General features: G+C 39.0%; 4 protein-coding genes across 7 annotated transcripts; 3 read left to right on the top strand and 1 right to left on the bottom strand.

Moving 5' to 3' along the window:
* Window positions 1–4,338: 4,338 nt before the first annotated feature.
* Window positions 4,339–16,442, top strand: LOC117302448 (OTU domain-containing protein 3-like). Of its 2 annotated transcripts, none has more exons than XM_033786401.1 (10): window positions 4,339–4,370; window positions 5,701–5,817; window positions 7,217–7,324; window positions 9,288–9,436; window positions 10,409–10,521; window positions 11,638–11,754; window positions 12,919–13,095; window positions 13,576–13,678; window positions 14,627–14,760; window positions 16,139–16,442. In XM_033786401.1, exons 2-10 carry the CDS (start codon window positions 5,708–5,710, stop codon window positions 16,319–16,321), a joined length of 1,194 nt encoding a protein of 397 aa, XP_033642292.1. In that variant the 5' UTR covers window positions 4,339–4,370; window positions 5,701–5,707; the 3' UTR covers window positions 16,322–16,442. The 2 variants fall into 2 exon arrangements, with proteins under 2 accessions (XP_033642292.1, XP_033642293.1); XM_033786402.1 differs by having other exon boundaries at window positions 4,351–4,374.
* A 3,128-nt stretch (window positions 16,443–19,570) lies between these two features.
* Window positions 19,571–24,336, bottom strand: LOC117302592. The gene is made up of 5 exons (XM_033786568.1): window positions 24,259–24,336; window positions 23,332–23,498; window positions 21,071–21,912; window positions 20,260–20,537; window positions 19,571–19,991 (listed from the first exon to the last, which is right to left on the bottom strand). Exons 2-5 carry the CDS (start codon window positions 23,456–23,458, stop codon window positions 19,571–19,573), a joined length of 1,668 nt encoding a protein of 555 aa, XP_033642459.1. The 5' UTR covers window positions 23,459–23,498; window positions 24,259–24,336.
* Window positions 24,337–25,732: 1,396 nt separating this feature from the next.
* LOC117302316 (EF-hand domain-containing protein D2-like) lies at window positions 25,733–38,309 on the top strand. Its single transcript, XM_033786211.1, has 4 exons — window positions 25,733–26,004; window positions 33,071–33,218; window positions 34,992–35,126; window positions 37,697–38,309. The coding sequence occupies exons 1-4, from the start codon at window positions 25,844–25,846 to the stop codon at window positions 37,829–37,831; spliced, it is 579 nt and encodes a 192-aa protein (XP_033642102.1). The 5' UTR covers window positions 25,733–25,843; the 3' UTR covers window positions 37,832–38,309.
* A 5,882-nt stretch (window positions 38,310–44,191) lies between these two features.
* LOC117302171 (activated Cdc42 kinase-like) lies at window positions 44,192–108,501 on the top strand. Of its 3 annotated transcripts, XM_033785982.1 has the most exons (18): window positions 44,192–44,589; window positions 59,788–60,031; window positions 63,591–63,770; window positions 79,903–80,058; window positions 80,985–81,176; window positions 83,061–83,167; window positions 83,402–83,528; window positions 84,461–84,610; window positions 85,748–85,848; window positions 86,838–86,996; window positions 88,781–88,789; window positions 90,121–90,225; window positions 91,482–91,935; window positions 93,346–93,354; window positions 95,190–97,079; window positions 104,296–105,484; window positions 106,642–106,919; window positions 107,531–108,501. In XM_033785982.1, the coding sequence occupies exons 2-18, from the start codon at window positions 59,819–59,821 to the stop codon at window positions 107,735–107,737; spliced, it is 5,526 nt and encodes a 1,841-aa protein (XP_033641873.1). In that variant the 5' UTR covers window positions 44,192–44,589; window positions 59,788–59,818; the 3' UTR covers window positions 107,738–108,501. The 3 variants fall into 3 exon arrangements, with proteins under 3 accessions (XP_033641873.1, XP_033641876.1, XP_033641875.1); XM_033785985.1 differs by lacking the exon at window positions 88,781–88,789; XM_033785984.1 differs by lacking the exon at window positions 93,346–93,354.
* The last annotated feature ends 15,413 nt before the right edge of the window (window positions 108,502–123,914 follow it).

Raw genomic sequence — 123,914 nt, 5'->3', positions numbered from 1 at the left:
GCAAACTATTGAAAAAGCTGAAGAACTAGTGGAAATGGCAAGCTAACTGGTCCTGCTGGCCAGTCACTAAAAAAAGTTAAGGGCAAACTTTGCCTCAACTCTTTCAGTGACCTGCCAGTGGGATTAGTAATCTCAGTATTAAAGAGGTCGGACAGTGTTTTCATTGGTCCATACTGTAGTTACATTCAAGCGAATTGAATTGACAAGCTAACTGGTCCTAACTCTTTCAGTGACCTGCCAGTGGGATTAGTAATCTCAGTATTAAAGAGGTCGGACAGTGTTTTCATTGGTCCATACTGTAGTTACATTCAAGCGAATTGAATTGACAAGCTAACTGGTCCTGTTGGCCAGTCACTAAAAAAGTTAAGGGCAAACCCTGCCCGGGTGTGGTATTGCATTACCCAATCAAAACATACCTTCCGTTTGACCGACCATTCACAACTTCTGATACTTCCTGACTTGTGTTTACGTTTGTAGAGTAACTGTAAAGTTATTTATGTATCACCAGTATTAAATTACTACCAACTTGGAAAGTTACAGTAAATTTGGTATACAGTTTCCAACCAATCCACAGGTTGGCATAGAGAATGGGAACTATTTACATGGCTTTAATGTTTGAATTGATATTTTATTTTAACATGGACTATTTGTATATGTAACAAGTAATCCATGGTGGTGGCTGTCTTTGTAACTATTGGTTACTTTTTGTTGTGTTTTCTGAACAAATTAAGCGGCTGCATTTTGTGGGTAGTACACGTATTGTGTATTATCGACAAGAACAAGCAAGTTGATGTCAGATTAGGTCGTCATTATTGGCTGATTTCATTATAATTATTACCTGTTGTGGGCGAAGTTTTCAAAGCTATAGAGTTGAAGCAGTTCCCAACTTTGGTATTATTGCTTTGTGCTGGGGTTTTCTTGTATTGTTGCTGACATTCAGATTTGCAAAACTAACAACAAAACCTACTTGTATAGAAAGTATAATAATGGAATTGCCATAGGTACTGTTCAATAGACAGCTCCGAGTCTGAACAGTACCGATGCCAATGATCTCACATGGTCCGTTTCCGGAAGGGATCTTTCCTTTTGGAAATCACCGGTAATGCCAAATTTGCTTTTTTTTGTAAATATTTGATTTATACTGATGCCTTTAAATTTGTATATTGTAAATTAAAAATAAACATTTAATATCAAAATAATATGTTCTGTTTTCTAAATTTGTGTATAAAGAGGTAAATAAAACAAATCATTGACAGAAACATGAAAGAAAAATAATTAAATTGAAGCATTGTATTTTCATTTTGATGTGCTGACTTTAGGGACTTCATTCGACCTCATTCAAGAATTATTAAGACAATTCTTTTAATAAAAAGAATGGAGGATAGTTATGGCTTTGGCTTAAAGGCAGTGGACACTATTGGTTTGCTCAAAATAATTATTAGCATAAAACCTTACTTGGTGACGAGTAATGGGGAGCTGTTGATAGTATAAAACATTGTGAAAAACGGCTCCCTCTGAAGTAACGGAGTTTTCGAGAAAGAAGTAATTTTCCACAAATTTGATTTCGAGACCTAAGAGTTAGAATTTGAGGTCTCAAAATCAAGCATCTGAAAGCACACAACTTCGTGTGACAATGGTGTTTTTTCTTTCATTATTATCTCGCAACTTCGACGACCAAATTGAGCTCAAATTTTCACAGGTTTGTTATTTTATGCACATGTTGATATACACTAAGTCAGAAGACTGGTCTTCAATTTTAATGTAATTCTAAATATATCCTTGATTACAGGAAGCAAATGTTGATAGTTCCAATGGCCTGGAATTTCATCTGTGAAAGGGCAAAGCCATTTTCATTTCGCAGAGGGCACTTTCATTGAGAAAGCTGCAACCAAGGTCAAGACCAGGGCCAAATTTCCACGTAATTATCAGGATAACCAAACAACAGCTGAATATACCAGTGCAGTAACAAGCAATATGCAACAAATGGAAATTTGGTTGGTAATCCTGTTTTCATTCCGGAAGAAATCTCATGCTAAGCAAATTTTCTGAAAAGGATTTGATAATCATCGACATACAACAGAGTTTTATTCAATCATGGCTTGATTAGTGATCGACTTTGCTCTTCCTGTGTCGGTCTGTCAACTTGAAATTAATGAATTTATGGCTAGAAAAAAAAATCACATTTTGATAAAAAAACTGATACCTTGAGTACGAGGTCATTATGTAAAGGGTAAAGAAGGACTTGTTGATCAATTAGGGCAGTGGGCTTTTGTTATCGCTACAGGCACATCTACACTACCATTGGTAACCTATCGTTGTAGCCCCAATTGTGTGGTCAACTCAAGCCACACTTGTGTGCCACACAAGTGGGGCTATACCGGTGGTAATGTGTGTGATTCTTCAACAAGAGCCTTGATGAACTTCTTGACGTTTCTTGGTGTCGTCATTAGTGTCATCATCAGTGTCATCATCAGTGTCATCAATATCAGTTGTCACATCAAAAAAGGTAACTTTTTTCTTTGTATGGGCGGGGGGGGGGGTATAAACAAATACCGTGTTGAGGATTATAACATAAAGATAAAAGTTCACTGCACAAATCCTGATAAACTGAAAGGTGCTCTGGTGGGTTATTGTAAACATTAGTATCTTTAGTTTTGATCTATTCGGTAACAAAGTTTATTCTTTATTTGCTTATTTAGCAGGCAGCCAATTGTTATAGTTCAGGAGATAGTATTCCGGTTTGTTTTTGTGTAGTTCAAGTTCAAAGTCATTTATACCCTTTGCTTCCACTGTAATGTTTGTTTTACAACTTGTTACAAGGAGGGCCGGGGGTCCAACGTGATCTAGGGCCAATTTCATAGCGCTGCTAAGCACACAAATTTGCTTAGCATGATATTTCTCCGTTGATAAAAACAGGAATGCCAACCAAATTTCCATGTGATTTTCAGGACAAGCAAACAACAGCTGAACACCAATAAGAAACGACATGCGACAAACGGAAATTTGGTTGGTAATCCTGTTTTTAACAAGGAAGAAATTTCATGCTAAGCAAATTTTTGTGCTTAGCAGCTCTATGAAATTGGGCCCTGGCTTCAGGTGTAAAGAAATTGCAAGTTTTTTTTTTAAAGAAGAAGAAAACAAAAAAGTTCTTTGTTTAGCGAGAGGGTGGGAGGGGTCCAACATGGCACGTTAAAGTAATGATTGTTTAACTAACACAATAATCAAACACTTGTGCTGAATTGCCAGTGTGCGTAAAATAATATTACGAGATAAACTATTTGTAACATAAATTTAAATACATTTTGTATGATACACTTCAGATGAATAAAAGTTATATATTATGAAGAACAAAATACCAAAGAAAGAAGTCTCACAGTCTTATTTGTCATTATTCAGAAAACTGTTTGGTTGGATCTTGGGTTCCATCCTCAATAGTGGAATACAGAAGTGTTTCTTTTTTTCTTCTCCCAAGTCGATCCCCCTGTGGATAAGTTATTTTCTATCACGCCATCCCGTGAAAGAAAAAGACCCCTTAAATTTGTGTGTTTTCAGATGCCTGATAACAAGATTCAGGCCTGAAGTCTGTTATTATTTGATCTAGAATTCTATTTCTCAAAAATTGTGTCACTTCAGATGTAGCCGTTTCACATGTTTTATTTTTATTATCAATAGCTCCCCATTGCTTAAGTTAGGCTCCTACTTGTAAAACATATTTGTTAAAACAAGTAAGTTTATGCTATTTTTATTTACAAAGAGTGTCAAAAGTTCAACATTTTCTGCAAATGTCGGATTGGTTGCTTTGTTGAAAACAAATTCAACTTGAATTTGTGTAACAAACTGAGGCTGTCTGACTTTTTTCCCCTTAGTATTACCAACCTAGGCTTGCCAAAACTCGAGCTGTGACTGTGTGAAAGGTCTATAGTATTTTGTTCTCATGGTTGCTGATTATTGAAAGTTTCAATGAAACAATAGAGTTTGTTTGAACTTCTGCTATGAATCTGCTAGTTTTTGAAAATTAACAATTCACGTTTCCAGAGAGCAGTTGGTTGTTGTTTTTACACGTTTTTATTTTATATAAATAAAATAAAACGCACTGCCTTCAATAATAACCGTAACAAGATTGTTTAACAAAACCTTTGAATTGAAGCAATTAAAAAACGGAGGATTGTTTTATATTATTGGGCGACTGATGGGACTCTCGTCCGATGTCTGTTTGGATCTGCTGCGTTCGTTTTTCAGCGCCCTCTGTTGAAAATGTGTTTAAAGCGACACGGATTATAACGAGGAGCGACGCAAGAACAAGACTACGGACGTCTGTGCGATGCGATGTTATAAAAAGCCGGCCATCGTTCGGCGAAAAGTGCTGAGGGGCAAGTATTAAAAAGTTTTAGTTGTCACTATGGAGATGGTAACATTCAAATGAATCAGATTAGAGAAGAACTTGAAAAGAGATTTGCATGGTTTATTTGAAAATGATTACCTTTAGCTGTCCACTTCCGTTCCCGTTTTTAATTAAGATAAAAAGGAAATGAAAACCCGGTTTGTTTTCGCTTTTATAGTATTATACGTTCACATAGTGCTGCATCTATTTCAGGAAAATTGTAATTGTGACTTTATTTGTTTGTTTTAAATTATAGCCCAGTCTGAAGTGACTGAGGTTTTTTTTCATTCTAGAGCTAGATAGTAGTCTGTGGTCTAGACCCAGTAATTGGGGTGTATTCCTTTTTTCGAAATTTTGACATTTTATCGGTCATGACCGATAATGTCAAACTCAAATTTTCAAAAAAATGAATACACTACCACTACAGCGCAGTTACTGGGCCTAATTTATGGGTGTAGGCAGACGGGGCATTTGCTACCGCGGTTTATGTTGTCGTACACGGCGTGCGCACGCATGGCCTATGTGTGGGTTCAACAGCGCCCTCTCTTGATATTTTGCTATTCGCGATAAACCTTTGTTTATGTTATTGTAATTTCTATTGCCAAAATTACAAAATAGACTGAATTGATGATTTAGAATAGCATAGATGGATTGCACTTAGCGCCATTAACCGCTAAACCTCATGACTGGGGCGCCCTAGTCACTGGGTCTAACTCTAAGGAGGGGCCCTGTAAACCTATTGTGAGGAGATTAATTGCAGAATATCCCACAACTTGGGGAAGTTTCCCTCATTAATATTAAAGACACTTGACACTTGTCAAAGACCACTCTTCTCACTTGCTGTATCTCAACATTGCATACCATAACAAACCTGTGAAAATTTGAGCTCAAACGGTCATCAAAGTTGGGAGATAATAACGAAAGAAAAAACACCCTTGGTCACACAGTCACAGAGTTGTGCGCTTTCAGATGCTTGATTTCGAGACCTCAAGTTGTAAATCTGAGGTCTCGAAATCAAATTTGATGAAAATGACTTCTTTCTCGAAAACTACGTCACTTCAGAGGGAGCCGTTTCTCACAATATTTTATACTATCAACCTCTCCCCATTACTCATTACCAAGTAAGGTTTTGTGCTTATAAATATTTTAAGTAATTACCAATAGTGTCCACTGCCTTTAATTCTAAAGAGCAGGCAAAATAATCAAGGTTGATGCTCTCTGGCTTTTTGGCAATCAATAAAAACATAGCAAATTATTTTGAACTTAATATGAATTTTCCTCACTCAATAGTGTTTCCGTTTTTGGACATTTATGTATAGTTTTATCATGAGCAAACATGGGAACAACCGGAAGCAGTCCAAGACAATGACAGGAAGTCAAAGACAGGACCATCAAGAACGCAAACGGGATGAGCGAGCAACAAGAAATGCTTACAGGTTGGCCATAGATTACAAAACTTGAGACTTTGCGTAAATGGTCTGCATAGGCTACTTCTAGAGTCATCAAAAAGTAAAGGAACAGTTTTTGTTGCTTCAAATTAGGAATGAGAAATTATTGTGATCTGATTATTTATAAGGAAGAATAGTTGCCATAACTGTGCACGGGACTACACAGAAAGTAAAGTACTTTGTGTAATATATGTGTACTGTGTTGATGCATTCACTGTATAATACATTATACGTCAGAGCTATTCAAAACCAGAGTGGATGATATTGAATTGTCAGACAGTAGGAGGGTTGACTGTGTACTGTGTAGTTGCATTCACCAAATGATATCATATAGCGGGCTGGCAAAGTTTATCTATCATTCAAAACCATAGTGGATGATATTGAATGGTCAGACAGTAGGAGGGTTGACTGTGTACTGTGTAGTTACGTTCACCACATGATGTCATATTGCACACTTGCAAAGTTTATCAATCATTCAAAACCATAGTGGATGATATTGAATGGTCAGACAGTAGGAGGGTTGACTGTGTACTGTGAACAAACATTCACCACATGATATTATAGTGCAGGCTGGCATATAGTTTGCCTATCATTCAAAACTACTTGGGATGATATTAAATAGTCAAACAGTAGGAGGGTTGATTGTACTGAGTAGCCATGTGATATTGGCAGGCTGGCATTGTCATTCAAAACAACAGTGGATGATATTGAATGGATAAACAGTAGGAGGGTTGACTGTGTACTGTGGGATTCACCATATTAAAGGCTGACTAATTTTGCAATCATATAAAACAACAGTGGACGATGTTGAATAGACAAACAGTAAGAGGGTTGACTGTGTACTGTGGGATTCAAAAGCAGTCGGACATTCACCACATGATGTTCTCATGCAGGCTGGCATAGTTGGTCTTTCATTAACAAACGAATGGTCAAACTAACGAAAGGTTAAAAGGAAGTTTGTTAAAGACAGTGGACACTATTGGTAATTGTCAAAGACCAGTCTTCTCACTTGGTGTATCTTATCATAAACATAAAATAACAAACCTGTGAAAATTTGAGTTCAATCGGTAGTCAGAGTTGCGAGATAATAATGAAAGAAAAAACACCCTCGTCACACGAAGTTGTGTGCTTTCACTGCTTGATTTCGAGACCTCAAATTCTAAACTTGAGGTCCCGAAATCAAATTCGTGGAAAACTACTTCTTTCTCGAAAACTACGTCCCTTCAGAGGGAGCCGTTTCTCACAATGTCTTATGCTATCAACCTCTCCCCATTACTCGTTTCCAAGTGAGGTTTTATGCTGATAACTATTTTGACTAACTACCAATAGTGTCCACTGCCTTTAAAACCTCGTCTCTCTTTTGTCTTATTTACAACAATAACTACAGGAAGCAGCAAAAGGATGAATCTTATCTTGCAGACGATGAGAACTTTGCCAGTTTCGCTACACAACTACAGATTGTAGGGTTGGAGCTTCGAGATATACCAGGAGATGGGTAGGTCAGAATGATAAGCATCAAGGCTCTGATTACCACGGCATTTTGCGCTTATGGCCCATGGACTTATGTGCTTTACAGGGCGACATATGCGCATAATTGTGGGGCAAGCACAAGCAATTAAATTAGTTCAGTCCCTTATGAATGGGATCTACTCAGTCATGCAACTTTTCCTTGGATCAGCTGATTCCTCTTTTTACAAGAAACTGTGTAATACCTCTTTTTTAGTGAAGTTACATTTGCATGCCTGTCTACTTTGTCAGTCAATACATTAGTGAAGTTACACTTGCATGCCTGTCTACTTTGTCAGTCAATACATTAGTGAAGTTACATTTGCATGCCTGTCTACTTTGTCAGTCAATACATCACACATTATGTCAAGTTTCAAAAAGCTTTTAGATATTGTGGAAAATGGTGCTGAGCAAATTTGTCTGCCAAGCAAAATGAGCATGAAACCGGTCACTAACAATACACATAATGTGATGGCTTGTGTAACCTGTTTCTGCTCAGCAAAATATGTTTGTGATTAGCTGCCATATGTTTGTGCATGTTTTGACCTACATGTGTAAGTTTCTTCAAAATGTCATTTATAGTATAAAGTGATTCTTTGGACAAAAGTGGAATCTGCTAATAAGACCTTGGGGATCGATTTCACAAAGAGCTAAGATTGACCTTAAAGCCATTATACACTTTTGGTACAGAAAAACAAGAAAAAGTTCACAGATTTACAAATAATTCACAGGGTTTACAGAAGGTAATGGTGAAAGACTTCTCTTGAAATATTATTCCATGAAATGCTTCACTTTTTGAGAAAACATTAAAACAATATCAATTCTCAATAGCGAGAATTACGGATTTATTTTAAACACATGTCATGACACGGCGAAACGTGCAGAAATAAGAGTGGGTTTTCCCGTTATTTTCTCCCGACTCCGATGACCGATTGAGCCTAAATTTTCACAGGTTTGTTATTTTATATATAAGTTGTGATACACGAAGTGTGGGACTTGGACAATACTGTTTACCGAAAGTATATAATGGCTTTAACTGTGTCAATCTTAAAGGCAGTGGACACTATTGGTTATTACTCAAAATAATTATTAGCATAAAACCTTACTTGGTAATGAGTAATGGGGAGAGGTTGATAGCATAAAACATTGTGAGATACGGCTCCCTCTGAACTGACGTAGTATTCGAGAAAGAAGTACTTTTCCACGAATTTAATTTTGAGACCTCAAGTTTAGAATTTGAGGTCTTGAAGTCAAGCATCTAAACGCACACAACTTCGTGTGACTAGGGTGTTTTCTTCTTTCATTATTATCTCGCAACTTTGATGCCCGATTGAGCTCAAATTTTCACAGGTTTGTTATTTTATGCATATGTTGAGATACACCAACTGTGAAGGCTAGTCTTTGACAATTACCAACAGTGTCCACTGCCTTTAAAGGAACATTACAGAATTGGTTTTTGCTAACAAAACAGTTGCTGGCAGTGTAAGCACTTTATGTAATCCACCATATACATAATCTGACAAACCTGTAGAAGTTTGAGATCGATTGGCCATCTGGGTCTTGAGAAAATAGTTTTGGCATGACAATGATGCAAACAAAAGTGAATAAAACACCCACTGAACAGAAAATCAGTTTTATTTATTTCTCATCAAATATGACATTTCAGACAGAAATATTTTAAGGGATGTTTTCTACTATCATCATTTAGACCCCGTTAGTTTTATGTAAATCTGTGATATTCACTATTTTTTTTTCTTTGCCAAGCAAAGTGTGATGTCACAATTGTCAGTTTGTCAGTTTATTTCCACAGTATCAAAATCACAATCAATGTCAAATCAAGTTGGAGATTAAGAAATAAGTAGTTGTTTGACAACTCTCATCTTGAGATGAATCTTATAAGTGCTTTGAAATCCTTACGTCTTTAACTGTACTTATCTCATTGTTGTGACTAGGAACTGTCTGTTTCGCTCCTTGGGAGATCAGCTGGATGGCCATGGACGCAACCATTTGAAGCACAGGGGGGAAACGGTCCGGTATATTCTCGATCACAGAGGGGACTTTGAACCATTTGTTGAGGATGATGTGCCTTTTGACAAACACAGTAAGACTTGTATTCTTTTTGAAATGATTCAAATGTAGGGTCAACATTTGGTTTTCGTCAACGTAATGCTGATACATTGGCAAAATTACAAACAAAGATACAACAAAAGTCACCTGTGAAAGTCTCAGCTGAATATAACTTGCTGAGAAAACACTGTCAAAAACTGTCATGATATTTTCGCATGATCGTCAAATCGCTCCACGTTTAGCGAGATGACAGTGGGCGGGTGCCAACCGCATCTCTGGCCACAGCATTCGCAAACACAATTTCTGAGAAATCTGAAAAACGATTCATGCATGAATCGTTTCTCAGATTCAAATATTTGTATTGACCTCAAATCAACGGAGCATTTCAGAATAACAACTTTCACAGGATGCTTGCTACCGTTACCATGTTTATAAGAAGTATGCTTTCGGATATAATTTTTTTACAATTTTCTTTAGATAAGTACGAAAGTATGACCCTACCTTTCATCGTTTCTTTCTTTGTAAATAATTTAATAAATGATACACTTGATTGACTTAAAGAAACTGGACACTATTGGTTATTACTCGAAATGATTGTTAGCATAAAAACTTACTCGGTAAACGAGCAATGGAGAGCTGTTGATAGTATAAAACATTATGAGAAACGGCTCCCTCTGAAGTAATTTAGTTTTTGAAAAAGGGGTCATTTCTTTCTCAAATATTAAAATAAAACACTTCAGGCCTGAAGCATTTTCTTAGGCATCTGAAAGCACACTCATTTGTGCACAATGGTTTTCTTTCTTTCATTAATTATTCTCTTGCGACTTTGATGACCAATTGAGCTCAAATTTTCACAGATTTGTTATTGTACGCATATGTTGGGATACAACAAGTGAGAAGACTGGTCTTTGACAATTACCAAAGGTGTCCACAATGCCTTTAATGATAGCATAGAATACTGAATCCTTGCGGTAAATACTCGCAACTCTTCCCTATTCGTTTGCAGTTGAGAATCTAGCCAAGTCTGGTACCTACGCCGGCAATGACAGCATTGTTGCATTTGCACGTCGGCATGGCCTGAATGTTGTTATCCACCAGCTGAATGCACCAGACTGGAGAGTGAGTGAGTCAAGAAACTCTTGTATGAAGCCGTATTCCGATTTGCGGCTACGGCTACGACTCTTTCTAAGTGTGTTGCTAAGGACGTCCTATACTTTAACCATAGAGTTATATAAAAGAGCTAGAGGGCGCACTGGTGATGCTGCTTGCACAAACGCGACGGGACCGCAAGATGACAAGCGCGCCATTCTGCACGCACGTTGAATATGAAGTACACGTTGGAGTTTGTGTTTATTGAACGCTACACGATGCTGTTTTGTCAACTTACAAAATGGCGCACAAACACATGCTGTGTGGTGCTGTTTTGTCAACTTAGAAAATGGCCGCATGCGCGCATGCCGGGCCGCGTATATAGGCATGTGCGCCCTCTAGTCCTATATATAACTCTGACTTTAACGCAATGTGACGCTTTGATCCAGCTGTAGCCATAGTCCCCAGACCTCAGAGCCTTTATAGCTCCATTCTGCATAAACTTGTTAGTGTAATAATTGTTGTTAGGTTCTATAATATGAGTGCTAAGGCATATTGCAAGGTGAAACCTTAGACCAGCATGTGAAACACTCTTCAGTCTCCTGACAATGACTTTAACATGCTGGTCGAAACCCTAAGACCAATTTTAAAAGATGAGGAAAACCAAGCAAATTCAAGGCATATATTTGTGTGGATCATTAAAGGCACCGATTTTGAGACTCAAGAATTTGATTTTGAGGTCTCAAAATCAAGCATCTGAAAGCACACAACTTGTGCAACAAGGGCGTTTTTTCTTTCATTATTCTCTTGCAAATCCGACGACCAATTGAGCTCACATTTTTCACAGGTTTGTTATTTTATGCATATGTTGAGATACACCAAATGAGAAGACTGGGGGTCTTTGACAATTACCAATAGTGTCCAGTGTCTTTGCCTAATCATTATGTTATACTTTTAAACCATCTTTCGAATCATACGCATTTTTATAACAAACAGTTTCAAATGCTTTTCATAGACCAACTCGCCCAATTTTTCCCTTTAAGTTACCATGGAGTTGGGAGTTTTGGAAAATATGGGAGGGTATCCTAGCTGAAGAAATAAAGGGGATTTGGGTTAATGTGTTTTGTGTTTAACCTCTATCCACAGATATCAGGAAACGATCGCCCAGGTACCAGGGAGCTACACTTAGCTTACCATAATGGCGATCATTACTCCAGTATACGCAAATACGGTGACAAATTACAAGAGCCAACCAAGTTTAAGGTAGTTGTATTAACTTTCTTGAGGTCTGCACCTCCAGTGTTTACAATAACAGTGGCATTGTATATTCCATGGCATTTCAAAGCAGGCTGTATACACAGGCATGCAACTCTTCCGCGTTTCCGCGGAATTCCGCTTTTAAAAAAAAACATTTAAACGTGAAAAAAAAATTAAAAAATATATATGCCTGGCAACAACAGTGTACAACTACAATCATGTAAAATAAGCCTAGTACATGCTAACAATGCACCTAAGAGCATAATAAACCTCAACATTTTCCAGGGTACCATTGTGGGTATCATGTCCCGTGGCGTTTCGGCTGCCTCGCTCCGCACTTGTGTTGTGCCTTTGAAAATTTTCCTGTTTTTTTTCAACGGGCAGCTGCATGCCTGTATACATGTACTTTGCTGGTCATATCAATAAGTTTTACATTTTGTTGAAATATTTACTGGAGTGGGATTTGATAATGTGTCAGCTATCTGTAGCCCTGATGTTGGTGGTCTCATTATTTTGTCAATATTGTTCAGGGGGTCAGTCAGAAGCCATTTCAAGCTTTGATTGTTCGGGTATTTGTTGTTTGTTTGTTTGCTTGTTTTTTGCGCTTGTTTACCCGTCTCATTTTGATCTTTAGCTGTTTTTTATATGCATTGTTTTATTATTTCATTGTTATACTGTATAAATACTATCTATCTTTGTCTGGCTTTGTTCAAGGCATCCCAGCCTACAAGCTTTTGCTTTTGATGGGTCATGCCTCCATACAGTTTCAGTTTTGTAAAATCAAATTGTTATTTATGTATATGCATTTATGGAAATAAATGTTGTTGATTGATTGATTGATTTAACTGACGTTTAGCCAGGGAAGTCACCCACGTTTACAACATAGCCCAAGAAAAAGCAGGAGAGGGATCACCTTAAGGCGATGCAACTTTTTATTGCAAATGTCAAGCAATAAACCAAATGGGAAATTGACTGGGAAAACTTTAAATAATATTGAGTTGAACCAACCAATGAAATGGTACTAAAGCAGGAATTGAACCTGCAACCTCGGGGTTAACATGAAGATGATCTTCTATCAAACCCACGACAAATTAAACCCAAGACTGTTCTGTACTGAAATATCTCTTGTTCAGGCCTTGCTCTTTTCATACATGTTTTTTTTTCTGCCAGTCCTCAGACCCAAGCAAACTTGCAGCTGCTGGAAAAAAGGCCAAATCAAAAGGCAGCGATGGTTTCTCAACTAATGGCGCATCATCATATGATGTCACGGGTGCAGGGGGTGTGGCTTCTGAAAACATGAATATTGATGAGATGGTAATACAGATTATGGACGCTACAGGATGTCAGGTACGTCATACAATTTGCTGGAAGTGTCGTGGCCGAGCGGTTTAGAGCACCGAATTCAAACTCTGGTGTTGCTGATCAGCAGAGTGTCGGTTCGAACCCCCCAGCCGTGACACTTGTGTCCTTAAGCAAGACACTTCACCATTGCTTCGTCCTTCGGATGGGACGTAAAGCCATTGGTTCCATGTGTTGTGTAATGCATGTAAAAGAACCCAGTGCACTTATCGAAAAGAGGAGGGGTTTGCCCCGGTGTTCCTGGCTGGATTGGCAGCATATTGCGCCACAGCACCTTGTAAACCATTACATGGTGCTATGTAAAAGGAGTAGGTCTCATGATTCAAACTTAATCCCACATACCTTGCAGGAAAAAACTGTATGTTAAAGCACCTTGAGCGTCACTGAGTGATGGATATGCGCTGTTACTATTATTATTACTAAAGATACTTTTTGTTGACCCTCTCTTTATGTGATTTTAAAATCCAGGATGCGGGTCTGGTCAGCGATACCTTAGAAGATTATTATTATGACGTTGAATCTACGATTGAGTTTATCATGCAGATGGATCAGGCAGAGTCTCCATCTTATGGTAAGGATCTTATTATGTAATTTCTTAAAGGTGCTGATGAGCACTAGTGGTAATTATGTAATAACATCTCTTAATCTCTTAAAGGCACTGGGCACGATTGGTAATTACTCAAAATAATTGTTAGCATAAAAACTTACTTGGTAACAAGCTATTGAGAGCTGTTGATAGTATAAAACATTGTGAGAAATGGCTAAAATATTTGAATTTGATTTCGAGACCTCAGAATTAAATTTTGAGGTCCCGAAATCAAGCATCTGAAAACACACAATTATCTTCCATTATTATCTCGAAACTTTTTCACAGGTTTGTTATTTTGTGCATATGTTGAGATACACCAAGTGGGAAGACTTGTCTTTGAAAATTACCAAAGGTGTCTAGTGCCTTTAAGCAGCATCACCACCGGCATTCCAGCTTTCTCCTGAAGTTGAGCAGAGTACATACTGTTTGAAATGTTGAGACCAAACTGGCTCTTTTCAGAGCCAACACTCCCTCAAAAGAGATTTGTTACATGGTTGTACCCGCATGTTTACCATTGTTTATAGTTTATTCTTACCCTTCACTCTCTTGTTTCTTATCCCAAGCCGAACCAACCCCAAACCAATCAGAGTCATCGACAGTCCTTATCCTTCAGCAACCCTCTGACTCAACCAGATTCATCACCTCAGTCTTGATCCCTCATCCTTACCACACCCAAACCCAACAGAAGCACCCTGTTCCTCGACGTTTCAAACGGTGATATCTGCTCATCTTCAGGAGAAAGCAAGACGAGCAGAGTTTGAAACTTCAAGACCAAACAGGCTCTTTTCAGAGCCAATACTCTCCCAAAAGAGAATAATGACTGGGTTGTACCCGCAAGTTTATTTTTGTTTGTAGTCTATTCTTAATATCCCTCACACCATGCAAAGCTTCAAACATCAAGTTATTAATTTTGTTATTGTTATGCCACAGATTGTGCGGGTGCTTCAGAGAATGGCATTTGGTCGTCTGGAGGGACCGGGGCTCGTATCTTTGGTGCAGTCCTTGATGAAGGAAACACCAAGAAGACGCAACCCAACAGGACTCCAGGAAGAGGCAGAGGAAGAGTAAGAAAAACATTTTATACTCTTATTATTCTTGTTGGCCTCGAGTAGAAACAGGTGTTTGAGTTCCAGCCATTTATCAGGATATTTTCGTTTGCAGACCCATAATTTTTATCTTTGCAGGGGACTGCCAGATTGCTTCTAGGTAAATTGTACAAAAATTGCAGTCCAGGCTTTGGAAAGTTGTTGTAAAATATTTATACCCTTATAATCGTTTGCCTGGTGGTGTGTCGTGGCCGAGCCGTCTATAGTTCAGCGGACCCAAGCTCTGGTGTTGTCTGTGCGATACCCTGCCATAGACCTTTTCGCAAATACTGGGGCGCGCGCGTAAAGCTTGGAATTAGGTGCATTGTGGTCTAGCTGGTATCCAAATTTTATCCATATATATCCCACAATGCACCTCATTCAACAGTCTGCGCTTGCGCATTGGTATTTGCGATAAGGTCTATGACACTTGTGCTTTTTAGCAAGGCATCATAATTGCTTTGTGAAAAGTTTGGATGGTAGTGCATTCTGCGTGCCAGGCTTCTAGGAGATGTCACCCATGCCTACATCCCTACAGACTGTGAAGGGGGTAATCCTGTTTCAGCCCCATGAGTAGGGGGCTTCGCAACCTCGTTCCAAGGCGTGATCGATCTCGATTTTTCCCCAGCATACCTTGCTCCATCATAATCTAGCACATTTTAAAGAGCGCCTGTAATCAATCCTATGTATGTCTTTCATCTTAAAAAATGTTGCTGTTTTTGTTTTAAAAAAACGTGTCTGTGCCATAAAAAACGCGGGCGTGATCACTATGCAAATATCTTTAAACTACGCGCGTGTACACTTTACATCTAACGCTTGGCCCTGTTTCTCAATACATCCCTTCCAGGGGTTAATGACAAGAGGTATCGATACGGTGCGCTGCCCATGGTAGTGAGGCTGGGGGCATCGTGTCCCTGGTGGCAGTTCATTCGGGTCGTTAGCCCAAATCAGTTATGTGATGAATCACCTTGAAGTGGTTGTCCAGTATCGTGATTTTAGGTAATCTCTCATGAAGAAAAAATTGAAAAAAGAAACAGGTGTGTGAGTTCCAGCTATTGACCCAATTCACCTTAGGTCATCATCAGAATAATCTTGGATGCGCAACTTTGGTGGACAATGTCAGTGTGCTTTATTCATTGAAGTGTGCATTTTAGGCGACGCAGCGTTTACACATAAACCTATTGCCCACCAAAATGGTGAATGGGCACAGTGGCCGCTTGCGACGTATCAATACCAGGATATTTTCATTTGCAGACCCATAACAATGATCTTTGTCCGGGAATGAGGGATAGCTCTAAGTAAATTAAAGCGTAGCTTTTGTTGTGGTGATTGACATTGGATGTCTTCATCTCTCTAGGGTCAAAGGTCAGTGAACAGCCGCGTCGTGAAACATCAAAAGAAAGCTGAGAAGAAGGAACGGCAAACGGAGAGACACAAACAGAAACTTTCAGGGATCGACACGGAGAGTCCGGAACCAGACGACGATGCGCTGAGTACCGTCTCTGTGCCGATTGGTCAAATGGGAGCATTGTCTATATAAATACAGTACAGTGAACTGTACAAAATCAAAGTTAAATTCTTAAAAGTTATTATTAAATTAATATGCAACCCATATACCTTGTTCAGCAGAGTACAAGAAAAAATAATATTGGGGAAAAAAGGATAAGGTGTTATGACACACAGTGCTCCTGTACATGTGTTGGTAAAGACTCTTTCCTGTTGCATTTTGTAAATTGATATGGATGGGATTCGAACCAGCAACCTTCAGATTTATGTGCTTGTATCACAGGGAATTTAGTCCGCCGATATGTGTGTCCTCCAAACAGTTAGCCTGAACATCTGCTGACGAGGCTCGTGAAAACGCTAGATACCAGCCTGACTGGATGCTGCCAGATGTCCCTTTGATGTTGCATTCATTTCAAGCGGAGAATCGCAGTCGCCCCACACATACATTTGTACTTGTACACATAATACATAGTGAGTAAAACAACACTACATGAAGTGCACAAATTTATGCATACAATGCATGTAGACGATCGAAAGTGGAAGCTGACAGTAAGCTTGGGCGATATCACGATATTATCGAATATCGCGATATTAATTTGGAAACGATTTCGATATCGGATGGATTTGGTTTTAATCGAAATATCGCGATATAGCGCGATAATCGCGATATATCGCGATATCGATTAAATATCGCGATGTATTTGCTAGCTGAGACATCTTGCACCCCATAGGTTTGGAGTAAAACCAGAAGAATAGGTCATTAGAACACCTCTCTTAAGCTATGACTGTCTCTTCTACAACTTTCACTTTGAGTTTGAAGACTGATGATGTCAAATTTAATTAATCGCGATTATATCGAATATCGCGATATATTGTCGGCGATATATCGTGAATAAAATATATCGATATCGCCCAAGCTTAGCTGACAGATGTGGAAAGCTTATGTCACGGTACGTTTAGCCAATAAAATCATTGGACCTGCAGGAACAGTGCCTGTCTTTATCACGGGGGACCATTCTAGTATGGCTGAAGGTAGTTCATTCTAAAGAGGGTGCCAGATCAGAAACAATGTACATGTATACACAATTTCCCATTATGACCATTTTAATTCTGCAAAGGGGCATTTCCATTTGAAAATCTGGAAGTCTGTGTGGAAATGGTTAGAGGGGCACCAGCATGACCAAGGTCAAGACCATGGCAACAGAGATGGTCTTTCTGGCCCTGAGCATGCAAGAAATTTGATAACATTTACAAGGTTTTTGGCCCCATTTCTCCTCTTAATGTTCTTTGTTATACAAAAATATACAATATACAAAATATTTGAGTTATTATTACTGTTGTTTCATATGATTGCTATGATTATTAACATGACTGGTACATTAAAGTAAAAAACATGTGGCTTTCCTTTGGAATCATAAAAACTAATACAACATGTACTGTGTAAAATAGACTAAACAAAGTAAATTTTTGGATCAAGTATTTACATGCATACCCCTTTTTCATTTTTAGAAATGTCAACAAGGGTTTTAAAAGTGAACACCAATGAATTTTAATAGAATGATTTTGACCAAATAAAACTGATGATTTAAAATAGGCTAACGGTGCCACATCGTCATTTTCTGTTCTTTACACAATTATTTTTGTAAATTAAGAATGATGGATAGTTTCTTTTTCCCTCAACACCACAGTGGATGATAATGCCAAACAAACGGATTAATGAATATACACTCTTGTATAACATCATACTGAAGGCTTGTATTTAAAGCCAGTGGACACTATTGGTATTTGTCAAAGACCAGTCTTCTCACTTGGTGTATCTCAACATATGCATAAAATAACAAACCTGTGAAAATTTGAGCGCGATCGATCGTCGGAGTTGTGAGATAACTATGAAAGAAAAAAACACCCTTGTCACACGAAGTTGTGTGCTTTCAGATGCTTGATTTCGAGACCTCAAGTTCTAAACTTGAGGTCTCAAAATCAAATTCGTGGAAAATTACTTCTTTCTCGAAAACTACGTCACTTCAGAGGGAGTCGTTTCTCGCAATGTTTTATACTATCAACCTCTCCCCATTACTCGTTACCAAGTAAGGTTTTATGCTATTAATTATTTTGAGTAATCACCAATAGTGCGCACTGCCTTTAAAACCACAGCCCAGTTGGATCATATTGAATGGACAGACAGTAGGAATGTAAAAGCGTAAACAGCAATTACTAAAAAGTGAATGCTGCATTCTCAAACCAACAAGATGCATTGCACCAGAGAGTGAAAACAAGTCCACTAAGGGGCCATTCAGAAATATCCATGGTTAAAAATGCTTATTTTTTGGTGCTAAATTGTGTAGGTATGTCAAAAAAAATTACTGAAAAATGGAATTTGGTTTTCAATTTTACATTTGCGCTATTTCAAATTATGATATCAGATTAAAAGGGTTTATATGAAGTTCCTATTTCTGAATCAAAATTGACAATAGTGTAAAGAAGTCACAGAAAATAGTCGCAGAAAATTAGCCAACCCTCAATCAATTTGTGAACTAAGAACTAACCCAGAACCGGCATGAAACGGCAGTGGTCCACCCTTGAGATGTATGACTAAAAGATTATAACTCAAGCGATACATGTACAGCAAGCAACTCATATTGTTTTACTATTCCCTTCATCTTATACTTTGAATACAATAGGCACAGCGTACCACTATGTCTTAGTCAAGAGTCTTGCTACACTAAGCAAGTCAAACACTTCACACACTGTCTCCCTATCATGGGCTTTTTATTCTTGCTTAAAGGAACACGTTGCCTTGGATCGGTCAAGTTGGTCTTTGAAAAGCGTTTGAAAATGCATATGATTAGAAAGATATTTTAAAAGTAGAATATAATGATCCACACAAGTATCACTCAAAATTGCGTGGTTTTCGTCGACAAACACGGTCGGCCATTTATGGGAGTCAAATTTTTGACTTCCATAAATGGCCGACCCTGTTAGTTTGCAAATTAAATGGAAAACCACGCAATTTCGAGGCAAATGTGTGTGGATCATTGTATTCTACTTTTAAAACATCTTTCCAATCAAATGCATTTTATAACAAACGGTTACAAATGCTTTTCAAAGACCAACTCGACCGATCCAAGGCAACGTGTTCCTTTAACGTCAGGCCTGATACTTCAATTAGGCAAATTGCCACAACGTCCCTCACCATTGCTGTTTCAAAAGTTACAGTAGAAATGTAAACATAGAGGTATCAGACCAGAAGTATCAGAAGAAGTATCAGACCTGCATGCAGAATTTAGGTAAACTTAAGCAGCTCATGATGACGAATCAACATTTTCATAATCTCTTCAGAGAGAACTTTACGCTCCTCTTGATCTTCCTCCGTTTCATCCTCGTCTGTGGTGGCAGAAAACTTATCAGGATGAAAATCAGCACAGGCTTTCAGAAGAATCTTTTTATTAGCTTTCTTTTTCTCCGATGAATAAACAGGTTCCTCCTCATTTTTACAAAACTCCTTGAGGTGTTCGTCAGTGAGCTTACGACCCTTAGTTGGTGCGTGGTGCTTGTAGATGTGAGCGAGGAGCTCGCCAGCTGAAGTGTTCGCCACTTCGAGAGCTGAGATCTCAGCTGTCAAGTTTTCTAGTACCTGAGTGAAAAAGGAGACCGGCATTAATATCAAATATGTGTACAACGAGGATAAAGAACAGCACACCAATCTGTGATAAGCACAAAGCAGTTTTGAGTTGAATACAGAAAAATCGACTCTAGCTGTGATATAAAACAAATTGCATCCCCTCTGCAAGGTGATCCCTCTGCTGCCGCTTCCAAGGTTGTGTACACTTGGGTGTGATCCCTATGGCAGTTACAAGTTGAGTGGCTTCTCATTGGCACCGAGTTTGTCCGACCACAATCATTGCTGTGATTGGTCAAATGGGTGAACGCGCACAGTTTGATTGACAGGCCTGATCGGTCCATTAGTAAGACGGGCATAAGCTAGAAGAATAAATAAATACCTTCTGCCTTTCCTGACTCTTGGCAGCTTCATCCCTCTGCCGTTCTTTATCCTGAATCTTGCGGTATCCGGCAACACACTGCTGATACCAGGTCTCTGTAAGGAAGGTCTTGGGTTTAGCCGCATCCACCAGCTCCAAACAACGCTTATAGTAGCCTTTGGTCTTCCCTGTGAAAAACAGAATCTTCTCGTTGACTAGGCCCAGAAAGCTCAAGGCTGCTGCCTCCTGTTCCAAGTCCAACTCAGCAGCCTGCGATGAAAACAAAATGCAAGGTGTTTACTTTCAAAGATGTTTGATATGACAGAGATGGAGTTGACGTCAAGGAAAATAAAGACACAAACTCTCTAAATATACGTATTATCCTTCAAAATGTTAGAACCTGATGAGTTTATTACAGTTCAAATTTTAGGACCCTGATGGGTTACAGGCCTTTGTGCCTCATTTTTGAAAGGACAAGGGCACCACAGCATTTTCTCGTTGGTAAAGGTCACCTTATGAGGAAATTGTAAATTTCTACTGATGAGTTTATTACAGGCCTGTAAGTTTCATTTTTGAAAGGGCAATAGCACCAAGGCATTTTTTCTTTTTGCAAAGGCGCCCTATGAGGTAATTTCTTCTCGAGCATTTTAAGGGCACCAAGGCAATGACCAGGGGGCACGGTGGCAATAACCTTCATTGCCTACGTGAAGTATCTGGCCTGAGTTTTTTTTTGTATGACAAAGAAGGTACCTTTTTATACAACAAAACCTAAAACAAATTTCACAAACAGAGTTATAGCTCACTTTCAGAGAGGCCTGTTTAAACCAGTCGACGATGTCCCACACAACGTCCATGTTCAAGTCCTCGTCATTCTCAAGCATCTCTGCCAACATCTTCTCGCCGCACTTTCGGGCTTGCAGAGACTCGGCAGTGGACAAATGATACAGGGTGTCCTGCTTCATAATCTGGAGGTCATCTTTCAGACCCAGAGTAAGGGCGGTGGCGTTACTCTTTGCAAAAATCGACAGCGCATCTTCTACGGGTTGATGGATGTCATGAAGATGGCGAAGGCAATTCCTGTAGTCCCCTCTTTCCATCAGAGGGATGGACGCCTTGAAGTGGGCATCAGCGATGTGGAACTTGGCCATGGCTTGGGTAGCTCCCAATGGCAGCAACTCTACCACCTGGTACAGCTCTTTGAACTTCTGATTCAGATCAAACAAATTGGCGATCTCCAAGATTTCCAGGTACGTCTCTTCAATTTCCTCTTGTATCTTGAGACGCCAGGACAAGGGCTGACAAGACAGGCCATGTTGGAAGGCCTCATTCATGCTCTTCAAGGACTCCTTGAAAGCGCTGAGTGACCTGATGAAACTAGAATCAAGATCCATCTCTTCCTCCTTCTTGAATTCTTGGGCCAATCTCTTCTCCACCATGCCATAATTTTTCATGGCGGAGGACCAATCTACTGAGCGGGTAGGTCCAAATGCAGTGTTGGCAGCTTGGATGTACGCCTTCATGGCATCTTCTAACCTTGAACACTTGATCGGATGTGGAATTCCATCCCGCAGGGCCATTTTGTATTTTTCGTTGCCTTCTTTGCGAGTTTTTGCTGAACTCGATTCTTTAGTTGCAGTGCAGTCACCTGTCGAGGTAAAAAAAGAATTGCAGGTAATTATTTTCCACAATTCAGCATTTTAAATTCAGTTTCAGTCAAGATTGTAGTTAAAGGCACTGGTATGGACACTATTGGTAAACACTCAAAATGATTGTTAGCATAAAAACTTTCTTGGGAACGAGCAACTGGGAGCTGTTATTAGTATAAACATTGTAAAAAAACACGACTACCTCTGTCTGAAGTAACGTAGTTTTCGAGGAGGAAGTGATTTCTCACTAAAACATTTGAACTGAATTTTAGACCTCAACTGGGGTCCCGATTTCAAGTCATCTTAAAGCACACAACTTGTGCAACAAGGGTATTTTTTCTTCCATTATTACCTTGCAACTTTGATGACCAATTGAGCTTGAATTTTCACATTTTGTTCTTTTAAAGCATATGTTGAGACATGTTGAGTGAAAAGACTGGTTTTTGAAAATGTCCAGTTCCTTTAAGGTTTGATTATAAACAGAATCAAAATTGTATCATCCAGAGAGCTCACTAAATAAAAGGTCCATACCAGTCATAATCCTCCTGGAATGGATCACTATCAAAGTCAAGAAAATAGCATTTTAAGACGCAACAATATTTATTTGGGTTGCTGCAATCAAAATAAACCCAACATGGCATAAAGTAACCGTATTTTCCCCATTAGAAACATCATTTGGGAAAGTAAATTAAGTTACTACAAAAATTAAATAATTACACTTGACACGTTTGGTAATTGTCAAAGACCAGAATTCTCACTTGGTGTATCCCAACACATAAACCAACGAACCTGTGAAAATTTGGGCTCAACTGGTCGTCGAAGCTGCGAGAGAATAAATGAAGAAAAAACACCCTCGTCGCACACGTTGTGTGCTTGGATGCCTCGATTTCAAGACCTCAGCTGAGGTCTCGAATTTAATTCAAACATTTTAGTAAAAAAAATCACTTCTTTCTCAAAAACTATGTTACTTCAGAGGGAGCCGTTTCTCACCATTTTTGATACTGTTAACAGCTCTCCATTGCTCGTTACAAAGTTTTATTGCTAACAATTTTTTTTGTAATTACCAATAGTGTTTAGTGACTTTAACAGGTGCTTGGCTGAAGTCTGAACAACCAAAGCTGCCTGGAAAAGGGGAGGGGTTGGTTCAAGGGGAGGGCATTTGAAAGTGGGTGTTTGGAGAGACATGGGGACACAGCGAGCGATTTCGCTTGTGTAGCAGAGAGCATAGCAAAATGCTATACAAAATATATCAGATGCTACTCAAAAATCAACATTAATTGCTACACGTTATGGCATTCAGTGTGCACAAACTAATGTTCTTTATTTTGTTGCTCTGCAAAATTGCTGGATGAAATTGTTCCTTGGGACAGCACATTTTTATGCGAAAGCGGGGAAAAAGGGACGATTCAAACATTTACCTGCTTGGTTGGGTTCACTCCGACTCTGAGATGCTGGACGAGTTCTAGTAGAACCTCCTCCTACTTCATCCTGTTTGGGTTTTGATCTTTTGGTCTTGGAGGATGTTCTAGGCTTCTGCTTTTCCATAATGAAGTCCTACGGATAACGCTAATTTGCAAATGAAAATCTGTAAAAAGATAAATATTTCAGCTGAGACAAGGGTCGATTTCACATGGATATAGTCTTAACTTAGAACTAGTCCTAGGAGTTGTGAAGGGTGTGGAAAAACCTGTTGTATATGTTTTAAAACAAAAAAAACATCTTTTAAGTTGTTATTGTCCCTACATTTTTTAAGTAATTACCCGCAAAGGTAAACAATAAGTACCTACTCCTAGAACTATGCGGTTTTGTTCCCGTTACAGGAGAAGATAGCGAAACGAATCCGCATAGGTCTAGAAGTAACAAGTACCTAGCCCCATAATTAGTGCAAAATACGATGGACTGGCAAAGAATTATATCCATATCTCTCTCTCCCGGAGGATAAATTTTTATTATACCGTTATTTTCCCCCAGCAGTAGTCACCACTATTTATGGGGCCAAGGTACACGTTCCCGATCCCTTATCGAACCAAACACGGTTAAAAAATAACTACACATGTTTATAAAATACAATTAAATTTGTAAAACTGCAAACTTAATTTTTTTGTTTGCTTCGAAATAATTCTTGTCTGACTCCACAAAAATACCATTTTCTTGGCATTCGTTGGACATTGACATGGTTGAACCATGGTTGGACGCGTCGGCGCGCCAACGAAACATTTGCGGTTCGATCGTCTTCATCATCGCCGCTATCGTCAAATTGAATTGCTGCTTTATAAATAAAGATAATTTCTACGCAAAACTTCCCAATTTTACCCCGAAAAATAAGAGTATTTTAGTAGTTTTACCTGTTTCTAAAGAGATTTGCAGCTGAACGTACTGCTGTGTTGTTTTCTGACGATTGCATGCAGAGAACGGTACTGGGTATTTCCCTTCCCGAGGCGTGCACATGCAATAGGGTTGTGATTTAAATCGGGACTTTCCCCACGTCCCCTTCCAAAAAGTTACAGTGCGCCCTCATTTGCCATGTAGCGTCTTTCGTAGCCTTCCACTCAGGCGTTCGGCACTCGTAAAACCAGCAATCGGCTCAAAGTCACCACTTTTCATACTCTACTCTAGGCCTATTATAGTAAAAACCAAACACCTGAGCATCAGCAGAAGGTCATTAGCATTGGACATCGAGTTTGATATCGATGGAATTTATCTGACTCATTGTACTATTCTAAGAAATATGGCGGTTTTATTTTATGATCCACGGTATACGCTATTATTACGGGGCCCGGGTGTATTAATAACCACACGACACTCACTCTAATCCTGCCTCCACGCTTAGCATCCCATGCAGGGCTACCTCAAGTACAATCAAAGTCTGTTTGTTGAAGGGCCATTTCATTTTAAAGGGCTGGGTGGCGTCATCCCGTTTTGTTTTTGTCAAAGGAGTGCTGATGTTATAGACAAATTATATCAAGAATTAGAAAGATACGATTTATATGTGAAAGTTAGCTGAATCCACAGTCTCTTTAATATACTTTTTGAGCCGTCTTGTTTTTGTCAACGCAATGCTGATTCATAGGTAACCAATAATTACAAAGAAAGATACAATAGAAAGTTGTCACATGTGAAAGATTCAGCAGTGTCTACTTGTTGAGAAAAAACAACAACAATTTTTCACGGTAATTTTACGTTTAGCGATGTGTGACAACGGTATATAATACAGTCGGTGGGTCTAATGCACCTTTTTGCTGTATTGAGAGAATAATAATATGTCAAACGGACACACGGCAAAAGTTACAGTCGCCCGCAGGCAATTATTATGTATTAAAAAATAATGTTCCGAAATACTTTTGTTGGTTTCTAATCAACGGTGACGCGTGAAGTTAAAGTTTTTAGATAAGAATAAGCGGCCCTGTACTTTTTCCTTTCATGCAAAATCCGATTAATTTTAATTGGCTTATGACAACAATTGATTATGCGGACGATTCCAAATTACGGAGGTGAGTAATTTATAATTAAAATATTAGTTTCTATAAAACATTAACAGCTCGAAGCTGCTTTAATGTGTTCATAGTTAAAAATTAATACACAATATACAAAGATGTACTTACCAAATAATAAGAAAAAAGAAGCGCCATTTGTAAATGGTGATTTAGCGGGAAACATTTCAATTTTACCCACTATATAAATCGGTTCTTCCAAAAGTTACTACATCAATGTCTTTTATCGTCTTTTAACCTTTGATCTTTCAGTGACTGGTATCCGTCATCTTACAACATTGTCAATAGACTGTGTGGCCGACACCAGTGAATATCTTACACGGAACAAAATTTCATTTCCTTCTTCGGCCGCCGCCGCGTCCGTGTGTAAAAAACTAGCAGAGGAGCTGCCTAAATTTGGACCCTAATTCTAGCATTAAATTTCACCTAAAGATTCACCATGGCGGATAGTGAATTAGCCGGCAAGTTGGCGAGAAGGGAAGCATTAAATGAAGGAGAAGAGGTCGAAGTAAATAAAAGGACGCTAGTTTTCAACCCGTACACAGAGTTCAAAGAGTTTAGCCGGAAAGAAATCAAGCAATATGAAAAGATGTTTAAGAAGTAAGTAACGAACAACCTCTTGTTTTTCTTATTTAGATCAATACAATCAAGCCGAAGCTGGAGGTAGTAAATAAGGAAATAATCCCAATTGTTTAACTGGTCACTTGCTTAAATGCAACTCACACACCTCTTTGTGATGAATATTGGACTTTATTTCCATGATTAAAAAAAAATCCTCTTCACAATTTTTGTGTCCCAACAACACTCTTTCTGAATTGTTCGTTCCACACCCCAACTTGACAACCTCAAAAAGTGCGGTCCTACTACTTGCCGTCAACTCGCCGACTTGCCGTCAACTCATTTTCGTGCCGTCAACTCATTAAATTTGCATGAAAAATCTATAAAAGGGGCACGGAAGTGTTAAGTCTGGGCTAAACTACATATTTCTCATGGTTTTCGGTAAAAATTCATTCACAAAAACGACTTTGTGTTGATAAAAAAAAAAGTACCAATCATTGACACCTTGGGCCAAGACTAATCAATGTGAAAAAGCAAGATGGCGGCCGACGGTTTTGCTGCTTCGAGATAATTTGTTCACGAGAAAAAAACTCAGTTTTTTATTCCGAAATATGACCTAAAAAATACGCGAATTCTCTTTGAGCTGATACTTTACAGTTCTATGCTTCTTTTGTGGATTTTAACTGTATATTGGAGGAGTTGACGGCGAGTTGACGGCGCAAGTGAGTTGACGGCGAGTTGACGGCAAGTAGTAGGACCCCAAAAAGTGGGACTGTGTACCTGCACCTATAGATGTAGCTCTATTTTGTGAGCCACGTTCTTACACGTACATACGTCGACAGTTACTTCTAGAAACTACGCCCGGGGAGCCTTATAGTTTCTAGAAGTAGTTGACAGTGACCTTCAAATTACTTGGACCTGTTAATTAAGAATTTAAAAATGACTATTAGTTTACTAGTACTGTAGTACAGTAACTAAATATTGATGGAGAAATATGGAGGTGGTCAAATTTAAACCCGGCACTGCAGTTAACATTTAACAAGTTGTTTGTAAATAAGGAAATCAATGTGTGGTGCAGAGGTTTTCAACTAGTGGTTTAATCCCAACGAGGCCTGGTTCTTGATAATTTTACCGATACGAAGTGATGTGGCACAACTGTTTCAGCCGTTGCTCTCGACCAATAGGAATGAAGAAACTGTCTTATAAGAACAGGTGCAAGGTCGCGTGTCACGCCCATGAATTAACACTTTTTACCGGTCATAAACAAAGGTTTATACACACCCACGTGACGCGTTCTCCACCAATAGGAATAGCAAAACTGTCTGAGGTATGAATTTAATTTTAAGCTTCCAATTATTTTGATATTTAGAAATTAGACATTAGGTCTAATTTCTAAATATCAAAATGGTAAAGAGTCATATCAAATAACCTGTAATAATTTATTTTTTAATAATGTCATATTCTTCAAATTAAACCACAATCGGTCAGACTCAGTGTCACATTACGGTTTAATATTAATTTGATTAAATTAAATCATTCAGGAGGTAGGCCTCTGTGCATGGTTTCCCAAATGTACAGTCTGTGTGCAGATTTTAAATTAATTACAATTATTATTAACATGATTTATGGGTGTGAGTTGAGTGCTGGATCAAGTGGCTCCTTTTTTATTGCCAAAATAGAAAAATGTATACAAAAATGAGTGACAAAATAGACCATCAGATTCAGCATCTATTTTTTAGATTGTACCAACTCAGATACAGCATGAAACTTTTGTTTAAATGTGACCTACATGTAACTTGTCTACATGATTAGAGGTCTATGCCTTGTTGGGCAAAAGAAGGTATTTCAAACTTTTTTTAAATGTATTTATTCGTTTCAAACCCGATTGATACTAAACAGACGTACTGGCGATTATTTGTGGAGTGGCTGTACATCTTATTAATAGGTCCTAAACCACCAGTGTTATTGCTGGTGTTGACTGTAGGCCTATTATTTCATTATTTAAACTGACAACACATGAAAACTTGTCCTTGGACCATTCAGAGAAACCCATCAGAGAATGGATGTTTTTTGTTTGTTCATGATTGTATTCCCCATTTTTGGATTGTTGTAGTTTTGTATTTTCCTTCCTCTAGTGTGTTGATCAACATCTGGCACCAGGCAGGATCTACAGAAAGCATCCCATCCCAGTTTATATTACATTCAACTTCCTGTTTGGAACAATGAGCTCATTTTATTATGAACTGTTCCTACCAGGAAGTTAATGTTTCCGTCTAGTTTAGAGTTTACAATAATTTAAACAGCAACACGTAGGGCCTATTGAAAAGCTGGAATGACCTTGTTGGTAGCCTTATAGGAGTGGAAAATGCTCGAACAGAAGGTACTGAAGAGTCATGATTTGCTATTCAGTTTTGCATTCAATGTGCAAAACATGTTCAGTCTAAAGTCTAAATAATAATAATAATATGGATTTATAATGCGCACTTCTCCAGAAAACCGATCAAGGCGCCTACACAAAATGGAAACATTTGAAAATAGAAAATGAAGAATAAACATAGTTTAACTTAAATGAAAACCCAATGAACGACACTGATCAAATTTGATCTCGCATTCTTCCCTTTGTAATGATTGTCCCCATGTTCTGTTGCTCCATAGTTTTAATCCGAACATCCTTGACTAAAACTGGTACATGTAGGTACAGTGAACATTGGCCTTTCTCTATGGTTGAATTAAGAATGCCTGAGGCTTGTGTACCTTTGGCAAACACCTTGGGGTATTGATGGTTACTATTATGTACACATTTCTAACCATGATTGTCCTTCGATTGCTCAATACACCATATTTCTACTACCTTCATGCAGAACTGTATACCAACCACCAAGGTTGGACCAAGCACCAGGATTTCCCTTATCAGTACAGTCTGTTTGTATGACACTGTTGATAGGCCCACTATGGGTGTTGACATTATTGGATAGCACTCCAGTGATAATGATAAGATAAAGGGTTGTATCAGCCTCAGCATCCTGAAACCAAACTGAAACTATTGTCTGGTCCTTTTGGATTACTAATCTTACAGCAAGCGCATGTTCTAGGATTCACTACATATTACCTGTCCCCATTTCATAAAGCTGGTAAGCAGAAAAATACTGCTTAGAACATGTTGTTGGTAAGAAAACGTTTAAGGAATTTAAAGTAAACTTTAAAGAATTTTGGCTGGTGGTACCAGTTTCTGTTCAGCAAGATTTGTCTTTGCTTAGTTTGTATGCTTACAGGGTTTATGAAATTGGGCCCTGACATGCAGCAAATTTACACGTACCCGGTACACCATGCAGGAAGGATATCACGCACTATAAATCCTGTCAGCCATTTTGGGAGTCAAAATATATACCATTGAATTGACTCCCAAAATGGCGGAAATGGTTGATGCGCATTGTGCAGGGGTGCCCTTTGCAAAATGCAAACCACATAAACTAGTGTGCATAAATGGATGAAACCATAGAGCAAAGAAGAGGAAACATAGTCTTCATTAGATAACTAGAAGGGTATACACAACTATAATGTACGATTTTATGTAGGAACTATTTTCTCATTCCATTGTGAAACAGTGTTTCGGTTGTTATGAATAATTGCTAGGCATGTGTACTGTCATCATTTAGCAAATTCCCAGAAAATCAAACCTGAGGAATCTGGGGAATTCTATGAGTCAATAGTATCAATGGAACTTGAAGGACCCCATTATTCACTCTTGATTACCATGGAGGTAAAGGGACATTGAACCTTGGATCTAAATGTATTTCTCTAGAATAATCTCTTAAAAAAACAATGTATGTAGAGGAGTTACATGTAGCTCTAACTTCTTTTGTTATAATAAGTTTTTTTCTATGCCATTTGCAGCATAAAAGCAGCCTATTTTACTTAAGGAGACACTGACAATATACATGCAGGTAAAGATACGTAGCTCAGTCGGTAGAATGGTGGGCTAGACAATTGTTTTTTAGATGTTCAACCCCAAATTAGCATATAAATATTCAGTTATAAAACAACAAGGGGAACTGACCAAGGGAAGCTGCCCCATCAAGTTTCAGACCTGCTTAACAATATTTCTCACCCCCCCTCATTGACTTATACTTACCCAAGTTATGTATCTCAACTTTCATGTACATGTACATGTACTACTGTTGTTAGGGACTTTGTGGACTATAAACACACACTATTTTTGTTATTTGTGTTACTCTAAAGGCTGTTGTTGTATTTTTATTTAGTTGGTGTACCTTAACAAGCCAAATTCTTTTGAAAGTGCCTTAACATTATTACTTTTTTGGCCTACATGTATTGATACTTTTTTTCCTTCTTGATGATGATGTGGAAATAAATGTTGTTTTTAAATGAATTGAATAAAATTGAAGTCGACACAAAATTCCTGATGGAGAACATCATCCTACATGGAGACTGCAACTTGATAGCTGTTCGGTTTCACAGTATTTGCTGAACCATATCTTTAGACAACCAAGAGACAACCAACAGACAAAGAGAGGTTGGTTTACCATTGGATTCCCCTACCATGAGAGCTGATGATGTGACTCATCAATCAAGACCCAGGTGGTCATCACTGGCTTTTAATTGTACAAGTCACTGATACACAATGTTAATGGGAGACTTTCTGGGACGATAGAGGGCAGCAGACTTACCGGGTAAATCCATTGTTCTCAGAATTATGCGCATGTTCAGAACTACGTAAACAATGGAAATTTACCCGGTATGTCTGCTGCCACCTAGCGTTGGAAAGTCTCCTATTGGTACACATTGTCTTGTCTGTCCTACCTACAGGGCAGTTTGGACAGAGAGGTGCTAGACCAAATAAACAATTTTATTATATTTTAATGAGCGTAACTGTAGTTTACTTGTATTTTGACAGCTTTTTAGTATACCTGTTTTATAATGTAGTTTGATTGTTACTAAGTGTTGTTGAAGTGTTACAATTCATTGTTTGCATGGCAGAAGGCAGAAAATGTGAGAAAACCAAGTGTGAAAGTTTGATTTTTTTTATGTCATTCATTTAAAATCATTGCAGTAAAGCTTTTAAACTCCACATCGCAACAAGCAGGACGGTTTTATATTGTTTTTTTAAAGAAGTCATTTCATTGCTTATTATACATGTGTCATCCTGCTCGGACAGAACGTTAATAGTTTTTGAATAGATGGAAATTTGCATCGGGGATAAAGAGTATTAATGTCGGTTTTACCCATACATGTACACCAATGTGTGTTAGCACTGTATACTCAGTACTTTCCTGAGTTCTGTGAAAAAAAAAAACAATCATAGGCATAATACTCGGGGTGGATTCGAACCCACAAACTTTGCAACTCTAGAGCAGTGTCTTACAATGTGACAAACTCTAATGAATAGTTAAGAGCGTTCAGTATGAACAACATACCTTAGATTGGGGTGTTATAATTTATGTATGTAAGGCCGGATTTTATTTCAATTTGATGTTCTTTCCTAAGGAAAACACGACCTTCAGCCAAATGCGGTCACCTTGTTTTTTTTTCAGGTAACACAGTACACTAAACCAAAATGAGGCTCGGGGGAAAATTGTCAGGTTTCATTTTCAGTTTGACAAGAAACCCTTGGGATGCTTAGTTTGTACACAAGGAACCAGACTTGAAGACGGCAGGTCTACATTGGCCGATATAATTGCCTTGTCAATGACTGAATTAGGATGACAGTTGGTGTTTAAGCAGCGAGGGATTGGGGATTCAAACTGAGTCATCACTCAGCAGGGATTAGACTTTGTGTTTTCCATGTGGTGTTGGCAGTCCTCATTGGGTTACATTAGATGCTATTGAAAGAACCTGTGTTTCTTCTGTGTTTATCTCTTGTCTTCTTGATTTTAACAGAAGGCTCGTTGTGTGTAGCTGCACATTGTGTGTGATGAAAATAGTTGCAGGATTCAAACTGAGTCATCACTCAGTTGGGATTTGAGTGTTGGGATAGTGGGAAGGGAAGATGTGTATAGGCACAGGTGAGGGATCCAAAGATACAAAAATAATTCATTTAAATACATGTAGGGTTTGGTATTTATTATTATTAAGGAAATAGAAGAGTGGGACATGCCTTGAACAATCGTTTAAAACCTGCAGGGTCATGGCCATGTGATAAAGGACCTAATAGAATGATTTGCCCTTTATTGCAACGCCTTAACCCTGCAAGGTTTTTATAAGGGAATGAGAGGGTTCTTAAACTGCCGTTAAAAACCGGCAGGGCCATGGCAGTGCCTTTATCCACGGCCAGGACCCTGCAATGTTTTAAACTGCAGTTTAAGAACGAGTCACTACTCTTTTATTCCAATTCATAAATGCCTTTTGGTTTATAATGCGGGGTATGAAACTCTTTGCTTGAGCTCTGTACGTCCGTGTGTTGCATTTAATTGTTATGACTGAGACGACAGTTTTCGGATCCATTCATGCGCGTAGTCTTGGTGCAAGTCGTTCTCGTTTTCCTTTCACACACAGTGCGGCCAACTCAACGACAGCGCCCGAATCGCCCGAGAAACGTCTTGCACCAAGACTAGCATGTAGTATTCGAAAAACAACCGGTTATATAACAGAGCTCCAGCGGCTCATTATTAACCGTTTAGACACCCCCACGTGACGCGCTCTCCACCAATAGGAATAGCGAAACTGTCTGAGGTATTTATGAATGCCCTTTATATAATGTTGGCATATATATCTGTTAAATAAATCTGGAAGTTTTATATTCCTGTCTCGTCCTTGGACCCCGTTTCGCGATGGGTAAAATTGCATGCTGCACTCATCGGTTTTGCCTGCACACGTGTGCAAATAGATTTTGTACAAGTTGCAGATACTATACTCAATTTATTTTATTTTAGAGGACTGAGGGATTAAGGTACAAGGAACCTGGTATAGACGTCTGGCGAGGACAGGTTTCCCTTATTCCCAAGACAGTAGGCAAGCGTCTACACAGCACAGCTGGGTTTGACTGCCTAAGACTTCTGTCCAAGGAGGAATGGACGGAGCTGACTGGAAGAATAGGGAAAACCTGCCTAATCCTGTTCTTTGTACTTCTCTTTTTTTTCCTTCTCTGTAGATATGACACCGACAACAATCACTACATAGAATTGATGGAGTTAAAGTTAATGATGGAAGCACTGGGAGCTCCCCAGACGCACATGGCACTTAAAGACATGATCAAAGAAGTAGACGAAGATCTCGATAATAGAATATCATACAGAGAGGTAATCTTCAAGTCGTTGTTTCAAGTTCCTTAAAGTTTTGAGAGCAGTGTTACACCCTTTTCAGACAGGCACACTCTGAGTTAATTACATGAAAATGTTGACGTCTGAAACAGTTAGGCCGAGTAAAGAAAGAAACATGTTCAGCGTCCCGCTCGCTTCCTTTTTAGAGGCCGCCTCCTTTTGTTTCTTTTTTTTTTCTTTTATTTTCTTTAAATTTATGAAAAAAAAGGGTTATTTTAAACGATCTCAGCTAAAACAATCTGTATGTCTTGTCTGAATGTCTTGACCAAAATGTTTCAATTATGTATTGTTTGTTTAAGCAGTAGAAAAAACAATGGATATTTGACATTTTAAAAAGAATGTCGGCCATCTTGAAATAAAAAATAAAAAGCCCCTCCTTCCTTTTTTTGAGAAACCCGGACGCTAAACATATTTCTTTTTTTACTCGGCCTAAGAAGCGACTGGAAGTCGAAAGATCGCTTGTTGCAGTCCGTCGACGACTCTGGAGCGCCTTGGTTTTAGTCGTTGATCTTGTCATGAGCCGAACCTAATGTAAATGTTATGTTAAGTTTGCTTGTATAAAACCCAAATTGAATTGGGTCGACTCAGAGTCCCTCCTGATCTATTTAAACCGGGTGTAAGTCTTTCATTGTAAAGAGCACTGTTAAGAAGATCATGGTTTCTGCTTATACAGATGAGTAATAATAATATCGAAGTCTTATATAGTGCGCGTATCACCAACAAGGAACTCAAGGAACGCTTAGTGTATTTATGTTTACAGAAAGGTAGGTTATTGAAGTTATGAATTCTGAGACCCAATTAAGGGTTTACAATGTGCTACGGTGCATTCAGCAGCCACAGCCAGGAGCACCGGGGCAAACCCCCTTCTCTTTTCGATAAGTGCACTGGATTCTTTTACATGTGTTACACAACACAAGGGACCAACTGCTTTCTGTCCACTCCGAAGAACGAAGCAATAGTTAAGTGCCTTGCTAAAAGGCAGTGGACACTATTGGTAATTACTCAAAATAATTATTAGCATAAAACCTCACTTGGTAACGAGTAATGGGGAGAGGTTGATGGTATAAAACACTGTGAGAAACTGCTCCGTCTGAAGTGACGTAGTTTTCGATAAAGAAGTAATTTGCCACAAATTTGATTTCGAGACCTCAAGTTAGGTCTCTGAGGTCTCGAAATCAAGCATCTGAAAACACACAACTTCGTGTGACAAGGGTGTTTTTTATTTCATAGTTATCTCGCAACTCCAACGACCAATCAAGCTCAAATGTTCACAGGTTTATTATTTTATGCATATGTTGAGATACACCAAGTGAGAAGACTGGTCTTTGACAATTACCAATAGTGTCCAGTGTCTTTAAGGACACAGGTGTCACGACTGGAACTCGAACCCACACTCTGCTGATCAGAAACACCAGAGTTTGGATTCAGTGCTCTTAACCCCTTGGGCCAGGACACGTCCACATTCTTCATTCGTTAGTTTGGAATCTCATTTCTGCTTTGTGTAACTTCTTTGTCTTACTGTCCTCTTATAATCAACGTTCCTGTAATAATAATAATAACTTTAGATTTATATAGCGCCTAATAACTAACACTTAATTCTCTAAGCGCTTTACATAAAGAGGTAAGTTGGCTAGTTCCAGCAATCTTGTTATTCAAGAGTCAGCTGTACATGTGTCACGACAAACTACTTACATCTCACTAAACCGCAACCATGCAACTTTCCAAATAATTTGAAGTGTTTTTACTTTGCAGTTTTTGCTGATTTTCCGCAAGGCAGCGGCGGGTGAGCTGGATACAGACAGTGGACTCAGTGCGTTGGCCAGGTTAACAGAAATAGATGTTGACAAGGAAGGCGTAGGGGGTGCGAAGGACTTCTTCGAAGCTAAGGTTGGTCCTTATGTTCTGATTAATCTCAGCTCTCACTTCTAATCAATACTGTCCCAAAAATGCAGTCAGGGCTCATGATAATCATATAGGCTTTACATGTCAATTTCAACAAAAAATCTCTAATTTCATGTTAACACCTGGGTTTAGCATACACTGAAGATCAGTGTGACAGAAGTTCATGCAGATGGATGAAGTTTGCTGAGTTTGTTTGAGGTTTTGTCTTGTAAAGCTGAAGAATAAATTAGCTGTTACAAACTGCTTACCAACCAAAAGGAACTTAAATTAGTTGATGGCCTGAGTTTTAGACCCCAGCTAAAAAAACGTGTGATAGGAAAAGGCTTATACAAAGTGTCCATGGTCCTATGGGGATGTGTATTCTTGCCAATAATGTTGATGGTTCCGCATTGGCAGAAGGCACAGCTGCTCATTTTGTATCCCTCCTTTTCCTGACCTAATATCTGACCCTGATCTACTCTTACTCGGCTTAAAAATAAGTCTCTTGGCCCTTGTCCTTTCCCTTTCCTGTCAGTGAGCCTTGCTCTCCAACATTCTTCCACCATCTCCTCAAGATGACTTATCCAGAGGAAGTACTGGGTAATACTACCCACTTCCTCAACACTTTTTTATCTGGCTGACCTTTCAACTGTTGAACTCATGAATTATGCATTGAACTCGTGAATTATGCACAGATTTGGTGAGGTGGCTGATCATCTTCCTTTACACTAGTGTGTCATCAGTGTATGACCTCTATGAATATTCAGTGAATGTAGTTGCAGACTGTGGAATTTGACCGACTGACCTTTAAATCTTTGAACTTGAGTGTATTAATGGTGTGCCAGATGCTCTCGTTTGTGAAAGGGCAAGTGCATCTCAAGTTGTTTTCTACTTGCTAGAGGGCATTATTTCTATGTGAGGAAATTGTAAACTTCCATTTCATGGGGCACAGAGGCAATGACATGGGTTCAATTTCCTGGCTCTGCTTTAACGTAAGCAAATAATCTGCACATATGGAAGGAGGGAATTCTGCGCTTACATCAAGCGTATTTCATAGGTTAGCAGGGAATTTTTGCTTGTTCATGTGCGTACTCCACATTACTAGACATTACTCATTTATAGCTAGCGCAGAAATTCGGCACTTGCATGTAAGCTATGAATGGTGGTCGTAAGTGCGCATTTTGCAGTAAGCTGAGCCATGAAATTGGGTCCTGGTCTGTAATGACATTTAAAGGAACACGTTGCCTTGGATCGGACGAGTTGGTCTATAAAAACCGTTTGCAACCGTATGTTATAAAATGCATATGGTTGGAAAGATGTTTTAAAAGTAGAATACAATGATCCACACAAATTTGCCTCGAAATAGCGTGGTTTTCCTTTTACTTTGCGAACTAACAGCGTCGGGCATTTATGGGGGTCAAAATTTGACCATAAATTGCCGACCGTGGTAGTCGATGAGGTAAAAGGAAAACCGTGCAATTTCGAGGCGTGTTTGTGTGGATCATTGTCTTCTACTTTTACAACATCTTTCTACCCATATGCATTTTATTAAAAACGGTTACAAACGCCTTTCAAAGACCAACTCGACCGATCCAAGGCAACGTGTTCCTTTAAGAAAGGAAATGTTGGTAAGAATGGCATTACATAATAACTTTTGTTTTCGAAGTCCTTCAGGAAAAAAATCCACAGATTTTTTGGCTGGGATTAGAACTCTCAATCCCCTCCTTCAAGAGTAGGCGTCTGAACCACTTAACAATAACTTGGTAGTACTACGTAGTACCTGCTGCTAATTAAAGGATTCAAACTGGCCTGTCACCAATGAGCCCTCTCAGTGGTCTACCAGTAAAAACACCGGTCCTGGAATGCAGATCATAAGGTTTATCGCGATTCAGAACCGCAATGCATTATGGGTGGGCAGAGGGGGCATTTGACGACCGTGATGTATGTTATCATGCACAACGTGCGCAGGCATGGCCTATATCTCTTTGTGGGTCCAACAGCAGCGCCGTCTCTTGATATTTTGCTATTCGCGATAATCCTTATGGGTTGAAATCCTAACCGAGTACCCAGTGAATTTGTTCTTTCCCTGCAAAAACATGGTTCTTATCAAACATTAGTGTGAGAGTATTGTTGAAAGAAACTAAAATAACTTTCTTTATCCCTGATGCAATTAGGGTGGTTTTTTTTTGGGGGGGGGGGGGGGTGGCATGGTTGGCTTTTGCGTAACGCGCTCGCCTCTCACCAGGGTGACCCCGGATCGATTCCCGGCCAGGGCCATATGAGTTGAGTTGTGCGTTGGTTCTCTGCTGTGCCACAAGGGTTTTCCAAACCATCCGGTTTTCCTCCCTGGGGAAAATTCAAACACTTTCTACATGTATATTTGGCTGTGCTCCGAGGTCATAATGGGTTGATGTGGCTGGCAGCCAAAGGCGCCCTTGCATGCCTGCTTCTCGAACAAGTTGTAGCCACGTCCTTCGCAATTCAGCTCTTAGCTGCGAGTAAGGATCGTTAGGGCCCCCCCCCCAATTTTTATTAAGACATGACGTTATCATTTTGCTTCTTCTTGATGCATACAGATCAACGAGCAGACGCAAGTCATGAAGTTTGAGAATGAGATCAGACAAGAGCAAGAGGAGAAGAAACAGGAAGAAGAAGAAAAAAAGAAGAGGAGAGCAGAGTTCAAAGCCAAACAAGCCGCCTTCAAAGTCTAGAGCTAACAATCAGGGTGATTTTATATAAGTCCATTAAGTGCTGCCAAAACAAATCGCTCTCTTTCTTCAGGTCATATTTTGTATCTTTAAATGCTTTACTTCTTACCGTATCTCTTCTCACTGGAGGGATTTACTAAATACCTTTTCAGTCTAAGAAAGATCCAACCAACACCATGTGGTGACACGATAGACCCAAATTAAGGTGATTCTGATTAAGGTGGAAGATGCCTGATTCCATGCGAAGCTTGATCGGTTTACTAGCGCAGTCCTTGGTCCGAACAGAATAAAACACAAAAAGCTGTTGGATTTTGATGAATTGGTTGGGGGGGGGATTAGGATTTAAACAATTTCAATGTTCAGAACGAGTTTAAAAATAATTTCTCATCAAAGTTACTTTCAAAAATGGTATTCCGTGGTCTTTTTTGGGTGATACTTTTTTCTTGAAAAGTTAAAGATTTTGTATTATGTTTTTGTTGGGGGGGGGGGGGGGGGGGGGGGGGGGGTATTCATCAGTTAAAAAATGTGACAAAAGGATCTTGGAAGTGAGTGGTTCATGACTTACTTATGCATTACCCTGTGTAATGTGTACATAACTTTGCCCATTAGTTGAATTATAAGTAGTTCCTTGTTTGGGGAAAGCAACTGTTACCAGTCATCTTCCCTGGTTCATGGCATCTGTCGACCTGAATACACACCTGGGTTCAATTTCATAGAGCCGCTTAAGCAGAAACGTATTGTTGAAAGGTTTTCTGCTTAGACGAAATAACCAAGATACCAGTCACAAATTATATATGCGACATGGTTTTTTAGCTGGTAACCTTATTCTGGTAAGCATAATTTGGTTGTGCTTAGCTAATCTTTGTGCTTAACCCTTTAGCACACACGCAATATTGAACAGCGCCACTCATTCCTCATAGCCGCCATTTTCTGCCAGTGTGCCAAACATTCTTGCGATCCAAAAAGGATCATCATCACTCGGCATAGACTTGCTTCCATGGACGCCTCATCTTCAAATTGTAGCGGGTGACTCCTTGAGTATAATTCGTAATGTATTGTGACCACTAAATAGAATAGGAAATTTCATGTAGCAACACTAGTTCAACACTATTGCTTGTAGAAACACACCATTTTATGGCCATGGGTACGGGTGGTGTTGTTTTTAGATTTGATAGATGTAGCTTGCACTTGCCCAAGTCTTGTCACTAACGATGCAGCTATAAATTGTAATCAAATGATCTATTATTATAATTAATTACAAGGATGTCCACTTACTTGCTTAAAATTGAAAGAGGGCGATACTTAAAAGTTAATGTGGCCAAACATTCCTCCGCCATTAAACTACAACTTTTATCTTGTAATTTAACAGCATTTATGTCTTCTTTTTTTTAAACCTTGAGGTTTCCATCTCTTTCTTGTCAAACTTAAAGAAAATCATTTATTTTTCTGACTTGCTTTGCCGCGCGCTTTTTAACCATTAGTTTTAAACATCTTGAGAAAGCAGGCTTTGTACTGCCTATGTATTTACTTACTGTAACCCACCAGTTTTTATTACATTAAAAGTGTACATGTATCTTGTGTGACTATTTTTTACTACTTTTACTAAATTACATAACCTGTTTCAGGTGGACATATTATGGTTATGTTTAAATTCAAGAAATTTATTGTAAGGAAACTTTAAAATTAGGAAAAATATAACTGACCAAACCTTATTTTCTAAATGTTTGCCGTTTCAAACAATTTCTTCTCAACTTCGGAGAGAAAAAAGTTGTGGTTGCTACAAATAGAAGGTACAACAATGGTATTAAGAAAGAACATTTTTAACCCTCCTACTGTTGGTGTTACTTTATGTTGTCTAACCCACAGGTTGTGAATGGTGGTATAACTGTGCACAGAAAGGACAGAACTTTGTGTGTCGGTGTACTGCTTTGACGCATTCGCTACATGATATTGCACAGCTATTCAAAACCACAGTGGATGATATTGAATGGTCAGACAGTAAGAGGGTTGACTGTGTACTGTGTAGATGCAATCACCACATGATATCATATTGCACACTGGCATAGTTTTATTAATCATTCACAACCACAGTGGATGATATTGAATGGTCAGACAGTAAGAGGGTTGACTGTGTACTGTGTAGATGCAATCACCACATGATATCATATTGCACACTGGCATAGTTTTATTAATCATTCACAACCACAGTGGTTGATATTGAATGGTCAGACAGTAGGAGTATGAAAGATCATTAAGCTGTTTTTAATTATTAAAAATTATATCATCTACAACTTTTCACTGCTTAATTCTTGTTTACACCGTGATACAACTTATATTTTAATGTCCTTGTTCACCACAGTTTCCCTCTTGTGTCAAACCTAGGACATAATAAAACTATTGTTTTTCCTAATTTTGACATAATTATTTCAAAAATTTTGATTTTTTTTTTTTCTGTATTTTCTGTGAATTAGAAGCTTCTCTTGCAACTAAGTACAGTGCTGGTCATTTATAATTACAATTACAGGTAACTTTTGGAATATTTTAGTCAGTTAATCAATGTTGTACCTTATTCCAAATACACATTTTTACAGAAATTCTTTCAGCTAAAGAGACAAACCAACCTAGATGTAAAACATTATGTATCAATGGATTATATTATTAGATTAACTGTGTGTAAATATTTCTATTATTAAACTGTACGTAGGTGCATGTTTTATCAATTTTAAATAATATGCTAATCTAAATTTTGTTATGTATCATTTGTATCAGAAATATTTGTAAAGGGGCTCTGCTGGAATTGTTTTGACAAATGGAGCAAGTTTTTACATGTCTGATAATCAGGGTTGATTTCACAAAGATAGGTCTAACTTATGACTAGTCCTAGGACTCTTTAAGGAGTTATCAAAAACTTACGGGTAGTCCTAAGTCATGCGTCCTATCTCTAGTCTTAACTCTGTGAAATCCACCACAAAACATAGTGATTATAATGTGCCACAGTTTGGTTCAAATGTTAATTTTGTTAGTTTTTTACAGGTTTTTTTTTTTAGTGGAGTTTGTATGAAAATAATCATGTGTTTAGCCTTCATTGTAATAACAAATTTATGTTGCTATTATTTGTGGATGTGCGAAAGGAATTGCTGACTCGTACTAACTAGAATTTCGCCAAGACTTCGTTGCTCTACCTCCATGCTTTAGACAGCTGTGTAGCTGCGAAGCCTTGGCGAAAGACTACTTCAACCAGGACTGAAACCGTGATGTGAGCCCTCTGTTGTCACTGAAGTGTAAACGCTCCAGCCAAAATAACTTTTTGTTAGTGCTGCTGCTGTAACGTTGTAACCATGCCAGTCTCGGGTTTTGTTTTGTTTCATAAGGAAATTGTACAAAGACAAAATTTAACTCTGTGGTATACAGACTTAATTTGTGGGTGTTTTTTTTATCATTCACCATCAAATCAAACCTTGTTTGACATCTTCCACTTTTATTTTGCAATTATATAATATACAATGGAATAAAACAAAATGAAAACATTTTTATTGTTTTGAAGTTAGTGTTCATTTTGGTTGTTTGCATAATAATATGGTTACCCTGAACCTTGGTGTTAAAGTAATGTATAACCTACCTCAACCTTCATCAAAATGGGTGGAGCCTTCCAATTTGGGCTGTCCTGTCTGGGTGTCCCAGGGAATTCGGTCCGCCGGAGATTCTGTCCACCATTAATACATGGGAAAATAACAAAAAATATCCGTAACATTTACGGCACTACCTGGGTGCCAGGTATAGTGCCGTTAACTTCACAGTGGGAGTTTTGGAATTGCGCCTCGAAGGGGTAGTTTACAAACCTTCCACCAGGAAACTTATGGCACTTTACCTGGCACCCTGGCTGCCAGGTATAGTGCCGTAAATTTTACGGATATTTTTTACGAAGTAGGCTGGATATTAAGGAGGATTCGAAAGGGGGCGCTATCAGAAGAAGTTTGTACATACACAGTACAGCATGGGGGACAAAGTCTCCGTTGAGTTCTATGCTGAGCAGATGCAACACAAATGTGTGTCATAATTCGCGGCAATTTTTAAACCGGATACAAGAACGTGTTCAAAACAGCCTACACAAAAAAAAAAACGATTTTGTTTTTGAGAAAGAAAGTCACGATCTCGATAAGCTGGAATGAAAGTACACATTTGAGAGGCTGGACGTATTAGTTTCAGTTTTAGTTTTTATTTCCACTCAATCATTTCAGATGACAAGATATAACATAGAGTAGTAAAGATACACAATAGATTAAGTGGTGGAGGACTCCCAAAAGCAAGCTTGTAGGGTGGAGTCCCCCAGGGATGTGAGTAAATACAAATATTATTTTAAATTCGCATCCATTGACAATAGTAGGGCTTACTGTATTCTTGGTAACGAGTAATGGGGAGAGGTCGATTTTATGAAACATTGTGAGAAACGGCTCCCTCTGAAGTAATGTAGCTTTCGAGAAAAGAGTAATTTTCCACGAACTTGATTTCGAGACCTCAAAATTTAGATTTCGAACTCAAGCATCTGAAAGCACACAACTTCGTGTGACAAGGGTGGTTTTTCCATTATTATCTCTCTAATTCGATGACCGATTGAGCTCAACTTTTCACAGGTTTGTTTATGTATAGTTATGTTGAGATACACTAAGTGAGAAGACTGGTTTTTGACAATCATTACCAATAGTGTCCAGTCACTTTTGGCATAATTATTTTAGAAGTATTATTATTTGTATACAAAACAAATTGAGAGTTAGGCTGTTTTGCCCAGGGCCGCCGGGGCACAAAACCCGTTTATTTTTTCAGCTACCAACGACAGAATATATAATAGGTTTCTACCTCCATGGTTAGTGCACGTTAAAAAAAATTAATAAAGTCAATGGTCAAAACCAGTTGGTAGTAATAAAGCTAATCTGTGAAGTATAAAACATTTCCGAAACGTGTTTACACGTATTGAACGTATCTGATTTAACGTAAAGTGAGCAATGAAACAAAGAACACATGCTCGTGGTGGTATACGTTTAAATTACTTTTGTTGTGAAGTTCTCAAGTAGAAACATTGTAACATGACTCTCCCATTTAAACATCGATTTTGCTAGGTCTGGGAGGTTGAAGACGTAATACCTGTCTCTGATGTAAGTTATGAAGTTCACAAAATTAGTTATAAAATAAATCAATTGTTTTATTATACAATTAATGATGTTGCACTTGCCTGTTTAATTTTGAGTTATGTGTTTTGGGATCCTGGTGGGCTGTTTAAAGGCACTGGACACCTTATTTTGGTAATTTCACTTGGTGTATCCCATCCCAACATCATTATTAAAGGCAGTGGACACTATTGGTAATTATTCAAAATAATTATTAGCATAAAACCTCACATGGTAATGAGTAATGGGGAGAGGTTGATAGAATAAAACATTGTGAGAAACGGCTCCCTCTGAAGTGACATAGTTTTCGAGAAAGAAGTTATTTTCCACGAATTTGATTTCGAGACCTCAGATTTAGAACTTGAGGTCTCGAAATCAACCATCCAAATGCACACAACTTCGTGTAACAAGGGTGTTTTTTCTTTCATTATTATCTCGCAACTTCGATGATCGATTGAGCTCAAATTTTCACAGGTTTGTTATTTTATGCATATCTTGAGATACACCAAGAGAGAAGACTGGTATTTGGCAATTACCAATAGTGTCCACTGCCTTTAAACATAACAGATGTGAAAATGTTGACTTAATTGGTCATCGAAGTTAGTTGTATGGGAATAAAGACAGAAGGTGACACTTGTTGCGCAATGTGCTTTCATTATTAGTCTCAGGCCTGAAATATTAATTTTATTATATTGAGTGAGAAAAAACCTCGTTCTAAAAACTACGTTTCTTAGTAGGGAGCAGTTTCTCTGAGTGTTTTTATCAACTGCTCTCCATTGCTGGCTACCAACTTGCAAGTTTTTATGCTAATTTTTGAGTAGCAAGTTCACTAATAGGCTAGGGTCCAGTGCCTTTTAAGCCGTAATAATGAGACAAATAGAGAGCCATAAAAGTCAAAAAGTAGGCTAGTTGTAAGCCTACCCGAGGGGCTAGTTGTTACCCTACTAAACTGAAAAACAAAACAGGTAGTAAGACCAACAAGATTGTAGTTTTTCTTGAATGAACTTCATTGCACTTTTGGAGAGCAATGCGAGAATTGAAATAGCCCCCTCTATTGACGATTACCCTTGGGGGGTTCAATCTTGGAAATTCAACGAAGCTGAAATTACGGAACCAGACTATCTACTGCATACATCCTGCAGAAACGTACTACCGGTGTCGCCGCCGCCGCATTAAAACACTTCCGGAGTTTTCGCCATCTTCAGAGAAAAAAAAGTGTCCGACTCCGCGACATAAAACCAGACGGACATAAAAACACCACTTTTTGATTGATTTCTTCCGGTGTTCAGCGCTTCCAATCTGGTCTGGTGTATCTGTGATAACTTCCCGTTGGTGGACACTCGTCGTGTTTGGGCCGTTTGTGATTCTTTGTCATAAAGAGGAACTTATGATGAGAAAAGTGTGATTGTATTTTGTATAGTTTGCCGACCCGCTCGCGCCCCTTCTGCTCCGACGACCTCCCCCGTATGTTTTACCACCATCGGGAGCATCAGAGCGTGCCTGTCTGAGTTTCGACGGCTTGTGTTACGGCCAGCAGTGCCCACAATTTACGCTGAAAGTGATATAAAGTGGTAGCCGGATCAATTATTATACATTTAGGTGAGTAAACCTACAAGAACACTTTCGTCTTATCGATTTTTTTTTTGAAATAAAGAGTCATTATCACATTTTAATATCAATTCAGACATTAATTGCATTAACTTGTTCTGCCTGGTTTTCCGTATTCATAATCATGGCATTGTGACTGTGGTGTCCAGCTTTTTTGTCTCCTTGTGTGTTCATTAAAATCACTTTATTATTAATAATTTAATTTTCATACAAAAATTAATGTCCCTAACTATAAAAAGTGTTTTAACAAAATATTGGAAATCTATTTTAATACTTAAAGGCATGCAGTGGACACTATGATTGGTAAATACTCAAAATAAATATTGGCATAAAACCTTACTTGGTAACAAGTAATGGGGAGCTTTTGATAGTATATTTTAAAACATTGTGAGAAACGGCTCCCTCTGAACTAACGCATTTTTTGAGAAAGAAGTAATTTTGATTTAGAGACCTCAGAATTAAATTTTGAGGTCTAGAAATCAAGCATCTGAAGCACAACTTTGTGTGAAAAAGGTGTTTTTTCTTTCATTATTATCTCGCAACTTCAACGACAAATTGAGTTCAAATTTTCACAGGTTTCTTATTTTATGCATATATGTTGAGATACACCAAGAAGTGAGAAGACTGGTCTTTGACAATTATGAATAGTGTCCAGTGTCTTTAACATACTGGATTGTGTTGTGGTTATTTCTGAAGTTGGAATGACATGAATAATGGTTAAAAAAAACAAACATTGCCAACAGATACAAAAGGTTCCCTTAGATTGCCTTGGTGCCCTGTGCAGTTATTATAATAATAATAATAATAGTGGCCTCTTATAGAGCGCTCAGGTCAGTCAAGCATGACGCTCATGGCGCTGTACAAGCAAAAATTTATACAGTGGTGTGGTGCTCTTTGCAAAAGTCTCAATACAAACTTCTACTTTCTAGAAGTGCTTCTGACCAGACGTACTTATCGCACCCTTTCCAGAGCGAAATTCAAAACCTGCTCACATGATTTAATGTTTTAAACATACAAGTTCATTCATGTGCAACTACAACACAGAATAAAACAAAAATTCAAAGATAAGTTTAGATACCCCTATGATGACTAAAAAAGGAAACTTTTATTTGTTTTATATTATAAAACAAATAAAAGATTCCTTTAAAGCATTTTTTGTATTCAAAGGCAGTGGACACTATTGGTAATTGTCAAAGACTAGCCTTCACAGTTGGTGTATCTCAACATGCATAAAATAACAAACCTGTGAAAATTTGAGCTTGATCGGTCATTGAAGTTGGGAGATAATAATGAAAGAAAAAACCACCCTTGTCACAGGAAGTTGTGTGCTTTCATATGCTTGATTTCGAGACCTCAAGTTCTAAACTTGAGGTCTCGAAATCAAATTCGTGGAAAATTACTTCTTTCTCAAAAACTACTCCACTTCAGAGGGAGCCGCTCCTCACAATATTTTATACTACCAACCTCTCTCCATTACTTGTTACCAAGTAAGGTTTTATGCTAATAAATATTTTTAGTAATTACCAATAGTGTCCACTGCCTTTAAGTTAAGTTAAACTTTGATCATTGAGACCAGTGTTATGTTGCATCAGTACATGGTTCACTGAAACAATGTTAAATTGAGGTAGTTCCTTTAAGACTTTGTCAAGACATTTGGCTCACCTCCCTAGTAAACCCCCTTAGAGGAAAAATCTATTTAGTCTATAATTGGATGATGATCGAAACAAGTGATAAAGAGAGTCAGGGGCTAGACCTTCCACATTAACAAACCTAACTGTGACACATTGAATACTCTGATAGTCTGGGGGCATTAATGAAACAGGTGCTCTCTGTGTAGTCTGTGTTATTGCTCTATCCTACATAGAGCTATGGCCCATTTAATGTCTGCTGACTATCTGGGATATTGATCTGTTTGATAAAATGTTGTTGACTTCCACACGTATATGGGGTGACCAAAAGCGAAAGTTTGTCTTTTGCAATGACTCTGTTGATTGGTGGATATTATTTCTAAACAAAACATAACTGAATGAAAACAAAAACCCTCAATTGTTAGTTTGTGTGTGGTTTTTGTGTGTGTTACACTGGGTCTAAGTTGCAGTAAAATTGTTGTCGTAATGGGAGGTGAGATTCACAGTTTTGGTATTATCAAAACAAATTTGCTCAAATCATATGTTTTCCTGTTTTCTTTTTTTACATTAGATATGTACAACTTTCATAAAGTCAATGTACACTTTCCTTAATTACAATGTATTGGGACTGGGACACCATAGAGTTAGTTTTAAATAAGAGTTAATAATGTGGCGTGACAGATTTCTTTGACAATTTTCATCAGGTTTATCAATCAGTGAGTAGGTCAGATGACCGGCGGTGATGACATGTACGCATCTCAAAAAAATGTCAGGAAGTTATTCGGCCGATATATGGTGATGTTAATTTAATTTGTCGACTGATGTTTTAAAGAGTCCTTTAGGCATCAGTCTGAAATGAAAGTCTTGTGGCACACTTGATCGATAAGATGCATTTTGTTTGATTCCACAATATTGAAGTGCTCAATGAATGTGGGAGCAAAAAATGTTCAAATCATTTGACTGTCGGCCTTAGTAATGTAGATAGTACTGACTCGATCTTAATCAAGAGCCAAATTTCATCAAGCCATTTTAAAGCAGAAAATAAGTAAGTCTAGTTGGCATGACACTGCTCTGGAATTGCAAAGGTTGTGGGTTCGAATCCCACCCGAGTAATATGCCTCTGGAGATGGTTTTTTTCTCCCACAGAACTCTGGAAAGTACTGAGACAGTGCTATCACAGATAGGTGTGTATGGGTAAAACCAAAGTGAATATTCAGAAAATACTTCTTGACAAATTTCTTTGCTTAGAAGCAAAAAATGAGTATAATGTAATTTGTGCTGGTAACCTGATTCTGCTAAGCAATACTTTTCTGTGTTTAGCGAGTTTTTATGCTTGACATATTTTATGAAGTTGGGCCCAGGTAGGTGGCAGGTTCAAATCCTGCTCTGGACAGTAAATTTTACATGCATAAAAAACAGTTTTTTTTAAATTTTTTTTTAAGTTTCACAAATTATAGGCCGCAAGTGAAGAATACTTAATTGTTAGCAGTTGAACCAACCAATAAAGCCATTAAATAGTATGTTTGTCTGTGCAGTGTATATTTCCAGTTGGCAGATACTAAATTAAAATGCCTTAGGGATGTGTTTTTATCATTACGACGGGATCACTCGGGAAGATCTGCTCCACTGCTGCTCAATGCTCAAAAGCTTTTTTTTAATTTGTGTGTGATCGACGCAAGCATATTGGTACTAGCACCTGTCAATTGTTCATTATTATATTTTATTTTCTTAGTCTGATGGAAACCTTATTTCATAAGTTGTGACAACGTCCTCGTAGGATGTGTTAGATTGCCTCTGTTAAATATTGCCTGAAGGATGTGCTAAGGTCAAGGGGGAACTAGGCTGCACATGTGCAAACTGTGTCATGTATACTGTTGGGGCTCACAAGGGCTTTCTTCTGGGAATTAAAGTTTTTAGTGGAATGTAATTTTATATTTTCTGGTGCAATGCATTGCATGTCTGTTCGATATTGACACATTCACATGTATAAAGTTTTTAGTGGAATGTTTTGTAACTTTTATACTTTCCGGTGCAATGCATGTTAGTTTGATAATGCAGTATTTGTAGAATTAATTTGTTTTAGTGGAATGTAATTCTATAGGCCCTATTCTTTGGTGCAGTGCAATAGTTTGATATTATGACACACAGCATTCAGAGAATTAGTGGAAGGGAACTTTATATTTTCCGGTGCAATGCATGTTAGTTTGATAATGCAGTGTTTGGAGAGTTAAACCTTTAGTGGAGTGCTTGTTAGTTCCATAATTGGTTTCTATGCTTTGATCCCAAACCATTCAATATAAATACCCCACTGTGGTTTTTGAATGAAAGATTACTAAGTTAGCAGCTAAACAGCCTACAATTTCATGTGGTTAGTTAACTGTGCAAGGTTGTGCCACTACACCAACCCATGGCGGTTGAAAGGATTCTAATTGTTGGTCAGCTTACCAGAAAATGCTACCAAGAATAGAAACATGTAGGAGGGGTGGCAAACAAAAAAATATGTGCAATTGTACAGTTTACAGTGTAGGCCTGGTACTTCAAGGAGCCTGGTCATTGCCTTGGTGCCCTTGAAATGCTAGAGTAGAAATTTACAATTTCCTCAGTCCTAGGGTGCCCTTTACTAAGGAAAAATCGCCTTGGCGCCCTTGCCCTTTAAAAAACAAAGCATTCAGGCCTGCAGTAAGATAAAGTAGTTGCAAACTTTCTATTTACGTACATTGTACATTGTACGTGTACTTGGCCCCAACCTGTACACGTGCATCATTCTTATTCTTACCAGTGTTCCTTGTGTTTTTGAAATGATGTGGTCAGGGAATGATGTCTGAATCTAATTAGTTTTGCATAGCAAAATATTTAGACTAAACAAGTTGTGTGCACACTGTATGCTATTATTGAGGAGAACGGATATATTTTGTGTAGCAGCTGTGCTGTATAACAGAAGAAATTTTCCGCTAGTACACGTATTTAATGTTATTCCAAACAGTTTGGTGTACACATAATGAATGTTTATGAGTGCAATGGTGCGAATATGTTCAAGAGTTGAAAGATGGAATGTTCTATTCAACGAGGCGGAGCCGAGTTGAATGGAACACTCCAGCTTTCAACGAACGAACATATTCGCACCATTGCACGAATGAAAAACATTCATCATTTGTTTTATATAACATCCAAGTAGATCTTTGTCATTTTGATTGAAAGATACAACTTTCAAAACAAACAAAGCGTAGGCCTGCAATTTTTAATTGTAGAAGCCGAATGCTAGTAATTTTACTAATGCCTTGCAGTAACACTGCTGCGTTACCAAAGACACGCGCACGCAGTGATGTTTTTACTCAGCTTTTTCGTTCCATCCGAAAAGTACCATTGCACGCTGGCAGCGTGCAATGGTCCTTTTCGGATGGAACGAAAAAGCACGATGAGTGACTCAGCGTGCAATGGTACTTTTATTTGCAATCACGTGACGGACAATCCTCCAATCAAATGGCAAGGATCTGCTTGGGTGTTATATAAAACATTCTAATGTACAATTTCTACTGGATAACTTGTGCTTCAGGTCGAAAGAGTTCATTAATTTTTATTTCAATTTTGTACTACATAGGCCTACATGTACGTATACATCCAAGTGCACCAGTTTCAGACCAGTGCGCCAGAGTCGCGCCGAGCCCAATAGATTAGGAGCAATTCTAGGTCGACCTAAATAAATTTTGGTTTCTGACAGGGGAACTTAACATTTACAGGCTCATGACAAGATCGACGTCTGAAACCAAGGTGCTGCAGAGTCATTTTGAACAACTGCAACAGCCAATCTTTTTGACTTCCATTGCATCCAGTTGCTCCGACATGTACATTGTAACTGTTTCAGACAGTGAACGTTTCATGTACTTAATTCAAATTTTGGTTCGGCGAGACTCTGGAGCGCCTGTCTGGAACGGTTGTTCATTGTGCCTTTACTATTTTGGTCAAGTACCATGTGTGCAGTGATACTCATTGATATTGATTCTCAGCAAACCTAAAAGGAACCAGACTGTTTATCTTTCCAGCATCAGTTTTGATACAGTGATGAAAACCCCAGTATGACTCAGGAAGTCTCTTTATTCTCCCACTATCTGGAATTAGTTTTTTTTTCAAAGTGACTTCCCATTGGTTTTGTGCATGAAAATGAAGCGTAGACATCCTCATTCTATCAATGGGTACATGTTAGCAGGGTTCTGCCCATGGTGGTCGGTGCAGGAAAGCCCGCCCGGCACTCGTGATTTCCCAACCACCACTGGCGAAATTTACTCTTTTTTCCGCCCCACCACACATTTTCTTACTTTTTGAATTAAATTTGCTGATTTCCTTCAACATAATGTAGACATTACATGTACATCACAGACTTTTGTCAAAGCGGTAACTCAAGATTTTCTCTTCATTCTCCCTTTATTTTTACACTGATTTTTTTTTTACCATAGGTGTCTTCCTTGGTTTTGTACTCAAAAGTGAAGTGAGGACATCCTCAATCTGTCAAATTATCCGGATTTATTTTGTTAGGTCCTCCAGTGTCAACGGGTAGACACCCCTGTCCCTACCCCCAACAGGCCCACAAAAGCCTGCCCTACTTCAGACTGTGCTGTTCCTCTGTTAATAAAAGCTGACTGCATGCCTTTGAAGTATGCATGATAATGGGTCCCACCACTAGTGGGGACATTGAGATGAATTTTTAATGAAATGTAAACAGGTGAGCGCTGAATTCAAGGGCATTTTTTTATAGACATAATTCAGTGCACATTTATGTAGTAGAGATGGCTTACAATGTGCAGTAGCCACTAGCGTCATGAGGTTAGGTTTGCAGTCGATATTTACGTTTGATTCTGGAACCCACATTTTGGGAATGTGTGTCCGAAGCACACTGAATTTGAAACAAGGTCTTGGAATGTTGTCTACTTCAGGTATGATACTTCACAGAGGCAACAAAGGCGAATCACCATGCCCCTGGTCATTGCCTTGGTGCCCTTGAAATGCTCTCAGTAGAAATTACAAAAATTCCTCAAAGGGTGCCCTTTACCAAGGAGAAAATGACTCGGTGCCCATCCCCTTTTCAAAAACAAAGCATTCATGTACAGGCCTACTACTTGGTGTTTATCTTGGCTCTGTGACTATTACTACGTCACAGGTTCCACTGTTGGAGGGTCCACTTACATAGGTCAAGCAATGGTCAAGCAAAGTGGTCAAAGCCCAGCAGTCGTATTCCTTACACTCATGTTTATAATTTTCAATCACGATGATACTCAGACCGCCAACCTGGACGTTTACGTCTGTTGTTAGCTCGAGTCTTTCACTTTCTTATGTCGTCTCTGATTTGCTGCCCTCTGTGTCCTGCTGGTCGTCAGCATGGTTCATGCTGTTACCGACTTCTCTGCCGTGTAATTAGATCCGGTCTTGCTGGATGTTGAACCAAGAAATGCTCTAGTATTTAGTTGAGGTTCGTACATTCTAAGTAGTCATCGCGATTAGAGATGAGTAGATTTAGACAATTCCATATTATTGTACAAGTGTTAAATTGATCACGGGTATATTTCCGGAATGATTTTCTTGACTGAATATTTTGAAATCAGTTATGCTCTGCATTGTACATGTACGTACGTAGATCCGGTTTTGCTGGATGTTGAACCAAGAAATGCACTGATAGGCTCTACCCTAGGTTCGTACATTCTAAAGTAGCCATCTCGACTAATGATGAGTAGATTTGGGTGATTCCATTCAAAGTGACTTTGTTAAATGGATCATAGGATTTAACCGGATATACTGGAATGATTTTCCTGACTGAATATTTTGAAATCCGTTTTTGATTTAATTGACAGATGTCAACTTCACAAGTTGATGATCAGTCAGTCAAGTTATTAAGGACATTCAGACAGTCGGAGCTTACAAGTGATACCTTTAACTTTTGTAGACCAAGTTTTTGTCCATGCCATGAATCTCTGCTCACTGCGAATGAAGATGTATTTTAGTATAATTTACCTGTAGAAGTTTCTGCCTCATTAGTCATCAAGTTTTAAGAGAAAAAAAGTGAAAATCACAGAGCAATTTTTTCAGGAGAGACACGTAAATCCCATTTGTACATGTACATGCTAAAAAAAACTTGTCCACTGAGACAAAACTTATTTATGTAAAATTGTTTTACTGATTTCTCAAAAACTTGAGCACCTCAGCAAGTAATATTTTAGAGAAGCTTTCTACCATCATTATCTTTAAACCGTGTAAGTTAAAATGTCAATCTGTGAACGTTTGTGTTTTGTGTCATACTTAAGTACCCAAACCCTTTAAATGCCTGTGGTTAGTGCATGGAGGTAGGTTAGTGTAACATGAGTCACAGTGGAATTACCCATTACAATTAATGTACATTGTAGATTGGCCATATTGATCTACATGTAGTATGCTAGCTCACTGTGTCTGCAGTGCACACTGCACACATCAGATTTAAACATTTAAAAACAAAATTCCCAACCATTATAATGTTGAACCATATGGTTGAACTCTGTTGATCAAACACTTTCAAATGACTAAAACCCAGTTAATATAATAATGATAATAACGAAGTCTTATATAGCGCACGTATCTACCAAACAAGGTACTAAAGGCGCTGAGTATATACAAACTTTCAGAAAGATAGGTTATTGCAGTGATGAATTTTGAGACCCAATAAGTTAGCACCTTATAATGGTTTACAAGGTGCTACGGCGCATACAGCAGTCAAAGCCAGGAACACCGGGGCAGACCCCTTCTTTTTTCGATAAGTGCACTGGGTTCTTTTACATGCGTTACACAACACATGGGACCAACGGTTTTACATCCCATCCGTAGGATGAAGCAATGGTTAAGTGTCTTGCTTAAAGACACAAGTGTCACGGCTTGGGATTCGAACCCACACTCTGCTGATCAGAAACACCAGAGTTTGAATTCGGTGATCTTAACCGCTCGGCCACGACACTTCCACAGTTGGTCTGTTAACTTATTTAAACGCCCGCTACATGTTACAAACTAAGGGTTTTTCTTCCTCAGTGTAAACTTTTTATATAAATAACAAACCGAAGACAAAGAAAGAACTATAATTTGTTTTAGTCGATTGTTGTTGTTTTACTTCCTTCAAACGAAATGAAACTAAATTGGTGCATGGTTTAAAGGTATATTGTATACTATTTCATAATTTACAGACATAACTTCCAAGTTACTACAAAACAACTTAATTGACTGAAAGACACACTATTCCCAAGTAACCACTAAAATTGTTTCACCAGGTCATTTCATTAACGTCAGTAACTAAATTTCAAAGAAAAATTTCAATTTGTGTCCGTTGAAGCATTGGTCGGCTGACCATCATTTGAAAGCGTAACTTTTTATGAAAAAAAGAAATCTGTCTGACAGTTTGAAATTATCGCCATTTGTTCTCTCTTTTCTCAACAGTCAACGTTGCACAAAAATAAACAGGGCGGAGGATGAATAATCAGCAATTGGAATACACAATCTGAGAAACGTTAGTGTCGGTAATGATTCTCAGATTAAAATTTCGGGGGGTTAAAATCTGGTGTATTTTCTCATTACCACATTACTTCAAAGGGAATTGATTCTCAAAATAATTGCTTTATAAATACCATCAAAAGCTGCCGTACTTCTATAACCAATAAGTCTTTATTGGAATTACACTTTTAAGAGTGATTACCAAATGACGTGTACATATACCTTCCCTTTAATTGTGAAATAAAAACAAGAACTGGAGTAGAAATATAGCTCAGGATGTGAAAGTTAAGGATACATGAAGATTATAGTTTATCCACGACAGGCGTGTTTTGACAAGGAAATTGTTTTCCCCTTATCTAATACGACCAATAAAGAGGAAATTGTTAGAGGATCTAATCGGGTCCAAAAGATCCGGTGGTCTTTTTAAAGTATTTATTGAAAGGTTGTGGAACCCAGCTGTGCATGTACAAACATTCACTTGCACTTTAAACGTTGTTGATATGGACTGAAGTTCCTCAAAGTTTGTTTGTTTGTTTGTTTTTCCCCATTGTACTAAATTGAAATCTCCCCAAAACAGTCATTCAATTTCACTTAAAGGCACTGGACACTATTAGTAATTACTCAAAATAATTGTTAGCATAAAAACTTACTTGGTACATGTAACAAGCAATGGAGAGATGTTGATAGACACATTGTTAGAAATACCATAATTTTGAGAAAGAAGTAATTTCTCACTAAAATAGTTGAATTAAATTCAAGACCTCAGCTGAGGTCTCGAATTAAAGGCATCTGAAGAAAGCACACAACTTGTTGGACAAGGGTGTTTTTTCTCCATTATTCTCCCACAACCTCGACGACCAATTGAGTTCAAATGTTCACAGGTTTGTTATTTTATGCATTGATGTTGGGATACACCAAGTGAGGAGACTTGTATTTGACAATTACCAAAGGTATCCAGTTCCTTTAGAGGGAAGGTTTGTTTGGTACATGGACATGTAACCACTAAAAATTTATGGCAAAACCTTAGGTTAGAAAGCCTGCAGCAGCGTCCACAAGACTCGCAAGCTTGTTGCTCAACATTTTTACTAGAGAAGTACAGAATCAAAAATAGAAAAAAGTAACTGCATCTAGTTTTAACATTATTATTCACTGTTTTTATTCGAACAAGTACTGGAATAAATAAATGGCTGTCAAATGTACAGGCCAACTTCAATAAAGAATTGTCGACTTCTGAACAACATTTTTGTAAAATTTAAAGTAGTTTAAATCCATGTTGGAAAACACCAGCCAGCTCTTTCAGTCATTAGTTTTCTGGCCTGATGGTAAAGTCACGGGCCTCGGGCCTGCTAGTCTACTCTCTTAACATAAATCTCACTCTCTTGTCAAAGTGATGTCAGTTTTGCTCTCTTTGAGAGTAAAAGTAAATCTGTGCCACTATTTCTGAGTGAAATTATTACGAGCTTCACTCTAAATCGAGTTTAAAGTACCGTGCTTTCACACTAAAAAGAGTTGTCCGATGTGTCCGTCATGCAAATAGTGGTCTGGGGGACAAAACAAGTTTTTTTTTCTCACCCTTTTATATTTAATTTTAAAGACAGCTGTGTAAGTTGCAAGCCCTGAGATGATAAGGGGGCTAGAGTTTTCTGGCAATAGTATTGTCCCAATTGAATTGTGGACGTAAACAGAAACTGGTGATAGACTACAGAAGGAATGCATTCGCTTTTGACTTATGTGACTCTGCATAACCCCTGTGATCCCAACTCAGCTTTGACTATGACCTTTGACCTATCATCCAAACCGCCCCCCTACCCCCCCATGAGCGAAGTGGTGGGCTGTTTTGGTTGTGGTTTTTAATTTCTGTTGCTTTAAAGTGCAGTTGGATCATGGAATAACTGAATACTGGATCATGTACCTGTAGTGTTGTTTAAGTCATACATGTAGCTTCTTGGTTCCTGAAAATAACCTGTGGTTGGCCTGACTTCTTCAGGGAAATTACTGGTTGTGCTTAGTTCTTTAAAGGGCAATGGCATCAACAAATTTCTCCTTGATAAAGGTCACCCTACGAGGAAATTGTAAGTTTCTACTGGAGTGTTTCAAGGGCAACAAGGCAATGGCCAGTGGGCACGGGGGCAATCGCCTCCGTAGTTTGTTGCATCTGTGAAATATCAGGCCTGATGTACATGTAGTGTCACTGTCTACATCCTCTACATGCAAGGTTTTATTTTCTGTTGAGGGTAGGTTTGTTTAGATCCTCACTGAACAATGCCCTAAGCAGGCCCGATACTTCCTTGTCATAAGAGCATGGCGATTTTTAGGAATGGTAAGCAAAAATGGGTCTCGAGAAGAGCGAAGATTGGGGCGAGATGGGTTATGAAAAGTAAAGCAATCCTTGATATATGTTGGCGTCTGGTCATGGAAGGCTTTAAAAACAAACAAAAGTACTTTGTAGGGCAACTACATGTATATATGAGGGAAAGTGAAATGTGCACTGGACATTTCAAGGGGCACCAAGGCTTTGTTGCCTTCATGAAGAATCATGTGGTACATTTAGACAATTAGTCATCTTCTATTAATTAGTCATCTTCTATCAGAACTAATTTGGGGCCGAACATAGAAAGATTGACTACACCGTGATTTGAACCAACAACCTACGGATCAACGTGCACGCAATCTACCAATTAGTCTATCTAGCCCTATTTTTTTGTTGGGGGGGGGGGGGGTGTCAGTCAGAAGCCATTCAACTGTTAACTGCTAGCTGTATAGCCAGGGATCACACCAAGTGTAAGATACAACCTGGAAAGCGGCAACAGAGGGATCACCTTTTAGGGGGATGCAACTTTTTTAATTTCAGATATCAAATGTAATAAAATATTGGGAACTGTAAGACAGAGGAGCTCTTTATTCACCGAACCCACAGTGTGTCCCCTAAAACCAAAAGTATGTTTTAAAGGGAAACCGTCCTCCACAGGGGAACCAATAATGGATGTGGGAATTAGATTGTTTGGATAGAGTCTTTAAGTGGGAACCGAAGCGCCTTGAGGCCGGTCGGGGATACGGCAGGCAGATGGGGGTCAAGTTCACACACGGAGCTATGGGTTCATGGAATGAGTTTCTGAGTGGAGGTGTTGTGTTTAGATCCTTTATCCTCCGGCTAAACAGATGTTCTTTGCGGTTGTTTGCGTACATGTATTTGGGGCAGCTGTCAGTTTCATGTGAGTTACTTTTCTGACGAGATGTGATTGTGATGGTAAAGTTGACTTTCTACATGATGTGAGTTTGATGGGGGTGAGTGTGACGGGGATGTGAGTGTGACGGGATGTGAGTGTGACAGGGATGTGAGTGTGACAGAGATATGTGAGTGTGATTGTGTGACAGATGTGAGTGTGGCAGAGATGTGAGTGTGACAGAGATGTGAGTGTGATTGTGTGACAGAGATGTGAGTGTGATTGTGATGTGAGTGTGACAGGGATGTGAGTGTGATAATGATGTGAGTGTGACGGGATGTGAGTGTGACAGATGTGTAGAGTGTGATTGTGCAACAGAGATGTGAATGCGATTGTGATGTGAGTGGGACAGGGATGTGAGTGTGACGGGATTTGAGTGTGACGGGGATGTGAGTGTGACAGGGATGTGAGTGTGACGGGATGTGAGTGTGACGGGATGTGAGTGTGACAGGGATGTGAGTGTGACAAGGATGTGAGTGTGACAGGGATGTGAGTGTGATGGGATGTGAGTGTGACAGAGATGTGAATGTGACAGGGATGTGAGTGTGACAGTGATGTGAGTGTGACGGGATGTGATTGTGGCGGGATGTGAGTGTAATGGGATGTGAATGTGATTTGATGTGAGTGTGACAGGATGTGAGTGTGACAGGGATGTAAGTGTGACGGCATGTGAGTGTTACAGGGATGTGTGTGTGACAGGAGAATTGATTGCCCAGTTGTTCAGCCTTCTGTTGATGAATTGTCGCATTATCCAGGCCTGATACTGGAGGTGCCGCCCTCCACTAAAGGAAAACTGCCCTGCCCTTTTCAAGAGCAAAGTATTAGGCCTGGTTGTGATGTGGCGACAAGTCGATGGAGTTTGAAGTTCCTAAACCAACTATTTGGTTGTATTATGTCAACATGAACCACCATGCTGTGTGGATGTCTTTGTTAATACACAAAAAAAAAAAACCACAAATAGATAGAACTGCAACACTGTTTTCTTTAATACTGGACCTCCTGCACAATGCTACATTTTAGTATTTTACTAACAAGGTGTATGGTCCTTGCACTGTCTGAATGATATAGAAGAAACTTGCCACCCTGCCAGGAGACCTTGCAGACAACAGTCCTCTGCTGGTAGCATGGTAGCATGAAAAGAGAACAACCCTCAAATTATGTAAACTTAGCGGATTTAACCTTGGGTGGCTCTCTTGTGTGTTTGCTCAAGTGAAAGGTGCGTGAAGAAAACAGGGCTTGGCGGAAAATAGTTTTGGATTATAAATGGTCAGCTTCGCTGGGAGATAATGCAGTGACGAAAAAAGAAAGGTTTTTAGTATTGTGCTTTGTGAATTGAAAGTAATTACCTGTGTAAGTCTGGCCTTTCAGTTTCAATGCCTGGTACTTTGTAGGTCAGTTTTCTTTGGAATATTTTCCAAAAGGAATGAATGGATTTGTAATAGCTACATACTGTATTCATAGAGAGCCTGTTGGTAAAGTACCAATTAAAAAAGGTCACTTCGTCAAAGGTTCCAGATAACATAACCAGGGCACAATTTCATGGCTCTGCTTACCGCCAAATTCTTAGCTTACATGTATGATAACTATTCTTCGCTTGCACGACAAGCGCAACATTTCAGCGCCAGCTGTGTAAGCAAATAATGCCTACAAGTAGTATAGTAACGTGGAGTACACACGCACACAAGCTAAAGTTCCCCGCTAACCCGTGAAATACACTTGATGTAAGAATTCCATGCTTACATAGGTGCCAATTCTTTGCTTACGGTAAGCATTTCATTTCAAACGGTGGTCTTGTGAATATGTCCATGCAGAAAGAGTAATCCCTAACAGGAATACACAATCTTTGAAGCATTTCCGAGGTAACGCTTCTTTCTTTACAGTACATGTACTATGTTCCAATTTTTGGGGATAAAAAGTGATGTATTTTTCTATAATCACAGGTACTTTGAAGTTGACATGTTTCTCAAAATGCATTATACTATCATAAGCAGCTGTATTCTTACCATGTACATGTACATGTACACAGGCCTGATACTTCACGGAGGCAACGAAGGCGATTGCCTCCGTGTCCCCTGGTCATTGCCTTGGTGCCCTTGAAATGCTCCAGTACAAATTTGCAATTTCATCATCAGGGAGCCCTTTACCAAGAAGAAAATGCCTTGGTGCCCTTGCCCTTTCAAAAACGAAGCATACAGCCCTGATGTACATGGTTTTTATTGACATTCAATTTCAGAGCAAACTTATCCAGTCCCTTTGAAGAAACATCTCAATATCGAAGTTGAAGTCTAGACCTTGCACTACATACATGTATGGGTATTATTTCAGGGCCTCAAGCAAGATCTTTAGAGGTCAGGAGTTGTTACAATGTGTACATGGACTGGTTTGTTTTCAGGCTTCATGTTTCAAGTCTGTCAGGGTCAAAAACGTGAGGTCAGCAACTTCTATTAAACTTGGTTCTCATTGAGGATGCAATGAGTAATTGTTCTAAAGAAATTTATTTCCATTTTCATTTCTGTCAAGAAAATTCCACAAATTGGAAAATACCACAAATTGGAAAATACCAATTTTGTTTTAAAGGTTGATAATGTACAATGTACAATCATGTCAATGATGAATGATATCAGTTGTCAAAGGTTGAAGGCTCTTAGCCTTTGAGAAAGACTTTGCTAGGATCGGAAAGTAATGCCCTTAATAACTTGTGCATTTATGTACCTTGGGCCGAGTAGTTGAAAAATGGTAGTCGCCACTCGACTAAGCAATCAAAAGTCCTGACTACGACACACTAGTCGCACTAGTTGCCCAGGCTTATGCTCCATGTTTTTTTGTTGTCCACCATGCAGGTTTAAGAGACATGCTGTATGAGTCAGCACAATGCCTTACGAAGGCACCCTCTATGAGTTTCTGAGTGAGGTGGGTTTACAACAGTACCACCACGACTTCGTCAATAAACTTGGGGTGACCGCCATCGACCACTTGGCCTACGTCCAAACGGACGATGTTCTACACGTTGGAATGACTGCCCCGGAGTGGCGTCGATTAAAAGCATCAATGAAGAAAGTCAAGAAGGGGAAATTCAAACCGGGGGTAAGTACTTATTTTCTTTGGGAGTGTTTTTAAGTGGAGGAAAGAGATGGGGGGTAGAGGGAAACAAACGCAATAAGAAAAGTACAGTGTAGCTGTATTTACAATAATTATAATAATAACAACATTTTTTAAAGCACTGGTACCCATGAAAGTGCTCAGGGCGAAATTACAGCTAACAATTATGTAAAATAGGGAAACCTGTTGCTTGTTAAAACAAAAGCATGAAACTGTGTTGCTGGTGATGACAAATATTGTGGCCAATCTATTCTGGTAAACTGGATTTTAAACAAGTAATAAAGACCTACATGTACAAAATGTAGATCTACCCAGGTGGCGGTCAGGGGTTGTTATGATCTAAGCAGGGAAGGATTCAAATAGTTTCACTCTTGTAACATCCACTTGACTTTCACTTTCCTGGAGATGCAGAGCTATTTCGATCAATACCCCCCCCCCCCCCCCCGACATGAGAACCAAGTTTAGGTTTCCGTTAGCAACCAAGTACCTTCATCATTAGTCAGGGGTTGGTTAGGGTCTGAGACTCTGTTTTTGGATAATTGGTGGGTTGTCACGATCTGGAATAATGTTGTTTGTCTGTCAACGGGTTTTATGCTGTGGGTGTCAGACAGTGATGATGTATAACGTGTGTATATTTGTATGGGTGTCAAGGCTTTAATCTGGGGAAAATATGCGCAAGATCGCAAGGCTAAACATGCACAAATTCAACTGTTTTGTATGCACTGTATTATGTACTGAGTGAAAAGTACTGTTCATAAATATCTTTCACAATTTACATGCAAGGCCGGGAAAAACAAAACATGTTTAAATAGCATCCCCGCCCGCTTCCTTTTTAGTGGCCGCCTTTTTCTTTCTTTCTTTAATAAATGTGTCAGGCGGCCATTTTGAAAAAAAAACACCCCAAAACCCCCTAAAGGCCCGCCCCGCCTCCTTCCTTTTTCCAAAAAGGCAGGATGCTAAAAAAAATTTTTTTTAAGCCTAACTGATCTGGATATATTCAGGGTGTTTGTGTTTGTTTGGGGCAAAACAAGACTCACTGACCCATAAAGTAGTAAAAGTACAGCTGCGTGCCGTAACAATCTTTTTACCAAGTTTAGTAACAATGGGACAACTTACACCGGATTTCAGGAGTTTCAATAACTTCCATAAACAGGTTTTTTATTACAAAAAAAGTGGCACATCTCTAAACTTGTGCAGCCGCTATTTTGTACAAACTTGTCTTGACTTTATACATGGTAGTATTTCTTACTTGACCAGTATCTTGCCTTCCGTGAAATGATGTTACGTACAGGGGATGGACCTTTTTGTAAACAAGGAGAAAATGGTCATTGGCAAAGATTGACAGGCCTAACAAACAAATGTTTTTGTTTCCTGTATCATGCTTGAACAAAAGAGGGCTGGTACACATGTGGGTAAACAAACAGATTTATTTTTCTTTGTTTGAAAGTTTGTATTATACTCAGCGCCTTGAGTACCTTGAGTCCCATAACCCCGGGCGAGCATAACAACAAACTAGAACATTGACAAATAAACGGAAGGGTTCTCACATGGAAGTAACGTGAAAACATTGATACTGTACTACATGTTTAAATACAATAGTTAATTTGCCTCTCTTTTAGCTTATTGAACATGATTGCATGTTTATGGTTCGTCGGATTACAGGAAACAGAGATAGTTTCTTGTTAGGCCTACTGTGTAAACAAATTTCCAGCAACATTAATTTGTGAAAAAAAAAAAACCCACACAAACGATCTCACACCTGTTAACAAGCAACTTGTGTAGGTCTCAATTCCTTATTATAACTGAAGACATGACAGGGATATTGGTACCCTTGGGCTAAACCCTGCCTTCCTTATGGACAAGCCTCTGAGGGTCCTTGGGCAGGCCAAGCTTGTAAAGGGAAGGAAGTGATATAAGGCATCTGTTACATAGTCACTCTGGGCGGGGGTTTGAGATGGGAGGAGGGAGGATCAACAACACTGCATGAGTTGTCACTCAATGGGTCAGAAATTATTTAACAAAGACTAGACAAAATATTTTTAAGAGAAATATTTCTACACAATTTTACCATGGAGGAAGGAAACTTACATCAAGTTATCTTATGGGCCTAATATCAAAAAGTTGGTCAGCCAGTTCAAGGTGAGGGATACATTTAACTGGTTTGGGCTGTCGACCCCAATCAACTGCCACCAGGGGAATGTTGCCACACTGGTAGATAGATAGATAAAATGGTTTATTAAAAAATTGTCCTCGCAGCACAAAGGCTGAATTACAAAAAAATTTACATAGATTTAAAATTTGAAATTAAATAGAAGGCAAATTGGTAATAAAAAAATATGTGAAATAGTTAAGCCACTCACCTAAATTTACACATTGAAAATTGCACATTGAAATTGAATTACTTTTACTCAAAAATGGTGTGACAGTACAACAAAACAAGAATTGAAAATGTTATATTTTTAAGAAAAGCAAGCAAAAAAAAAACCAATTAAAATCTGAACCTCAATTAGATAAAAGCAGGCCACTATTCCTGGGGTTTAAACAGGGATATCCCCTTCACAGTCTGTGTATGCATGGAGTATCATCACTAGGAGATTGGCTGGTAGAGCAGAATCGGCTACCTTCCCACCTTTTTTTTTTATAGAAGCAATTATAGTTTAGTGCCTTGTCCTAGTCAAGTGCACAAGTGTCATGACCGAGATTCAAACCAACACTCGTGCTGCTGACAACACCAGAGCTTTGCTCTGGTGAACTAGACCCCTTGGCAACGGCATGCTCGCATTTAAAGTTAAAACATTCGATTCCTTAAGGATTAACAAGCTCAGTTCCCTGGGGATTACACAGCCAAGTCTGCAACAAGAACAACACTCTGCCCTCACAGGTGTTGCCCATTTACCCCCCTGGGTGAAGAGAGGCGATTTTAATTAAGTGACATGACCAGGATTTGAACCCCGCACCCCAGCGCCTTCTCCAGTAGAGTCCAGTGCACTAGACCGTCCAACCAATGACCAAGACACAGCTGTGATGAATGGGCTGCACAGGGATAAATAGTATGATTTTGTTTGAAAATAACTTACGCAGCATCAGTTACATGTAAGGCCAGGGGTAGTGTAGTATCTGACTAGGAAAGCTACAAGTAGTATCATTTACCGCAACCTCATTCCCAGTGGTGTATGATCTTGCTGCACCGTTTATGATTTTCCTTTACTTTCCCGATCATAACCCCTGGATGTGTAGCTTTGAAAGATAAAAACATATTGGATTAGTCCTGTGGTTTTGATCCAATCTGTGTATGGAGACATTACGCAGAGCGCGCTGTCAAAGAATGATGTGAGACGCAAATGATTTTTGTGACAATTGTTTTACTAAAAAACTACAGCACCTTAGCAAGTAATTAGTTTTTTAAGGGAAGCTTTCTACCACCATTATCTTCAAACCATTTAAGTTTAATGTCAATCTGTGGACAGGTTGTTTTGTGTCGGAACAAAAAGTACCCAAACCCTTTTTTAACAAAAATATTTTTCTGTCTCTTGATGAATTTCAGAAGGGTGTCAAGGCGTCCAAGACTAAGCCAACGATCGTGAGGGTACCGTCCCAGCCGGGTACGCCTTCAGGTGGTCACATTATTCCAGCATCAGCAATAAATATCCTGGACAGAGAGCTAGGCAGAGGAGAGTTCGGCAAGGTTATGCAAGGAGTATGGACGGACAAAGACGGCCAAAAGGTAGGATCACTGTTTAAAACTTTTACAATGGGCGACTTTTGAGACGCTGGGTGGCAGCATACTTAGCGCCCCCCCCCCCCCCCCCGTAATGTGCGCATGCTCAGAACTACATAAACAGTGTAAATTGTCCTGGTAAGTCTGCTGCCACCTAGCGCTTCAAAGTCTCCCATTACAGGGTTTTCGCTAGGGTTTTGAAACTGGGGGGCATTCTGGACCAAAAATTCAGAAGTTTTGAACATCGAATTGCAACAAGGTCTTCATCCAGGGATCACATCCAAGTTTATGACACAAACTGGTGTGATGTGATCAGTGGCTACTTGTTCTTTGTTTAGCCAAAAATGTAAAAGTTTATCTCGTCAGTTTCCCTTAATATAAAGTGAAATCCACCCTTACAGACATACATGTATGGGGGGGGGGGGTGGGTAAGGTGATTGTACAGAAATGAATGATCTCTGAAGGGTTAAAGGTGGGCTGGAAGCTTCCTATCTCACATCCAGCACATGATACTGAGCTGCTTGCTAGGGCAAAGAGCAAGCCAGACATGGAACATACAAGGAGGTCACGGAGGCCATGACCCCTGTTGACCTGAGCCTCTCTTAAGGTTTCCCATCTATGGACTTCCAATGGAGATGCCCTTTTGTCAAATGAAAATGGCCTGAAGAAAAACTCTACGTACATAATGTACAGTAGTAGTAAACGTGCTAGTATGTACACAGCCATGTATACAACTCTTTGGGGAGAAATGTTGGTTCTCTCTCCAAGAACCGGTTGGTCTTGACGTTTCGATCAGTAAACTCTGCTTGTCTTCAGGAGAACGGCCTTGCCGTTTCAAAGAAGAAATTCCAGGGCGGGACCTGAAGAATGGGTGGACTTTTTGGAGAGGCAATCTACACCTGGATGATATTATACATCATAGCGGTGGAATGCTGCCCCGGTCAACCATGACCTGCTATAGCCATGACCGTTTATGACAAAAAGCTGTTGTAAACAAGTGCTTTTTTTTGTTGATGTTTTTTTTATTTATTGGAAACTAGAAAGGACAAACATCCTGTGCATACACAAAATGTAGGCTACATTGTTTTGTTGGAGTTTACAGTCATGAAATTCTTGCTGACTTTATTCTGTTTTTCGATTGTTTTGCCCTTGGAAAATCTAAAAATTATGACTAAAGGGACACGTTGCCTTGGATCGGGCGAGTTGGTCTATGAAAAGCGTTTGAAACCGTTTGTTATGAAATGCATGGTTTGAAAGATGTTTTAAAAGTAGAGTATAATGATCCACTCAAAAATGCCTCGAAATTGCACGGTTTTCCTGATACGTCGTGAACTAACACGCCATGGCATTTTGTGTCAGTTCGCAAAATACTATGGAAAAACATGCAATTTCGAGGCATACCGTAAGTGTGTGGATCATTATTCTACTTTCAAAACATCTTTCTAACTATATGCATTTCTTAACAAATGCTTTCAAACATTTTTTTATAGACCAACTCGCCAGATCCAAAGCAACTGTGTCCCTTTTTTACATGCTTTAAATAGCCTGAATTGTCTATTACAGTCTACACCATGTGTACATGTACATGTGGCCGGGTCAGTCCATTGTACATGTAATTGATAAAATATTCCTACTATTTTTCCGAGGACCAAATATCATGCCTCAATTTAAATGGGCATGAGGTTTCTTTTCTAGCCCTTTGTGCAACAGAACATGGGTTTAAAATAGTATCCCTTTCATGAAAAAAAAAAACAGTTTCAGTGTTTCCTAGACATTTTATTTTCTGTACACAATTTTATCAAATGAATTATGTGGAAGCAGTGGTCATCTGAAGCCATGTCGGTCATCAGTTGGACCATTTTAGTGTTCAGAACAGTTCAAACTGAATGCTGTTCTTTTCATCATCTTGCCACCTTGGTCATGTTCTCTGTATCCAACAGCAGTCATGAGTTTACTGGCCCAACACTTAAACCACAGGGCCAAATTTCATAGAGCTGCTAAGCACAAAAATTTGCTTAGCATGAAATTTTCTCCTTGATAAAAACAGGATTACCAACCAAATTTCCATTTGTTACATATTGATTGCTACTGCTATTCAGCTGTTGTAAGCTTGGGCGGTTCCTTCGGTTACCCAGTTCTACCCGGTTCCAAATTGAAAACCGGACTTGCGGTTCCACTCTTCTGTGGAACCGGGTACCCGCTTATGTCGGTTCCGATTTTAAAAGACCGAGTCCCAATTATAAAAGACTCTGTGGAGCCGATCCTGCGACAAACCGGCTCTAGAAATTGAGACTTGATGTTGAAAGCGGTGACCGCAGATACACTGTGCAAAGGCTTCAAGCCGACATGAGTATCAACTAAATGTATCACATGTGGCTGCATTATTATACAACACACTGTGCACAGCCCCTCTAATGCATAGGCATCTACAACCACCACCTGTATATCTCATGCATGCTGAGATATACAGAGTCCAAAGTCCAACCAGACAGCGCGTTGTGATTGGCTGCCGATATATCCATATTCATAAAAGCTTGTCCCATACACAAAACACACAGTACTCTATGCATGTACAGGCATGTACACTTGTATGTACAGAGACGGCACACTACATGCACTACGGACGTACTGCACTATGGACGTACTGCATTACGGACGTACTGCACTATGGACGTACTGCATTACGGACGTACTGCACTACGGACGTACTGCCGGCCAAATCAAAGACTTGTTTAAATGCAGGGAGAATAGGTTCTCGTTGACACGATGTCTGATTGACTTGGGGTGGGTATTTTGGTATTTTCGTTAAAAATAGATCGGCTCCAATTGTGTGTGTGTGTGAGCTCGGGACGGGCGGCTTATGTTTTATATAGAGTGGAACCGGGTATGACTCGGAACCGAGCTTTTTTTCGGAACCGGAACCGAACCCAAAATTTCTGGAACCGCCCAAGCTTAAGCTGTTGTTTGCTAATCCTGAAAATCACGTAGAAATTTGGTTGGGAATCCTGTTTTTATCAAGGAAGAAATTTCATGCTAAGCGGAATTATTGTGCTTAGCAGCTCTATGAAATTGGGCCCTGATCTCGGGCCTGCGGTCTAGTGTATAATTCAACCCCTGATGTAATGTTCTTGCCCTTCCCTTCCTCACCCATCCATTCTATCCATGCTATCTCAGTGCTAACCAATACACAAGTGTTAAGAATTGATCAGACGTGCCATGATCGGATAAATTCCGCCGCATCTTATCAACCATGACGTCGTTAAGAGCTTAAAAAATTCCCTTCCCCTCGGGCTCATTGTTGTGTATGAAAAAAAGTAGAAAGATATATCAATATACGATCACCTTCCAGGCACCGTGCTCTAAAAATGTCATGCGGGGGAACGCTAGTTGTTCAGAGGGTCGCTCACTGAAAGGCTGTTTGCCAGCGGCGCTGGAAAACATCCACTGTGAATGATTGTGTGCCAGGTACAAATGTATTTATTATTTCTGGGGATACAATGGTAGAGGGAAAATGGCTGCCTGGCGATTGTCCCGGAGTGAAGCCCTGTGTACAAAAAATTGCACTGAGTTTTCATGTGGTTATTAAAATGGAGTTGAATGGGTTTGGGATTTTAATGTTGAGGGGCCCCCGCAGGGCTTAGAACTTAATTTGGGCGTTCCCTTGGGCAGATTTTGGTTCATTTGGGTCTTTGTGTAAGCATTACAGTTACTTCATGTAAAACTGCCTTCGGTTTTTGTATAGGACCCATGCCTCATTCCTACAAAATCCTGCACCATACCTCGACGCCCGAACTGTTGGACTGTGCATAGACACGGAAGACTGTGGTTGTGTGGACTGGACGATATCCCTCAGTCCTTCGACCTCCATGGTCCAACCATGGAGGAAAAACAGAAGCAAACAGAACAAACAGGCAGTCGGATTTCGAAGGGGAGGGGCTGGTATTGACACTACAGATTATCAAAAAAAAACCTCTCTGATAAGTTGTACAAAATTGTGCCAAGATTTGCTTTCAAAAAGTTGGAAATATTGTAGAGAATTTAAAGAAGACTACATGTACATTTGTGTGTGATGTCTAATACTTTGCGACAAGTTACAAATTTAAAGAATTTCATTTTTAAGGGGGCACGTGAGGCCACTTTCATTTGCAAGGAGTACTTCCATTAGAAATCTTTAAGTCCATGGCAAATTTTTAAGGGGTGTCCTGTGCCAAGACCTGGGCCCAATTTCATAGAGCTGCTAAGCACAAAAATTTCCATTTGCTTAGCATGAATTTTTTTTGCCTTGATAAAAAACAGGATTACCAAGTAAATTTCCACATGATTTTCAGGATAAGCAAACAACAGCTGAATACATGTAACAAGCAATATGCAACAATAGGAAATCCTGTTTTTATCAAGAAAGACATTTCATGCTAAGCAAATTTTTGTGCTAAGCAGCTCTATGAAATTGGGCCCAGGGCAACAGACTAGAGGTCATAGCATCCATGGCCTCCATTTACCATGTACATTGTAGGTCCAGGCCTGACTACATGTATGTCCATGGTCCATGTGTACTCTATGTATTGTCATTTACCCCCTGTTATTTGCTTTTGAAATTCTTGTCTGGATCTGTGTATTTGCTAATAACAGAGTTTGTTTGCTAAGCTGGATGCTAACTCTGCTCTATGCTCTGACCTCTCCTGACCTCTGAACGTGTAGAAATTTAATGTCATTCTTAGGGGAGAGTTTGTCAGAAAAGTGATGCATGTTGTGTGTGACTTTCTCAACTTAGGCTGGATTTTCTGCTCGAGTTAACGATCAATCCAGGCCAAATTTAGGTACATGTATGCCTTTATTTATGTCTTTAAAAAACAGTGCGCAGGCTCAAAAACAGCGGCTTGATCAATAGTGCAAGTTTCACAACACAATTTTGGAGGGGCTTTGAACCGTATAGACCCAGGCCCCAAATTCATAAAAATGTTCAAAGGCAGAATTTGGGAGTATGTTATACTGTGTAAATGTGAAGTGCTCACATACATTGGTGTGAGGGTACCCAAATAATATTTGTTATCCCTGATGCAAATTTAGCATCTATTAAATCATTGCGGTACCCGCTGCTAAAATAATATATTCAAAGTGCCTCTAGCTACTGGGCAATTTGGGTGGTCTAGTTTGGACAATGTAAGATGTCTGCTCTAGATTGGCAAAGGTCGTTGGTTCGAATCCGACCTGTGATTTTTTTCACAGAAGTCGGGAAGTACTTAGTAGTGCTTACACACACATTGTGTAAGAGTAAAACCAATTAGCAAATTTCTCTGTCAAGTAAAAATTAGTGGGATACCAGTGGCAACAGTGCAAAGTTGATGGAAGTTTGGCTGGTTACCTGTTTCTGCTTAGCAAGATTTTTCTGAACTTAATAATAACAATAAATAATAATAAAGACTTGTAATGCGCACATATCATCCACCTTGCTGGGTGTTCAAGGCGCAGTAAAACTAAAAACAGAACAGAGAAAAACATACATGTACACAACAAAATTAGTCTTTGAAAACTTACATGTAGCGTTGTTTTTGCTTACAGGCTTTATGAAATTTGGCCCAGATCACCACATGGGACCAGCAATAAAACTTACATCAGTTAGGTTTTTCATTATATTCTTGTAAAGGCTTCAGATGTAAATGATCATCAACAACATGTACATGTAACACATGTGTTTTCCTCTTGAAAACATATTCGGGTCACTAGGTTTTACTGAGCGTATAATGAGATCGAAGCATGAAATAAGTTTAGACAGCCTGATGCCTTACTAAAGGAACACATTGCCTTTGATCGGTCGAGTTGGTCTTTAAAAAGCAGTTGTTTGTTATAAAATGCACATGGTTAGAAAGATGTTTTAAAAGTAGAATAGAATGATCCACACACATTTGCCTCAAAATTTCGTAGTTTTCCTTTTACTTTGTGAATTAACACGGTTGGCCATTTATGGGAGTAAAAAATTTGACTCCCATACACGGCCGACCGTGTTAGTCGACGAGGTTAAAGGAAAACCATGCAATTTCGAGTGATACTTGTGTGGATCATTATATTCTACTTTTAAAATATCTATGTATCTTACCATATGCATTTCATAACAAACGGTTTCACACACTTTTCAAAGACCAACTCGTCCGATCCAAGGCAACGTATTCCTTTAAAAGGGAAAGGGAAAGTACATCACTGATTGTAGGAAGAGACTACAATGTATATCAATTCCCATGTAGAGGTCTGTATCTTTCCTCACTGGTTTCACCTCTGGACCCCTGATGTGAATCCCACTGGGGCACTATGTGGATTGGGTTTCAGAACATTTTGAGAACCATTTCACCTCAAAGTAATGTGGTAATGGAAAAAATATATATCAGTTTTTATCCCTCAAAATTTGAATAAGAAACGTTACTGTCAAGTAAATTTCTCTGATGTGTATTCCAATTCCGTTTTGTTCTTCCTTTGTGGACATCTCTAAAATGCAACTACTTTTTAAAGGATTTGGGTACCTTTTCAAAATGTCCATAGATTTACACTAAACTTACAGGGTGTGAAGATAATGATAGTGGAAAGCTTCCCTTCAAATGTTACTTACTGAGGTGCTGTAGTTATTGAGAAATGAGTAAAACAATGTCATGAAAATATGTTTGTAAATTATTAAAATAATTTTGGTCTCATGAGACAACAATTATTTTCTTGACATTGTTTTACTCATTTCCCCAAAACTACAGCACCTCAGCACGTAATATTTTTAGGGAAGCTTTCTACTATCATTATCTTCAAACTGTGTAAGTTTAATGTAAATCTGTGGACATTGTGTTTTTTTGTCCTACAAAAGTTACATAGAACCTTTAAAATGAAATCTTCACAGGTTAATTTGAAATTTTATTTGATGTCTACATTTTTACAGGATTTAAAGACAGTGGACACTATTGGTAATTGTCAAAGACCAGTCGTCTCACTTGCTGCATCTCAACATATGCATGAAATAACAAACCTGTGAAAATTTGAGCTCAACCGGTAAATCGAAGTTGCGAGATAATAATGAAAGAAGAAAACATCCTTTTCACACGAAGTTGTGTGCTTTCTGATGCTTGATTTCGAGACCTCAAATTCTAAATCTGAGGTCTCAAAATCAAATTCGTGAAAAACTACTTCGTTCTCGAAAACTACTTTACTTCAGTGGGAGCTGTTTCTCATAGTGTTTTATACTAGCAACCTGCCCCCATTACTCGTTACCAAGTAGGGTTTCATGCTAAATATATATTTTGAGTAATTACCAAAAGTGTCCACTGCCTTTAAAACAACCAAACATCCCCTTAAACCAAATGTATACTTTCCCTTTAAATATTTGTTACCATGCACTCAACAAATTTACCGTTCCCAATTGAATTCATTTCCTGTCTGCATTCAGCTGCAAACTAGATTATGTCTTGTGTGAAAAAAACAAAAAACATTTTAGTATTTTTGTGAGATGAAATAATGTTTTGACAAAACCTTATGGAAGGATGCGTGTGGAATTCCACCGACAGATGCCCAGAAGCATATTCGCATAAATTACATGTTTGTCATGTCATTTCAGATATTTGATAAGATTTCCACTAAAGACATGTTGCCATATTTTCTTCATACTTTCCGCTAATTTGTTTATCTAGGTATTCCTCAAAAAGGAAGAAGGGCACTGCACTTTTACGATAAAGGCCAAATAGATAGTATGGACTGTGCGAGTCTCACATTTTTGGGAGACTTTGGTTCCACAAATACATGAGGGAGCCGTTTCTCACAATGTTTTATACTATTAACCTCTCTCCATTACTCATTACCAAGTACGGGTTTATGCTAAATAATTAATTTGAGTAATTACCAATAATGTCCACTGCCTTTAATGCGTGAAGGAAATTAACTCGCACTTTAAAAGGTAGGGTTATACTTTGACACTGCTATCGGAAAGCTTACTTGTTTTTTTATCCTTTTTTTTTGTAATCGTTAGTATCTTGCAAAATTATTTGTCTGAAACGCCCCCCCCCCTCCTCCATGTTGATATAAAAAGCAATAAAAACAATTGAGTCTGAGAAACGTTTCATGCATGAATTGTTCCTCGGATTTTTCTGAGATTGGTGTCGATTCTCAAATGCTGTGGACAGATGCAGTTTATCTACCTTTCAAAACCATTTGAAATTTGCAATCTTAAACGCGTAAGCATGCCTGATTCTTCATGGAGGCAATGAATGCAACTGCCTCCATGCGCCCTGAAATGCCCCATTAGAAATTTCCTTTTAGGTTGCCCTTTACCAAGGAGAAAATGCCTTGGTGCCCTTGCCTTTTCAAAAACGAAGAATACAGGCCTGCATAAGTTATAAACTAAAGCAATATTTCACTCCAATTAAATTGTTCACCCCTTTTAAATTCTCTATTCTGTCCTTCACAATAACAGGACTTTTGATAACATATAGTATGTATATGTCATACATGTACATGGTACTTCAAAAGTGATCTATTCCTGGAAAGGTGGATGAGGTCCGGCCGGAAGTTGTTAAAAATTGTATGCGTGTGTAGGTTTCCCATAATTTACAAAAATGTATGTTTAACCCACTGTATAATTCCCCTGATAGATGGATTTGAAATTGCAGCAAGTGAATCAACACCAGGATTTTCCAGATTTTGTGTGTGAGCTGTTTACGTTATTCTCGGTACACTACCCCTATTGTTTGAATCAATCAAATTTTATTATAATGTTTTTTTTTTGTGCTGTGGTTGACAGTAATTCAGATCCAATGAATGGGGCATCCTTGCGCCATTGCCTCATGCGTGATGACTCACACAGTCGGAATTTATACAGCTATCAATATGCCCTTGACTTGGATATTGTGATTGGAGTGTGTGGAGTGAACCAGTACAAAAGAGCTAGACTCACATGTGCCAAGTTCATGGACGATTTCAACGGGCTGTGCTTATCAGTGGGTAGAAACATGGAGGTAGAATTAACAACGTATAAAAACTTGGTTCTTGGTTGTTTTTCTGTACAGCTTGGTGAATGGAAATTTATCTTAATGGTGCGCCTTGAACACCCAGCAGGGTGGATATGTGCGCATTACAAGTCTTATTATTAGTATTATTATTATTATTATTATTATTATTATGAAACAAGCACAAAAGATTTATACTCAACTTCATGGACGATTTCAAGGGGTTAGAAGTGCTTATAAATAGTGGTTAGGACCATGGAGGTAGAATTACAATGTAGAATAATTTGGTTCTTGTTTGTTTTTATGTAAAGCTTGATGGATTGACAGTGCATGTAGTGAACACTTTGTTCTAGCATGGAGGCAGAACCTCCTAGCATATTGGTGGTCCAGTGGCTAAACCATTATAAAAGAGCTGGACTCATGAGCCAAGTCCACGGGTGATTTCAACAAGAAAGATTTGTTGTTCTTATACAGTAGGGGGAAGAACCATTTTTTATTTATTTTTTTTGGAGGGGGGGGGGGGGGGGGTTATTTTAATGGTGGTCCAGCGCTGAAACCAATACAAAAGAGCTGGACTCGTGCATGTGGCAAGTTCACGGGCAGTAGTGGTTAGTAGAACAATTTGATCTTTTTTCTTTTCTTTTGTTAAGCTAGGTGAATGGAAAAGTACAAACTTTGTTCTATTTTAATGATGGGCCAGTGGCAAAAACAGTACAAAAGAGCTGTACTCGTGTGCCAAGTTCAAGGACAATTTCATCTTAGTACTTGTAGCTGTGTACCACAAATCGATCGAAAAGCGTGCTTTGTTTGATTCTATTGGTTGACTAAGGATTCAGGGAAATTTTTTAAATGAAAAACGTTGATTTAAAAAAATGCCAAATAAAAAGAAAACAAGCATTTCAAATATAAAGAAATGCTCATAAATTCTCATAAATTGTTGACTAATCCGTAAGGAGTAACTTGCACAAAAATAACAAGCAATTTTACAGCTGAGTGGAGTCTTAAGTGCTTTGTTGTGATTGTGGTTTGAAGGGTTGACTTTGAGAGGGGTATTAAATGTTGCTTATGAGGGATTATCATAACAAGTGGGTTTGCCCACTACTGCGTAGGTGGAGTGTGTGACACATTATGTGTTCATTTCTGCGAACTGTATTGATAATGTGGTAATGATCTCTACTAATTTGTCTTTGAATTTGCCATAAAAGCCTGATTTTTTTGTCTTCTTCCGGTTATGAATACCTTTTTGAAACGCTTGGTTGAGTTGACCGGAAATTTAATGACAATACTAAACAAAATTGAGGGAAGAAAGGTGTGTCCGACACGGGGTAAACCACAGCTAAATACAGCGCTCAGCAGCGTAGAACATTACTCTTTCGTAGTGACCTTTCGATCAGAAAGTGACTCAGCGGTTATACATATATACATGTAGGAAGAAGACAGTTTGTTTTCTATCTTCTAGTTTTCAGTGAACATATAACCATCAAACAAATTTGTATAACTTTCATCATTGGTTTCTTTTTAAATATTTGTGTGATTGTGTACAAACTCTCGATCTTGCTGTATCACTAGATTTTGTAGTAAACATATTGCAGTATTGTTTTCATAACCCAGATGAAGTTGCAGGTACATGTACGTACAACCAACTCGTTTAGGACGAGTGTGACCAGGCTCTGAAAATAGCCAGTTTTTAAAATCGGAAATGGTCTAAATGTAGCTTCTATTCACAGTGTACGCATCTTCAGACCCCTATTTCTAATAAAGCCTGCAGTTCTCGCAACCTACATGTACGATCTTCAAATTGAGGAAAGGATAAAAGTTCAAGAGTCAATGAATAGTTTCCCCTTTAAGGCCGGTTTAAAGTCGGTCGTGCGATGGTCGCGCGGTGGAAATCTTGCGCGCACGATCCTAAGCCCGAGGCCTAAAAACGGTGTATTTTTATGATCACGCGTCAAGATTTCCATTGCGCGAGTATCGCGCGACCGACTATGACTTTAACTCGGCCTTTACTGTACAAAGCTGTGAGACCTTCAACAGTATTTTTGGTTGTATTTTTTTAAAGCATTTTGCACCTGTATGCTATGGGAGTTTGTGCACCTTCGCTGTACCAGGGCCCAATTTCATAGAGCTACTAAGCACAACAATTTGCTTAGCATGAAATTTCTTCCTTGAAAAAAACAGGATTACCAACCAAATATCCACGTGATTTTCAGGATAAGCAAACAACAGCTGAATACCAGTAACGTGGAAAATGCAACAAGTTGAAATTTGGGTGGTAATCCTGTTTTTATCAAGGAAGAAATGTCATGCTACATGTAAGCAAATTTGTGTGCTTCGCAGCTCTATGAAATTGGGCCCTGATCTTTGGAACAGACAAGTGCTACATGTACCTCCATGGTGTATATCCACCTGCTGTTATGAACATGTACAATGTATTTTATGTACACTAAGGGTGTATGCTCACCATGGAGCATGTTCCTCCAACTAAATGTCAGGTTGTTTGTCTTCATTTCACACTGCAACCCAGTGGTGGCATGGAGGTTCCATTCAATGCCAGTATTGACACAGTCTGAGTGCTGTTACCCCACCATCAACAACCCAACAATGACTTCACAAAAACATGCTCCTTTACTTCATTGGATTTGCCTCTGCCATTTACAAACTGGGCCCAATTTCTCTGCTTAACAGTCCATGTTGTGCTTATTGTACAATTGCAAGAAGAGAAACTGGATGGGTGCTACGCAAAACTTCTCTGAGAAAGCTTCAATGTACACTGGAGTCTACATACCGCAATGAACCCAAACTATCCACTAAATTAAAACAGCGTCGTCTGAGACAAGCAGGGCACTCATACACTATAAATACAGAAACATCAAAGAACCTGTCTCTCATCTTAAATGACATGGTCACCAAAACATGGAAGGAGAAATAGGGGAAGACAAAAACTTCTGATTGACGTTCTCAACATAATGAAAGATAGACAAGAATGGGCAAACCTCAACATGATTCTGACCTCGGTCGACTAGAGAGAGAGAGAGAGAGATAGATGTTTGTAGTGTGCTCATTAATTGCAGTATCTGACATGAAACGTGATGACATAACAGACCTGGCACTATATTATTTCTTTTAGTCAACCCCTCTAGGGCTAGTGGACTGTACATTTGATCATTTGATAAGCCAGCGAAAAAAGAAAAAAGAAAAAAGGATACTTTTTAACGATCTCAGACGATTTAAAAAGAGAAAAAAATAAGAAAAAAAATAGCCTAGCCGGTTGTCTTTAAATGTGTTGGTCGGCCATGTGAAAATGGACCTCCTTCCTTTTTTCCAAAAGGCAGGACACTAAACATGTGTTGTTTTTTATCTGGCCTTATTCATTTTAACTGTACAAGCTGCCAGTGTGTTATCTGTGTGGTATTTTCATGGAAAATAAACACAGTTTTACAAACACACACTCACTCTTTCTTGTCTAGTATGCAGCTCCAACATGTAAAAAAAAAGATTTGCTCACCACCACACTTTCTGTAGCACCAGTCACGGTTAAGATGTGGCCACCAAAGTTTTAAAACCTGTCTGTCATGTTTTTTTCCCCTTTCAATTCATGTGTTTTTGAGCTCAACTGCAACCTTCGCTCAAAGAAGTCGGGAGTAAAGTGGCCATCAAGATCACCCCAGAGTGCAATGATCACCATGATCACAGAGCTAATTTTAGGATTGTCTCAACCCCAAGCGTCAATCTTTAAATTTGAATAATGCCCTCCAACTGCAGCCGAATTTCACGAAATGCCAGGATCAATCCTATCTCAAGTTAGGAATAGGACAGGTACCCCGTCAGGATGTGTTCAATGCGTCTTTCGTATTTGGATACGGAACTGAACCCGTCCTAAGTCCTAAGATTAATTAATACTAAGTTAGGAACAGTTTGGTGAAATCGACGGCTGGACCTTTAAACCTCTCTTGAATATTTACTTTTCAATTTGATAGTGCAAAATTCATTATTACTGATTTGTTATCTCAGGCAAACAAACATGAAATAACGAAGAAGAGATCTATTCAGTCCATTTTTCATTAAAAAAAAATTCAAACTGGGAATGTTGAAATTTGTATGAGTTGAAAGTTGCACCAAAGCTTTGAAGCAACCTTTAAATATTACCTTAAATTGAAAATCACGGCCGGTAAGTGGAAAACTTGTTACTGTGTTTTGAAACAGTTGGAGTGCCATGTACTGTATGTTCTTTTGAGTGGATACTAGGCTTTGAATTCCATCTTTGAGAGGGCAAGGTCATTTTCATTTTGCAAAGGGCCCTTGTATTGAAAAGTCTATGGGAAACTTTTGATGGGGCACCAAGGCCAAGACCAGGGCAATAGAGGCAATCTACTCCGTCATGCCTGATACTTCACGCAGGCAACAAAGGCAATTGTCCCCATGCTCCCTGGTTGTTGCCTTGGTGCCCTTGAAATGCTCCAGTAGAAATTTACTCCCTCATATGGTGCCTTTTACCAAGGAGAAAATGCATGTGCCCTTACAAAAGACTGAGGAGAAAAATGTAAATTTGCCTATAACCTAAATGTTCAGTCTGTCAATACAAACATTTCTAAAAGGTACAGATATGCAATGCATGTAGTACACAGGGGAAATGGGGATAACAAATTAAAAATATCCTACTGTTTTCCCACAGTAGATGAATCCGACCTGTAGCTACTGTGTGTATCTCATAAGACGCTCAGTCTACATGTAACGGACAAAGAATGAGGGGCAAGAACCCTTTCCTTTTCTCCACACCCATTCAAGATCCTTGTTGGAGCTGATCCCCACCCCCCAATCTGCCTAAACCCCTGTGGTATGCCACTTCAAAGACCCCCTTTTATTCCCTCTGTGCTTGGTTTCCCACACACCACCCCCTCCTCAAACCCATGTACATGTACAATGTAGAATGGCTTGTGGGCGACAGGGTTTTGTGTACAGAATGACGACAACATTGCACATTGCACAAGACTTTAAGTAAAAGGTTGTACATTGTGTACACATGGAATCTGTGCTCAACAAATCAGCGCTTGGACTGGTTCTAATTGTAAGCTGAGAGCGCTCTCTATGAAAGGAAAGGCAATTCACTCGCACAAGAGGGTTTCTTTTGCAGACAAGCACGTTAATTTAAAAAAAATTTGATTGCGTATCAAATCAATGTCGAAATGTCATCATTTCAACATAGATCTAGATTCAATGTTCAGACTTTTTCGTCAGCAATGAGTCTCACCCCTGAGATGTACATCGAAACTACTCAAGAATGCTTCAAATGTACAGACCCTAGTGAGATTTTACTGGTGAATGTAAAAATGTGATATATAAATACAAGTTTTTCACATCATTGATACATTCAAGTGAAATACTTCAAAGAATGGGACGTAAAGCCGTTGGTCCTGTGTGTTGTGTATAATGCTCATAACAGAACAAAAGTGCATTTAGCGAAAAGAGAAGGTGTCTGCCCCGGTGTTCCTGGTTTGATTGGCTAAATATTGCGCCACAGCCACTTGTAATGGACTGCGTTTCTAATGAGCTCATGATGCTTCATCAGCTCAGAACTTCCACCCTTAGGGGCAACAGGTCTTTTTCTGTAGCATCAGCGCGGGTGTGGAACCAACTCCCACTGACTTTCAACAGCCCCGTGTGGAACCAACTCCCACTGACTGTCAGATCATCTCCATCCATCACAACATTCAAGACAAACTTGAAATCTCCCCTGTTTAAATAAGCATACTCACACAATCCTCAGTCTTAATTAGTCTTTCTCTCCTCAAGCACCATGAGCGCCTTCCTTAGGCGGATACCGGCACTAGACTAAGTGTTCTTTATTATATTATTATTATTATAATGAATAGGGTAGATGGCCTTAGCTTTCGATCCAATCCGGACCTTCTTCAGAGGCATAAAACAAGTACAAACAAATATATATCCATTTATAGAAAAAGAGAGGGGGAAAGGGATTAAGGAAAGGATCCAGAATTAAGCATATTATGTAATAAAGTAATGGTCTCATGAACATACTGTACTTCAAAAACTTAGCCCCTTCATACTTTGCAGGAAAATACTGAATGTTGAAGTGCCTTGAGCATCAATGAGTGACGGATATGAGTGCTAGAAGAAGCCATGATTATGTTGGTCTGCACAACTTGCTTACGTATGATTTAATCCTATTAGAGTTTGAAGAGCAAAACCATACGTACAAAAGCTTGCTCATTGAAACCACATTGAAGTACACTTGTAATGTTTATCAAGCACTTGTAATTCACAACCCTGTAAGAGTTTTATCTTGTGTATCTAGAACAGCAATTTTTTTAAAGTGTTTTGGCAGACAAAACAGCAACTCATTAGTACCTGTAGGCCTATGCTTTGGTTTTATTTATTGTAACCCTGACTAAAATATGGTCTTAAAGGGTTAACGTATGTAACTTTTGTAGGACAAAAAACACAATGTCCACAGATTTACACTAAACTTACACAGTTGGAAGTTAATGATAGTAGAAAGCTTCCCTGAAAATATTACGTGCTGAGGTGCTGTAGTTTTGGGGAAATGAGTAAAACAATGTCATGAAAATATAATTTTCGTCTCATGAGACGATTTTTTTTTTTAATCATTTACAAACGTGTTTTCATGACATGGTTTTACTCATTTCTCAAAAACTACAGCACCTCAGTAAGTAATATTTGAAGGGAAACTTTCCACTATCATTATCTTCAAACCCTGTAAGTTTAATGTAAATCTATCGACAATTTGAAAAGGTACCCAAATCCTTAGAAGTGTTTTTGCTTTACAAATATGTTACATTTTGTATTTGTGATTTTTTTTAATGATGTTTAGTTATAAAACGGCATTGAATTTAACACTTTTTGACTTTCACAAAAAATTCCTGCTTGGATGGAACAACCCCATTTGTTGTTGATGTTCCATGGCATCATGTTTTAAATTTGGCTGTGAAAGAGTACCAAATATAATGCATTTTAATGGGGTGTCATGGTCAAAGGATCTGAAGTAACGTAGGTACACCAAGTGAGAATTTGACAATTACCAAACGTGTCCAGTGCCTTTAAGTCATAAATAATGCAGTTTTGATATTCACTATCTGTTTGTATTCATTACATAATGTCTAATCTCTCGTCTTCTGTTTGTCCATCTCCAGATTCAAGTAGCAGTCAAGTATCTGAGTCCAGAGAGACTGTCTGCGGACAAAGCTCAAGACTTCGTCAAGGAAGCCGCCATTATGTATTCCCTTAATCACGATCACCTGGTCAAGTTGTTTGGAGTCGTCCTCGATGTTGAGGCGTCGTTAATGCTTGTGAGTGTTATAAATTGGATCAGGGGCTGGAACTTAATTTTTATGGCTTATTCTCAGGTTTACAATAATGACTTGTTAAATTTACTTTACTGTAATATATTTCCTGGCTAAGTTTTACTTTTCCGATGTTGTGTTATAATTATTTTATTATAGCCATAAACCATGTTAAACTAACGTTTTTGAAGAAACAGAACAAATACTGGCTGCAGTCAATAGACCTTATGCATTGAGGCCATCACGAAACGCCTGGATGAATCCTATCTCGAGTTAGGACGAAAAATTCGTCCTAACTTAGGATGGGTTCAATGCGTCCTAACTTCTATGGATAGGGAACTTACATGTAACTCGTCCAATTGTAAGTCCTAAGATTAATCCTAAGTTAGGAAGAGTTTGGTGAAATCGACGGCAGTGCCTTTAAGAAGCTCTCTAAAATTTAGCCCAGCTTTTCCGGTCAGCCAATGGCATGGAAACAAGGAAAGCAAAGACAGTCATTTGATTAATGATTGGTTGATTGAATACTTCTGATAAAAATACAGCAAGAACACGCCAAAAATACATACACAACAACAGAAGAAAAGACAATAAAATAAGGTAAACAAAGAAGTTTTCAGAGCTCAGCACCGAGGCTTTGGAACGCCCTCCCGGAAACTGTGAAACTCTCCAAATCACTTAACATATTCAAAAACAGTTTAAAAACTCATCTTCATATAGAGAAGCTTTTTGTTAAGTTTATTTTTCTTATTTTGTTATGCTACTTTCATTGCTTAATTGTTGTTCTTCTGTAGAGCAGCGCCATGAGTGCCGCTTGCGGCGGAAACCGGCGCTTTAAAAGTGTCCATCATTATTATTACAAGGTGTACAGATGAGTTTTGAGTAGTTGTTTGAAAGAACTAGCGGATAAATAAATCATGTTCTCGCTTTTTCAGGTGACGGAGTTTGCAGCGTTACGCTCCCTACTGGAGAACATTAAGCAGCCAAGTCTTCGCCCCTCCTTCCCCATCACACTCCTCCTGGAGTTTGCCGGGCAGATCGCCGATGCCATGAAATACTTACATCTATCTAATATCATCCATCGAGACCTCGCAACGAGAAACATTCTGCTCTTTGTTGACGATGATGTGAGTAGTTTTATTGCTGTTCAGAAACCTAAAACAGCATACTTTATGACTCATTATTAAAATTTTCATGTATCCTGCTTAGTTGAGTTGCAAAAACACAACTGATAGAATAAATGTTTTTGTACATCTGTACCCCCCAAACTATTGGTAGCATTTCCCAGTGAAGTGACTTGCCATTTGCAACCATTCAGATGCACGAGTTGTGTGTGGTGGCACACAGAACTAACTTTAATTTGAACAAAGAAAAATAGACTAAACCTGCGACTTAAAAAAATGTGCCAGTGCTCTACATACTGAGCAACATGTATCTAGCCCTATGTTGGTGGTGTCCCTTTTTTGTAAATATCTTTGTTCGGGTACCAGTCTGGGAGAAGTCATTCAACCTGTAACTGCCATATAGCCATGGATCTCAACCAATAAGCCATTTACATCTTAGATTTTAATATTGTCTGGTACAGTAACGTGCCTGATCGCAAGTTACCACTTTAATTTGAATTCAGACTATACAGACAGTTGCTATGTCACATGGTTCGGGGCAAGCTTTTGCGTAATTCTGAAGAGACGGAGTATTCTGAATGGTTGTGTATGACACAATGGTACCAGGGTCTGCTCATCTGGAGGTTGCTATGCAAAGGCTTGCTCCCAAACCATTTGACATAGCAACTGTCACTGTAGTCTGAGGTATTTAAATGTAAGCGGTACATTGTGACCTAGCAAGTCATTGTATGAGACATTATTCAAATCTAACACAGAAATGGCTTATTAGGTAAAGATTATCCTTTACAGAAACCACGGTGGTTCCCTTTTTTCCCCATATCATTCAGACACATTTTAACTGTCACCCACATTTTGTCACATATTTTCTTTAAAGTAGAAAACCAGAAGTGTACACCATGTTTAAATTTTCCATAATACATATATGGATAATTCCTCTATAGCCTGTTATAAATGGAAACCATGTGTTTGTCATTTTGTGGTAAATCTAAGACTATAAAAGGGAGAGAAAGATTTGCAACCTCCGCTAAAAACTATGCCGAATATGTGGTGTTGTAAAATGATTTTCTCTCTGTCGTCGCTGGAAGAATAAGGAGAATAGATTGTGGCATTCCAGCACATTTGCAGATGTACAACATTCCCAATCTGATAAAGCTTAGCAGAGCAACATCAAAGTGATCCAAAGAGTAACAAATGAAAGCTGTCAAGCAGGAATTTCTTTCCTTAGCAACAATTACCAGAGGAGCACCAGTTACATTAGTTATGTTGCGTGTTGGGCGGTAACCTGTTCCTGCTAAGCAAAATTTTACAAGACGACTGTGACAGTTGAGTGTTTGCATGATGCACAGTAGATGTCAATGTAACACTTACATGCAGTATACATTTACCTTGCTTACATTTCGAAGTGCTACAGTATTTCTGTAAGGATGCGAGCTACATTTTGAGGGCATGAAACCTATTCTTTTACATACATGTAGCACCATGTAATGGTTTACAATGTGTTGTTGTACACTATGCAGCCAATCAGATTAGGAACACTGAGACAAACCCCTTCTGGGTTGTATTACCTGCATTACACAACACACTGGATCAACAGCTTTACGTCCCATCTGAAGGACAATGCCGCAGAAATGATGGTTAAGTGCCTTGCTTATAGGGACACAAGTGTCATTACTGGGACTCGAACCCACACTCTGCTGATCAGAAACTTGAGTTTGAGATCTGCTCTGCCACGACTTCCTATTTTAATACTATTATAGAAAATACTTATTTATTTTTGTCATTCAGAAACAAATGTTGCAAATCTTCTCAAAAATCTTGCAAAATCTACACACTATTTGAAACTAATTTTCACAAATATATTAAAATCAACTTTTGATCTTATTGCAGGGTACCAAGAAAGTGAAAATCAGCGACTTTGGTTTGTCGAGACGATTAATCCTCGGGGAGAATTATCGTTCTGAAATGAAGCCGAACTTAAAACTACCGTTAGCTTGGTACGTACGTTACCCGTGTGCAATGTCGGTGGCTTGTTTGTGCTTAATGTTATTTAGTTTTGTTTTATTGCATATTACCATTGTTTCACGACGGCAATGGCAACCATCACAAGATGTCTAATGGGGCGTATGTTTATTGAAAACCAGAGGATGTACTCTTCCAAAAACTAGTGATGTAGTTTCATCTTAAAATTGTCAAGTCTTAGAGAAATTTTGATTTTTTTTTCCCCTCAGGATGCCAGTCGAGGCACTGACCAAGCTGACGTTCACTAAAGCCAGTGATGTTTGGAGTTTTGGTGTCACCATGTGGGAGATGTTTACATACGGCCAGCAGCCTTGGTCAACGCACTCTGGGGAAGAGGTAAACAACAATAAACAACAAGAATATTTGTGAATTTTGCATCGGGGATAAAGAATATTATGTTTTAGTTTTAACTCTTACCTGCTGCTAAAAATATAGGATTCGAACTGCCTCTAGCTACCGGGCAGTCTCGGTGGTCTAGTTGGTAAGACACTGCTCTAGAAATGCAGGGGTCGTGGGTTCGCATCCCATCTGAGTAATATGCCTGTGATTTTTGTTCCACAGAACTCGAGAAAGTGCCGAGTATACAGTGCTTACACACATTGGTGTAAGGGTACAAAACAAAATAAATATTCTTTATCCCCGTTGCAAATTAAAAATCTACTAAAACTACATCAGTTCGAAAGTTGTTGTTTCTAACTGTGTTTTATATTATTAACAGCCCTCCAGTACCCCATACCAAGTAAGTTTTGATGGTAAATAATTTTCAGAGTAATTACCAATTGTTGACCCACCCTTTAAAGACACTGGACACTATTGGTAAATGTCAAAGACCAGTCTTCTCACTTGCTGTATCTCAACATATGCATAAAATAGCAAACCTGTGAACATTTGAGCTCAATCGGTCATCGAAGTTGCGAGATAATGATGAAAGACAAAACACCCTTGTCACACAAAGTTGTGTGCTTTCAGATGCTTGATTTCGTGACCTCAAATTCTAAATATGAGGTCTCAAAATCAAATTCGTGGAAAATTACTTCTTTCTCGAAAACTACTCCACTTCAGAGGGAGCCGTTTCTCACAATGTTTTTACTACCAAGCTCTCCCCATTACTCGTTTCTAAGTAAGGTTTTGTGCTAATAATTATTTTGAGTAATTACCAATAGTGTCCACTGCCTTTAACACACATCGGTGTATGGGTAAGACACAAATATCCTTCTCAAATCAAACATAACAAGTGTAAAGTACGATTGTTTAAATTATTTTTGCAGATTCTAAAAGCAATAGACAAGCCAGCCTTGCAGCGTCTTGAAAGACCCGAGGCATGCCCCGTCAAGATCTACGACATCATCTTGAAGTGTTGGAAACATGAGCCAGAGAAGAGACCCAGCTTTGCCGAGATCGGAGAGGAACTACCCAAGGTATGAAGACAGTAAAAATGCATTTGTACAATCATTCGCCATTGGAAAAAAAAAAACAGTTGTTGTGGATTATTCCTAGTCTTTGGATTTCAAGTATTCGAACCACGAAACCAACCATATGCAATGGTCATAAATCATTAAAAACGGTCATCTGCATTGTTGATAATCACAGATTATGAGGATTGCTTTTTGGAATCCAAGAACAATTTAGATGTTACTTATGTCTAAACAAAGACGACAGGGCATACAAGCTCCAGTACATTTTTGACCAACTAAATTGAACCCCACCTACGTGTACAGCGCCCTCTATGACCTCCAAGAAAGGCTAAAGGCATTTCAGCATTGGACCGGGTCACTACTCTGAAGAAGCTCTTAGCTTAGGAGTGAAACGTAACAAAAATGATATGAAAGGAACATCTTCACTGTTCTTGGATTCGAGAAAACGAAGATCGTAATCCATGCAACGGTCATGTTTTTGTTTTTGTCAGGGATTTTCTAGCACTTTCAGTTTTATTATAGACTTTACACTGGCATAAAGATACAAATCAGTACATAAAGATACAAAGAAGCAAAATAGCTAAAAAATACCAAGCCAGTGAGTGGCGAGGAGGAACAGGTGACCAGCACATCTACAAAGCCGTCCTGCCACAAAGAATGTCCCCTAATACCCAACCCATAGTTAAAATACTTACATTCTATACACGCTATGCTTTATTTCGCTTGTTGCAATTGATAAAGGCATGCAACGTTTCCTTGGATCAGCTGATTTCCTCTTCTTTTAACCTCAGTTTTACCATTCAAAATTGACAATTTTGTAATTTCCTCATTTTTTTGTGAAGTTACAGTTGCATGCCTGATGTTAGCGACAGTGACTTGGTCTTTAATTGCTATTTGAAAAAAACTCCATACGAGTCAAAAGATTTTCGCTTGATTATTTTGTTTTACTTCCCTTTCACATGAGTGATTCGATCTAGTATGAGCTGTATAATCAGTGGTCGTTCAGATTGAAGCGAAATCAACTTTTGGTTTTGTTTTGACAATAACCCATCCAGTACTTTTGTTTAAGGAGAATCAGTAGCTGCGTCAGAACGCCTCGGACGGTTCACGATAAATTGTTCGTTTGTTTTTCCTTTTCAGGCCAAGCCTCTTCAGGTCCGAGCTCTCTCTCAGTACAAAGCAGCCAAAGATGGAGAATTAACATACAGGGCGGATGACATTATCACTGTGTTGGAATCCAAGTAAGAGGAATACATTCTTGATGGATATTAAATTTGCATCAGGGATAGAGAAGATTAATTTTTTTGGTTTTACCCATACACCGATGTGTAATAAACAGAACTCTTGAAAGTACTAAGTATTTAGTGCTGACACACATCGGTGTATGGGCAAAACCAAAATGTATAAGAATTCATTCTTTTTGCATTTAAAAGCAGAGTATACCTTTGGTTGTTTGAGCCGTTTGATTGTTTTAATTCTATATAAATGTTACTGTAAAATAAAACTTGTGAAAATTTCAACTCAAAAGGTGGTTGCGTTTTTGAGACATCGCTGAAAATCCGGAACGGCATGTCCACGCAGGAAGAATAATCCGTCATTCATAAATACCTCAGACAGTATCGCTTTTCCTATTGGTGGAGAGCGCGCGTCACGTGGGTGTGCATAAACCTTTTGTTAATGCACAGTAAAAAGTGTTAACAACATGGGCGTGACACGCAAGCTTATAAGACAGTTTCTTCATTCCTATTGGTCGAGAGCAACGGCCAGGACAGTTGTGCCACATCACTCGATACGCGCGACGTGCCGACATTCATTTTTAAGGAGTTGTTTACCCGAGGGCGGCGGAGGGCCTTACCATTCCATAGCTGGAGGGGTGTTGTGTTGAAAGAAATCATTGAACAATTATAGTTTTTGCATTTACTTTACTTTTTGACCAAAGGTGTTGATGTTTTTTGACCGAAAAGGTATTTATGAATGGGAATCAAAGTGTGTTAAATCAGTTTTCGTTTTCGGTAAAATAATCAAGAACCAGGCCTCGTTGGGATTAAACCACTAGTTGAAAACCTCTTCACCACACATTGATTCCCTTATTTGGTTCCAAAAACCAAATGTAGACGCTATAATAGTAATAGTCAAAGATTACTTTTTGAGTTTTGCACATCTGCAAAAACTAACTGAGTTATTTTGATCTGACTCTGCCAATGATTGTTCTCCCTCCCTCTGTTACTAGCGAACAAACTGGAGTCTGGACTGGCATTCTCCCTCTTGGTAAGGTAGGAACATTTCTAAGGTGTAACACTACACTCATGGGCAGCAGCAGTGGAGGAGGGAGTAGGTTACGACGATGGAAGAGCGGCTTCAGATCAGACAAGCGAGACCAAAGAAAAAGGTTTGTCAATATTCTCGCTTAATAGTGATCCTCATTTAGGCCAAAAACGGGTGCTAGCATTTTTGCGGGAACAAGCCACATTTTATGGTTAAAGTTGATTTAACGCTTTCGGTGCCCCCTTTTGTTCTGCGTTCTGAACCATATATTACCAGCTTGTTCAGCTTTTTCCCCCCGAAATTCTATACCAGAAATAAGTACAGAAGTCTTTCTTACCTAAACAAATTTATCTTGACGATTTTTGTTGACTTGGTACATCCCAAAGTCATAGTGGGTGCGTTAGATTAGCTTCCCCTGGGTCGAGCCCGGTCTGCCCCCGGTGCGTTCGAATAGCTTTGACGCCATTCCAGGGGCTCACCCGGGTCAGCCCCTAGTGCCCTGCTTGTGGAGTGGGTCACTTGGGGGTGACCCGAGGTGCATGTCGTTACCACGAGAGGGCGAGTGTTATCGTTCCATTAGCTCTTGTAAGGGGCTCACCCGAGTGAGCACCGCCGGGTCGACCCAGGGAAGCTAATCGAACGCACCCAGTATTTCTTGAGTAATAATGCCCTCTCGTGATAACATGTTTATTATGGGTCGTACTTGTGCCATTGATAACACTTTTTTTTTTGTACAAAAAATTGATCGTACATGTACATTCTTGGCACTGAAAGAGTGACTTAGTTTTTAACATTAAACTTACTTGCTTTTTAAGAATCTTAATACATGGGATAATATTTGGCAGAATAAAATCAAACAGATATGTGCTTTATTACTTGGTTTAAAAGCTACAACTTTTTTCTTGTTATATTATGGTCTCACTGCTTGTCACATTTTCAAGCTAAGTTGTAATTCAGCCTCTCTGCTTTTGTTTAATAGCATGTACATGTACGTATCCATGTATGTATCTCAATTTCGCTTAACTGATTGTATTTGCTAAGCAAGAAAATAAGAGAGAACCTATCAACGAATGATTAACCATACATGGCATTTTGGCTGGTAACTTATTTCTGCTAAGATAAATGTTTGATGCTAAGCAGTTCTTGGTGTCAGGTTTGGTGTAGGTCCTGTATTTGTTATGGGTGGTACTTTCTCTTGTGGTTAATCCAACGTTACTATTGGAGACTCCAATGTGTTTCTTTAACTGTGTGGATGACTAATACACAATCTAACAACAGGCATGGAATTTTCATCTGTGAAAGAGCAAGGTCATTTTAATTTTTGCAACGGGCACTTCCGTTGGGAAAATCTTAAAGGATTCGGGTACTTTTTCAAAATGTCCACAGATTTACATTAAACCTACAGGGTTTGAAGATAATGACAGTAGAAAGCTTCCCTTAAAATATTACTAACTGAGGTTCTGTAGTTTTTGAGAAATGAGTAAAACAAGTCACAAAATAATTTTCGTCTCAGGAAGACGAAAATTATTTTAGCATGTAAAATCCAATTAACCAGTTATGATATTTTACCATAACCATAGCATAACTGGTTGATACGTTTTAACATGCTAAAACTGAGACGAAAATCATTTGTTTTACTCATTTCTCAAAAACTACCGCACATCAGCAAGTAAAATTTCAAGGGAAGCTTTCTACTATCATAATCTTCAAACTGTAAGTTTAATGTAAATCTGAGGACCTTGTGTTTTGAGGCCGAGGGCGGGGCTTGGGCATGAATGGCATCATAACCATTTGCTTATCATTGTGTTTGCTTCTTTCATGACTTTTTTTGTGGGGGCATGGCTGGTAACTTGCTTTCGTGTCATCTGGTGTCTCATTCTCTATTTACTACATGGCTACACGCTATAGCTGGCATGGGTACGTATGTCATAGAATAACAATACTTACCGTGTGATTTACAGGTGGTCTATGTGGTCATGTATAAACTATGTTCATAAGCCATCTTGAGATATGGTGGTCGCAATAGATCGTATCAAATAACCCCTGTGTTGCTATGAAAGTGGCCGTATTGTAGGGCAGGCCGTATGCGCGTCTGTAGGCGTCTATCAATGAAGCACACAGAATGCAGCGTGGTTTGATTTCTACGCTCACAGACGCCATGTTGTGGGACAGGTATTTGAATGGTAACGTCTTATTTGATTCTGTCTTCACTAAGGTACATGTACATGTACTACTCAGTATGGGTAAATTGTCTGTATACTGCCAAGTCAAACAGCGCTTTCCTATGGTGTCCACTATATCTCAAAAAGGCTGATTGAAAGTATATTTTAAGTTGAAGTTTAACTGACATATTTCCATTGGATTTTATGTTGTAAAGGCACTATGTCAGCCAGCAGTACAAAGTATTGCATGGCAAATGCATTGAAACTTGACACGCACCAGTTGTACAAAGTCATCAAATGGTTTTGTTTGATAAACTCACTACGCCAAACTGCATTGTCACACCACAAGTTGAATAAATCATGCCACCCCCCCCCCCCCCCAAAAAAAAGGAAAAAAAAAAAAGAAAAGAAAAATAGGATTGAAACAATCAAATGGTTCCTTAAAAATGAAACCAAAGGTATCCTTTAACAGTCTCAGTCTGTAAAAGCGTGCTTTAGTTTCACTTTTTAAACTGATGTGTAAAGTTTGTTTTCTGAGAAGTGCAAAAAGCAAAAAGCTCTTCTCAAAAATAAAAGGAGAGCACTTTGTAGCTGGCTTAAATACAATGTATTTCTATATATGAAGTACTGTTTTTACAGGCATGTGAAATTACTGCGTTTTTATTTCCCCGTTTGGCGCTTTCCTTGTGGGCTCTGCTCCCCCCCCCCCCCCCCCCCCCCCCGCTGCGCTGTGAAATTTTGACAATACTTTTTATTTTCAATCAGTTCACACTTCTTGCACAAAGAGAAAATGGAACCGGGCATCGGGCTACTTCACCCAGGGAGTATAAACGGGTACCTGGGAGGGTAGAGATTGATATTGTGTATGAAAAAGCAACTAGCGCCATACGGCAGCTTTTAAGGGCTGTATACTTTCCAGGGAGCTGAGAAAGTTTAAAGGAATGTTATTGGCCCAATGACCAGGGCAATAATGTAAAGTGCATTGATAGGGTTATCATAAAATGCGCTATACATGAACCTATGTATAATACCCTCTCAGTTTTTACTATCAAAATATAACTTCATTTTGTGTCGTTTTTTTTCCAGTCGTCTGACTGCAGATGCAATAGGTACACCAATGGGAGCTCGACACATTTTTCACGTTGGTCCAGATGGTAGTGTTCAAGGAGATGCAACGTTTGGTGGAGACTAGTAAGTCAGGTTTCATCGTAATAATAATTGATTATATTATAAAAAGTCTCGGGTTTTCAACTGAGAAAAGTTGACTAGAGTTGGATTCAAACCAACGACATCTGGTTTGTGGGATTTGAGGGATTGTATGGTGAGGTTTTCAATGTATATTTGGTTTGTGTTATTGCCCAGCATGTATATCTACTTGCTGGATAGATTATGTTCTTTTGAGAACGTGTCTTGCTATTTATTCTACTGCCGCAGAGAAGATTTTCGGGATTGTGAGAGACTTCTCAGTTCTAAAAAGAAAGGTCTCCCGAAATTCCCTCCAATGTTTACTCTGCAGCAGTAGAATGAATAGTGAGACAAGTTTTCAAAAGAACATAATCTACCCAGCAAGTAGACCTCTGGTTTCACATGCTGGTGTGGCAGGAGATTCTGTCCCCCCCCCCCTACGGCAAACTGTGTACAAACTTCTTCTGATAGCGCCCTCTTTTGAATCCTCCTCCTCCAGCCTATGTTAACTTCCCGTATGGGGGACAGAATCACAAGGAACAGATTTCTCTAGGATGCCATCCGGCAAACTTTGTACAAACTTCTTCTGATAGCGCCCTCTTTTGATTCCTCCTCCCCCAGCCCCTGTTAACTTCCCGTATGGGGGGACAAAATCACAAGGAACAGATTTCTCTAGGATGCCATACGGCAAACTTTGTACAAACTTCTTCTGATAGCGCCCTCTTTTGATTCCTCCTCCCCCAGCCCCTGTTAACTTCCCGTATGGGGGGACAAAATCACAAGGAACAGATTTCTCTAGGATGCCATACGGCAAACTCTGTACAAACTTCTTCTGATAGCGCCCTCTTTTGAATCCTCCTCCCCCAATCCCTGTCAACTTCCTATATGAGGGGACAGAATATCAGGGGACAGATTTCTCTAGGATGCCATACGGCAAACTCTGTACAAACTTCTTCTGATAGCGCCCTCTTTTGAATCCTCCTCCCCCAATCCCTGTCAACTTCCTATATGAGGGGACAGAATATCAGGGGACAGATTTTTCTAAGATGCCATACGACAAACTGTGTACAAACTTCTTCTGATAGCGCCTTCTTTTGAATCCTCCTCCCCCAGCCTATGTTAATTCCCCATATGGGGGACAGAATCTCTGGGGGGACAGAATCCACACCAGCACGCTAAACCCTTGTCTTTGGTTCAAATGCTGCTCAAGTGAATTCCTCTCGTCCACTTTCATCTTTTTTATTCTTCTTCCTCTTTTCCAGTCGGACTTTACCCCCAGATGGCAGAATCAGACAACCCTGGAGTAGTTCCTCTTCAGTCTCCTCCGCATCGTCGGCGTCCAACACCCGCTCCCCGCCCCGTTCCCCTTACCGGCCCAACCCTTCATCATCTTCTACCCTCCCCCCAGGGGTGACACCCAGCCAGTCTGTGTCATCCCTTCCCCCTCATACCACTAAGGTCAGAAACAACAGCGAAATGACAAGCAGCACCCCGGAGCTCGCCAGCTCGGCTGCCCGTTACCATGACGACCATAACGGGGACCAATCCGACGACGAGGAGGATCTGCCGAGACTGAGGAACGTATCTGCGCCCGTGTCGGTCGCGCAGACATCGAGGATTATCGAAGAGCCGTCCATTTCTCCGCAGATGGAGACCGTGGTGGAAGCCACTATGTCCGCTAGTACAGATAGGTCCCCATCGCCTGACACCATTTCTGTGAGTTGTAAAAGGTCATGGTATAAATCTGCATCTCATTTGCATCTCATTTGGGTCATGTTACAATCAAAGAGCGGTAATGTGAACGGAAGAATCATGTTTAGTTTCGCATTTGAGTATCAACAATATTGATTTCTGTTTTGGGGTGAACAAGTACATGTTTATAAAAATACAACTGATACTTTCTTTAATTTTGTTTAGGCTTCGAAGAACTTTTTTTTTCATATGAAAGTAAAACTTATATTTTGCATTGGATATTTTTAGAAAATGGAACTTGAATTTTTTTTCATCCTGTACATTTGTTCATTTATTTGTATATTGTATTTCAAATTTTAGTCGAAGCACAATCCACGGAAAGGTAGCGTTTTGTCAAAACATTAATGTAAAAAAATAATATTAATATAACTGTAACCCCCTTTACTTTTGGACACATTTGCCAAATCTGAAGCCTTTCGATATGCATCTGAAAGTACACAAGTAATGCAACGTTGTTTTTTCTTTTATTAGTCTCTTGCAACTTCAATGACCAATGGGATGCACCAAGTGAGAATACTAATCTTTGACAATAACCAAAGGTGTCCAGTGTCTTAATAAGATGTTTATTGACCTTAATTGCCAAGGGTGATTTCACGATACAAGTCACTTTTGAAATGTTTACGAGTCAACAAATTTTATACATAGTTTTGTTAAAGTTGAGCAATGGGGGTCAGACGTTCTACATGCTGATCCTTCGATAAGATAGAGCAATGGGGGTCAGACGTTCTACATGCTGGGCCAAATTTCATAGAGCTGCTAAGCACACAAATTTGCTTAGCATGACATTTTATTCCTTGATAAAAACATTATTACCAACCAAATTTCCACGTGATTTTAGGATACTCAAACAACAGCTGATTTCCAGTAACAAGCAATATGCAACAAATACAAATGTTGTTGGTAATCCTGTTTTGATCAAGAAAGAAATTTCATGTTAAGCAAATTTTCGTGCTTAGCAGCTCTATGAAATTGGGCCCTGATCCTACGATAAGGAAAATAATTTCATCACCAGGAAACTAACATAGAATAATATCTTCACTTCAAAACAACTTTGTAACCCGCAAAATGAAAGACAAAGAGCTCTTTGTTTTCTTAGAAAAAAAAAAAACCCCACAAAGGCAACTGAAAGTTAACACGCTCATTTCAGAAAATAACTTTCTGAAACTAAAACTGATTGTTTTTGGTTATCTTTGTTTCCTTTTTTGCTCAGAAAGCTATAATCTAATTGGCCCTTGCATGTTTTACTCTCTTGACAAATACTAACCCGAGGCAAAGTTTATTATTTTTTATATCTGTGCGTTTCTTTTTGATTTTGTTTCATTCTCTCTTTTGCTGCTGCTCTGATCATCCTCTGCCACTCTGACGATGGCACAGCTCTCATTGGTGAGTATTTATCATACATGTAGCTATCATACAACGCAGTTTACTCCCTGTTTTGGCCTGTTTTGTTATTTTAATATAGGTTTTCTCGGTCAAATTCGGCAAATGAGCAGTCAATTTCATTCACATGCGTTCGAATTAAAGCTGTTTTGCCTCTCCGGTTGTTACTGCGTTTCAAATTCAAAATTCGGCCATTCATTTTCGTATTGAATCGAGTCAAATTCCTTTAGCACTCTGTTCAATTTAGCGTAGCGTCATTCTTTTTCGTGACACACGCCTCAAGAAGCGTCTGCGAATTTGAATGCTGCTTTGATGAATTGTTAAATTGAATGATTATTTTGTTAATTTGAATGACGCAACATTACATTTGACTAATCCCAAAACGAAATCGAATGACCCTTTTGAGTAGCATTCGATTTTGCGCGAAATAGAATAGCTTGGTGGTTAAATTGGCTGCTTATTTTCCGAAATTGAACGAGAAAACCTATAATAAATAACAATATTGGTTGTTTCTAGTGCACCATGTCTGTCAATGATGACACTCCTGGCGCAACACAAACAAGAGCTCTGCTTTATACATTAAAGACAACCAAAAGTTTGAAAGCTATGGTTTCTTAAATAGATATGTTTTGAATTGAAGGACCTCAAACTCTCTGCTGTTAATAATTTTAGGAAATCTTAGGTTTGATAACAGTTATCAAACCTAAGATTTCCTCAACCCAAATCAACCAAACTTTTCAGATTATTTCGTTTAACGAATACAGTTGAGTCGCTTTATAACAAGATTGCTGGGACTGGCCAACTTGCCTCTTTATAACAGGAATGCTGTTATAAGAGGACAGTAAGACAAAGAAACACAAAGCAGAAATGAGATTCGGGACTTTAGAATGTACTCTTTTATCAGCAGAACCTCTTCATAACAGTGATCTTTACAACAAAGGTTGACTGTACACCACTTATATTTGTGGCTTGAACAACGATGTACTGGGGGTTTAACTTATTAAAATATACATGTATTTCCTGGTTCTATCTGTTTGCGGGAAGTATGTCTCAAAATTCTCAAATGTGATTATTTAAAGAGAGGGTATATCTTTCTTACTCCAATTATTTTTGGCCATTAAAAACTTACTTGGTAAAAAGCACTGCAGCTGTTGATAATGTATAACATTTTGATAAAATAATTCCCTTCAGAGGAATGTGATTTTAGAGAGTGGGATTCAAAAACATTCAAATCTGAGAAACATTTCTGCATAAAATGTTTCTTAAGGTATACATTGAGTGATAAATTTCACATTTTTAAGTCTGCCTTGTGGGAATAATGTAGATGTTGATGTGTTTTTCAGATTTGAAGAAATAATTTTCTTTGATCAACTTATTTAGTTTAAGACTACTTGTTCTCCAAAAGCTCCTGCTAATATACACGTGAAGCTCATGGGTTCTCTGAAAAAGTTAAAATGCCCTCATTTCAAAATGTTTCCTAAACACTGTGAAACTGTTTCATATGACTCTTGAATTTTTGATGACTTTATATGTAACTCTTCAGGACTCTGAACTAAATCTTTTTAAAATGAGGATTAACTTTCAGGAAGACAAATTTCATAACGCATTATAAGACAAACAAAAAGAGAAGATTTTTCATTGTTGAAACATTTCCTTCTAAAAAATCAAAAGATTCACCATTTCGTTTTCCTTGAGTCAGCTTTTGATATGATCAATATTCTTACTGATTCTTACTTCTCAGGCAATGTACTTTGGTCAATGTTACATCACGACGCTAAAGAGCGTTTGACGGTTACGGACATTTGAGAGTTTGAGTTTTTTTATTTCCGTCTGAATAGAATCTGGAGATGGGATCCCTTCTAGATGAGTTCATGAACGAGTGGGACGACCGGCGACACACGGTCGAGGTTTTAGACAGCGGGAAATTGACGTCGAGTAGACCGAAGGAGGATAGGAACAAGAACTGGGAACTGGGCGCCACCAACGGAGACTCCCCTACATCAGGTAATACACCCCGTCCTGGGTCTCTCCATTTATCCAGCTCCTCTGGATCCGAGGGAATGAGGTTAGCTCGAGGGGGTACGGGAGTACTGCGGACATCCTCGAAAAAGAAAGGGACGGTCGGTACGTCCGGTGCCGATGGTACTGCCGAGGAGAACTCGCCCTACCTAACCCCATTGCATAATATGATTATAAAGGATTCACCTTCCAATCCAGCTAAGACGTATAGAAGGGTACCGTCTTTCAGTGGTACACCGCCGACTGCTGGAGGTGCTATGGGCGGGAGAGAGTCCCCGGACGATAGCTGTAGGAGCAGCGAGGTACCAGACGTGAGATTGAGGGTCAATTTAGACAGAGCCAGCAGTCTGAGGGATAAGAAGGATGAGGTGGCCTTCATGAGGTTGTCGACGTCGCCGTCTCAGAAGGCTGAGAATGATTATATAGATACCAGCGATCTGGTGAGATCCAACCCACAATCTCCGGCCATCGAGGCTTCAGTCACTCGTCAACCCTTCACGACCTCGATGTCGACCTCCTCCTCATCCTCGTCAGAAAGAACCTCAAGTCCCTTGTCGATCAGTACACATCAGAAGCCTGCAGCTGGAGACTTCTCAAACCCCAACGAGTACGAAGAACTCTCAGAGGCCACTTCCAATCCTCCTGAGGATGTTGTTTCCGAGATGCTTCCCAAACCCCACGTCCGTAGTTTCGATCCTCTCAAGGAAGTAGGTAGAAGTAAGAGTATGCGTGTCCCAGTCTCTCGCCCCGCGATGGAAGATGCCTACGCAAAGAGGAAGGGACAGTTTGGTCGCAGCCGAAGCCTGAAAGAGACCGCTGCAACGGCACGCGCTGAAGAAGTCTATGCAAAATTAATAGGTGGGCGGATCAGTGGATCATCTTCCCCCTTACCAAGAGCCAGTCCACCTGTCGCTTCATTGGCCCTGGGTAAAGGCTCGCCAGGGAAATCTAAGAACCCATTTGTAGAAATGAGCGAGAGCCCAACAGAGAGTCCCTCTGGTCGACAGGTTGGGGTCTTGGAAAGGATGAGTTCTCACGAGAGTTCAGATGGCGGATGGCAAAACAGTGCCTCAGATCACGATTCTAGAGAATTGCAGTTCGGACCTGGAGACCCACTCGATGATAGCGTTGCTGCTGGCGACAACAAACAAGACGCTAATGTTGGGGTGCGAGCCTTGCGTAGTATATTCGACGCTCCTTCCGCACCACTGCAGATCGCTGAGGCAACTCAGCAGAAGCCTCCACCACCAAAGGTACCCCCTCGTAGCCGCCGCTCTCTAAAATCCAGCGAACCCAAAGTGGTGAAACCCAAAACTAACATAGAGTTACCGTCACCCAGTGGGATAACCCATTCGCCCAGAGGGTTGAACAATAACTACTCCCTCGATGGGGACAATGAGTTTGGAAGTGAGAAAGATCAGTCTGTCGTCGTCGACATAAAGCTGAGTCCCAAAACAATTCAGAGCCTGGAGAGGGTCATGCCGAGGCGGGTTCGTCGACCGATCGGAGAAGGTCGGATCAAGAGGCGGGGATCAAGTGACGTCAGCGACTCCGATAACGATTCAAACGTCAAACACCTTTCAGCTGATTTCACATCACGAAGTTACGACGGAGACAGTTCCTCCGACGAAGCCCCTGGCAAGTTTGTTACTGGAGAGATCGGCGTCGGGTATCCCTCCCGCCCTCTGCCGGATTTACCAGAAGACCAGGTGAGATTTAGGCCAGAGGTCAAAGGTCAAAGTTCGTAGAGGGGTCAGTCTTGATTTTGTGTAAAGCAGGCCTTTTTTATTAATGATGTGAAAAACTGTCTGGGAACAAAGTTTTTATATGATATTCATGTTAGACTTTCCTTTTGAAATGGACAATGACAAGTTCACAAGTTAAAATATTCTTCAAAATGGGTCAAGTTTTTATGCAAAAGACAAGCTCTTTTAGCTGTTATTGGGTGCAGGTAAATCTGTCATATACACCCAAACCAAACAGTGCACTCATGTAGTGTCCACCATTTATCTCATAAATGTTACCGAGGGTCGCACTGCTTTGAAACTGTGAAACCAAAAATAACCACAGGAAAGTGAAACACCCTTTGCGTGGAAAGACTTATTGTGGAAACTTATCGACAGAGTTTTAATAAAAAGGATGCTTTACAAAAAGTAAAACCTGCTCTTGGAAAATACTTGATGGAATTGTATTATGCATTATGTTAAAATGTAGTTGTGCATAGAGTCATATTGTTTTGATTTTGGCAGTGTGTATTTCATTACAAAATAAATTATAGTGCATTTGTTGTTTCAGTTGAATGATCCAATATTCAGTGATTCCAGTAAGCCTTTTTAGATTAGCAGGCCTTGAATTTCAGCTTGGAGAGGGCAAGGCCCTTTGCAATTGCAATTCCATTGGAGAAACTTACAAGTCTATGGACATTTTTGAAAGGGGCATCAAAGCCAAAAATGGGGCAACAGAGGACAAGGCCTCCCTGTAACTCTAGGGCCGGTTTTGAAGAATGTCTGGTACCTTGACTTGATTGATCTTGGGTGACTGCTTTAATCTGAGACAGTTGCCATGGTATGCTTTTGGGCAAGCTTTTGTTTTGGGCAAAGTTTGATACCATCGCGATCGTGCAAAACACATTCATTCACAAAATGTGTTTTTGTGATCGCTGTCTCTTGTGTAACTACCCGAAAGCTTGCCCTGAACCGTGTGACATATAGCGCTGTCTCGAGTCTGAGGAATTAAAACAATTTAAGCTGTGACTCCGAATGCATCTATTTTGTGAAGTTGTGAAAAACACACTGCCTTTCATATCAGTGTAATACATGTATATAAGATCATGCTACTTTTCTGTTTTTTTTTTCTCTCGATTTATAATTTTTATCAGATGTATTGACATGATTGAGACAAAGGATGCATCTTGTGTTGCATTAATTTCGAAGAGATTTTTTAGTTTCTTTCAAAGAAAGCACAATTATTTTCTGGGACTTGATTTGAAACTGTGAATGTTTTCATATTGGGATGTTTTTCTAACTAAATGATATGAGGTCTGGCCACTTGGATTGTTTCTCTGTGTTTCTCTCATTTGTGGCATGTCATCCAACTGTGTTCTCAACTACTATTATTCACAAGATTACAAGTGTGCGACATGGACACTCAATTTGCCCAATAAGTGATGATTTTTGTGTGATATTTTATTGGTATTGTACATTGCCACCACTTTTGGTGAGACATTGTACAAATTTATAAAGGGGTCGCGTTGTCATGATCAAGGCAAGCGTGTGGTTGTACACATAATTCTAAACCCTCACCCAGTGTCTGCAGGCAGGCGCTCTCTCCAAAGATAGTAGAGAGATTTTGTTTTCGAAATGACGGATGGTTCTGCGACGGTAATGATGACATTTGGCGTCATCTGCGCATGCCTCGACATTGAGGACGGTCATCCCTCAATTGTTACCACAGTGCTTGCGTTTTGGCTCAAAACTACTTACCGTCATAGAACCATCCGTCATCAAAAACGAAAACTCTCTACTATCTGGAGGGAGGGTACATGGGTGTAATAACTGATTGAGAAATCATAGTTCCATGTACAGCCTCAGGCATGCTTTGATCATGACAACACGTCCCCTTTAAGGGAATACCTGTCAAACCTTCGCTTTTGGATCTGTGCACAGAGCCTTACAGAAAATGCTGCCCCCCTCCTCATTGTACATGTAGCATTAATTTATCCTGAAGTTCATCAAATCGAAACGTTAAGATGTTACACCACCGCTTGTTTTCAGATCCACCACAGCGATAGAGATAATGGGCCATATTTTTGACCGCGTGAGGGCGCTCTCAATCACTTCCGGGGGTATATTCATTCATACGCAAAACAGTTTTTAAAGATTGGAACACATTATAACCACAGACATCTAATCCATCACAGACAATAAAACTTTTAAAGGAGCCGTTATAATCCACCTCTAAAGCAAATTGAAACTACGGCGCAACAAAAGTGACAGAACGCCTATTAATTTGTGCAGGGCGAATCGCGTGTACCCCCGGAAGTGATCAAAATACTATTTATAGCGCCCTCGCGCGGTCAAAAATAAGGGGCATTACATGGTTTCACCACAAAACCTTAAAAGCACTGGGCACTATTGGTAATTACTCAAAATAGTTGTTAGCATAAAAACTTACTTAGTAACAAGCAATGGAGAGCTTTTGATAGTATAAAACATTGTGCTTTTGCTGTTTCTTCAGCATGTAGATTCGGCTTAAAACTTTCACATGTGAGTTTTATTGTATCTTTCTTTACACACCCGTAGCTTGCCTTGAAATAAGTATTGCGTTCACAAAAACCAGACTCTGACCCTAACTTTAAGCAATGCGTTAAACATGACATCCTCAGTACCGGTCTGGGTCTAGTACCTTGACTTCCATTCTGGGGTTCAAATTGACTTGTGCGAGTTTTACCTCGCAAGTCCCCAACATCAGTTGATAAATACTTTTCTGATTGGCCATACATGGAAGTTCATCAGGACCATCCCAAAACTCAGACTTTTGAATGACTTTTTTGACGTAAACTTGTATGTTGAAACTAATGGTTAGAATTTGTTGGAACAAATCTCGGTTACAACTTCTGAACATATGTATTGAGAAAAAAATCTTTATGTAACAATGGTCTGATATCTACCATTAATGTAACATGAGTCACATTGACCATGAGTCACAGATGGTAGCATGACAGCATCCGTTACGGCTCGCTCTGTACAGATTCAATGGTTGAGGTTTGAATGGGGTACATGACCTGGTACATGTACATGTAGTGTGTGTAATTGTATGAACTGAATTATTTCACTTCTTTATCACTCGTGTATTAAAAGGACACATTGCCTTGGATTGGGTGAGTTGGTCTATGAAAAGCATTTTAAACTGTTTTTTATAAAATGAATATTGTTAGAAAGACGTTTTGAAAGCAGAATAAAATGATCCACACAAACATGCCTTTTAGATGGTGAACTGACAAGGCACGCCATTTTTTACAGTCAGATTTTTGAGTCTACCAAATGCGGGCCTTGTTGGTTCTGAAAGTTCATGTAAAAGGAAAACCACGCAAATTTGAGGCATACTTGTGTGGATGATTGTATTCTATTTTTAAAGCCTCTTTTGAACCATATATATTTTTATAACAAATGGTTTCAAATGCTTTTCATAGACCAACTGTATCTGATCCAAGGCAACATGTCCCTTTTGTGGTCTGTGACATCTTCGTAGTTAAAGGAAGAGTGAGTTGCCGTGAGTCTACAGGAGAATGACCGTGGAGCACCGAGTTTCAGTCTTGAGTCGTGACGGCAATGGATATAATATTTTGTTTTCTCAGGAGTTTTGATGAAAGTTCAACAGGTCAGCTTTTTGCAAAAAAATATTGTGGCAATACCCCTTGCATATAAATGACATTACCTGCTTCAAGGGTTTGAGTACTCTTTGTACGACACAAAACACAAGTTTACGTCCACAAGCAGCAAGCTTCCCTAAAAATATTATTTGCTAAGGTGCGGTAGTTTTTGAGAAAGCAGTTAAAGAATGTCACAAAAATAATTTTCTGTCTGAGACAGAAATGATTTTAGCATGTACAACATGACTCTCCTGAAAACAGTGCTCGGTGATTTTCACGTTTTTTCTTTCAAAAACTTGACGACTAATGAAGCTGAAACTTCTTCAGATAAACTATAATTATTACGTACATCTTTGTTCATTGTGAGTACATGTAGGGCTCCATGTCATGACCAAAAACCCTTCAAACAGCCCTCTCACTGAAGAAATTTACAGCATAGTACGGTGTACATTAGAGACGAGCCAACTCTAAGGAAAGCTGTTTAGCAGAAAAATCTGTTGGACAAATTTCTTTGCCAAGCAAATATTGAGTGGGGAACCATTCACAACAGTGTAATTTTCATGAAAGTTTGGCTGGTAACCTGTTTCTGTTAAGTGATACTACTCTCTGTTTAGCAAGTTTTTGTGCTTATACAGGCTTTATGAAAGTGAGCCCTGATCTGTTGTGCTTCCAGCAATCCTCCTAAGGAGAAAAAAATCGTCATTGCTGTGTGCTGAAGATTGAAACTCAATGTTCCACAGCTGTTCTTCTGTAGTCTCACGGCAACACACTGCTCTAATGTCATGAACCACTCACATCACTTTGTGAAGGGAACCTGTGTTTGATAAAAAAAAAATACTCGTTTTACGACTTGCAAGTTTGAATGAATTTCTGATTTCTGACTCTTAACCCATTTCTCTCCTGTTTTTTTCCCCCCTCTTTCTTCCATTTCCTTATGGTCTCATTATGCCTGCACCTGGATGGCCCCTGAATCTGCATTCCATTTTTCTACTTCTTGTCCCCCATTTGCTGTCTCGCACCTGGCCCATTGTTATTCAAATGGAAATTTCTTTGTGAACGGTTTGTCATTCAAATTCTTCCCCTCCTCCTTGATGGCCCCTCACCATGTATAAATACCTGTTCCCTTGACTCACACTGTTTGATTTTGAATGTGTTAATGTGGGCGTTATCTCATGAATGGCTTTTCTATCCATGTTCCTCCTTGACTATTTTTAATGCTGTCATCTGTATCATTTTGATTTATTAAAAAAACTCTCAATTAATATGGGTGTGTTTCTCAATCGGTGTATTCTGTGTGCAAATTAAAATGTATTAAATTTCTTGTCATGATGAACCAAAATATAATCATTGGTTTTCTTTTATAGAATGACGAAATTATTCATCTATAACTTTGATTGTTTTAACTTGTTCCTCTGTATAACCATGTGTATGTACAACCCTGTGTTTCTATTTAAATGTTGTAAAACTTCAATCCAAGCAAAGAAAAAATGGCTGTTAAAGGACAGTTTTTTTTTAATATTGTAGTTATCAGATCAATAAATAGAAATGGAAAACTTCCACCCAGACAGTCTCTAAAATCCTCTTCATGAAGTTCTTGACCAAATAACGACGGGAATTTTTAAATGATTGTGGGGCGTGGACAAAGAATTGACTAGAGTGGGATTCGAACCAATGACCTCCAGATTAATGCGCCAGCACTCTACCAACTGAGCTATCTAGCCCTATCATGGCAGTGTCCTTATTTTATAAAAATAGGGACTCCAGCTCAGTCGGTAAGCAGCGCTATCAAAATGGCAGATTTTGAGGATATTGGATGGTCTGAAGCCATGGGATCAAGGATTGAAGTAGAATTTGCTTGAAGAAACTCTTAAAGACAGTGGACCTTATTGGTAATTGTCAAAGACTACTCTTCGCAGTTTTTGTATCTCGACATGCATAAAATAACAGAGCTGTGAAAATTTGAGTTCAATCGGTCATTGAAGTTGCGAGATAATAATGAAAGCAAAAAACACCATCGTCACACAAAGCTGTGTGCTTTCAGATGCTTGATTTCGAGACCTCAAACTCTAAATCTGAGGTCTCAAAATCAAAATCAAAATCTCAGAAACTACTCCACTTCAGAGGGAGCCGTTTTTCACCCCCATTACTCGTTACAAAGTAAGGTTTTATGCTAATAACTATTAAGAGTAATTACCAATAGTGTCCACTGCCTTTAAACTGATGTGTGCTGTTCTTTTCTAAGCCTGCACGCCCTCTGATTAAAAAGAACTGGTGGGCATCCTGATTGGTATAAACAAGCCTTTCCAGAGGGGTTTAATCTGACTCCTGTAATAGCCCTTTCTCTTTGCTTAGGTTGCTCTATTCATTATCCAATATGTATCATTGTTATTATTAATATAATTCATGTATTTACATACTTTTGTACTCAACCTTTTAAATTTCGTTAAATTTCCTTTTCCCTTTTTGGTTTGTAATTCCTTTTGATGATGTTTCACAGTTTGGTTAAAAACAGAAGAAAAGTACAAGCACCCCAAAGCATGTAAAAATGCAATTTTTGTTTTTGAATAAGCTTGTGCTGAACTTTGCATGGTCTGCACAATTTCTGGGCCCAATTTCATAGAGCTGCTAAGCACGAAAAATTTGCTTAGCATGAAATTTCTTCCTTGATAACAACAGGATTACCAACCAAACTTCCATGTGATTTTCAGGATAAGCAAACAACGGCTGATTACTAGTAACAAGCAATATGCAACAAATAGAAATTTTGTTGGTAATTTTTTTTTTTTATCAAGAAAGAAATTTCATGCTAAGCCAATTTTGGTGCTACGCAGCTCTATAAAATTGGGCCCTGTTCACAAGATGCCTTCAAATTTTTTGTTTCTATCTTATAACATTTCGGCAAGCGTGCATTTATTCTTGAATTATTTTCAGCTGCTATGCTGCTACTACTACTGCTAGAGTGTATTTCCACTATGCAGCTATTTTCTATCTCCATTTTTACATTTTTCATAACATTTCTCTGTATTCTTAAAACGTTTGACTTTCCAAATAATTTTACCATAATCTTTGGACGTGATGGCAAACTCACAACAATGATAATTTGACTTATGTGTTGATTTTCCAATTTTGTTCAAAAAAAATAATTATATTTTCATTGTGACAATTGTTGGTTGTTTTATGAATTACATTTTGTTGTTGTTTGATATTACCATTCAACATCTGTATTCAACGATTTTTACTCTAAGACAGACTCGAAGGTCAAATATCCGCAGAGTTACTTCCCTAAGCTGCTCCAATGCAGTAACAAATGTTATGTTGAAAAACAAAATGCAACATTTTTGGCAGTAAAATGTACGGACTAACACAGGAGTCTTAACTTGTGGAGCTTCAACAAAACAATTAAAAAGCAACCCACTTCAAAGAAAGAAATCAGTGAGCCAAAAATCGTTGAAATTTATTATGATTAGTTAACCCTCTGCAAGACGCATGATTTTTGGTCAATTCTGTCACGTTGTATGTCTCGTTTTTGTCTCTCCTTTCTTCATGTATACCAGACTAACCGACAAACTACCAGGAACCCCCTTCCCCTACCACCAAGAGCCTCCTCAAACTCTCCTCGCACCCAGCGTACAGGCTTGGCAGAATCCCCTGGCTCCACTTCTGACGGCGTCGTGACAATCCCGACTAATGAAGTTGAACGAGTGGACATTGCCGAGTTTTTCGTACCCCGACAGACGCCCCCACGGACACCGACGCGTACTACATTCGCAAACAGCGACAGTGACAACGAGGAGAGATACGCACTGCCGCCAACCCTCAACGGTTCCTTAAAACAAAGTCGAAAGCCTCCCATGATCCGTAGCCACACCGTAGATGCCCCGATCGTCCCCAAGAGACATTCCGCCAACCCTTTTGCTACGTCCTTCAGACCCCCTCTACTTACAAGTCATTCTCTTGATCTAGGGACTAGCCGCGATTCAGCAATGGCTAATCATGTCGTAGCTTCCCCTGAAGATATCCGTCAGCTAATCCGGCGAGAGTCCGCTTTGGAAATGCAAATGTCCGAGAGCAGTACCGATGATGAGAGTGATGACAATAATGATTATATCGAATGCAGAATTGTTAAAGAAGATCTGAGTGATATGCCCAGAAGACCTCCACCCCCAGTCCCCGTACGTTCACCAGAAGGTGCCCCAGTAAGAATCTCAAAGGCATCCATCAGCCTGGATGTTAAGATTCCCGCCTACCAATCTGAAACCTTGCCCTTCCCTGCTGAGCCCGTCCGAGCTTCAAAACCAGCAGAACTAATTCGAGAAACAGAGTACGAGATCATGCAGCCTCAAAGAGACTCTGTGTTCTTCAGTGAAACCAAGCAAGTTAATTTGTTCGCCACACCGCCAAAGGATATACCTCTTGAAGAACGGGAGATCCCACCGCTGCCACCACTTCCAGGTACAGACCTAGGTGTCCTAAGTCGTAGCCGCAGTGCTCATTCATTCAGTAATTCCAATGGGGCCTCTGATTATGTGAGAGAGCGTCGAGGTACCATCGCCTCAACCAGACCCTCGGAGGCCCTGAAGGAATCCGATGAGTGCCATGGCAGCCACCCAGGAACAAAGAGTTTGGATCGACTGGAGAGGAAGTCCAGAAGCTTTGACGACCTTCAAGATGATGATGTTTCTGGCCTTAAAGTGGCAGAGAGCTTGAATGATGTGCTAGCCCGTACATACAGATCTCCTCCAGGTTAGTCTTATGTTTATCTCAGATGCAGTATTTATTTCTTACTTGATTTGGGTTGATTTACTTGACCTACAAAGGTCAAGCACAGAGGATAATCACTGTCTTCCAAGAAGGCTCTGTTGAGACCGTACCAATCAATGAAAAAAGTCAGTCAAGGGGGCGAAAGTTGATATTTTTTTATCACTATTATAGCTGTGTGGTTTTACATGTGGTATAAAAAAATCTAAAAAGTTGAAACTTCTGATGAATGTTGGCCTCAGACATTCCTCATATGAAATGAAAACTGCCAACTGGGAAGTTTAAAATCTCAGTTTTTCAGGGATCTGTAATTCTTTGAAATGCAACACTGTAAGATCAAACAGGGCTTTGTTAAAGGCAGTGGACACTATTGGTAATTACTCAAAATAATTACAAGCATAAAACCTGACTTTGTAACGAGTAATGGGGAGAGGTTGATAGTATAAAACATACAATACACAATACAATACAATAATCTTTATAAGATCCCAAAAAGGGTTTTTTTCTCGCAAAAACATTAAAAAACAGACAATGGCTATATACAATTACAAGAAAAACCACTAAAAAACGATAAGAAAAATACTGGAGACAGGGCAATAAATTTATAATTATCGTTAGTAAAATTGAGATAAGAAAAATACTGGAGCCTAGGCGATAATTTATAATTATCGTTTAAAATTGAGATTGTGGTGTGTTATTGCTTGAGGGATAAAGGAGGATGGGTAGCGGTTTGTCGCAGAATAAATTGTGAGAAAAACATAGTGAGAAGCGGCTCCATCTGAAGTACCATAGTTTTCCAGAAAGAATTAATTGTCCACGTATTTGATTTCAAGACCTCAGATTTAGGATTTGAGGTCTCGAAATCAACCATCTAAACGCACACAACTTTGTGTGACAAGGGTGTTTTTTCTGTTATTATTATCTCGCAACTTCGACGACCAATTGAGCTGAAAGTTCTATTTTTACAGGTTTGTTATTTTATGTATATATTGAGATACACCAAGTTATAAGACTGGTCTTTGACAATTAGTGTCCACTGTCTTTAATAACCTTTTCCATGATTACTCAAATATTTGTTGTCAAGTTTCTTATTTTATCATCGAGACTTGCCAAACTTTTACCTTGTTTTTTTTCCTCCATAGCTCCAAATCCCACTTACATCTCCCCCCGCCCGCAGACTGGTACGTACCCTCGGACCCAGAGGACACCCCACCTCACCGGTCACCCCCAGATTCCTCGAGAACCTCCACCGAGCATCGGCAACCACACCGTCCCGCCACCGCTTCCCCACAGACCCTCGGAGGACTACATCGACATGAGTAACCAGAAGAAAAAAGTGTCCGGGGTGGAGAATGGTCCAGCTGTGGGGAGTCAGAGAGCTCTTGATGTCCAGCTGGTGAGGCGGGAGATACCTGAAGAGGTAAGACGATAGAACCCTCCCTCTAAAAGGAAAGGTAAACATTTGGTATCCAAAAGAAGTAATTTACAGGAGTACATCATTTATGATAGTATGAAGCATTGTGAGAATCTTTTCACTTTGTCTTTTTCAATAACTGGCCCTAAAACTTTGAAACATTATTTCTGTCAATATTTGGGATGCCTCACCTCTTGCCATGAAAAGGGATTGTCTTAGAAACGTCTTTTTAATTGATCTTACCAGTGAACTGGTAAAATTGAATTACTCCTTTTGACTGTTGAAAGCTGACTGAACGGAATATTAATCTTGAAGCGAAATTAAATGACCAGAGTGTAAACATTTTGTCGAAATTGGTCAGCAAGAAATCTATTTTATTATTGACAATTATTTAAACTGTGCTCTCGCATCCCAAGGCATTTTCCCCACTCATATGTCAATAAACCCCTTGCAAAACGTGTAACACTATAGAGATGCTGATCTCACACGCAAGTTTTTATGCACAAAGAACTGCTGTCGTCCAATCATTTTGCCTCCTTTGACCCCATTGAGGGCGCTGTTTGAGCTTGTGAAAGGGGTATATTTCTATATCGACGGTTCTTATTTTCCTGGAACAGATATCTGTTGACGAGTGCTCCAAAGTCTTGCGAGAGAACCTCTGGAACGTTCCTCTGACTATCAAGATCTTAAAGACGCGCTATCTGAAGAGAACCTTGCTCCTGGATGACCAGACTTGTCGACAGGCTCTCGGGGAATCCGACTGGGACCTGAACTTGGCCATGGCAATCATCGGCGCTAGCTCCGAGAGCAGTATCAGCTTGTAAAATAAATGAATGGATCTTCTTTACAAGTGTTGCTTACTCTCTATGAATCAAGATAAGGTGCAACCTTGACCTTTGATTAAACTTTCGTATTAATCCCCAGTTCATGCGTCCTACGAATGCGAAACGAACTTTGACGTCAACAATTTGCAAGGAATAATTCGCAATAGTTGAGCTGTGTTCTACTCCTGCGAAACATTCACAGCTAAAAACATCCTTTTGACGTCAAACTTCGCTTCGCATTCGCACTCGCATTTGTAGGAAGTATGAACGAGGCTTTACTGGTGAAACTGCGGTACCTGTGCACTTTCTCTGAATTGAGATAAGATAAAGCTTTACCTTAGCTTTTGTAATGTAAAAACTGCTGCCCCTTGTCTGTACACTATCTTTGAATCAAGATAATGTACAGCTTTGACATTGACTTTGATAATCATCATGAAATTGCTGCCCCTGGTACTGTATGTGTACTGTCTTTGAATCAAGATATGGTACAATCTGCACATAATGCTTTGATAATCATAAAACTTCTGCACCTGGTATGTATACCTTTTACTTGAATCAAGATAATGTACAGCTTTGAACACTGACTTTGATAATCATTATAAAATGGCTGCCCCTGGTATGTGTACTGTCTTTGAATCAAGATATGGTAAAATCTGAACATAGGCTTTGATAATCATTATAAAACAGACCTTCCCATGAAATATGTAAATTGCACCGTGCGCACTAACGTTTTGGTTGGCAAAATGAGGGAACATCGCGCTGTTTTGTACATGGCTAATGGGTGCAGGACGCAGACGCGATTGCACGTCTGCTTAGTGCACAACTCTATGGCGTTGGCCAACCAACAGGGTCTGTACGCATGCGTGAATGTGATTAGCATATTTCATGGGAAGGGTCCACTGCTGCCCCTGGTATGTGTACTGTCTTTGAATCAAGATACGTTATATGGTACAATCTGAACATAGTCTTTGATAGTCATAAAATTAAACTTTTAACACAAGCTTTCTGTTGTGTGTTAATGTGTGGTCATACTTGAGTGGTCAAACAATGGGGGCTTCAGTGGTTGTTTATGTCAACAGAAATTGGGGCTGAAAGGGTTGAACTGTCGTGAACTAATGTATCTTCCTATTTTTGAAGTTCTTTATTAGAGACACTGGACACTATTGGTAATTGTCAAAGACCAGCCGTCGATTTCACAAAGAGTTAGGACTCGTCTTATCTCGAGTTAGGACGAGTAACTCGTCTTAACTTGGGATTTATCTTAAGGTCTGCATGCTACAGTGCAGGGTTGGGACTCGTCCTAAGTCATAAGATTAATCTTAAGTTAGGAAGAGTTTTGTGAAATCGTTTTGTGAAATCGCCGGCAGTCTTCTCACTTGGTGTAACTCAACATATGCATAAAATAACAAACCTGTAAAAATTTGAGTTCAACTGGTCGTTGAAGTTGCGAGATAATAATGAAAGAAAAAACACCCTTGCCACACAAAGTTGTGCGCGTTTAGATGGTTGATTACGAGACCTCTAAGGTCTCGAAATCAAATTCGTTGGAAATTACTTCTTTCTCGAAAACTACGTCACTTCAGAGGGAGCCGTTTCTCACAATGTTTTATACTATCAACCTTCCCCCATTACTTGTCACCAAGTAAGGTTTTATGCTAATAATTATTTTGAGTAATTACCAAAAGTGTCCACTGCTTTTAAATATTCTGGTTTGAGGCAGTGTTGTAGCTAGACCATTGTTAATGGTGGGCTCTAAATCCACTTTAGTCCAGCAAGGCTGAGTGGTTTAACAAACCTATTCATAGATACGGGGCCATCATTGCTGAAGTGCAATCTGGGGGAAATCTGTGCTGGGCAGCACAGGTTTTTTTTTTCCTTTAGAGTGCTTGGTGAAATTTGTTGGTTCTTGGCACTAGGCACTGGGTCTACACTACACTGGTATGAGGCTCGGGAAATTCTCTGTCCATAGTTAAGGATTCAGAGGTGAATAATTTATTGTTGTTTAATCTATGCAAAGCTGTATTGCAACTTTCAAAACCAAATTGCTGTGACAGAGAATAATATTTTTTACTGGTTGCATTGTGTAAAAAAAAAAATTTAAAAAAATTGAAACTTTTTATTTAAAGTTGTCATCAGTATTTGTACAAGCGTAAATTCCGTGTTAATGATTGTTTTGTGCAAACTTAAACGCTGTTTCGGACTCAAATAGGCTACAGTACTTTAACCTACGGATTTTGTCCCAATTCCATTGCTCTGCTTACCAAATTCCATAAGCAAAGAATCCGCTGTAACCGAAACGGGGAGTGCCGCGCTTACAGCAAGCAGATTTGAAAGTTTAGCAGGAATTTTGTTTGCTTGTGTGCATGCAAACTCCACGTTACCAGGCATTCTTCATTCACAAAGCTAGTGCGTAGTTTTGGCGCTTGCACAATAAGCGGAGGCAGGTGATTAGACGTGCAGAATTCAGCGGTAAGCAGAGCCATGAAATTGGGCACAGGCTCAAGCTCAAATACCTCTTTCTCTTAAAACTACAAGGGGTTGTTTCTAACAATGTTTTATAATATAGTAGCTTTCCAATGCTCTTTAGCAAGTACGTTTTTATGGTCATTCATTTTTAAATAAAAAATACCAAAGGTATACCCTCCTTTTAACTTGTTCCCATTAAAGCCATTGGACACTTTCGGAACAGAATTTTTTTTTAAAGTTCACAGATTTACAAATGACTTACAGGGTTTACAGAAGGTAATGGTGAAAGACTTCTCTTGAAATATTATTCCATGAAATGCTTTACTTTTTGAGAAAACACTAAAACAAGAATCAATTCTCGATATCGAGACATACAGATTTAACACACGTCATGACAAGGCGAATCGTGCGGAAACAAGGGTGGGTTTTTCCGTTATTTTCTCCTGACTTCGATGACCGATTAAGCATAAATTTTCACAGGTTTGTTATTTTAAATATAAGTTGTGATACATGAAGAGTGGGCCTTTGGACAATACTGTTTACCGAAAGTGTCCAATGGCTTTAAGGTTCTATTATATAAAAATCAACTATTTAAGCTCATGTATTCTGTTTATGAAGCATGCTCTTTTTTAATTTAAGTGTTATGCAGTAAAACAAAATATGAATAACTAACCAATAACTTGTTAAATTTGTTTTGCTGGATTTAACTGCAAGTGCTACAGGTTATTTCTGACTGCTATTAAATTTTACATGCAAATTACCTGGCTGAATTGTGCTGAAAAACAAAAGTAAAGTAAAAAGAGAAACATTAAAGATATAGGAAGGTAATAGCCCCAACTGTTCCATTGTATTCAGGTTTTTGAAAAATTATGAAATTAATAATTACAACTTTTTTTGTGTATAAATAATTAGATTTTTCTTTTTTAATGGAATACCTTTGTATGTTCATACAGGGTTATATACCTTTATCACAGTGTGGTCATCTTGGTTTTACTCCTTTTTAACGCATTGTAACCAAACTAAAGCCCGGTTCATACTTCCTGCGAATGTGTATGCGAAGCGAATTTGACGTGAACTTGATTGCACACCCTCCTTTCGCAGCAATATTCGCAAGGAGCAGAGTTCAACTGCTGCGAATTGTTCGTTGCGAATTTGTGACGTCCACATTCGCTTCGCATTCGCATTCGCAGGAAGTATGAACCGGGCTTAAGGCTGGACAAAATAATGGTCTGGTGCCAATCGCAGTGAATGTTAGCATTCATTACTGTTGTTGGAAACAGGGAACATGACCAAGATGGTGACAGCGTTATAAAAGTCTATTATGGCCAGTTTTGAAAATATGGGTTTGGCTTTGATTTTATCATTAGTAACATAAATTATAAGCCTGGTTGGAGCTACCATATTTTTACCAGTAAGCATGTTTTTTTGTGCTCACTAAAGCAGACAAGTTTGCTTCAGCATAAAGCGTATTTCACTGGTTAGCGAGAAAATTTGGCGGCCAGCTTGCGCGTGTAAGCTGTATTTTTATTATTATGTAATTCACCGGAAGGTTAGCACGCCTTTTTTCGTGTGCTAATGTTTACCAGTGCTATGAAATGGAAACTCGCACAGTAAGCAGAAAATCTGCCATTAAGCAGCTTTATGAAATTGGGCACTGTAGCAAAACAGGCCCAATTTCATGAAGCTGTTTATAAAAAATGAGTGGGGCACCAGTCAAAACAATGTCAACTTTATGGAATCTTGGCTGGTAACCTGTTTTTGCTAAGCAAGACTTTCCTGTGCATAGCAAGTTTGATATTGCCCCCAGCTGTGAAACCTATTAAAGGGTATTTTCAAATCTTGGTTGCGGCTATGGCTATTTCTGATGAGGCTACGACTCTGGCTTATCCGGTTGCTTAAGCCCTGTTCGCATTGGACTTAATTTGGGTTAACTAACCCAGCCAATGGGTAACTTACCCATTTTAAGTCCAATGCGAACAGCCCAGTAGGGTTTTCCTCCCAGGTAACTTACCCGACCCGAATGGGTAGTTTAACCGAGCCAAAGGTGCCCAGGAAGATTGACCAGGTCAGTTTAACTGAGCCTGAACGTCCAATGCGGACGCGACGACTCGGTTAAATCTCCCATCCGTCCGTGGCCCGAAGAAGCTGACATGTTTTGTCATGGAAGAATACGATTTTCGTTATTATCAAACTATATTCAATGTCACGCAGGGGGCCAGCTCGGTTAGTTTACCCACGGTCTCGGTTAGTTTACCCGAGTCAAGTAAATCCCAAGTGCGGACGCTGGTAAGTTTCCCCTTTTGGAATGATAACCACTGTCTCGGTAAAACGTTAGTCCAATGCGAACACGGCTTTAGACAATTTTCCAAAGCCTATGACTAGCATGTATAGTTCAGAATGAACTTTCTGGTAAGCAGTACTGTAATTAATGGAGGTTAACTTGGATAAAAAATAAGTTAACGGTTTAATTAATCTGGTGTAATGGCTTAACTAACCAAAACAGTATCTTCTATGATGTTTTTGTTTTTTTACCTATTAACCATTAGTTTATTTTATGCTAATTACTGTAATTTGATTTGAAACTTATCCAATCAGATCAGATTACAAGTACGAACTGTGTCACCATTGGCTGTTTTCAAATATATAACGCTGTGATTGAACAATATTTAAAAACAAACACATGGTTTGGCATTTGGAATTCGTTTTTAAGAAAAGAATGTTCTTCTGAAAGTAAAGGCAATTGTAAGTTATTATGCTGTTTTTTTTTCTAATGTTGTGTAAAAATGTACATGCTTATCTACACTAATTTTCATATTAAAATTGACAAAGAAAACATGGCGGGCATAGCCTAATTTCTGTGTTTATTAAGTGTTCTTGTTTTTGTCGGTGTGTGTTTTAACAAATTAATGTCGTCACTACCCTAATTATTTTATTGATATATTATTTTGATTGTGAATCTTATATCGGCCGAATTTCCACAAAAATGCAAAGCTTACTCTTGTGATTATTAATAGATTTGAGCAAAATTTACACAAAACTGCAACACTTACACACCCCCTGCTATTTGAGCAACATTTTGACATTATTGCAATCACATGGTTATCAGCCAAATCAGATACAATCATAGGGGGGTAATGGCGTTAGCCTTTTTTTTGGGTGTAAATTTGGCTAAATCGAATGAGCACGTGAGTAGATACACATTCAAACCAGGACCTATTCTCTAAAAAAAGAGGGCATAAATGTCCACGGTTCGGAAAAGGTCTAGGGTTGGAAAATGCGTTCAAAACCGTTCGGAAAAGGTCTAGGGTTGGAAAATGCGTTCAAAACCTATAAAGGAGGGACAAACACAATAGGAGCTCTACGGTTGCAGGCGTATTATGGAGCTTAAAAATCTCAAGCGGTAAGTTCAGCATTTTTATCCAACTTGAGCTCAAAACGGAAAAAATCGCAAAGGGGTAAGTCCAGCATTTTTATCCAGTTTGAGCTAAAAGAAAGAATCACAAGGGGTACGTCAAGCATCGTCCAATTTCAGCCCCAAAATGAAATAAAATTAATCACAAGGGGGTAAGTCCAGCATTATCATCCAACTTGAGCTCAAAAATAAAAAAAATCACAAGGGGTAAGTCCAGCATTTTTATTCAATTTGAGCTAAAAACGGAAAGAATCACAAGGGGTAAGTCCAGCATTTTTCTCCAATTTGAGCCAAAAGAAAAAATCACAAGGGGTACGTCAAGCATCGTCCAATTTCAGCCCCAAAATTAAAAAACAATTAATCACAAGGGGTAAGTCCAGCATTATCATCCAATTTAAGCTCAAAACGGAAAAAATCACGAGGGGGTAAGTCCAGTATTTCTTATTCAATTTGGGCTAAAAACGGAAAAAAATCACAAGGGGCAAGTCCAGCATTTTTATTAAATTTGAGCTAAAAACGGAAAAAACCACAAGGGGTAAGTCCAGCTTTTTTATTCAATCTGAGCTCAAAACGGAAAAAATTCCAAGGGGTAAGCCCAGCATTGTTATCCAATTTAAGCTCAAAACGGAAAAAATCACAAGGGGGTAAGTCCAGCATTTTTATAAAATTTGAGCTCAAAAATAAATAAAAAATCACAAGGGGTAAGCCCAGCAATATTTGTTAGTTTGAGCTCAAAACGGAAAAAAGTCATGAGGGGTAAGTCCAGCATTTCTATCAAGCTTTAGCCTAAAATGTTTAAAATCGCAAGGGGTAAGTAAGTCCAGCATTTTGATCCAATTTAAGCCAAAAACTAAAAAAATCACAGGAGGTTCAAATTTAATAACAATTAATGCTGGACTTACCTCATCGCAGGGTATATAAAAAGCGGTATTAAGTTAAAGCAAATTTGTGCAGAAAGTTGTTAACTCTCCCACACGGAATATTTTCATCCCATCCTTTAAAAAATGAAAAAATCGCAAACGGTTAGTTCAGCATTTTTATTTAATTTGAGCAACAACAACAAAATACAAACAAATCACAAGCATCGTCCAGCATCGTTATCCATTTGAGCTCAAAACTGAAAAAATCACAAGGGGTAAGTCCAGCATTTTTATCCGATTTGAGCACCAAAAAGAACAAAATCACAAGGGGGTAAGTCCAGCATTTTTATCCAGTTTAAGCCCCAAAATGAAAAAAATCACAATATATGCAGGGTATACAAAAAGCGGTATAAAATTAAAGCAAATTTGTGCAGAAAGTTAGTCAGAGTGACGACCAGGCATTCAGGGGACTCAAAGTCTGATCGAAACCAGCGTGGTGATCACCCATTAGAACCCTTAAGGGATTGGACATCCCGGTCCCTCCTTTACTCTCCCACACGGAATATCTTCATCCACACCTAATTTGGGGATAGACATGACGGACCCCAATCCATTACTGGTGCCAGCAGTAAAAGTCATGTCCCTCTTGGTACGGGTAGGATTCGAACCGGTGTCCCAGCTCTGGATAGCACGCAATTGAACTATCCAGTGCACTGTGTCGCCACAGTGCCCGTTGGTGTTTGGAGATGATTTTTAAACTACTTATATAAGTCACTCACTGCGTCCAAGAAAAAAAGAGAAGAATAACACACACGGGATTCGAACCCGGGTCTCGTGAGTCTCAGTTCAATACGTACCCCGTTTAGCTACGATGCCATATAGTAAGTCGAACATTATCATTAAATTTGAGCTCAAAAATAAAAAAAGGAACGAGGGGTAGGTCCAGCATTTTCATCAATTTTGAATTCAAAATTGATAAAAAGTATCACAAGGGGTAAGTCCAGCATTTGTATCCAAATTGAGCCCAACAATGAACAAAATCACAAGGGGTATTAAAGTCCAGCATTTTTATCCAATTTGAGCCAAAAAATTTAAAAATCACAAGGGGTAAATCTAGCATTTTTATCCAATTTGCGCTAAATAAAATAATAACAAGGGGGTTAATCCAGCATTTTTATCCATTTTGACCTAAAAATAAAAATAATCACAAGGGGTAAGTCCAGCATGTTATCCAATTTGAGCCCCAAAATGAAAAAAAATCACAAGGGGCAAGTCCAGCACTTTTATCCAATTTGAGCTCAAAAATGAAAAAAATCACAAGTCCAGCATGTTATCCAATCTGAGCCCTAAATTGAAAACAATCACAAGGGGTAAGTCCAGCCTTTTTTCCAATTTGAGCCCTCAAAAAAAAAAAAATCACAAGGGGTAAGTCCAGCATTATTATCCAATTTGAGACCAAAAAAAAAGAAAAAATCTCAAGGGGTTGAGTACAGCATTTGTTTTCATTTTGGGGGTCAAATTGGATAACATGTTGGACTTACCCCTTGTGATTTTTTTCATGTTTGGGCTCAAAGTTTTTAAAAATGCTGGACCCCCTTGTTTTTATTTGTTTTTATAGCTCAAATTGGATAAAAAAGCTAGATTTACCTGTTGTGATTTTTTTTCATTTTGGGGCTCAAATTAGATAAAAATGCAGAGGTAAGTCCAGCATTTTTGTCTAATTTGAGCCCAAAAATTAAACAAATCACAAGGGGTATATCCAGCATTTTCATCCAATTTGAGCCCAAAAATGAAAAAAATCACAAGGGGCAAGTCCAGCATTTTTATCCAATTTGAGACCAAAAATGAAAAAAATCACAAGGGTTAAGTCCAGCATTTTTATCCAATTTTAGCCCAAAATGAAACAAATCACAAGGAGTAAGTCCAGCATTTTTATCCAATTTGAGACCAAAAATGAAAAAAATCACAAGGGCAAGTCCAGCATTTTTATCCAATTTTAGCCCAAAATGAAACAAATCACAAGGAGTAAGTCCAGCATTTTTATCCAATTTGAGACCAAAAATGAAAAAAATCACAAGGGGTAAGTCCAGCACTATTTTCAAGTTTGAGCACAAAAATGAAAAAATCGCAAACGGTTAGTTCAGCATTTTTATTTAATTTGAGCAACAACAACAAAATACAACCAAATCACAAGGGGTAAGTCCAGCATCGTAATGCATTTGAGCTCAAAACTGAAAAAAATCACAAAGGGTAAGTCCAACATCATTATCCATTGAGCTCAAAACGGAAAAAATCACAAGGGGTTAGTCCAGCAGTTTTATCCGATTTGAGCACCAAAAAGAACAAAATCACAAGGGGGTAAGTCCAGCATTTTCATCCAACTTCAGCTCAAAAATTAAAAAAATCACAAGGGGTAAGTCCAGCATTCTTATTCAATTTAAGCCCAAAACGAAAAAAATCACAAGGGGTACGTCAAGCATCGTCCAATTTCAGCCCCAAAATGAAAAAAAAATTAACCACATTTTCATCCAACTTGAGCTCAAAAATAAAACAAATCACAAGGGGTAAGTCCAACATTTTTATTCAATTTGAGCTAAAAATGGAAAAAATCACGAGGGGGTAAGTCCAGTATTTTGTATTCAATTTGGGCTAAAAACGGAAAAAATCACAAGGGGCAAGTCCAGCATTTTTATTAAATTTGAGCTAAAAACGTAAACAACCACAAGGGGTAAGTCCAGCTTTTTTATTCAATCTGAGCTCAAAACGGAATAAACTCCAAGGGGTAAGCCCAGCATTTTTATCAAATTTAAGCTCAAAACGGAAAAAATCACAAGGGGGTAAGTCCAGCATTTTTATCAAATTTGAGCTCAAAAATAAATAAAAAATCACAAGGGGTAAGTCCAGCATTTGTATCCGATTTGAACACCAAAAAGAACAAAATCACAAGGGGGTAAGTCCAGCATTTTTATCCAGCTTTAGCCCCCAAATGAAAAAAATCACAAGGGTTTCAAGTTTGATAACAATATATGCTGGACTTACCCTTTCGCAGGGTATACAAAAAGCGGTATAAAATTAAAGCAAATTTGTGCAGAAAGTTAGTCAGAGTGACGACCAGGCGTTCAGGGGACTCAAAGTCTGATCGAAACCAGCGTGGTGATCACCCATTAGAACCCTTAAGGGATTGGACATCCCGGTCCCTCCTTTAACTCTCCCACACGGAATATCTTCATCCACACCTAATTTGGGGATAGACATGACGGACCCCAATCCATTACTGGTGCCAGCAGTAAAAGTCATGTCCCTCTTGGTACGGGTAGGATTCGAACCGGTGTCCCAGCTCTGGATAGCACGCAATTGAACTATCCAGTGCACTGTGTCGCCACAGTGCCCGTTGGTGTTTGGAGATGATTTTTAAACTACTTATATAAGTCACTCACTGCGTTCAAGAAAAAAAGAGAAGAATTACTCACACGGGATTCGAACCCGGGTCTCGTGAGTCTCAGTTCAATACGTACCTCGTTTAGCTACGATGCCATATAGTAAGTCGAACATTATCATTAAATTTGAGCTCAAAAATAAAAAAAGGAACGAGGGGTAGGTCCAGCATTTTCATCAATTTTGAATTCAAAATTGATAAAAAGAATCACAAGGGGGTAAATCCAGCATTTGTATCCAAATTGAGCCCAACAATGAACAAAATCACAAGGAGTATTAAAGTCCACCATTTTTGTCCAATTTGAGAAAAATAATTAAAAAATCACATGGGGTAAATCTTGCATTTTTATCCAATTTGCGCTAAAAAAAATAATAACAAGGGGGTAAGTCCAGCATTTTTATCCAATTTGAGCCCAAAAATAAAAAAAAATCACAAGGGGTAAGTCCAGCGCTTTGTCTAATTTGAGCCCAAAAATGAAAAAAATCACAAGGGGTAAATCCAGCATTTTTATCCAATTTGAGCCCCAAAGTGAAAAAAATCACAAGGGGTAAGTCCAGCATTTTAAAATAATTTGAGCCCAAAAATTTAAAAAATCACAAGGGGTAAGTCCAGCACTTTGTCTAATTTGAGCCCAAAAATGAAAAAAATCACAAGGGGTAAGTCCAGCATTTTTATCAAATTTGAGCCCCAAAATGAAAAAAATCGCAAGGGGTAAGTCCAGCATTTTGATCCAATTTGAGCCCCAAAATGGAAAAATCACAAGGGGTAGGTCCAGCATTTTTATCCAATTTGAGAACAAAAAATGAAAAAATCACAAGGGGTAAGTTCCAGCATTTTTATCCGATTTGAGCTTAAAAAATGAAAAAAAGCACAAGGGGTAAGTCCAGCATGTTATCCAATCTAACCCTAAAATGGAAAAAAAATCACAAGGGGTAAGTCCAGCATTTATCCAATTTGAGCTCAAAAATGGAAAAAAATTACAAGGGGTAAGTCCAGCATTTTAAAATAATTTGAGCCCAAAAATGAAAAAAAATCACAAGGGGCAAGTCTATCATATTTATCCAACTTGAGCAACAACAAAGAAAAATCACAAGCGGTAAGTCCAGCATTTTTATCCAATTTGAGACCAAAATGAAAAAAATCATTTTTACAAAAAATTACCAGGGGCAAGTCCAGCATTTTTATCAAATTTTAGCCCAAAATGAAACAAATCACAAGGAGTAAGTCCAGCATTTTTATCCAATTTGAGCTCAAAAATGAAAAAAATCATTTTTACAAGAAATTACCAGGGGTAAGTCCAGCATTTTTATCCAATTTTAGCCCAAAATGAAACAAATTACAAGGAGTAAGTCAAGCATTTTTATCCAATTTGAGCTCAAAAATGAAAAAAATCATTTTTACAAAAAATTACCAGGGGCAAGTCCAGCATTTTTATCAAATTTTAGCCCAAAATGAAACAAATCACAAGGGGGTAAGTCCAGCATTTTTATCAAATTTTAGCCCAAAATGAAAAAAATCACAAGGGGTAAGTCCAGCATCGTTACGCATTTGAGCTCAAAACTGAAAAAAATCACAAAGGGTAAGTCCAACATCATTATCCATTTGAGCTCAAAACGGAAAAAATCACAAGGGGTTAGTCCAGCATTTTTATCCGATTTGAGCACCAAAAAGAACAAAATCACAAGGGGGTTAGTCCAGCATTTTCATCCAACTTCAGCTCAAAAATAAAAAAAATCACAAGGGGTAAGTCCAGCATTCTTATTCAATTTAAGCCCAAAACGGAAAAAATCACAAGGGGTACGTCAAGCATCGTCCAATTTCAGCCCCAAAACGAAAAAAAAATTAACCACATTTTCATCCAACTTGAGCTCAAAAATAAAACAAATCACAAGGGGTAAGTCCAACATTTTTATTCAATTTGAGCTAAAAATGGAAAATATCACGAAGGGGCAAGTCCAGCATTTTTATTCAATTTGAGCTAAAAACGGAAACAACCACAAGGGGTAAGTCCAGCTTTTTTATTCAATCTGAGCTCAAAACGGAAAAAACTCCAAGGGGTAAGCCCAGCATTTTTATCAAATTTAAGCTCAAAACGGAAAAAATCACAAGGGGGTAAGTCCAGCATTTTTATCAAATTTGAGCTCAAAAATAAATAAAAAATCACAAGGGGTAAGCCCAGCAATATTTGTCAGTTTGAGCTCAAAACGGAAAAAATCACAAGGGGTAAGTCCAGCATTTTTATCCAGCTTTAGCCCCCAAATGAAAAAAATCACAAGGGTTTCAAGTTTGATAACAATATATGCTGGACTTACCCTTTCGCAGGGTATACAAAAAGCGGTATAAAATTAAAGCAAATTTGTGCAGAAAGTTAGTCAGAGTGACGACCAGGCGTTCAGGGGACTCAAAGTCTGATCGAAACCAGCGTGGTGATCACCCATTAGAACCCTTAAGGGATTGGACATCCCGGTCCCTCCTTTAACTCTCCCACACGGAATATCTTCATCCACACCTAATTTGGGGATAGACATGACGGACCCCAATCCATTACTGGTGCCAGCAGTAAAAGTCATGTCCCTCTTGGTACGGGTAGGATTCGAACCGGTGTCCCAGCTCTGGATAGCACGCAATTGAACTATCCAGTGCACTGTGTCGCCACAGTGCCCGTTGGTGTTTGGAGATGATTTTTAAACTACTTATATAAGTCACTCACTGCGTCCAAGAAAAAAAGAGAAGAATTACTCACACGGGATTCGAACCCGGGTCTCGTGAGTCTCAGTCCAATACGTACCTCGTTTAGCTACGGTGCCACATGCTTCTTCCTTCTAATAATAATAGTGAAATTCATCCGATCTGGACTGCACACGCAGATGCACAAGAAAATACTTCAGGCCTTAAGGCTTTTGAAATCATTTATTTGAGTGAGAAACTACCTCTTTCTCAAAAACTGTGTTACTTCCAGAGGGAGACGTTTCTCATTTAAAATTTTACTATCGTCAGCTCTCCGTTGCTATGGTATTTTGGTCACAGGTTATTGTTACAGAGTGAAACCAATGAGTTAACCATGGAGGAAGAACTTCCATTGTAAAACCATGCCAGAAGGAAATGGTTAAAACCATGGAGGTAGACTTGGGCCAATGTGCAATTCTAGGGGATGGGATAATGTCTTCTCCCGAAAATCAACAGAACAAGTGGCTAAAACATTGAGTCTTATTTCACCATTTTGTTTTTCAAGGAGAGATTCAATAGCGCACCCACGAGACACTATTGGTTGTTTCTTAAAAGAATGGTTTTGTCAAAGGTTTCTACCTCCATGATTGGTGTATCCCAACATATGCGTCAAACTAACATGAAATGTTGACTCAATCGGTCTTCGAAGTTGCAAGAGAATATTGAAAGAAAAAACACCCATGTTGCACAAATTTGTTGTGCTCTTGGATGCATAATAAAAGGCTTCCTGCCTGAAGTCTTTAAATAGTTCAGTGAGAAATTACCTCTTTCTCAAAAACTATGTTACTTCAGGAATCAGAAAGAGACGTTTCTCGATTATATATTATCAACAGCTCTCCATTGCTCGTTACCAAGAGGTTTTATGCTATTTTATTTCGAGTTTACCAACAGTGTCCATGCCTTTATTTGTTATGACATGTCTCTAAAATAGGGTGCGTTCGATTAGCTTCCCTGGGTCTACCCCGCGGTGCTCACTTGGGTGAGCCCCTGATCACAAGAGCTAAACGAACGATCACTCACCGCTCTCGTAGTGACGTCATGCACCTGGGGCCAGCCCCAAGTGACCCACTCCTCAAGCAGGGCACTGGGGGCTGACCCGGGTGAGCCCCTGGAATGTCGCCAAAGCTATTCGAACGCACCGGGGCAGACCGGGGTCGACCTAGGGAAGCTAAACGAACGAACCCAAAGTAAATGACTCTCACTTTCAACATAAAGTAGGCCTATACTATTGCTACCAAATCTTACTTGGGCACAATATTAGGGTTGGTAGGGATAAAAGTCAAAACATCATTGTTTAAAGCGCTGTACACGTTTGGTAATTGTCAAAGACCAGTGTCCTCCAGTGTCCACTTGGTGTATCCCCTCATACGCAAACCTGTGAAAATTTGGGCTCAATTGGTCATCGAAGATGCGAGAAAATGATGAAAGAAAAAACACCCTTGTTGGACGAATTTGTGTGCTTTCAGATTGGCTATAGCTAGAAGTCTATTTTAGTGAGAAATTACCTCTTTCTCAAAAACTACGTTACTTCAGAGGGAGTCGTTTCCCACAATGTTTTTATACTATCAACAATGCATGTTACCAAGTCAGTTTTTAAGTTAATATTTGTTTTGAGTAATTACCAAACGTATTTTAGTGTGAAAGCTTACGGTCATGAAGTGCATATATACTAGAAACATCATGTGAAACATTACCCTCTGATATGAAGTCTTATTTGAGAAAACTGTATCTCCTCAAAACCTAAAAAAGCTAGTTTCAGTTGTTACAAACAAAGTGTTCGGTCATGGAGGTAGAGAATTAGTGCTGAAAACCTTGCGTGCTTGTTCTCCTGACTCACACAATGGGTTAAAGGGAAGGTGCACGTTTGGTAATTATTCAAGCCAAATATTAACTTAAAAACTGAATTGGTAACGAGCATTGGAGAGCTGTTGTTAGTATAAAACATTGTGAGAAACGGTTCCCTCTGAAGTAGCATAGATTTTGAGAAAGAGGTAATTTCTCACTAAAATAATAAAATACATCTAGCCAGAAGTCTTCGTATCTGAAAGCACACAAATTCATCCAACAATGGTGTTTTTTCTCTCATCATTTTCTCGCAAATTCGATGACCAATTTAGCTCAAATTTTCACAGGCTTGTAATTTAATGCTTATGTTGGGATATAATAATACACCAAGTGAGAAGACTGCTCTTTGACAATTACCAAACGTGTACCTTCCCTTTAAGCCAAATTTTTCACAGGTTTATTGTTTCATGTATAATGGTTGATCACACAAAACATAAACACTGTCTGTGACAAATTTTGTCAGCTCAAACATTAATCCTGTATAATACCTTTCACATCTTGTGCTTAAAGTCGGATGTGTATAATCCTCCACGATCAATACACACTGCGCTACATCTTAAAAATAAAGTAAAACATGTTTATCGTCCAGCCTTTTAGAAAAAAGGAAAAAAAGGAGGATATCCTTTTGTTTTTCCTTCTGTTTTTGTCTTTACCCTCCGACGCCAACCCCCCCCCCCCAAAAAAAAACATGAACATAAAAAGGAGGCGGCCTCTTAAAGCCACTAATGGCATCTTTGATAATTGTCAAAGACCAGTCTTCTCATTTGGTGTATCGCAACAAATAACAAACCTGTAAAAATTTAAAAACTCAATTGGTCTTCGAAAATGCGAGAGAATAATGGAAGGAAAACACCCTTGTCGCACAAGTTGTGTGATTTCAGATGCCTGTTTTTGAGCACCTCACCTAAGGTCTTGAATTCAATTCAATTTTTTTAAGTGAGAAATTACCTCTTTCTCAAAGTTACTTCAGAGGGAGCCGTTCCTCACAATGTGTTTCATATATTATCAACAGCTCTTCACTGCTCGTTACAGTTCGTTACCAAGTAAGTTTTTATGCTAACAATTGTTTTCAGTAATTACCAATAGTGTCCAGTGCCTTTCAGGAAGTGGCGGAGACGCTAAACATGTTTTTTTTTTTATAAATCTTTTTCTATTTGGCCTTAGCGGTCAGTTTGCTCCATGGTTATACTTTGGGGCGTGATTTCTTCCTGACCCAGCGAGCTTCGAAACACATAGTGGACTCAAGTATCCAGACCACATGCCCTTTGCTACGGTCTCATGCACAATACAAACAAGTATTTAATTCCCTTACAGGGAAATATTGAACTTAATCACCTTACAACGCTTATTGTTTGTAATTAACGCGGTAATAAGAGACCAAACACAAGACTGGTGCCAACATCCAATGCCCCACCACGACCACCGGACCCG

This window comes from Asterias rubens, chromosome 18 (genome assembly GCF_902459465.1).
Source record: "Asterias rubens chromosome 18, eAstRub1.3, whole genome shotgun sequence".
Taxonomy (NCBI): Eukaryota; Metazoa; Echinodermata; class Asteroidea; order Forcipulatida; family Asteriidae; genus Asterias; species Asterias rubens.
Note: the sequence above shows the minus strand (reverse complement) of the source record. Positions and strands in the feature narration are given on the sequence as shown.

Excerpts from the sequence above, each read along its gene's own strand:
- LOC117302448 (XM_033786401.1), top strand. The coding sequence starts at position 5,708 with ATGAGCAAACATGGGAACAACCGGAAGCAGTCCAAGACAATGACAGGA. Across the intron at positions 5,818-7,216 it reads GCAACAAGAAATGCTTACAG|GAAGCAGCAAAAGGATGAAT; the intron begins GTTGGCCATAGA and ends CAATAACTACAG. Across the intron at positions 11,755-12,918 it reads AAGAGCCAACCAAGTTTAAG|TCCTCAGACCCAAGCAAACT; the intron begins GTAGTTGTATTA and ends TTTTTCTGCCAG.
- LOC117302592 (XM_033786568.1), bottom strand. The coding sequence starts at position 23,458 with ATGGAAAAGCAGAAGCCTAGAACATCCTCCAAGACCAAAAGATCAAAA. Across the intron at positions 21,913-23,331 it reads GAGTGAACCCAACCAAGCAG|GTGACTGCACTGCAACTAAA; the intron begins GTAAATGTTTGA and ends TTACCTCGACAG. Across the intron at positions 20,538-21,070 it reads TTAAACAGGCCTCTCTGAAA|GCTGCTGAGTTGGACTTGGA; the intron begins GTGAGCTATAAC and ends TTTTCATCGCAG.
- LOC117302316 (XM_033786211.1), top strand. The coding sequence starts at position 25,844 with ATGGCGGATAGTGAATTAGCCGGCAAGTTGGCGAGAAGGGAAGCATTA. Across the intron at positions 26,005-33,070 it reads TATGAAAAGATGTTTAAGAA|ATATGACACCGACAACAATC; the intron begins GTAAGTAACGAA and ends CCTTCTCTGTAG. Across the intron at positions 33,219-34,991 it reads ATAGAATATCATACAGAGAG|TTTTTGCTGATTTTCCGCAA; the intron begins GTAATCTTCAAG and ends TTTACTTTGCAG.
- LOC117302171 (XM_033785982.1), top strand. The coding sequence starts at position 59,819 with ATGCCTTACGAAGGCACCCTCTATGAGTTTCTGAGTGAGGTGGGTTTA. Across the intron at positions 60,032-63,590 it reads AGGGGAAATTCAAACCGGGG|AAGGGTGTCAAGGCGTCCAA; the intron begins GTAAGTACTTAT and ends GATGAATTTCAG. Across the intron at positions 83,168-83,401 it reads TTAAAACTACCGTTAGCTTG|GATGCCAGTCGAGGCACTGA; the intron begins GTACGTACGTTA and ends TTTTCCCCTCAG.